At 44.9% G+C, this 144,179-nt stretch overlaps 2 protein-coding genes across 5 annotated transcripts in view; one reads left to right on the top strand and one right to left on the bottom strand.

Moving 5' to 3' along the window:
* TMBIM6 (transmembrane BAX inhibitor motif containing 6) overlaps positions 1 to 9,039 on the bottom strand; it is a 20,212-nt gene extending 11,173 nt beyond the window's left edge. Inside the window, exons 1-2 of the mRNA XM_040425494.1 lie at positions 8,903 to 9,039; positions 984 to 1,075 (exon numbers count right to left, since the gene is read on the bottom strand). Coding sequence (XP_040281428.1) covers positions 984 to 1,039 — 56 coding nt within the window. The 5' untranslated portion in view covers positions 1,040 to 1,075; positions 8,903 to 9,039. The remainder of the gene's footprint in view (positions 1 to 983; positions 1,076 to 8,902) is intronic.
* A 20,761-nt stretch (positions 9,040 to 29,800) lies between these two features.
* On the top strand, positions 29,801 to 135,169 carry FMNL3 (formin like 3). Of its 4 annotated transcripts, XR_005777700.1 has the most exons (28): positions 29,949 to 30,056; positions 98,983 to 99,066; positions 101,365 to 101,445; positions 102,064 to 102,140; positions 114,282 to 114,365; positions 114,707 to 114,859; positions 115,507 to 115,618; positions 115,705 to 115,781; positions 117,777 to 117,870; positions 118,165 to 118,239; positions 118,321 to 118,431; positions 118,525 to 118,674; positions 122,010 to 122,111; positions 122,473 to 122,770; positions 124,224 to 124,289; positions 124,369 to 124,493; positions 125,975 to 126,177; positions 126,433 to 126,667; positions 127,127 to 127,195; positions 127,289 to 127,369; positions 127,442 to 127,571; positions 129,174 to 129,334; positions 130,345 to 130,446; positions 131,335 to 131,427; positions 131,519 to 131,642; positions 131,838 to 131,948; positions 132,409 to 132,455; positions 133,291 to 135,169. XR_005777700.1 is itself a non-coding variant. In XM_040425492.1 (27 exons), exons 1-26 carry the CDS (start codon positions 29,949 to 29,951, stop codon positions 132,411 to 132,413), a joined length of 3,000 nt encoding a protein of 999 aa, XP_040281426.1. In that variant the 5' UTR covers positions 29,801 to 29,948; the 3' UTR covers positions 132,414 to 132,455; positions 133,291 to 135,169. The 4 variants fall into 4 exon arrangements, 3 of the variants coding, with proteins under 3 accessions (XP_040281426.1, XP_040281425.1, XP_040281427.1); XM_040425492.1 differs by lacking the exon at positions 131,838 to 131,948 and having other exon boundaries at positions 29,801 to 30,056; XM_040425491.1 differs by lacking the exon at positions 132,409 to 132,455 and having other exon boundaries at positions 29,801 to 30,056.
* Positions 135,170 to 144,179: the final 9,010 nt, after the last annotated feature.

Below are 144,179 nucleotides of genomic sequence, written 5' to 3'. Positions count from 1 at the left end.
TGCAGCCATCAGTTTCAAAGGGACTAAATACTAGATCACAAACAGGTCCTATACTTAGTCACTGAAATTACGGGAAGAACCAACACATAATCATGACGTCAATGGTTAACTCCGTACTTATTGCTCAGAGGAAGGATGCGATTGCTAAAACAAGACAAACTACTGCAAGCATTAAACTCATCATCTAAAGGAAATAAGGCTACTTTCACACCTGCGTTCGGGTGTCCGCTCGTGAGCTCCGTTTGAAGGGGCTCACGAGCGGCCCCGAACGCAGCCGTCCGACCCTAATGCATTCTCAGTGGAGGCGGATCCGCTGAGAATGCATCCGTCTGCCAGCGTTCAGCTTCCGCTCCGCTCAGTGAGCGGACACCTGAAAGCTGCTTGCAGCGTTCGGGTGTCCGCCTGGCCGTGCGGAGGCGAGCGGATCCGTCCAGACTTACAATGTAAGTCAATGGGGACGGATCCGTTTGAAGATGACACTATATGGCTCAATCTTCAAGCGGATCCGCCCCCATTGACTTTCACTGTAAAATCTGGACGGATCCGCTCAGGCTACTTTCACACTTAGAAATTTTTCTAAGTTACAATGCAGACGGATCCGTTCTGAACGGATGCGAACGTCTGCATTATAGGAGCGGATCCGTCTGATGAAACATCAGACGGACCCGCTCCGAACGCTAGTGTGAAAGTAGCCCAAGACAAGGTGAAAAATAGCCATAAATAACTGGACCTATTCTGATGAAATGGTGTATACTGTACATGGATGAATAGAAAAAGTTTCACAAAGACAGAATATTAACGTTCTCTGCTAAAACAAGCAATATAGTTGAAAAACCCCAGATTGTAGCAATAAAAGGGTTAAAAAAAACAACAACTACGAATTTCAGAACAGATTTCCGCACCATTTATAATACTGCTGACACCAAGATCTTGTCAAGTGGCCCAAGGAACTAAAATGTACCCTACCACAGCCAAGTACTTACATGTGCGAGAACTTGAGGAGCGCATCAAGGTTGATATTTCGATCAAGAAAATCCATGGTGGATACGATTATGGGCGTCTTCTGTCTGAATCCCTGTAAAGTCGAAAATAAACGGAGTTACAAACTTTCACTGGTTCGATGCAAAAAAAAAAGAGTGCGATCTGAAGAGCGAGGGGAGAGCTCTTTCTGTGCGTCCGCTTTTTGAGGCAAGCCTGGTACAATGGTCACACTGGAGTTTCTTCGGCGTGACTCAGACTTATGGAGGCCCCTGGGACCTCTTGATCTAGATGGTGCAATTATTGCAGGCTGTTGCAAGAAACCTATAGGCTCAGGCATCTCCAAAGGGAACAAACATCGCACCCACCCCATAACAGTCATTAATCCGGCTAATGATTTCCCTTGGAAACAACAATAATTGCAAGTAGGTAGCTAAGGAATGGTAAATTAATACACAGAATGGACACATCGGAATGAAGAATCATCAAATAAAGGATATAAAGTGACCGCTTCATCATATAGCTAACAATCTTTAGGAGTAGAATTACAAAAAAAATAAAAAATCTGAGGGGGACTCTGAATTGTACTGAATGGCAAGTACACACTTAGTATACTAAACATGCTGGGGGACCGTGCGATCAGAACACCAGTATAAGCCCCATCATTTGACAGGAAACCAACATTGCATTGTTAAAAGGGCATTTACACCTCAAAGGGTGACTGCATATTGCACTACAATGGTGGGGGCTTGACCCCTTGAACCCCCACGAATCCTGAGAACACAGGGGATGCAGTGTTGGTGTAGCACTGCGTTACCTTCACAGATTTTCTGCACAGCTGCCCCCCCTGGCTGCGCTGAGACCTGCAGTGCAGTCATATTCAAGTGAATGGGGCCATGCAGCAAGACATCAGGGACTCATGCACTTCTTTTAAGATCAGCGGGGGTCCCTGGAGATCTTAAAGTGATGGCATAGCCTAATAATATGCCATCACTTTGTGAGATAGGATAACCTCTTTAAGGGTCCGTAGTGCATTGAGGATCTGCAATACACCCGGCTGGCACCCCCATAGAAATGCCTAATAGGATATGTTCTATTTTTTTTCCGGAGCCGCGGACTGGAAGATCGGTGGCGCGCTCTGGAAATGCAGAAAGAACACTGTGTTGTCCGCATTCATTCCTGCCCCATAGAGAATGTATGGGTCCGCACCCGTTCCGCAATTCACGGAACGGATGCGGACCCATTATTACGGACGTGTGAATGGAGCCTAAAGGGTAGTCTTACCATCCTCAGTAAATTAATACAGCCAGACTATGCCAGCAATACAAACCTGTGGTGGCGACTAATGAGGATAATCTTTCAGAGAAATTTTTCCAGTCCACAGAAATACAATTTATCACTTGTCATTTGATCGATGCAAGCTACATGTGACCATAATCTCTCAAATATGAACGATAATAATCACTGCATTGTAATTTCCGCATCAGAAATCCACATCAAGATCTGCATGTGTTCCTTTCATATTTTCATGTGGATTTGCTCCAGATCTCACCCCTTTGCAATACACCCAAAAAACCTGCACAAAAGAAATGCTGCGGATTTTAAAATCCATCATGCAGGTCAATCTATAAATGTCATTTACTTTGCTGGTACTGTATTATCCATGTTTAATACGCACTGTGTGCATAGACCTTGAGGGGAACTGCACAGATATTGGCGCAGAAAACAAGGCTCATGTACACTTTGCACATATTTTCCATGTGGAAACGGCCCAGCAGTGTGGAGCTCAAAACCCACATCAAGTCAACTGTGTGCACGCGCGATTCTGCACCTTGCTTCACAAGTCATATGATACCGTGGAGCGCATTACGCAGCGAAATCCGCACATAAACTACACTGCTGTGTGAATTCACCCTTACAAACGGGAATCGTTTCCAGTAATAGGTGCCTTTTAAACAAAGATGAATCCAAGCCAAGGCAGATGGAAAGATAAGTAATATCCATTCAGCCTGGGAGGTATTTGAGTAGCAAATAGAAATCATGCAAAACCTGAAGGTGTACGCAGGGTTAGGACTAGGCAATGGAAGCAGTTACTAGACACGATATTACAGCGTGGAAAGCCTGCACCGCATATGTATACTACATAATGAAGCAGAGTCACGCACTGTGTCCACCTAAATCCACCATTTATGTGGCAGGTAGTGGAAGTCCTCGCTGCTGCCAGTCAGATACAGTGAGCAGAGTACAGTATATGGAAAGGTCCGTCCGTACACAGCGCCAGTAGCCGCTAATGGGGGCCACTCATTTCTAGGCACGCCGGCTCCAGATCTGTAGGTAGCAGATGAAGCACTCCCCATTCTTGTTGATAAGGGCGTATGCATGGATTTTTAGAGTGTCGTGATTTACTCCATACTGTATGTGACATAACAGGATGAAAAAGCATTTTCACCCAGCAAGTCCCTTCTTACAAATCCAACTGGAAACCAGTTGTATAATCAACTAATCCCATAAAACCTTTCTAATCTCAGGAAAGAGGCTGGAAACCGAGAACAGGGCTCAGGTGAATGCTACTTTCAGAATTGCAATGCATGGTTTCTGCTTCAACAAACCAGATTCAAAATGTAGTATAACCACCGGAGTGCAGAAGAGATAAACCAGTCAGTCCAGTTCAACCAGTATGCATGTATTTTCTAGTGTACTGAATGCAAGATCCTACTGGTTCCATCTAACCACACTGTCTGTTTTTTAAACTTGAAACATTCTGTAATCTGTAGACCTGACTGATGTAACCTTCCTGTATGAGCTTTAATATGTTGCAATAAGGCTCTGACATGGACTGGAGTGAGCGACGGTGCACGCTGCGGACTCCTCAGACTCCTGAGCATGTGCGAAGATCACACCACCTGCAGGAGAGACCGGCGTTCAGACAGAAAAGAAGTAAACTTTACCATAACATTATCACTGATCGCAGGACCCAGCCAACATAAAGGGGCTGTGCAGACCATACATCCTCAGTATTGGTCATCAATATCTGATCAGCAGGAGTCCGACATCCGGCACCCCCCCAAATCAGCTGCCAGCAAAGTATTACACTGCCGGCAAAGTCTATGAGATTCAGCAAATCTCATGTACACTTTGCTATTCCATTCTCTGTGGAAATTGACCTGTCATGCGAATCTTTTACACTTTAAGGCCCCATTCACACGACTGTATTTTTAGTCCGCATTTCAATGGGTCTGTAAAAAATGCGGACAGCACAACGCTAGGTTCACATTCGCGCTTGGCGCTGTGAACTCTGGCAGTCTGTTCTGGCGGAGGCATCGGCAGATACCACCGTGTACCCCCGGATCCCCATTCACTGTAATGGGATCCGGCGGTGATCTGTAAACGTTGCGTGTAGCATCTTTCGTCCAGCTGAAAGCCAGCATGTACGCCAGATAGTGACCAAATTACAGTGCTGGAGTTCACAACGCAGATGTACCTACTCCCCTCTCCTCACTGAGAACAAATGCATGCTCAGCAAAGCAAAGCAAAGCATGCATGTGTGTGTAATGGGGGGAGGACAGCTATCTAAGGTGTATGGCCACTTTAAGACCTGTTCACAAGCAGTTTTATCTATTGCATTTGGCCTACTTCCATTAAAAATAATTTGTGGTGTGATTTTTTATTTTATTTTTATAATGACCACATGCCTCATTCCTCTCAATTTTCTTACAGCATTCGGGATTTCGACATTGATAGTCTGACCTCAGTCTAGGCCTTCAATTCCCGCTTGGCGAGTCCGAGAGCCCACACCCCTGCCGATGAGCTCTGACACTTCACAGCTCTGTGCAATGCAAGTAAATGGAGCTGGTAACAGACTGCTCCCACAGAAGTAAACGGGGACAATGCTGCTGTTACTGGCTCTGCTACACAATGGACAGAGCTGTGTAGTGCTGGCACTGAATCTACAAGGAAACAGCTGATCATGGGTACCCTGACGATCTGGCCTGAGGACAGGCTATCAATATAAAAATTTTGGACAACCCCTTTAAGATATAGGCATGACTTAACATGCTGCAATAATATATATATATATATATATATGCGACCAAATGCAATAGTCGCGTACAGCGTGTTTACCTTCCCATGAGACTAGTTCTGATAGCTAAATATTACATTTACAGGTCTGACTCCTAGCATGCTAATCATTTTGATCACAAGACGGTGACATTTCTGTGTCCGCATACGTGATGACACCGACACGGAACAGGGTCGATAAACAATAGAAGACGCGACATTTACATTTCCTGAAGCCTTCAGAGCCTTGTCGTTTGTACAGCAATATGAAACAATGGCTACACGCAAATATGTCCCACGTCTTCTCCGCGATCGGCGAGGTGATGGCGGACGTCTGCCTCCAAGACTGTAGGAATGTCTGAAATATCTTCCTTCATAAAGCACAGTTACGGGGTCTTCTAATATTGACTGAATCTCACAAAAACCCTTCAGCCTTCTTCCAAACATATTTTTGGGGCCATTTTTGGCTTTAAAAAATATATTATAAGCATATGCCACTTTTTAAAAAAATGCAATGGCCGCCCTGACCACCCAAAAAAAAATGCACCAAAAGTGAAGAATAGAAAAGTGAGCAGTTTGTAGTACATTTATATTTCCTTATAGTACAGATTTATAACGTCTGATGCAGCATTTTTTCCTTTATAATAAACACTTTATAAAAAACTGAAAAAAGCCTCTTTTTGCAGAAATCTGTGAACAGTCTCAGACAGCTATATTAAACATAGTGTGTCTCTAATGGTCTCCAGGTCAGTGTTCTGAGAGTCAGGTAGTACAGCATACCCTGACCAAGAGTCTGTGGATGAATGGGGGGGACTTCTATGGGTCTGTGTATATAAGACCTTAAAAGGGGTTCATCATCCTGCACCCCTACCGATGAGTTTGGATTTAGCTCCATCGTCAGAAGTTGGCACCAGAACTACACAACATGGTCAGTTGTGTAGTGGAGGGAGCTCTGGGTGTTGCAGGGACTGTGTAGCTCCGGGGAAGACTTGCGGCGATAGAGCTATACTCTAATGCCCAACCTGCGGCCCTCCAGCTGTTGCCAAACTACAACTTCCATCATGCTCTGCTGTTGGCTGTCAGCTGTCTGGGCATGCTGGGAGTTGTAGTTTGGCAACAGCTGGGGGGAATCGCAGGTTGAGCATCACTAGTCTATCCTATGAGTGGGGGTGCGGGGTGTTGGATGGTTGCTGATCAACTAGTGATTGTCTATCCCCTAAGCACTCCAGCTGTGGTGAAACTACAACTCCCAGCATGCTCCATTCATTTCTATTGCGTTGGGAGAACAGCCAATCAAGTGTACATCTTGGGAGTTGTAGTTTTACCACAGCTGGAGTGCAGGAGGTTAGCTATTACAGCCCTAGGCCTTTGCTTAGTAAAAGCTGGACAACCCCTTTAAAATATTACCAGGAAATCTAAGCCGCTGCTTCTTACTTCTGGTAAATTTTCAAAGAAATAAGAAATAAACTTGATAATACTTTATAACAATTTACTTGGGACTTGTTTGGGGATCTTCGGTGGTAATTTTAGTTCCTACGCAGCTACAACACGTGTTATTTTCTAACCAGAAGGGGGAGGGAAACGTGTAACACACAAACTGGTCAAAGTTCACAAAGAAAAATAAAACCCTTACCGCACGTAAATCCCAAACATAGAATCTATTAACCGACCAGTCAGAGAGCTGCCCCCTGTTATGCAATGATAGACAGCTATTAGTGTGCATTCATGTTACAGTCCTGGGAGGATACTGATCTCTGCTGCAGGTCACCCTCTCGACTCTAAGGCCTCTTGCACACGACCGTATGCCCTCCTGAGCGGGCCACATGCCCTGGAATACACAGCGTCATAGAGTACAATGATACTGTGCACGTCGCTATTGTCCTGCACGCATATGATCATATGTGCAAGAGGCCTAAAGCAGAGCCATGTTAATAAAAGGGTTGCCCGACAACAGGGGTCAGCAACCTTCAGCACGCCAAATGCTGTGAAACTACAACTCCCAGCATGCACACTTGCTCGGCTGTTCTTGTAACTCCCTTAGAAGGATTCCGGGAGTGGTAGTTTCAGAACAGCTGGAGTACGGCAATGGCTGATCCCTGCCCTACAATATGACACCAGGAGTAGTGGATTCCAGAGATCTCATCGAGGGGTGATCAGGGTTAATACAGCTCTTAGTTGAAATAAAGACTTCCAACCGGCCCGGATCTGTGACATTACTCAATATCAGAATGTATGTCCTGAGACACAAACTGTGTGACCCGATGTTATTTTAAAGGGGTTCTCCAAAATTCTGTTATCGATTGCCTACCCTCAAATGTCGTTAGGAGGGGAAATTTTCTTTCGTAAGTTGTGTTCAATATCTGTCAGCCACTGCAAATGTATGAAGTCCGCCTACGAGGGATCCTGTACGGAAATAGGGCTCCCATTATCGTGTATGGGGTGTATACTGGACTTTTTTTTTCTTTTCTTTTTAATTCATGCACACGACCGTTGTTTTGGTCTGTGCGCTTTCCGCATCCGTTGCTCCATTCCGTGGTCCGTAAAAAAAATATGACCTGTCCTATTCTTGTCCGCAAAGCGGACAAGAATAGGCAGTTGTATTAATGGCTGTCTGCGCCATTCCACAAATTGCGGAACGCACACGGACCCCATCCGTGTTTTGCAGATGCACAATACACACAACGGTCTTACAAAACATCGAATACTGAATTTTATTTATTAAAGACCTTACCCGGACATGTTGGGGCTTCCGTCAAAAATACGGGATAAAACAGCCCAGCACGTGGCACTATTCTGTCCGGCAAAACACCAGGTTTGCTAATGGAAATCCAATGGATCCCATTACGGTCAGTGGGGTCCATCGGGAGGCATGTATTACCCTCAGCTCCAGTGCTTTACTTTATTTTCATTGCTCTGCTCCAATAAGGGTCCATTCACACATCCGTAAGTGTTTTGCGGTCCACAAGTTGCGGATCCTCAAAACTCGGATACCGGCCGTGTGCATTCCGGATTTTACAGACCGCACGTGGCCGGCCCCATGATAGAAATGCCTATCCTTGTCCGCGATTGCGACATGCTGTATCTTTTTTGCAGGGCAGCAGAACAGAACTACAAATGCGGACAGCACGCGGTACGCTCTCCGCATCTTTTGAATTGCGGAATGGATGCTGACCCAGAGCTACGAACATGTGAACGGACCCCTAAGGCAGTGTGAACACATCCATATAAAAATAAAAAACGTAGCAGAACATCACTAATCATATGTTATCCTGGATCCTGAATCACGATCTTATACTTTTCTATAACTGTGTGGGACACTGAGGCCATCACACCTGGAGATCCTCTAACGCTTTGTCACAGTGCTAATGTCTGTGTCACTCTTCTTTAGGACTTTGACCGATCCCGTCCTTTGCTCCCGGATCATGGTGATACAGTTACCGCTGGGACAGCAGTCAGTGCCACCATATGGCACCTACCCTCCAGCACACAGGTAGACCCCATCCTACCAGCCCTGGCTGTGGACACTATGGCGGAGCAGTCTCTTTCACTTTCAGTTATAATCCCCAAGGCTTCTTCTTCCTCACAGCCCCAGTGTTGCTATGCTGCCAGGCACCCGTGACAGCAGGCAGTGCTATGTACATAGCAGACATACCGGAGCTGGGTGTGTACTACACTAAGTACTATACACGTACGCCAGGTACAGGCCGCCTACAACATACACCGCACTCGCGGCTACTCCGGGCAGGCCCGTGCTTCTCGACATAACATACAATAAGCAGAATGGCGGCCGCCACCCCGGCCTAGTCACGACATAGAGCTAGCCCCCCGCTGCGCCACTCGTCTCTAGGCAGCTGCCAGCGCTTACCTGGTCCTTGACTGTTAGCCTCGGTGTCGCCTTTCCGTTTGTCCCTTCGCTTCCGCCGTACGTGTCACACCACCAGCGGCCCCGCCCCTCAACACTTTTGTTCTGACTGCGGAAGCGTTACGTCTGCAGACTTCTTAACGGCCTCCTGCCTCGCACTGCCATTGGCTGGGCGGCACGTCACTCACTGTACGTTATCCAACCAGAATCGCTGATGTGTGACGTCGCCCCCCCTGCTTTGTTTTTATGCTTCAACAGCTCCCCTAGAGGAGAGAGATAGGAATAGTTTATCTGTAGGTGCCTGCCAGCTGCAGCGGTCTGATGAGTGTTCCATGGGGGCCCCCACAACTGGGGCCCCCAGCCCATTATGCACCATGCCTATAGTCAGCAGCCTGTGTGCCTGTTTATCAAGCATAGGTTTACATTACATTACATTTTTTCTTTTTTCTGGACAACTTAACCCAAAAGCCAACATTTTTTACAGACAAATTGGAAAACCGTAATGAATGATAAAGATTATAAGTAAATATATATGTATAATATATTTACTACCCTTCTGTCACGGAGACAGGCTAGGTGGTGGGGGCCATTACCTGCCTGCCCTATCCTAGCTAAAGAGCTACAGGGAAGGGGGCAGGAAACAGGCCTCCTGGATCCTTCCTCATTCGCTCTCCTCATCAGTGATGGCCAGTTCGCAGTGTTCGCCGACGAACACATGCGATCTGCCATCTTTATTCCCAAGCCCGGTGATGCAGAGGTAAGTCCAATGAAGACTGTTCTCGGAACTGCCTGCTCCCGGTGACCGCATGTGTTTCAGAGCGGCTCGCAGCGCAGGCACAGGTAAGGACTTACCTCTGCATCACCGGACTTGGGAATAAGGATGGCAGATCGCATGTGTTTGTCGAACACATGCGATCTGCCATCTTAACTGACAAGTCCGGCGAGGCACAGGTAAGTCATTACCTGTGCCTGTGCGCAAGCCGGTCTGAAATTAAATGCGGCCTCCGGGAGCAGGCATCCCCCCCCCGGAGGCTATTCTCAGAACTGCCTGCTCCCGGAGACCGCATTTCATTTCAGACCGGCTCGCGCACAGGCACAGGTAAGGACTTACCTGTGCCTCGCCGGACTTGTCAGTTTTTATTTTATTTTATTTTTTATATTAAATATATTTTATTTTGCAAGTAGTAGATCTACAGTATTCCATTTTGGTGTCACAAAACATTAATACATGTAGTTATACAGTAATACTTAGTGTCATCGGACTTGTCAGTTAAGATGGCAGATCGCATGTGTTCGCTGGCCATCTCTACTCCTCATGTCTCTGCAGACTCCCTGTATCGTTCCTTTTGTTCTGACTGGTAAGGGTACACTGACACAGTGACATTGTGTCACAATAGCGACGCAGTTGAGCTGTGGTTGAGGACTGCATGGCTGGACGGGCTCAAATTAAACTAATGAAGACCACACTGTTTAGTCAGTCTGCATTGCTAATAGCCACGCAGCACCTTCAAAGCAGAGCAGGCATTAAAGGGTTATTCCCATCTCAGACATTAGGGGCATATCGCTAGGATATGCCCACCACCTCTTGGACTCACACCTATTATACTTAGAATGGAGCCCGCAAAGTCCTGAAGGGTGCACCACACATACGCGTCCAACCTCCTGTCATTGCTATAGGAATGAGGTGCACCGCGCAAGCGTGGCCACCGCTCCGTTCACGGCTATGGCGCTGACGCAAATAGCCAAGGCAGCGCTGGCTATTTTCGGCGCTCTCATAGAAATGAATGGAGGGATGCCACACATACCCTCCATACTGTGGGCTCTATTCTGAGCATAGGTGTAGGACCTGCACCTATCAGACATTGAGCAACATCCCCCAATATCTGAGATGGGAATACCCCTTTAACAATGCAGACTGACCAAACAGGCCACTGCAACCCGTACAACCGTGACACAACCGCGCCTAAGGCCTCTTGCACACAACCGTATGTATTTTGCGGTCCTCAAAAAATACGGATGACATCCGTGTGCATTCCGTATTTTGCGAAACGGAACAGCTGGTTCTTCATAGAACAGTACTATCCTTGTCCGTAATGCGGACAATAATAGGACATGTTCTATTTTTTGCGGAACGGACATACGGAATGCACACGTAGTAACTTCTGTTTTTTTGCGGACCCATTGGAGTGAATGGTTCCGCATACCGTCCGCAAAAAAAGCGGAATGGACACAGAAATGAAAAAACGTTTCTGTGCATGAGCCCTAAGTCTGCTGGCTGTATCCAATTACAGCCAGCAAAAGCTCCATGAGCTCTACACTGCGGGCAAGAGACGCTGACCCGTTGGCCAGATGTCAAATGTCCCCCTTCTCACCCCTTTCTGTTAGTCAATCAGCTTTTACATATAAAGAAAATGTGTTAGGGCTCATGCACACAAACGCGTGCCACCTGTTCATTGCATTGGGGACAGCAAATTGCGGTCCCTAATGCATGGGCACCGCCTGTGTGGCTGATGCAGACGGATGCAGACCCATTCAGCTTAAATGGGTCCGTGATCCGTCTGCACCACAAAAAAATAGAACAAGTCAAAGTGAATGGGTCCGCATCCGTGATGCGGTGCACAAATAGTCGGCGCCCTTATATTGCAGACCTGCTGTTTGCGGGCCGCAATACAGGCACTGCAGGCTTTTAAGAGGGTGGGTGTTGTGGGCCCTCTGGGAGCCCTGGGCACCAGGCGGCCACCCAAAATACCCCTATTATAATCTCATATATCGATATGTTTGCTTTTCAATGCTTTAGTTTTTTAAACCTGGTCCAGGAAAATTCTAGCTGAAATGTAGTAAGTTGCTTTGGGCATAAACTGACCTTTTGTCAGCACTAGTTTTTTAGTGTTAGGCTCATGCACATAACCGATTAATTTCAATGGGGCTCCAAAAAAAGCGGACAGCACACATGTCCTCATCCGTGTGTCCGATGTCAGCCCCGCAAAAAAATAGAACATGTCCTATTCTTGTCCGTTTTGAGGACAAGAATAGGCATTTTGACAATGGGGCCTGCAGAAAATGCAAGATGCACACGGCCGGTATCTGTATTTTGCGGACCGCAAAATACATACCGTTGTGTGCATGAGGCCTAATGAGAATAGTGCAATTCTCTGTTTGACCACCAGGTGGCTCTGTGATGCATGGTTATTTTCTCTCAACATACAGCACACATTAGAGCAGGGATCAGCAACCTCCAGCACTCCAGGTGTTCTGAAACTACAACTCCCAGAATCCTCCTTTTACTTCTATGGGCGTTAGAAGAACAGCCGAAAACGTGTGCATGCTGGGAGTTGTAGTTTCACAGCAGCTGGAGGAAGAAGGTTGCTGATCCCTGCGCTAGGGAATGAACAGATTTTTACCATCATGTATAAAAAATTTAATTTCACGCTGGTTTTGAGAGGGGTAAATGACAAGCAGCCATCCCCTTTCTATATTGTTCTTGTCACTTTCAATCATACTATGGAAACTGAGATAAAACTGTAATATCATTATCATTTATCAGCAGTTATAGAATGGCTGTTGGTAGGTTTCAAGATCCTTGGGGAATCTTGCAATGGGTGTCATCAAATTAAGCAGAACAAAACTGTAACTTTTCTTTCTTTCTTTTGAGGGCTTGTATTTTGCGCGACAAGTTGTATTTTCTAATGGCACCATTTAATATAGCATACAATGTAGTTGGAAGCAGGAAACAAATTCCAAATGGGGTGGAATAAAAAAAAATATTCAATTCTGCCACAGTTTTACGGGTTTTGTTTTTACGGCATTCACTATGCGGTAAAACTGACTTGTGCTCTTCATTTTCCAGCTCAGTACGATTACGGCGATACCACATATGTATAGTTTTTCTTGCATTTTAATACTGAAAAAAAAAACTAAAACGTTTTGAATAAAAAAAAAAGAAGTTATTATCGCCATATTCTGACCCCCATAACTTTTTTTAAAATGATGTCTACGTATATATGTGGAAGATCATTTTTTTGTGGGACAATCTATAGTTTTTTGCAAATACAGTTTTGGAGTGTGTATGACTTTTTGATGCACTTTTAATAAAAAAAAATTAAGAAGTAAAGTGATGACAAAATGTCAAATCGTCCATTTTTTTTTCCCGTTACGCCATTCACCGTATGGGATCCTTTTTTTATATTTTAATAGTATGGGCATTTTCAGACGCGCCAATGCCCATGATATTATTTTTCTTATTAATTGTTTTATTTGTTTTTATTTTGGGGAAAGCGGGGTGATTTAAATATTTTTTTTTATGTTTGTTTATTTATTTATATATTTTTTATATTTTTTTTTACCTTATTGTTAGGTCCCCAATTGGATCCCAACTTGCAATAATCAGATTGCAATTTGTATAGAATAATGGAATTTGCTTTAATATTCTATTCAGAAATATATATTTATATATATATATATAAAAAAGAAAAAAAGAGATGGCAGCACCGTCACAGTAGAAAAAATGGATGAAGGGTGCGCAGGCCCAGTATGGATATAAGCCAATCCAGTAAAATATAAACGATGAAAAAGGGCAGCACTCCAATAGATAAAAATAAAAATAACTTTATTTACCCATAAGGCTGTAGCGACGTTTCGGCTCTTACACAGGAGCCTTCCTCAAGCAGTGTGTACACATGAAAACTCTGGATATATATAGTGTTTACAACCAATCATAGCCAATTACATATCAAGTGGACATAATTAATAAAAAATCGAAATACATAATACATTGTAAATATACAGACAAATAAAACCAACCATGTAGCATTATCAAGTAGTGATACACATAATTGTAAAATAGTTCCGTGAATATAAAGTGTAATACATTTTTTATACAAATCAAGAATTAATAATATTATAAGTGCCAGCTGTGGACAATTAAATAAAGTGCTAAGTGCTTACTGATACAGGTGATACGCGTAACAGATGCAGGAGGGAGGACGGCTGTCATCCATGTTGACATGTGCGATCCGGCGTACCTGAATCGCCACTGCGCATGCCCCTATGACGCATAATGTGTGCTTCCGTCTTACACTAGCCTCGTCACATGACGCATGCGCTCTTGAGCTGCAACACTGAAACGGCCATTTTGAGTAGGGGCAAAGAGCCCACTGGATTACGCTACTGCTCACAATAACTACTATTGCCGGTACACTGCAGGCTCAGGGTGACAATGACATATAAAGATGCCCGAGTGTCACAGTGGCCAAGTGGACTCGGGAGAAGGCCGCACCTACATATTGAAGTGGAGCCATCTGCCGTGATCATAGAGCGGCTGCGCATCTGCATGTAGATACAGAGTCGCACCGCTACAGCGGTCAAAATCCACCTATCACCACCTCACTCTGAGGGTTCTCCTCATAACACCCCGCCATGCTTGTAGTGGATAATAAAGAAGAAAACAAAAGCAATTATTTAAGGAAATACAGAAGTATAAAAGCCGTATTATGCATGAACAATGGTGTCCAGATGTCGTGATTGCACAGCCCACATGGATGCCACACCGCTTCTCCTCATCCCAGACCCGGTAAAAAACCATCTAAAAAGTAGAAAAAAGAGAAAAAGAAAAAGAGTATATTAAATATAGAAATCAAAAATAAATATTTTTTGACAAAAAGAGAACTTTCGGAATAAACAGGAATTTATGTTTTATACACACAAGTCAGATAATTTACAGTAAGACAGTCGACATTTAAAATGCAAGGAGAGAGGGCAAACCACGCAGCTAGCCAACCCCAACCTTGTAATCCACATTAAGACCATGTGGTTGTAGGGAATTGAGCGTGTAAATTGCATGATTTTCCTATCTTATGACGTAAAGTCATGATTTTATTAAAGACACGGAGGCGAGTATTGCTATCTCTTTCTTTACTAAAATCGTATAGCAGCAAAAAACGAACAAATCAATCAAAGTGGAAACCATGGCAACTGACTCCTCCCCGCTGTGCCAGTATAACAGTCCTAGCCACTGTCTCCTCCTCTTTCTTTGATGGTGATAGTCCACTGGAAAAAACTGATCTCGATGATTAAAAGTCCATAGAAAACTGAAGATCAATCAACTCTTTAACCGAAGAATAAAAACTGGAAACTGAAACGATAGCAGCAGTTGGGAAGTAGTAAATTCATCCTATGAAAAGAAAAGGAGACAAAAGGTAGAAAAAACGTCTAAATGAAGGTAACAATCATCAGTAACGCATTGCAGTATACATATAGTACCGTAACTGTCAGATGTAGACATAATATAAAAAACCACAGTTATTCAAATCCCAAAACCTCAGGGAGGGAAATAGGGTGGGGCAATACTCGCCTCCGTGTCTTTAATAAAATCATGACTTTACGTCATAAGATAGGAAAATCATGCAATTTTATTACATGACACGGAGGCTCCTATTGCGAGTTCAAAGCTGACTTACCACAGAAGAAAAAACATGAACCGGAGGCCGGAAATAGAATTCACGAAAGGTAGAAATTCGTGACCAATCCGCTAATTTCATAATGTCCTCCAAACGGGCGCCTGCCATAGTCATTGAGGTTGCCGAAGCCCCTCTAGTGGAATGTGCGGTGAAATTTTTTGTATTCACACCTGCCAAGGACATAACCCACTTCACCCAGCGGGCTAGAGTGATTGTTGATACCGGTCCAAAAGGGCGACGGTATGATAGAAAAAGCTGAGGACAATTAGGTGAACGAAAAGGGAGAGTACGTATCTCATATTCCCGAAGGCAGGTCACTGGGCAGAGAGCAGGGGAGTCCGGAAAACATGGATAAGAAACGGACCTGATACTAGTCTTGGTGCGTCGTGTGATGTTGAACACAACCCCATTGGGAGTGAAGGATCTAGCGTCGTAATCCAAAGCGCGGACGTCGGATACCCTCTTGCAGGAGATCAAACAAAACAAGGAAACCAGCTTAGCCGAAAGCTGGCGAAGGGTAAGGTCCGTATTAGAAGGCCAGGAGGAAAAAAGGGACAGCACAGAGGAGACATCCCACGTAGAGGAAAAACGAGGTCTGGGAGGACGGGAAAGACGAGAACCTCTAAGAAGACGGCAAACAAGGGGATGCTGACCCGCCGGGCACCCCCCAAACCCGTGGTGAAAAGCAGAAATAGCAGAGCGGTACAAGTTGATGGTACGGTAAGCTTTACCGTCCTCAAAAAGCGAAGTAAGAAATTGAAGCATGTCTGTTACAGGGGCTGAAACGGGATCCAGGTGCCTAGCCAGGCACCAATCAGTCCAAGATCTCCAGGCTGACCGATAAGCCCGTCTGGTCCCTGGAGCCCATGCCTCGTCCAATAGGCGTCTAGCTGAGTCCGAAATTCCAGCGATGTTCCAGGGTTCCCTGAAATTCTGCACGCCAGAAGTTGGAGGGAGCCTTCGAGGATAAGAGGATGTCCGAGCCCCGAAGGATCTAACAAGAGGTCCGGGAAGAGCGGAAGAAGTAGAGGACACTGAATTAAGCACTCCAGAAGTTGGGGAAACCACGACTGGGTGGTCCAAAACGGGACTATCAGAACAAGATCCGCTCCCTGAAGGCGGGTTAGAGTTAAGACCCGTGGGATCAGAGCGAACGGAGGGAAGGCGTAGGAGATGTGACCTGTCCAATCTTGAAGGAATGCATCTACCGCCTCTGCGTCTGGATCCGGACGCCAGCTGTAAAATCGTGGAAGTTGGGAGTTCAGGCGAGACGCAAAAAGGTCTATATAGAAGGGACCCCAACGGGATGAAATGGATGAGAAGACTGTGGTGTCTAATCTCCAATCGCTGGAGTCCGACAGAAAACGAGAGCTCCAGTCCGCATGGGTATTGTGTAGGCCCGGTATATATTCTGCCGACACCGTGATCTCCCTGGCAAGGCAGAAAGTCCAGAAATCCCGCGCCAGGTGGGATAGGGTTGTAGAATGCGTGCCTCCCATGGCATTGACATATCTGACTGCAGAGATGTTGTCCATCCGTAATCTGATGCAAGCCTTGGTCAGGTTGCTCGCGAAACTGCGAACTGCAAAAGAACCCGCCAGCAGTTCTAAGGCGTTGATGTGAAGGGTCGACTCTTCTACCGACCAACGACCTCCAGTAGACACACCGTTGCTGTAAGCTCCCCAGCCTAGAAGGCTGGCATCTGACTCTATCGTGATATCCGGACGGGGACGAAAAATCGCCTTCCCATTCCACACTTCCAGGTTGTGGATCCACCAAGACAACTCGTCTCTGGTGTCCTCGTTCAAGGTGATCAAATCCGCGTAGGATGCTCCCGATTGAAGGTGGGCAATCTTGAGCCTCTGCAAGGCCCGATAATGTAGAGGAGCTGGGAACACTGCTTGGATGGACGAAGAGAGGAGGCCTATTATACGGGCCAGGTGGCGTAGGGAGACTTGTGGAAGAGAGAGGGCATGAAGGAGCTCCTTGCGGGTGGCTCGCACTTTGGAAGGAGGGAGACTGAGGGTCTCCGTGGACGAATTGATGGTGAAGCCTAGAAACTCTATGGACTGGGCCGGAGTCAAAGTCGATTTCTCTAGGTTGAGAAGAAAACCCAGTCGAGATAATAGGTCCATAGAACATTGCAGATGTGTAAGCAGGACGGAGGGGCACTGGGCCATGATGAGGATATCGTCTAGATAAATAATCAGACGAATCCCTTGACTGCGGAGACAGGAGATGACCGGCCGTAGAAGTTTGGTGAAGCACCAAGGGGCCGAAGAAAGTCCGAAAGGTAGACATGTGAATCTCCATATCTCCGAGCCCCAGAGAAAACGAAGAAGATCCCTGGACGACTCGGCTACCGGCACTGTCAGGTATGCATCTTTCAGGTCTAGTTTGACCATCCAGTCGCCATGGAGTAGCAAATCCCGGAGAAGGTGAATGCCCTCCATCTTGAAGTGCCGATACCGCACGAAAGCGTTTAGGGCCCGAAGGTTGATTACGGGGCGCATTTGACCTCCTTTTTTGGCCACCAGGAACATACTGCTTAGGATTCCCTCCGTGGATACGGGAGCTCGCTCTATGGCACCCTTCTGACATAGCGCCGTCAGTTCCTGATGTAACAGCCTGCGCGTTGAGGACGGGAGGACTACAGGATGTGGGGGGGGAATTTGGATCTGAGAGCAAATCAGTTCTATGTGGAATCCCCGTACAGTAGAAAGAACCCATGGGTCGGCCGTGATGGTTGACCAGACATGGAAAAAGACTCGGAGTCTGCCCCCTACCCAAGGGGTCAAAGAAGATGTTGGAAGTTGACTTACCAAAAGGGCGTCGGTTAGATGAACCCCTGGTTCCGCGGGAACGCCAAGTTGATCCTCGGGTGGGGAAGAAGGCGGGTGGCTGTCGGAACTCTTGTGTGTAGTGACGATAGGGGAAGGAGCCTCGACCCGAACCACGGGTCTGGAAGGAAGAACGGCCAGACAGGCGGCCCCTGGAGCTGCCGGCCCTGTGAGAGACCCTACCCTGGAATACTCGTTTCATCGAGGTCTGGGCCTTGTCAAGGGCAGTGAAGGCTCCTACGAACTGGGACAGGTCCTTTATAAAGGAGTCCCCAAACAGTAATCCCTGGGCCTCTTTACCAGCCTCTGTGAGGGCTAAATTGGAGAGTTTGGGTTCTATTTTGAAAAGAATCGCCTTTCTTCTCTCTATGGATAGCGACGTATTAACATTGCCTGTTATGCACACAGCCCGCTGAACCCATCCCCGGAGTTCCTCCGGATCCACCAGTGAATTCTGGGATTTGGCTGACTCAGCCATTTCGAAAATTTTTGTTAGTGGGCCCAATAGGTCTAACAGTTTGTCCTGACAGGACTTTAAGGCCGACTCTAAACCCTTCTTTGGGTTCTAGCCCGATTTAGAGAGGAATTGACACATTTTCGGGTCAACGATAGGTGTCTCACATATTTTATTTGGAATTATGGGTCTGGGGCACTCCGCTTTCATTTTATTGCGCGCCTCCTTAGAAAGAGGCTGGCGCACTCGGGCTTCTAGGTACTTTGCCACATGTGAGGACGGGAGCCACTCTGCAGACCTTGGGTGATGTAATGTATCGGGATCAAATAGGGGTTCACCCTCGGGATCTAAAATGGCTGAGGATTCTATAGGAACCTCCGTGGAAGCAGACCGTGGCGTGATAGATCTGGAGGATGAACCTGGAAGGTCCGAATCCAAAAGATCGTCCTCCTCCAAGTCCTCAAATTCTATAGAACAAAACTGAGCCTCCTTATCTGAGTCGGGTTCAGAGCCCGAAACATAATCTTGTAGCGCTCTAGCGCTTTTCCACTGCCTCGCCTTTTCTGCCTGGCGGGCATAGGCTCTTTTGCGTGAACGGGGCACGCCATCTTGGGTGGCTTCAGTTCCACCAGTCTTAATGGTTCTGGAGGCAGGTAGCAAGGTCTCAGATGGATGGGACCTAGAAGTTTTGGAGGAGGAGGGGCCGGCCATAATGGCTTCAGAAATTGAAGTGGATATGGCCGTGGACATAGACCCCATGGCAGCCTGGATAGCTGCAGTCACTGAACGCTGAATAGCTGAAGTTTGTGCCTCTACAGACATGGCAGCTTGTTCTTGTGTATTAGAGGGCACCTCCACAATTTCAGGGGAAGATTCACACCCACCCATATTCACTTTGGACATTGTATCAAAGACAGGGTATTATTAATAGAGCCTAATGTGGCTTATCAAGAATAGGCTAATATTAATAGGCTAATATTAATAGGGCCTAATGTGGCTTATAAGCAGTATAAGTATATAGCCTAATGTGCGACAAAAAACCCAAATTTTAGATGACTATGAGGTAGCAGATATACACTGAGGCTCCGGCAGCTCTTCTGAGGAGAATCGGCGCAAATCTCGCGAAATACCGCGAGATCACGCTCGATTCAGAGAGGAGAGAGCGGGATGCGCGCGAAAAGACGTCGGAGACTTGGTGAGGTAAAATGGCGGCCGAAATCTCGCGAGATCTCGGCCGCCCAGAAGGAAGAAGAAGCGGAGCGGTGCAGAGGTGGCGGTGGGTGACGGGAGAGTTATGGAGCGGCGAAATGGCCGCACAGGGAGTGGGGACGAACCCGGCAGCGCTACAGGTGGGAAAACTGAAGCCTAAAAGGGGAAAACTTGTGCCTATGGGAAAAAAGCAATAAGGGCAGAAAGGAAAGGGTGGGGAGGAATGACACACCTCACTAAAATGAAGACTACAAGGAGGAATAAAATATATAACATATAATATATGACATATACCTAATACCATAATACAATAATAATATAATAATACTAATAACGCTCAGCCCACAGACAATAAGACCACTGTACTTATCTGTGAGGAGAGCAGCAAAGAAAGAGGAGGAGTCGACAGTGGCTAGGACTGTTATACTGGCACAGCGGGGAGGAGTCAGTTGCCATGGTTTCCACTTTGATTGATTTGTTCGTTTTTTGCTGCTATACGATTTTAGTAAAGAAAGAGATAGCAATAGGAGCCTCCGTGTCATGTAATAAAATCCATTTTAGCTCCCTCTTTTTTAGGAGGCCAATTCTATTGCCACCTCTCCTGGGCATTGGTATATGGTCAATGATGTAACACTTCAGGTCTTTCTCAGTGTGTTTATGATTGGCAAAGTGTTTAGATACTGGTAGATCCAGTCGTTTCTTCCTGACACTAAGTCGATGGTTATTAAACCGTGTCTTAAAATCAGTTGTTGTTTCTCCAACGTATAACAAATTACACGGACAAACAATCACGTACACGACATGGTTGGAGTCACAAGTCAGATAGTGCCTTATCTGATATGAAACCCTAGTTTGTGGATGTATGAAGGACCTGCCTTTAATGATGTATTTACAATTTACGCAGGACAAACAGGGAAAACAGCCGACACTGGCACCTGTCAGCGTCCGCTGCCTTACCGTTTTCAAGGTTCCTACGTCTGCCCTTACCAATTGGTCCTTGAGACTCTTAGATCTACGGTAGGACATAATGGGAGGAGAGTGGAATTCCTTAACAGTGTTGAGGCAACCACCCAGTATGCTCCAGTGACGTCGAATAATGTTATTAATATCGACGCTCTGTTCACAGTGAGTGGAGATGAAGGGGATCCTAGTGGTTTGCACTTGTACTTTTCTTTTAAGAATGTCATCCCTATTGAGTTGACCAACCATTTGCTTTTTCTCATATAGCAATTTGGTTGGGTAACCCCGTTGTTCAAATTTGTGCAGTAATGTATCTAGCGTGTTATTGGATGTCACGGGATCTGAGACTATGCGCTTAACTCTCAGAAACTGAGAGTATGGAAGAGATTTTACCATGGATCTGGGGTGATTACTGTTATAAGTCAGTAGCGTGTTCCTGTCGGTTGGCTTAGTAAACAACTCTGTCTGCATTTTACCCGCCGACAGGATCACGCGAGTGTCCAGAAATTGCATTTCCACAGGGGAGTGCACCAAAGTAAATTGTAATGCCTTATCAATTCCATTTAGAAAACCATGGAAATCAAAGAGTTGTTGAACATCGCCCGTCCAGATGAAGAAGATGTCGTCTATGTACCGCCACCACGCCCTGACATGTTGGAAGTGGTGGCTTCCATAGACGACATCTTCCTCAAACTGACGCATAAAGATATTGGCGTAAGTTGGGGCCACGTTGGACCCCATCGCCACGCCCTGTTCTTGTACGTAGTATGAGTCCTGAAATAGGAAGTAATTCTGTCTGAGTACAATTTCCAACAAAGATAGTATAAAATGCTGGGCGCCATCAGTAAATGTGGATTTCTCCATCATTGAAGAGACCGCCGCTAATCCTTTTTGATGATCTATTGATGTATAAAGTGAAGTCACATCAAATGATGCTAATGTCACATCAGATACATCAACCAGATCAATCTCCTGCAGTTTAAGCAAAAAATCGCTAGTGTCGCGGATATATGAACTGCCTCCACATGCAAAACTGCATAAAACCTTATCAAGGAAGATGGCAACATGACTAAAGATTGAGTCAGAGCCCGAAACAATGGGGCGGCCAGGTGGATCGACGAGGGACTTGTGGATCTTGGGCAACACATAGAGCACCGGAGTGACTGGATGCGTTACCGTGAGAAATCCACAAGCCCCTCGTCAATGACCCCCGCATGCAAGGCCTCCGTCAATATGTTATCAATCAACCCTGCAATTTTAAACCTTGGGTCAAAATCAATGTGTCTATAGATGGTTTTATCACCCAATTGCCGCATGATTTCGGCAATGTACTTATGGGTGTGACTTCACTTTATACATCAATAGATCATCAAAAAGGATTAGCGGCGGTCTCTTCAATGATGGAGAAATCCACATTTACTGATGGCGCCCAGCATTTTATACTATCTTTGTTGGAAATTGTACTCAGACAGAATTACTTCCTATTTCAGGACTCATACTACGTACAAGAACAGGGCGTGGCGATGGGGTCCAACGTGGCCCCAACTTACGCCAATATCTTTATGTGTCAGTTTGAGGAAGATGTCGTCTATGGAAGCCACCACTTCCAACATGTCAGGGCGTGGTGGCGGTACATAGACGACATCTTCCTCATCTGGACGGGCGATGTTCAACAACTCTTTGATTTCCATGGTTTTCTAAATGGAATTGATAAGGCATTACAATTTACTTTGGTGCACTCCCCTGTGGAAATGCAATTTCTGGACACTCGCGTGATCCTGTCGGCGGGTAAAATGCAGACAGAGTTGTTTACTAAGCCAACCGACAGGAACACGCTACTGACTTATAACAGTAATCACCCCAGATCCATGGTAAAATCTCTTCCATACTCTCAGTTTCTGAGAGTTAAGCGCATAGTCTCAGATCCCGTGACATCCAATAACACGCTAGATACATTACTGCACAAATTTGAACAACGGGGTTACCCAACCAAATTGCTATATGAGAAAAAGCAAATGGTTGGTCAACTCAATAGGGATGACATTCTTAAAAGAAAAGTACAACAAGTGCAAACCACTAGGATCCCCTTCATCTCCACTCACTGTGAACAGAGCGTCGATATTAATAACATTATTCGACGTCACTGGAGCATACTGGGTGGTTGCCTCAACACTGTTAAGGAATTCCACTCTCCTCCCATTATGTCCTACCGTAGATCTAAGAGTCTCAAGGACCAATTGGTAAGGGCAGACGTAGGAACCTTGAAAACGGTAAGGCAGCGGACATTGACAGGTGCCAGTGTCGGCTGTTTTCCCTGTTTGTCCTGCGTAAATTGTAAATACATCATTAAAGGCAGGTCCTTCATACATCCACAAACTGGGGTTTCATATCAGATAAGGCACTATCTGACTTGTGACTCCAACCATGTCGTGTACGTGATTGTTTGTCCGTGTAATTTGTTATACGTTGGAGAAACAACAACTGATTTTAAGACACGGTTTAATAACCATCGACTTAGTGTCAGGAAGAAACGACTGGATCTACCAGTATCTAAACACTTTGCCAATCATAAACACACTGAGAAAGACCTGAAGTGTTACATCATTGACCATATACCAATGCCCAGGAGAGGTGGCAATAGAATTGGCCTCCTAAAAAAGAGGGAGCTAAAATGGATTTACACGCTCAATTCCCTACAACCACATGGTCTTAATGTGGATTACAAGGTTGGGGTTGGCTAGCTGCGTGGTTTGCCCTCTCTCCTTGCATTTTAAATGTCGACTGTCTTACTGTAAATTATCTGACTTGTGTGTATAAAACATAAATTCCTGTTTATTCCGAAAGTTCTCTTTTTGTCAAAAAATATTTATTTTTGATTTCTATATTTAATATACTCTTTTTCTTTTTCTCTTTTTTCTACTTTTTAGATGGTTTTTTACCGGGTCTGGGATGAGGAGAAGCGGTGTGGCATCCATGTGGGCTGTGCGATCACGACATCTGGACACCATTGTTCATGCATAATACGGCTTTTATACTTCTGTATTTCCTTAAATAATTGCTTTTGTTTTCTTCTTTATTATCCACTACAAGCATGGCGGGGTGTTATGAGGAGAACCCTCAGAGTGAGGTGGTGATAGGTGGATTTTGACCGCTGTAGCGGTGCGACTCTGTATCTACATGCAGATGCGCAGCCGCTCTATGATCACGGCAGATGGCTCCACTTCAATATGTAGGTGCGGCCTTCTCCCGAGTCCACTTGGCCACTGTGACACTCGGGCATCTTTATATGTCATTGTCACCCTGAGCCTGCAGTGTACCGGCAATAGTAGTTATTGTGAGCAGTAGCGTAATCCAGTGGGCTCTTTGCCCCTACTCAAAATGGCCGTTTCAGTGTTGCAGCTCAAGAGCGCATGCGTCATGTGACGAGGCTAGTGTAAGACGGAAGCACACATTATGCGTCATAGGGGCATGCGCAGTGGCGATTCAGGTACGCCGGATCGCACATGTCAACATGGATGACAGCCGTCCTCCCTCCTGCATCTGTTACGCGTATCACCTGTATCAGTAAGCACTTAGCACTTTATTTAATTGTCCACAGCTGGCACTTATAATATTATTAATTCTTGATTTGTATAAAAAATGTATTACACTTTATATTCACGGAACTATTTTACAATTATGTGTATCACTACTTGATAATGCTACATGGTTGGTTTTATTTGTCTGTATATTTACAATGTATTATGTATTTCGATTTTTTATTAATTATGTCCACTTGATATGTAATTGGCTATGATTGGTTGTAAACACTATATATATCCAGAGTTTTCATGTGTACACACTGCTTGAGGAAGGCTCCTGTGTAAGAGCCGAAACGTCGCTACAGCCTTATGGGTAAATAAAGTTATTTTTATTTTTATCTATTGGAGTGCTGCCCTTTTTCATCGTGTTATATATATATATATATATATATATATATATATATATATATATATATATTACACTATATTACAGTTCAGTGCTGCCACCTGCTGGCCCAGACTGTAATATACAAGTAATGAGCCTGGAAGCTTCTCTTTAACGCAGGGATGGCCAACCTGAGGCTCTCCAGCTGTTGCAAAACTACAACTTCCAGCATGCCCAGACTGCCTACAGCTAGCAGCCTACAGCAGGGCATGGTGGGAGTTGTAGTTTTTCAACAGCTGGAGAGCCGCAGGTTGGCCATGCCTGCTTTAAAGATAGGACATTTTGTGGATGGGGAATCAAGAGACTGTCATAAAAATCTTATCTAGTTCTAGGCATCACCACCGATCGCAGACATTAGCTGTAGGTGTCTGCTGTATGAAACAGCAGGCACCCGGCAGCTATGGTGCTTGCTCCGGAGCCGACGCCATCTTTAAAGACCTGACATCCGCTTTACATGTACGGTGGATGCTGGGAAGAGGTTAAATATCATACCAACAATATAGTCATGTTTAGTCAATTCAGGAGATATTCAGAAGCCTGCAGCGCTGATCTCTAGTACTTCCAGGGGCATTTCTAGGGTCTTAAAAGTCCCAAGGTATGTCTCTCCACACACATAAAAAACTTTTTATTATATACAGTGCATTGGGAAAGTCTTCAGACCCTTTAACTTTTTTTTTTTGCATTTTCTTATGCTAAAATAAAAAAAATGTAAGTTTCCCCCATCGTTCTGCATTAAATACCCCATAATAACAAAGTGCAAACAGTCCACTGCAGTCTTGTTCCAAACGTTGCACTGTGATCTGACGTCGCACAGTTCATGCTACGTTCTGACATTGTAAGCTGTCAGGACACAGTGTAGTGCAAGTGCCCAGGGAGCGGTGAGTAAAGCCAGCGTTACTTTCACACTGCCGTTTCTGGGTCCGCCTGGGAGATCCGTATCAGGGCTCTCACAAGCGGCCCAAAAAGGATCAGTTTAGCCCCAATGCATTCTGAATGGGTAAGGATCCGTTCAGAATGCATCAGTTTGCCTCCGTTCAGCCTCCATTCCGCTCTGGAGGCGGACACCAAAACGCTGCTTGCAGCGTTTTGGTGTCCGCCTGGCGATGCGGAGCCAAACGGATCCGTCCTGACTTACAATGTAAGTCAATGGGGACGGATCCGTTTACATTGACACGATATGGTGCAATTGTAAACGGATCCGTCCCCCATTGACTTTCAATGTAAGTCAGGACGGATCCGTTTGACTTACACTTAGACTTAGACTTTTTTTTACAGAGTTATGCAGACGGATCCTTTCTGAACGGATCCAAGCGTTTGCATTATAGGTGCGGATCCGTCTGTGCAGATACCAGACGGATCCGCACCTAAAAGCAGGTGTGAAAGTAGCCTTACACTCACCTTTCTACAGATCTTCTGTACTATTGAGCACTTCCGCAATGGAAGCACTCATTAGTTATAAGTAGCAAGTTTATTACTATGTTTTTTTCACTAAACTAGTCCTGGCCCCAGTCCACTGTAAGGCCTCTTACACACGAGCGTGTCCGGATAAGGTCCGGATGCGTTGCAGCAACCCCGCGCGAGTAGGTACGCAATTGCAGTCAGTTTTGACTGCAATTGTGTTCCGTTGTTCAGTTTTTATCGCGCGGGTGCAATGCGTTTTGCACGCGCGTGATAAAAAAAAACTAAATGTGGTACTCAGACCCGAACTTCTTCACAGAAGTTCAGGTTTGGGTTCAAGGTTGTGTAGATTGTATTATTTTCCCTTCTAACATGGTTATAAGGGAAAATAATAGCATTCTGAATACAGAATGCATAGTACAATAGGGCTGGAGGGTTAAAAAAACTATTTTAATTCACCTTAATCCACTTGTTCGTGCAGCCGGCATCTCTTCTGTCTTCATCTGTGAGGAATAGGACCTTTGATGATGTCACTATGTTCATCACATGATGGTCAGTTAAATTATTTTTAATTATTTTTTTTTAACCCCTCCAGCGCTATTGTACTATGCATTCTGTATTCAGAATGCTATTATTTTCCCTTATAACCATGTTATAATGGAAAATAATAATGATCGGGTCCCCATCCCGATCGTCTCCTAGCAACCGTGCGTGAAAATCGCACCGCATCCGCACTTGCTTGCGATTTTCACGCAGCCCCATTCACTTCTATGGGGCCTGCGTTGCGTGAAAAACGCACAAAATAGAGCGTGCTGCGATTTTCACGCAACGCACAAGTGATGCGTGAAAATCACCGCTCATGTGCACAGCCCCATAGAAGTGAATGGGTCCGCATTCGGTGCGGGTGCAATGCGTTCACCTCACGCATTGCACCCGCGCGGAAAACTCGCCCGTGTGAAAGGGGCCTTAGTAATCGAGCTGGGAATAATTATGGGTAAAACCTGTTTTTACTTTCACTTTCAGCTGCATTCATTGCATCCCGATTTCTAGCGGTGATATCTTCCCATGTATTGAAGATAATTCTGTGAATGCTTTCAAACAATACAATCTGCTACCAATCCAGAGATATAAGCAGCTAAAGCAGCTCCCCCTTCAGTCTGGAGGAGGAGGAGCAGTTGCAGAGCTGACAGCCACAGGAGGAAAGGAAAAATATATAGAAACGTGGCATTATCAGTGTACTGACCCACATAATAAAGTTATGTTATTTTTACCACACAGTGAATGCTATAAATAAATTTCACAAAATAATATTACATTTTTATTTATTTTTTATCTTTCCCACTAAATATAAAATAATAAAAGTTATATACCCCAAAATGGTTACTAAAAAAACCTACAACTAAGGCCTCATGCACACGACCGTTACGTTTTTTGCGGTCCGCAAATTACAGATCCGCAAAACACGGAAGCCGCCCGTGTGCCTTCCGCAATTTGCGGAACGCAACATTCGGCCCATTGTAAAAAAATGCCTATTCTTGTCCGCAAAACGGACATGTTATTTTTTTTTGCGGGGCTACGTAACGGAGCAACGGATGCGAACAGCACACGGAGTGCTGTCCGCATCTTTTGTGGCCCCATTGAAGTGAATAGGTCCGCACCCGAGCCGCAAAAACTGCAGCTCGGATGCGGACCAGAACAACGGTCGCGTGCATGATCGCGACACGGAGGAGAATGAGCATTACCAGAAGCACGCACTTCCGGTATTTCGCGCCCTCCGATGCCCGTGGTCAGCATTATCGCTAGTTTCGAACATGAGCCGCAGGTGTCTGCTGTATGACACAGAAGGTGCCCAATCTGCTCAGGAGCGGCCGCCATCTTTAACCACCCCAGGACCGCCATACGAGGGGTTAAAAGATTGTTGCTAGGGCTTTTCTGTCTTCAACTTAATGTAAACAGAAGACAGAGGGGCGGTCCTCCACACTGCATGACTGCATTAGGCTTCAGAGTCAGGAGGCGTGTCTCTCAGTAATCCAATCTGATTGGCTGGCAAGAAGCTACTGGCTACAGCAAGTGTGTAAGTGTGAAGTGAATAATCTATCCAGTTGTTAATATGAACATAGGCTGGGTGAGATGCTGTACAGTGTAAGTCACCTGAAGCTGAGGCATTAGTGGGGGAGCAGCTAGAGAAGAGGCATTGGAGTCATACCTAGAGTGGGGATAATAGTACTTAGGTACCTGGAGCAGAGGCACTGGTGGGCACTTAGTGCAGGGGTAATAGTGGTTGGAGCACCTGGAGCAGAATCATTGGGGGAAGGGGGGGGGGGGGGGGGCTCGCATCTACAGACCTCCCAAATGTCCCTATTTTGGAGGGACAATCCCTCTTTTTGACCCAGTTTAGGTGGATGGCATAGTCTTGGTAGGTTTGCAGTTGTGTCATACTCCTTCCATTTTCGGATGATGGACTGAACAGTGCTCCGTGAGATGTTTAGAGCCTGAGATTTTTTTTTTTATAACCTAACCCTGCTTTATACTTCTCCACAACTTTATCCTTGACCTGTTTGGTGTGTTCCTTGGTTTTCATGATGCTGTTTGATAACTAGGCCTGTAGTTATACTGAGAATAAATTGTACACAGGTGGCCTCTATTTACTAATTAGGTGACTTCTGAAAGCAATTGGTCACACTAGATTTAATTTAGGGGTATCAGAGTACAGGGGGCTGAATACAAATGTGCGCCACACTTTTCAGATTTTTATTTGTTAAAATTTTTAAAACCATGCATTAATTTTCACTTCACACATACTTGCTACTTTGTGCTGGTCTATCAAATAAAATCGGAATAAAATACATTTAGGTTTGTGGGTCTAACGTGAAAAAATATGGAAAAGTTTGAGGGGTGTGAATACTTTTTCATGGCACTGTACATGTAGACAATCAAGCCTTTGTGAGACGAATCCATGCGGACAGGCGGATCCGTCTTGTATCGTTTATCACATTTTTACCGGTCTGCGCATAAGGACGGATCCGGCACTAATACATTCCTATGGGGAAAAATGCTGGATACAGCATTCAGTTTTTTTCGCCGGAGATAAAACCGTAGCATGCTGCGGTTTTATCTTTTGCCTGATCAGTCAAAATGACTGAACTGAAGACATCCTGAACGGATTACTCTCCATTCAGAATGCATGGGGATATGCCTGATCAGCTCTTTTCCGATATAGATAGAAGTGAATAGAGAGGACGTATACTCTCCATTATCGGACATTTATGGCATATCCTATCAATAAATGTCCCTGAGGGACCACCCCTTTAAGTGATAGGGGAGGAGTGACACCTGGGGAACTGGGACAGCGCCATGGCCGGAGCTTGGTGAGTGACGTCACAGCACGATGATTACAGGGATGACTGAATGGATACAGCACTGACTGGGGCCGTCCAATAGCTTGGGAAAAGTTTACGCTGAAACAACTGTTGCATCCTCCTGTCACACGACATCACTAGAGGGCGCTGTGTGACTGGAATTCCACAGACAACCTCTGCTCCAATGAGAGGGCAGTGTATCAGGCCGTGTACCAATGGCTACAGTGAGGAGGGGCGTGGCTAGCGTGTGCGGCTGGGGTGAATGGAGCTGAGCATAGTGTGGGCTGCGAGGCGGGACTCTCTAGTACAAAGGATGGGTCCCGGGGACTTTGTGTTGGTGTAACGGGGACGCGCACGGAATAAGGGGGACACCCAGCTTTTGGGGTGCTGTGTACCGGGGTCCCGAACATGGGGAACGCGGAGAGCGCGGGGGGAACCCCGGGAACCCCCCTGTTACCTCTGAAAGTTCCGATGCCGGACCCGGGGGAGCTGGAGGAGAGGTTCGCTATGGTCTTGGTGAGTTGTGAACTTACGTTCTATGGGACAATAGAGGCGGCGAGGATATCCGCTCCACATGGCCGGGGGAGAGGCTGGATGTCCGCACCGAAGTCATGGAGGCGCCGGCTGGCAGTGCGGGGTGTACGGGCTGCCTGCAGCTGGGGCGCCCCCGACCCTCTCCTCCCTGGGATCCGCTCTTCTCAGGAGGAGGGAGGGCGACCCCTGGATGGTGATACTATGGGTGAGGGCTCAGTAGTTGGCACTACCCTGGATAGTGATACTATGGGTGAGGGCTCAGTAGTTGGCACTATCCTGGATGGTGATACTATGGGTGAGGGCTCAGTAGTTGGCACTACCCTGGATAGTGATACTATGGGTGAGGGCTCAGTAGTTGGCACTATCCTGGATGGTGATACTATAAGTGAGGGCTCAGTAGTTGGCACTATCCTGGATGGTGATACTATAAGTGAGGGCTCAGTAGTTGGCACTATCCTGGATGGTGATACTATGGGTGAGGGCTCAGTAGTTGGCACTATCCTGGATAGTGATACTATGGGTGAGGGCTCAGTAGTTGGCAGTACCCAGGATGATGATACCATAGTACTTTGGATGATAATACCATGGGAGAGGGCTGAGTGGTTGGGAGTACCCTGGATAATGATACCATAGTACTCTAGATGATGATGATGATGATACCATGAGTGGTTGGCACTACCCTGGATGATGAATACCATAGTACCCTAGATGAGGATACCAAGGTTAAGGGCTGAGTGGTTGGATGTACCCTAAATGATTATGATGATACCATCGGTGAGGGCTGACTGGTTGGTAACACAGGGCGAGGGCTAACTGCTGGGTTATATCCGGGGTGAGGGCAGAGTGGTTGGTACTGCCCAGGGTGAGGGCAGAGTGGTTGGTACTGCCCAGGGTGAGGGCAGAGTGGTTGGTGCTGCCCAGGGTGAGGGCAGTGTTTGTGCTGTATCCTAGACAGGGGCATATTTGGATTCTTCATTTGGGTTGTCCATTTTACCATTTAATTGACCTATGGAAGGTCAGATTATGACATTAGAGACATTTTTACCTGAAATGGCTCAGCTGGTGCCAGGGTTTCTCTAGTGTTTAGTGTAAATCACACTGGTCTTAGGGCATCCAGCAGAACGAGATACCTTTTTAAGGCTTAGGTCAGACTTGGGCCGTGTCTTGTGCGGTATACACCCTGATTATACTGCAGTTTTGACTAGAGGTCTAGCAGGGTAGAGTTTCTGTTCTCCTCCAGACTCGGTTCCCCCCATTCTCTGTAGAAGACGGTGATGTCTGGCTGTGATCCCTGTCTGGAGTTTTCGCTCTGGTTTTGGTTCCCTCTCTCGCTCTGGATCTGGCCTGTGCTGTCTCTAGGCTCATCATAGGCTGGCCGTTTGTTTAGCTCTGGAGATCTCACCAAGTCCTGTCTCTTTCCTCTTCAGTGGAGTTTTTTCCTTGCTGGACTGAAGTCTCTTTTGGGATTTGAGGAATTTGTGCATAACTCTATAGAGGGGGCGGGTTACAAGGCGGCTCCAGTAGATGACTATTTCTGATGGGGCTGAAGACACATCTCTAGAGCGGTGGGGAACAGCTGTCAGTTGTCTACCTGTCTACCAGCTGTCTTCTCTACCTGACTGCTTCCATTATAGATAGATGAGACTTTACAAGTGGTGCAGGGGGGTGGCTGACATGAGGCCACCACAGATTATCCAGGATTGTCCATCTTAATCTTGTCTGAGATTTAGGATTCCATAATTAACTGCTTAGTGACTGAAAGTTAATTGCTTTCTTGTTAAATTGATGCTCCACTTTCAGGGAACAATTTTCAGTGTTGTCTTAATACGTTCATTTTCCCACTAGTCGACTCTTCTCGCCTTATGGGGAGCTGACAGAAAATAAAATAAGACAAGAGGAGGATGAGTTCTTGCTGATGGTCTCCTGATCCACGGTGACAGCAGTGAGCAGCACAGGGCATGCTGGAACGTGGACTGCCTTCATCTTGTGCATTTCAAATTGACCATAATTCATGGGTGGTCACCCTGCACCTTTGCAAGAAGTTGCATCAGGGCTGATTCACAAGACTGGGATCAGCCCGAGAAACCTGGTCCGTGTGTTGGCCTGAATTGACTTCATCATGGTGATTTATAATGGTCAGTTCACATCTGATCCCAAGTCTATTGTACTGTACTCAATAGAGCCGCGATCAGATAGGAACTGACAGTATCATAAGTCACCATGATGCAGCCACTTTGGGTCAGGGAAGCTGCGGTCGGACCGGAAGATGAGGCTGACGCATGGACCGTGTTTCCCAGACCGATTATGGTCTTGTAAATCAGCCAATACCGATGGAACTTCTTAGGCTGGAATCATACACATAGTTCTTGATATCTTTTTTTGGGGGCAAAAAAGCCAGAAGTGGATCCAAAAACAATTAAAAGCATAAAGACTGATCATTCATGTCCCCTTTGGGTCTACTCCTGTGTCCTGTTCTGAAAACTGCATTGTGTGACTCCAGCCTAAAGCTCTGTTCATACATCCGGTAAAAAATCTGTTTTTTCTTTTCCATCGCCAATGGGGGCACCTGATGGACACCATTGTCTATGGGTTCATCAAGTTTTCTTCATGGTGTCCATTATTTAGATGGGAATTGCAGCGCAGCATACTCGCCTTTTTCCCACCAGATATGATGACATTTCCAGCAGAAATGTGACCTTATAGCGACTTTGTGGTTCTTATCTATTGGTCATTGGGTTGTAAAAATGTTACTGCACCACGCTGTTTAATTTGGTGGCAGCATGACCATCACTATTCAGGTTAGTGAACTACGAGAATAATCCTTCATGGTTCTGGTCGATCTGATATTGATGACCTATCCTGACAACCCCTTTAATGCGTTTTCTCACTCACTAAAAAGTTAAGGAGAGCCAGCACCCGTTCAAGGCATCGCACCCAGCCAGAATCCTGCTCTGTACTGATGAGGGGCAAGCACCCTGAAACAACTGTCTGTGGGTGGATATTTGGCTTGGCTAGGCTATGTTCCCTTGTCATGTCTGAAGGCTTTGACTCCTAGTGAGCCACTTCAAGAAGGTGGCGCTAGCGAGATGGTTCTCTTTCCCTGGGAGATACCTTTTTGTCTAATTTTTCCCCATGGAGCATTTCCATACAAGGGAGTGCTGCTACAAAGTCTCCATACACACATGGTCTCTTTTTAAGGAGAGTCGGCACCCTGCCGAAAATGTGTTTTCTTCAAAAGTCTGAAGTCTCCAACAGGGAGGGGTAAAGCGCATTCACCAGCGGAAGACCACTAAACAATGGGTAATGAAATGGAGAAATGACCATGTAAAACACAGGAAATACTCTCCTCCTACAAGACTTAACCTGTTCCAACCATTACGGCAGCTGCTCAGTAGGTGGTATTTCTGGAGTATCTGCTTTGATGCATATGAAAAGGTGCACAGGACATTGAACTTCTTGTATGTGATGGGAGGTTTCATGGTTCACCTGACAATAGGACGGGAGTCGTGTATTAGATTTGTTGTCCTTGTGAGTGATAGGAGTTAAAGGGAAGGTGTCACTGAAAATAGTCTAAAAATGGTAAAGTCGGCACTGCTGTAGGTGTGGAATTTTATTTGGTGCTGCACTGGTCAAATGTGAGTAACGGTGGTGCTCGGCATGAAGACGTGGTATTTGCAAAAAAAAAAAAAGAATGCGGCACTCACCAGGAATTCTCTTTGCAGCTTGAGGGTGCATTCACACGACCGTAAGGTGTTTTGCGGTCCACAAATTGAGGATCAGCTAAACACGGATACCGGCGGTGTGCGTTCTGCAATTTGCGGACCGCACATGGCCAGCGCTATATAGAGAATGCCTAAGCTTGTTCGCGGTTGCGGACAAGAATAGGACATGCTCTATCTTTTTTGCGGGGCCACAGAACGGAACAACGGTTGCAGACAGCACACGGTGTGCTGTCCGCATCTTTTGCGGCCCCATTGAAATGAATGGGTCCGCACCCGTTCCGCAAATTTTCAGAACGGATGCGGATCCATTTATACGGTCGTGTAAATGCACCCTTATTCACATAAAAAGATCAGCATCGTGCGGGTAAAGCACAGCCCTCTAGATGTGCTTTACCCGCATGACGCTGATCTTTTTATGTGAATAAGGCTACTTTCACACTGACGTTTTGGCTTTCCGTTTCGGAGATCCGTTTCAAGGCTCTCACAAGTGGTCCAAAACGGATCAGTTTTGCCCTAATGCATTCTGAATGGATAAGGATCCGCTCAGAATGCATCAGTTTGCCTCCGATCAGTCTCCGCTTGACGAAACTGAGCCAAACGGATCCGTCCTGGCACACAATGTAAGTCAATGGCGATGGATCCGTTTTCTCTGGTACAATAGAAAACGGATCCCTCTCCTATTGCCTTTCAATGGAGTTCATGACGGATCCGTCTTAGCTATGTTACGGATAATACAAACGGATTTCGTTCATGATGGATGCATGCGGTTGTATTATTGTAACGGATTCATCTTTGCAGATCCATGACGGATCCGCCCAAAACGTGAGTGTGAAAGTAGCCTAAGGCCGAATGCACACGGCCGTGAGTGGTCCGTGGTATCCCGGCCTGGCATCCTGGTTGCTATGACGCCGTGCGCTTCATGCCGCTGCTGCACTACAGTAATACACTGGTATGATCTATACGAGTGTATTACTGTAGTGCAGTGGTGGCATGAAGTGCACGGCGTCATAACAACTAATGACGTCGTGCGCTCCTGCTGTCAGCAGGATGCCAGGCCGCGATACCACGGACTGCTCACGGCCGTGTGCATTCGGCCTAAGTCTGAGATACAGTTAAAGGAGTTGTCCGGGTTCAGAGCTTAACCTGGACATATCCCCATTTTTACCCAGGCAGCCCCCCTGATATGAGCAACGGAACATTTTATTTCAAAGGCTTTTCATTGGGTATTTGGAAGCAGTATTAGGCTCGGTCTACACGACGACATGTGTTGCGCGACAATTGTTGCACCAATGTCACGTGACAATTTTTATAATGATAGTCTATGGTGTTGCAATGCGACAGTCGCAGAAAAATCCATCTCGTGCGACAAATTTCATTGTGTAGACCTAGCCTTAGACTGCCAGAAAATCTGTCAGTCTAATATACCCCTAAGCCAGATGGTAGTATAGGGCAGGGGTAGGGAACTCTTGACACACGTGGCAGGAGTGCTTACACTGCTAAGTGACATCACCACTGCTCTGTTCCTTCTACTGCCCACCGGACCACGGCCTCCTGACAGCCCTCATTTCATTATCCCCCTTATGAAGCCCAGTGGCTGGCACCGTATGTAGGGTCTTTCTTGCTATCACTGTTATGGAGGTCCTGTTCTGGGGGGCCTGTAACTGGCACTATATTTTCAGTTACTCTTGCTATCATTGTTATGGTGGTCCGGCGGCCCTGGCCATTATGGGGGTCCTGGGGCAGAAGCTTCATGTTATCGTGTTGTATTCATATTTAGGCTACTTGAGAGACAGGAAAAATTAGTGCAAATTGCTGTAAAATTGTGTAGGAGTTTTTGCAGTCATCAGTTTACTGTAATTGACCTAAATTAACAGTGAAGGGGTAGTTCCAGTCTTGGAAAATGAAAGTGATTGTACATGATCCCTTTGGAAGTACTTACCTGGGTCACACACCACCCATTCGCTCAATCTCAGAGAAAATGTGAATTTGTGTACCTCTTGACAAAAAGCTACACTATACCTGGTATTGGGTACTGACGCGGCCTCTTGGCGTATGGCGGGTGCTGTATGATATCATTGTTTACAGGGAGTTTCCGTCAAACCACAAAGAGGAAGTTGGCCTGATTATGTGGGGGGGGGTTCCCCTTTTGAAAATGTAATTTTTTTAAATTTTTACGAAGGGATTTCTGATGCTTGAATTAAAGGAGTGAACCCACAAACCGTTTTTCTTTCATTATCTGCCTTACCTTTCCGCAAATGGGCAGCAACGAATCTTCCAGGAGGCATTGCAATTAGCTCTAGTTAACCCCTTCCTCCCCTGCATACAAAATATTCCATGATGTATAGCCCCGGAGATGCATGTAGTATGTAATGCCCCCACCTTCTCTGCTGTCTAGAGATGTAGCTATATATTTGTATGAATGAAGGACCACTTCCCCGGCTTCTCTAGGAGATCACTAGCACTGCGGGGACTAGGAGGGAGCAGGGAAGCTAATGAGCATGTCAGTCCACCTCTGAATGCAGGAGAAGGTGGACCAGAAGGATAAACAGCAGGGGGCGCTACCAAAGAGAAAAAAGTAAATAAAAAAATAATATTCTTATTGTATGTTAGGATAATACTTCATTTTCACTGCATAGTTATACTTTTTTGTGGAATAACCCTTTTGAGATTATTATTTTTTTTCTGGCTTGTGGGTCAGCGCCTGGGACAAGCAACATTTATATCAGATCTGTATCTGTTGTAGGGGGGAAAAAAGTTTATGGATTGTCGGGAAGTAAGCGCTTCTTCCCAGTAATAACCTGCTTGTCAGTGGAGAAGACTGAAGCATTTACATAATCCTAGTTTTCCGGCAGCAGAGGCTGTTTAGACGGCACAATCTGCTGCCGGCAAACAGCGATTTAGGTAAACGCTCAAACGATCCTATTACCCGATAAACGAGCGTTTCACTCGTTCATCCGGTCATTGGCGGCATCTTGCCACTGGCAGATTATTGCTGATGAGCATTTGCACGAGCGCTTGTTAACGATAATCTGCCCAACCACCGGGCAGTGTAAAGCACCCTAGACATGTTAGTAACTCTGCCCCATTGAGGTTACTTTTGTATCGGCAAATCTTCCTTTCTTATGGTACAATCCTATCCAGTCGTTGTCACTGAGGTTAGACCGGCAGTCTGTTAGATATTAGAATATTATGTGAGTGACTACGGGTGGGTTCACATCGCGTTTTTCCCATCCTTTTAACGTATACAAAAAACGTATATATGTTAAAAGGATGCCTCGGACTGATGCCATACAGTGGCATCTATTCACCATAGAGTTCCATTGTAAAAAAAAAAAAAAGTATACTTTTCTTTTTTTTTTTTACCGGACTCTGCAGGATGCAAGAATGTGATGTGCTGCAATTTTGTATCTTTTTTTTTTGTAACACATACGTCAAACGGAGGCATAAAACGTGATGTGAATCCACCCTTTAGTTATGTCTTGGAGTGATTTGGGCCATCTTCTCCATTGTTCTTCATTCGCTGGTTCTTTGGATCCATACACGACTTTATGTAATAACCTGGTGATATCAACATTTTTAAAGGGGTTCGCCAACAACCCCCCCCCCCCCCCCCCCATGTGCCGGGCCGCTCACATGGCAGGCGGGGACGGGCCTCCTTAGCGTCACCTGCCTGCCATTGGCAGCTCCCCCCCGACACCGGGAGAAGCAGCGGCGGCGGTGTGGGGACCAGGAGCGGCGCAGGGAGCGGAGTAAGTATATTACCTGTGAGGGGCCCGGCACATGGGGGGGGCTGTTGGAAAACTTGGATAACCCCTTTAAACTCTTTAAAATCTGCATTGTGGCACGGTGTTTGCTAGAAGCTATAGCATGAGCGGGTCAGGACTTTCTAGTTGTAGATTAATCATGGTGAAGACTTTGGACATTTTGTTACTCCAGAGGGTTTCCTGGATTTCCAGCGCTAGTTCCTTCGTGGCTCATCTAGAATGAATACCTAGGAACATTCTACAGGTTTAAAGGGAACCTGTCTCCGCTTATTCTGAGCTAAGGCGTAGTCCATGAAGTCCGCTATCTGATAACTAGAGATCAGTCCTTGTGTGGATTCTACAATTATTGATGGATTTTTTTTATTTTATTTTTATAACATGAGTTTTTTTCAGTGCAGATGTTAAAATGGTGGTTCTGCACTGTATAATTACACAGGGTATGTCCAACGAAACTGAATATCATTGTCAAAAAAGATCAGAAAGTATCTGTTTTCGCAGATGGGTTATATAATTGGAGGCTGTTGATTTTAGAATGACTAAAGTGGGATGGAGATCTTAAAGGGGCTGTCAGAGTTAAAATTAGTTTTTAGCAAATGGAAAGGAAACTGTTACAAAAGTTAGACTCACCGTTCTTAACCCCTTCCGTTCCAAACACCACTGCTCCGAACCTCCCTGCTGAGCACTGCTCCTCATCGCTGCAGCCAAAAAAACATGAAGTTATGGCAGCCGTGGCAGGGAGCATTTGAGATGTGGTGCTGGATCGGAGGGTTTTGGAACATTTAAGTATAGCTTTTTTTATTTTTTATTATTATTTTGTTAGCGTCCCTTCATTTTTCTTAAAGGGAACCTGTCATCAATTTTATGCCGAGCTAATTGAGGACAGCATAAAGTAGTGACAGACGTGCTGATTTCAGCGGTGTGTCACTCATGAGCTACAAGTAAGTGGTTGCTGAGAAACAGCTTCTTAATCACAGGCCTTGAAAAGAGTCAGATCTACCCGGGAAGAGTCAGAGTCAGATCCACGGTGATGGATCATGTGATTGGACCATGTGATATGACGTCACCACAGGTCCTTTAGCCGGCAGCTCATGATTAAAGAAGTAAGAAGAGACCGGCAGCTACGCGATCAAGAGGAGAAGGTGAGTTAATTATTTTTTATTTTTTAACCCTCAATTGACCACCTACTAAGCATTCTGTATTAAAGAATGCTATTATTTATCCTTATAACCATGTTATAAGGGAAAATAATACAGTGAATAGACTGTCATCTTAGCGACCATGCGTGAAAATCGCACCGCATCCGCACTTGCTTGCGGATGCTTGCGATTTTCACGCAGCCCCATTCACTTCTAAGAAGCCTGTGTTGCATGATAAAAACACAAAGAGGAGCATGCTGCGATTTTCACACAACGCATAAGTGATGCGTGAAAATCACAGCTCATGTGCACAGCCCCATAGAAATGAATGGGTCCAGATTCAGTGTGGGTGCAATGCGTTCACCTCCCGCATTGCACCCGCGTGGAAATCTCGCCCGTGTGAACTAAGCCTAACTGTAAAAAGAATTGCCCCTAAAGGTGTACATAGCCTTTAAATTAACCTGACATATCGGCCTCTAAAGTGACTCTGTTTTTAAACTAGGCACCCCACTTGTTCCAGAGAGAGATATGGGAAATACAGAGAGATATCTAGTGAAAACATACAGCAGGCACACTGTAGGATTTGCAGACAGACAGGCTCAGACAGATTGACAGACACATAGATGATGCAGATGGGGAACGACCAAGTGACACTGAGCAAGATCTACACAGACAAGCTGAAAAAAGAAACAGAAAAAGTTACAACAAAACCTTAGCTACATGTCAGGATTATTCAGCAAGTCAGCTTCAGGTGATGTAGAGCACAGCTCCCTTACATGCCTTGTAGAATCAGCAGACAGGAAGTTCAGAGCAGAGGAGCCGGACCAGAGCTGGGACTAGACACAGAGCAGAGAAACTGAGCATGATCGACCAGCAGCAGGAGAGCGCAGACAGGTCGTAACTAAGGGATGCCGGAGCGTAAACAAGGCAGAGGGAGACTAAGAAGTAAGTAGATATTATTAGAGAACAGTGCTAAAATGTTTATCACTTTGAAGGGGTTTGACCATCACATACAATGGGGGCATATAGCTAGGATATGCCCCCATTGTCTGATAGGTGCGGGTCCCCCACCTACAACGAGAACGGAGCGGGGAAATTAATGGAGGGCGCATGCAGTATTTCAATGGGGCCGCCGTAAATGGCTGAGCGCTGGCTCGGCTATTTCCGTCTGCCCCATAGAAATGAATGGTAGCAGGGTGCGCGGTGCGCTCCAGTTCACTTGTATGGGAGCAGCGCTTGGTGGTGGACGGACCCTGGGAAACCCGGGGTCCTCCAGCCACAGCTCTCCCCGCTCCGTTCTCCTTGTAGGTGCGGGTCCCAGAGGTGGGACCCGCACCTATCAGACAATGGGGGCATAACTTAGCGATATGCCCCCATTGTATGTGATGGGAATACCCATTTAAGGGCTAATTAACACGTTGCATTTTGCTGCGGTTTTTCAGTCCACGGACCCACTTGCGGTTTAGCCCCACTGAATGGAGTATGACTTGCGAGCGAACACCTGCCACGGTTTCCAGTGGCATCGGTGTGGACAGTATTTATTTGCTATCTTGGTGTGGTCATGCCTGTAAACCACGGCTGCATGAAGTGCAGTGCAGCCTCCTATTGAAAACAGTGGGAAGCAGACTGAGCACTTTCTAAATGAATATCCATCTTCACAGCACTGCGCAATACTGAACTGTGAAGACGCTGAACTCACTGCTCCCTCATGTATATTAATAGAACAGACTATACTGTATATTATTACTATTGGGTTTTTTTTTTTTTTCTGCCCCGTCTCCCTGCTATTATAGATAGATACATAGATACAATGGACAGGAAGGGACCTCATTGACTTCTTTGGGAGAGTTTTATAGGCATGCTCTGTGACCTGCGCAGAAGAGGGAGAAGACAAGCTGTGATATCACCTATTGTGAGTGATAGATTCTGTGTTATCTGTATATAGGTGAAATCTGTCACTGTAATCTTGCTTGTGATGATAATGAGAAGACTGCTGAAAATTACATGCAGCGACCTCCTCCACAGTATGGGAAGGAGTGATTGCTCGTCCCCATAGCCGACAGCAGAGAGCATTTAGTCGGCACGATCTGCTGCCGTGAAACAATGTGTTTTGTGTCCGCACAAATGATCTATTACCCAATGAACAAGAATTTAGCTCATTCATTGGGTAATCGGCGGAACTTTTACACTGCCAGATAATCGTCAACAAGCTTTCCTATGAATACTTGTTAGCCATTATCTGGCGGATTCTCTGCCCGTGTAATGGGCCCTTAATTGTTGCAGATTTTCACCGCAGAATAATACAAGTGAAAGGGGTCAAAGAAAAACAAAAAAAATAAAACATTTACACTTAAATGAAAAGATCTGTGTGGGTATGAAGCAAATGTAAAAGCTCAACATGCGGCAGATTTTAGTCACAGATTTCACTCTTTGCAATGGCAAATCTTCCGATTTATTAGTCTGACATTTGTTATAACCTCATAAACCCTTTTACAGTTTCAGCCCCCTACCAGCGGTAAAATCAGAAGTTTTGCATTGCCCATGACCATATGACCAGAAAATCCCCTTGAATGAGGTGATAATACGGTGTCCTCCTGTTTAGGAATCCAGACTTAGCACCGGAGACTTGTATTGAGAATGGAATAGAAATCCCAGAAGTCTCTGCCTTTGTAAGTTATAATTGTCTCAGCGCATCCGCTTTCTGATGTGGCTTATTGCAGTTTTATCACCATTCAGCATATTTAGGAGGGGGTTTCCTGAGCGGTCAGTCTCCCTGTGGGCCCCCCGCCCCATGTCTTCCTGATTCCATCAGACTTTTTTCTTTTTCCAGTGTCCGACCTTGATTTAGGAAGTAGAAGTGCCTAGATTCCGGTCACATGAGGTTCTTCTGCTGTGGTGTCCCAGCCATGGAGCTTCACTATGGCAGCAGCCATTTTGTTGAATCCCATTTCAGGTTTTCAACATCCTCCCAACCTCATGGAGCCTCCAATGTAGATGTTAAGATTCAGGGCAGATTCCTAGTGTGCATGTGCTCTCAATAGGGAGAGGGGAGTAAGCGACCATCAGACTCCTCTGATGGTGACTTATCTTCATTGAGAACAAAGGTGAAATCCAATGTGCCGAAGCTTGACCCTTCTTTTCCTGGACATCTTCCATTGAGCGAGAATCTGGCACCCCCCATATACAGTAGATGGGCAGCTGGCTGCGTAGCAGTCGGAAGATTAAGCTGTCATTCATCTTTTGTGTATGGCAACCTTTAGTGAAAGCAGGGGAAAGAGGATGTGCACAACAGATCAGAGAGTAGAGAAGGGACAAAGCTTCCAAGCTTTCAGGAAGGGTAGATCACACAGGCTGGTAGTATCGGAGTTTAGATAGTGAGAGAAGCATATCCAACACGGTGTATAAGTGTAGAGAGAAATCAGACGACCTATGGCAGCCTCTGCAGGGGGAGGGGGAATCATACACTCGTCAAATCTCACATGAGCTGTAGAATGAAAATCAGTCCAGGAATGAAGCTTTGCTGATACATGAGAACTAGTAAAGGCAACAGCATCCTGGACGCACCAACTTAACATCAAGCATGTATTACAGGGAGGAACATGTCCACATGAGAAATGTATGAAACTAGGAGCAGATTGGTCTAAAAATGTATGACTTATTGAAGATTACAGCCTGAAACTTAGTGCAGATTTTTACTGAAAGTAAGCCGTAACATGTAAAAAAAAAAATCTATTTAAAAGGTATCCATTGCCATTAAAAAAAACATTGCATTTGTCACGGTCAGCATATGTGTGCGTATATTTTAGGTATTATTTTTTCCCTTTTTTTTTTTTTTGTATCATTAATATTTTATTATTATTTTTTTTTACTGTGCTGCCTATATTTGTGATAGGCCCAATGCTGACTTTCTGGAAAATGTAATACCTGCTAGGAGAAAAAAAATACAAGAATGTCTAGTTATAATTTCCCAATAGCAATACCCAGAGCATCATTTGCAAAAGGTTTGTAATTACACCTCCCGTTTATACAAGAAGTGAAGGTTTCCAAATAAATCCTCCTAGATATGAATGTTTTGGCTGTGATTCATACGGACTCTCCCACTGCCAGATGGGAGATCTCTCTCAGGTTGTGGATTCAAGATAGAGAATAATAATGTTGACATTGCCTTTTAGCAGCTGGTTAAGTGACAGACGAAAAATCACAGAAACTCCTTCACCTTCAGGAATCCACGAGGGAGTTGGGTTCAGAGGAAAGCCAGCTTCTCATATCACTTGCTATAATGGAGATGTCTTCTACTCTGGGTCTTCTTTCACATTGTGCTCATCTCTGCACTCTCTGCTTACCTGCTTGTCTATGAGACACCTCATCAGTTGTTATTCAGACTGTTTCCCCCCCTTCACCACCTGTTACCCATCGGCCTATATACCATCAGCTTACGTGGTAAGGCCTTCCTAGACCGGAGAGGATTAGCAAACATGGAAATAGATTCCTTATGCCCTTATAGCCAGCTGTTCGTCTAGAGCAGAGATGCAAAACCTTTCATGGTTCGAGAACCACATTGCCATATTGTACCACCCCCAAGGGCTGCACACATATTTTTTTATTTTTATGGAGTACTTTGCAAAAAAATGATGTTTTGTGTTAAGCCTAGAGTAGGGCTTGAGGGTCGGTGCGTAAAAGAGAACCAATGGTTGGTGGCAGCATAGGTACCCCTGATCCAAAGCCATGTATTTTACCTTGCCTTCAGCAGTGCCAGACTTCTTAGCTCTCATCAGTACAAGGAATGGGATACCATGGCTGGCACTATGTTGTAGAGGTTGTCTTGGATGTCTATGCTCACTGGCATTAAAAGGTTTTGGCCCAACAGCAACATTTATCTGCTGTCACATAGGTGATCGGTGGTGTTCTGACTTTGTAGGACATCCACCAGTCATGAGAAAGACATTGCTGTGTTTATTTCATGAATGTTAAAGCATGTAGAGATGTAGAGGCCAAGATACTAATGTAATTTTTCTATAGAATATACCATCAAGCCCCTGGGATTGAAAGGACTGTGACCCTTAGTGGATTGCTGTGACCTTTTTGTAGTTTTACTTGCCCTGGGGTGGTGTCACTCACCGCTTTTTGTGCATTTTTTTATGTAGTTTTTGAGCCAAAGCCAGAAGTGGGTTACAGGGGAATAAAAAATATAAAGGAAGGACTTATGCTTCTCTTTCCTGATGAAAAACTGCATCAAAAGCTGCAACAAAAAGCTGTGTGTGACACCACCCTATGGTAGGTAAAACTACAAAAAAGTCACGGCAATCCACTGAGGGTCACAGTCCATTCAATCTCAGGCCGTGTGATCAGCTTAAAACTTCTCACCATGAAAATGCAAAGCAGGTTCTAGAGCAGGAGGAGCTGAGCAGATTGCTCTATAATTTTGTGGGAAAAGATTTAGAAAATGTTTACATTTATATTCCTGCTCCTTCTAGTCATTGGAGTCGAGCCTATCCGTGAAGACAGCCTTCCGTCTCAGACTGTACTTACACATACAGCTGTCCATCACTGATAGGACCGCCTCCTTGACATCAAAGACCAGAATGAGCAAAAATGTAAAAGTATAAATTACAGGTTTTACTGAATCTTTTCCACCAAAACCATATATCAGTCTGCTCAGCTCCTCCTGCTCTATAATATGCTGTCTGTATAGTACGTTGTATTTTCATGTTTACAGGGTTCGTCTCATCTTAGATATTGGTGACATATCTCTAGGATATGCCACCAATGTCTGATAGATACGGGTCCCACCTTTGGGACTCACATATACTGTATCTCTAGAATGAGCCCCAGAAAGTTAAAGGGTTTCTATCACTTTGTATGACATAATTAGCTGTCAGACACTAGCGATCTGCTAGTGTCTGCTCTGGCCAACCATCCTACTATAATCGCTTGTGGGGCAGCGGTTTTGCTAAAAAACGAACTTTAATAAATATGCTAATGAGCCTCTAGGTGCTATGTGGGCGTCATTAGCACCTAGAGGCTCCGTCTACCTTCATACACAGCCACCGCCCAGCGCGTCCCTCCAGCCCGCCCATCTCCTCCTGAATGCGATCCTCCGTGTGACGCAGCGGACGAATTCTCGCGCATGCGCCGTGCGCGGCTGTATTGAATGTCTGCTCCCAGCTCAGACGTCTCAAATGCGCCGAATACAGCCGCGCACGGCGCATGCGCGAGAATTCGTCCGCTAGCTCAGACATCTCAAATGGGCCGAATACAGCCGCGCACGGCGCATGCGCGAGAATTCGTCCGCTGCGTCACACGGAGGATCGCGTTCAGGAGGTGATGGGCGGGCTGGAGGGACGCGCTGGGCGGCGACTGTTTATGAAGGTAGACGGAGCCTCTAGGTGCTAATGACGCCCACATAGCACCTAGAGGCTCATTAGCATATTTATTAAAGTTCGTTTTTTAGCAAAACCGCTGCCCCACAAGCGATTATAGTAGGATGGTTGGCCAGAGCAGACACTAGCAGATCGCTAGTGTCTGACAGCTAATTATGTCATACAAAGTGATAGAAACCCTTTAAGGCTTTTTTTTTTTTTGGAAGTCCCATAGAAATGAATGGAGAGTGCATTGTGCACGCGTGGCCACTACTCCATTCGCTTCTATGGGGCTGACAGAGATAGAAATGAATGGAGAGTGGCTTCAGAAAGGGCTCCCCTTCTGGAGATAGGTGCGGGTCTCAGAAGTGGGACCCTCACCTACCTGACATTGGTGGCATGACCTAGATGAGACTAGCACTTTAATATTCTGGATGTAGACCACCCTAGGGGTATGCGCACAGAGCTTGTAAAAAGCAGATTCCTGGCAAAATCCGTGTGTCTACAGGTGGATTTTGCAGGAGATTTGCTTCCTATTTCACCTCATGCATTGCAAAGGGTGCAATCTCTGGGGGGGGAAGACCTCAATCTCCGCACGGATCCCACTTTGCTGCTACTGTTAAATGCTGCGAATTTCCACCTGTAATTCTGTGGCACAATCAGTACTGTACGTCCTGTATGGATAGTACCCTTATGGGTAGAGATGAGCAAATTTCATATTTTGAAATTCGTTTGCGATTTGTTTACTGGTAAATGCAGAATTGCGTTATGGATTCCGTTACCACGGACCATAACGCAATTCTATGACGGAATGCATTCATTCCGTCATAATAGAAGTCTATGGGCTGCATAACGGATCCGTCCCATTTCCGTTATGCAGGAGAAGACTCCCCTCCTCTCTACTTATGGGTTAAAACGCAGAAAATACTTCTAATGCAACTTATTATGTAAAAACACACTTTCCTCAGATATAGACACATTAGAATTTAGCAAGAAACTAATGGGGTCATTTATCAAACTGGCTTAGTTGCCCATAGCAACCAATCAGATACCACCTTTTATATTTGACAACTCCTTTGGAAAATAAAAGGTGGACTCTGGTTGCTATGGGCAGTTCTACTTTAAAGGGAACCTGTCACCAGGATTGGATGTATAGAGCTGAGGACATGGGTTGCTAGATGGCCGCTAGCACATCCGCAGTACCCAGTCCCCATAGCTCCGTGTGCTTTTATTCTGTAAAAAAAAAACAGATTTGATACATATGCAAATTACCCTGAGATGTGCCCTGTCCCTGAGATGAGTCCAGCGTGAAGGAGCCCAGCACGGCCCCGCATCCTCAGAATCTGCTCCTTAGTCCCCGATGTCAGAAAGCTAGAGTGCCGTAATCTCGCGATGCGCGAGCTAGCGCATGTGCAGTTCGTTCCATGAGGCTGATGCCAGCACAGGGAAGGAACACTATGAGGACACTGCGCATGCGCTAGCTCGTGCATCGTGAGATTACAGCGCTCTAGCTTTCTGACGTCGGGGAGCAAGGAGGAGATTCTGAGGAAGCGGGGCCGCGCTGGGCTCCTTCACGCTGGACTCATCTCAGGGACAGGACTCATCTCGAGGTAATTTGCATATGGATCAAATCGCTTTTTTTCCACAATAAAAGCACACAGAGCTATGGGGACTGGGTATTGGGGATGTGCTAGCGGCGATCTAGCAACCCATATCCTCAGCTCAATACACAAAATCCCGGTGACAGGTTCCCTTTAAGCCAGTTTGATTAATGACCCCATTAGTTTCTTGCTAAATTCTGATGTGTCTATATCTGAAGAAAGTGTGTTTTTACATAGTAAGTTGCATTAGAAGTATTTTCTGCGTTTTGCTTTGTTCTGTAGGGCATTATAGTGTATATTGGCGTAGTGAATGATAAATGTAACATAAATGATGTGACGTGTGCCCTCAATGCGTGTCATGTATATGAACATTTACGTACGGTGATGTAAGCGATAGTCCGGATACCGTTGCAGTAAATGACATCCCAGGTATTTCAATATGTTGCGACAGAAGTAGTTTGCTCTATAGATTTAGCAGTTGTTCTCTTTGAGGTCAGTCCCCCCCGTCCCATCTTGTGCATAAAGTGCGGAGGTTTGACATCTGGATCCGCACTTTATATGGCCCAAGTGGAAAAGCGGTCAGCCAGCGTAGTGGATGCTAAACGGCTCACACATGCGCGATGTGATGTCCTGGAAATGAAGCACATTCTTGTGGCTTTCCTTATTCATGGAAGAAATGTTGCGAGTCTGATGACTTCCAGTGAACAGTCTTTTCCATCTCTTTCTCCAATTTCGAGGACTTTTCTGTAGCCTGTTATTAATCACTGCCCTATTCTACTGTAGTCTGGGCCGAGATGCCAATTAAAGGGGTAGTGATGTCCTTTCTTTTAATCTACACTATATATAGCTGTAATGGAAATGACGTCGTTCTGTGGAAAACCTCGGAAGCCTCTGTTTTCTGGTTTGAGAATTCGAATGCAGAGGACATCTTTTCTTTCTTTTTCAGCATTAGCATTTGGCAGTGTAGTTGTGCTGGCAAATATTTTCTGAGCAGGACATGTTCTATTTTTTTGCCGGGCCACGGAATGGACTTACGGATGCGGACAGCATACAGTGTGCTGGCCACACATTTTACACCCCCATTGAGATGAATGGGTCCACAACTGTTGTGCAGACCAAAACTACGGTTGTGTGCATGAGCCCGAAAGTTGCTTTCACACAACACAGTCAGTGTTTGATCAGTGATTTCCATCAGTCATTGTGGGCCAAAACCAGGTGTGGGTCCAAACACAGAACAGGAGCAAATTTTTTCTTTATACCTGACCTGTGTGTAGCCTCCACTCCTGGTTTTGGTTGGAAATCGCTGATCAAACACTGACTGTATGAAGGCGGGCTAACCCTGCTGCTGGAACTACACAGCTCTCTCCTAGTGGACAGAGCTAGTAACTGCAGCACTGCTCTCTCTCACTTCAGTGGGAGAAGTGCTGTAATTACAAGCTCTGTCCACTACAAAACGGGTGATGCTGTGTATTCCTGGCCCCGGAGCTACTCTGAAACAGATCAGATATTGATGGTTTTTAGTAGAGGTGGGACGAATAGAATATTTTTTTCGAATCTCGAATCCTATGACTCCTGTACATAAGAATTGTGTGAAACAGTGTAAGAAACAAAGTGATCCAAACACTTATGGGGGGGAGGGGGGGGGGGGACACTGGGGATGACACTGCTATGGGGGGATCTGTGGATGGCACTGTGATGGGGGATCTGTGGATGGCACTGTGATGGGGGATCTGTGGATGGCACTGTGATGGGGGGATCTGTGGATGGCACTGTGATGGGGGGATCTGTGGATGGCACTGTGATGGGGGGATCTGTGGATGGCACTGTGATGGGGAGGGATCTGTGGATGGCACTGTGATGGGGAGGGATCTGTGGTTGACACATATATAGCATCTTATGCTATGTGCCATCCACAGATTCCCCCCATAACAGTGTCCCTGCAGTGTGAATGACCCCCAATACAGGTACTGGGGGCCAACATCTGGATTAGAAATGACAGCAGGGACCAGTGCAGTCCCTGTATTCAAATGCACTGGCCCCGCTCACTGTAGTATAATGTTATGATCTAACCTGCATTGTTAAGATATAATACCCATCTGTATTACTTACATTACAACATTAAGTTCCGTAGCAGAGAGGAGGCAGGCCGGGAGGACAGGCGGCCGGAGCGTCACTCACTACGTCACGCGCCTGTGCCGCCTGCTTCATTCATAAAGTGGGCAGCGCAGGCACGTGACGTAGTGAGTGATGCGCCGCCCGCCTGTCCTCCCGGCCTGCCTCCTCCCTCCTCAATGCTACGGAACCTAATGTTGTAATGTAAGTAATACAGATGGGTTATTATATCTTAACAATGCAGGTTAGATTATAGGATTATACTACGGTGAGCGGGGCCGGTGCATTAGAATACAGGGACTGCACCGGTCCCCGCTGTCATGGATTTGTCGGATTCGAATTTAGTAAATGAGGTCGGGATTCGACGGATTCGTCCCACCTCTAGTTTTTAGTCTACCCATTGATTTCACTGGGGAAAAGGTTTTCTGGGGAAAACATTATTTAATTTTTAACATTTTTATAAAAAGGGTCTCAAAGTGCTAAAAAACAAAACAAAAAAAAAACATAATCACCCTCATCAATCTGCTGCTGTTCTGCCACTGCTCCAATACCTGCTGCTCTACACTTCCTGATCCTGTTTGACCCACCAAAAAGACCCGTTCATATAATGGGAACCGGTGAAGATGCAGCGTCAGCACGGCAAATGTGCTGAGAGGCGGACAGACATAAACCGCTCCGTATGGGGCTCCTCCGCTGTCAGATCTGCAGCATTTTAATGAAAAATACACCGAGGGTCAGCCTCGGACTTCTGCAGCAGATTCTGTGACAAGTTCAAATCGGACTTTTGCAGGGTGTATTTACCACTGTGTGATAATGACATAAGTGAAATTTTTATATATATTTCTTTGGTCCATATATGCATAATTTGCTGCACAGGAATTATAGAAGAATAGTGCTACTATCCTTTCACATTTTCACCAGGGGTACCGGCAGGCTGTCTGGATCCAGTATTGCCGGACATTACCCGAATTCCAGCCGGCCCCATATAATCCAGAGATCTCCTGCAGGATGTTCTGTCAGCCTACCAGAACTCCTGCCGCAAATGTGAAACAGGCCAGGTCTATCTGCCACATTGGGTCTCCAGCATCTGCTTCCTCATGTATTAAGGGGGTTGTCTGACCCCAACCCAATTAGGATGTTTCTCATATTTGGTGACAGTAACCATATGTATTAGTGAACGGCGTACAGAGCAATTGAATCACTCGCTATATAACCTGCAGTAATCTAATAAGCTTGTAGTACTGAAAGATACTTACATGGGGGACTGGCTGCAGACTAAGCTGAATAATTGGTCTTTCAGTAGTAAGACATCAAAGGGGTTGTCCAATCCCCAACCCAAAATTAAAAGGGTATACCAAGACTTTAGAACTGATGACCTGTCCTCAGGATAGGTCATCAGTATCTGATCGGTGGGGGTCCGACCCCCGGGACCCCTGACGATCACCTGTTTTAGAAGACACAGACGCACCTGTGAGTGCTGCGACCTTCTCCGTGCTTACAAAGCACAGTGCCGTATAGCGGTTGTGCTTAGTATCACACTCAGCCCCATTTACTTCACTGGGACTGAGCTGCACCTAGGCCACATGACAGATGAACATATCGTCACTGGCCTAGGAAAAGCTGTGAGAAGGCCGCAACGCTAGTGCGAGCAGAGGCTCAGTGGCCACGTTTTGCTCGGGGACATGTCACCACTTAGGACAGTGAGTGGCTGCGGCTATGCACATTACACGTCTCATCCACAGTGAACAGGAAGGAGAAGGCACAGGACCCTCTGTACTGGCACAGAGCGGCATGCAAGAGGCCAGCGGCGTAATAAATTTTAGGTTGGGGACTGGACAACCCCTTTAATGCCTTAGTACTCAAAGCCCAAGTATTCAGCCTAGACTGCAGCCAGCCCCCACGTTCCACTCACAGGAGTTCCTTCTGGTACTACAAGCCCATAACATTACTGCAGGTTCGGTAGCGAGGGGTTCAGTTGCTATCTATGCCATTCAATGATACATACGGTTACATTCACCAAATAGAAGACCCATGATAATTTAGATTTTTGCTTGGCTGCTTCAGGAAGTTTTGGTGAAAATCTTTTACATAAGAAAAAAAATTGAGTCCAGCTGCTTCCTGTGACCAGATAGCGAGTCACCGATGCTTACCCCAACCTTCCCCGATAGGCCTATGTGGTGGACACTTGAATGTTTCCTTCATCTTGGAAAGGAAGCTGTGGATTGAGAAAAGGAAATTCCAGAACCGCAGAGAGAGGACTCTGTCCCAGATACTAAGCGCCATGTGTCCCAGGATGATAAGTCTGTAGAAAATCTCAAGTCTCAGTGATCTCCATCCTGTACGTGTTAAGGCTATTGTTATTTATAGACTTAGTGTATTCTAATTGTTCTTTTAGTGTAGCGTTCATATTTTATGGTGGAGAACTAGACAATTAGCATGAATTATGATTAATAAACCTTATACACAAAAAGTTTGAATTGTGATAACATTTTATAAACGGCGACATCGTCTGCTGTTACTCCATTAATAAAAGTTTAAGGGAGATTGCTTGTTTATGAGCATTAATTTGGTTTTCTTCAACTGCTTCCAGACCGGACCATTTATGCCCCCTTCCAGATTTATTTATATATATATATATATATATATATATATATATATATATATATATATATATATATATTTATTTATTTTTTGGGGGGGGGGGGGGGGCGGGGGGCTCATACTTTGTTAGTGATAAATTTTGGGTCAATATTTTTTTTATCTTTATTAATAAAAAAATCCCAAATTTACAGAAATTTTGACAACATTAACAATTTCCCTAGAAAAGAAGGAGTGACACATGTTTTTTGGAGGGCAGATTTTACTGAAATAGTTTTTGGCTGCTATGTTGCATTTGAAGAGACCCTGAGGAACCCCTACAGGTACCCCCAAGAAGTGACCCCATATTGGGGTCTACTTCCCAAGCAGTTTTTCAAGGGTGTAGTAAGACCCAACAGACGTTTCATAGAATTTAGAAACACTTGGCTGTAAAAATTTTATTGTCGCTTTAGGCCTAAAATTTTTCATTTTCACAAGGATTAACAGGACAAGATCACCCCACAATTTGTTACCCATTTTCTGATGAATGCGGCAACACTCCATATGTGGTTGTAAACTGCTGTATGGGCACCACACCACAGGGCTCAAAACGGAAGGAGCGCCATATGGTTTTTGGAGGGAAGATTTTGCTGGGATGGTTTATGGGCGCCATGTCGCCTTTGAAGAGACCCTGAGGTACCTCTACAGTGGAAACCCCCAAAAAGTGCATTTTGAAAACTACACCCCTCAAAGAATTTATTGAGGGGTGTAGTGAGTGCTTTGACCCCACAGGTGTTTCAAAGAATTCCCAACTCTCCCCCTACGGCTGATGTCAAGATAAGCATCAGACACTTTGGGTTTCAACTGTCCGACGTTCTTGAGGAGAGAAGCCGCAGCCAGAGGAGCATGGCAGCAGCTTTCTCCCCTTTCAGTACCTACGCAAGTTTTGGGAGACATAGCTGTCGGCCAAATGAGTGTTCAGAGGTGCGATAGCTGATTTTTGTTGCTGATTCAACATGAGAGTTATCACAGTTTTTTTTTGTTAAATAGGGGCCTTAGCTTGAAAGAACATAGCATATCCTGTATTTATATTTATTCAAATTTCTAAACTTGCCCAAATTCCGATAAAAAAGAAAATTTGGAAGAAATGTAACATTTAATAAATCAATTATACAAAACTATTAATATAATATTTTTATTTTAAAGCCATAATTAGATTGTGTACATTTCTACTGACTACAAACTTGCTATATGTACAGAGACAGATGGATATTAAAGGGAATCTGTCAGCAGGTTTGACAGCAGGGACTGAGGAGAGCATTTCAAACATACCGTGTGTAGAGTTTTTTAAATATTTTTTTTATCATAAGTAGTGTGAATATGAACTTTTATTCCACCAGATTTTGCTTCTGTGTGTGAACAGAGTTTCACTGTGAAGTGCTCTCTGCATTGAGCTTCATCACTGCCCTCTGCTCTGAGGGGGGCTGTAGCATCCAACACGGAGACCACTACATCTGACAGAATAAAACTTAATAGTCACACTACTCGTGATTATGAAAACACAAAATGCATGTTTGTACTGCTCTCCTCAGCCCCTACCTATTGTGGGCTCAGCAGTTTAGCATGGTTACCGTAACTACTGGCAGCCTGTCTTTTTAATGGAGAAATTGCTGAGATTTCATATAGTGAGCAGCCCATGGTTTCTTCCAGCAGAACATTTGCTGTTACTAATCCCAACAGAATAGCTAGAGAAAAGTGTTCTTTGTTTTCAGTTCGTAAAACAAAATGCATATTTGGGTTATACTTTAGTTTGGAATAGCTCATAGTGATGTCCTCCTTAGAGCATTTTATTAATATTCTTATTGTAAGGTTGTGTTAAAATTTCACAGAAGCGTGAACCCAATCTACACAACCTCAGGATATTCACAGTGTAACCTACAGACATGCTTGTTGACTGTGTGGCACCTACTCCTGAGTCGCATTACATTAAAGGGGTTTGTGCAGGGGTTTTATATTGATGACCTATCCTTTAGGATGGGTCATCAATATCTGATCGGCGGGGGTCTGACACCCGGTCAGCTGTTTGAAGAGGAGGCAATGATCCATGTGGGCTCTGCTTCCTCTTCATCACACTATCTGTAAAGAATAAATCAAGGCAACTGGACTTACTGTAGATTTCTTGAAAACGTTTCACTCGTTCTTCCAACGAGCTTTCTCAATTCTGAGTGACTGTACAAGAATTCTCTGGGAATAAATATGTAACTGAATCAACATCTGGTAATTATACCCAGCATGGGGTCAAAGGTGTTGATTCCTTTATCCTAATTGGAGTCAGTAGGTGATAAAGACTTCCCAGAAAAAGGTGTCAAGACAGCATTGTATGTGGCAGACAATAGATGTCTAACCCCCCCCCCCCCCCCGCCTCTATTTAAGCTTGGCTTCTCCATTTTTATGTAGATGGCCTCCTTCACACCTTGTTTGTACCAATCGGCCTCCTTATCCAAAACACGTACTTGACACGTCTTCAAAGGTGTGACCTGTTTCTTTTAGATGTAAGTACACGGCTGAATCTTGACCAGAGGTTTTGGCTCTTCTATGCTGAGCCATACGCTGATGTAGTTGTTGTTTTGTTTCGCCGTTATACAGTTCTGAGCATTCCTCATTGCACTGGACTGCGTACACAATGTTGCCCATCTTGTGTTTAGGCGTTGGGTTTTTGGGGTTAACCAGTTGTTGCCTCAATGTGTTGCTGGGTTTAAAGCAGACATGGATGTGATGTTTATTAAAAATCCTTTTGAGTTTCTCAGACACCCCAGCTACATATGGAATAACCATATTCTTGCGTCTGTCATGCTTCTCGCCCTGACTGGTAGTCTTGGTGCTCTTTCTTCTCCTTCCTTCTGTTTTGACAAAGGCCCAAACTGGATACCCACAAGTTTTAAGCGCCCCTCTGAGGTGTCTGAATTCCTTGGCCTCTGTGCTGGTGGGGATTTTCTCTGCCCGGTGGTGTAGAGTCTGGATGACTCCCAGTTTGTGGTCTAGAGGATGGTGGGAATCAAATAACAGGTACTGGTCTGTGTGTGTTGGTTTTCGATAGACCTCTATTCCCAGCTTCCTTCCCTCTTCCACTGTTATAAGACAGTCCAGAAACGCCTGTTTGTTGTTCTGCATATCTTCCCGCGTGAAATTGATGTTATGATCCACTGAGTTTATGTGGTCGGTGAAAGCCTGTAACTCTTGTTTATGAATTTTAACCCAAGTGTCATCCACATATCTGAACCAATGACTCGGTGTAATTCCCTTGAAAGTGGTCAGGGCTTTCCTTTCTACTTCCTCCATATACAGGTTCGCTACAATAGGTGAGACTGGCGATCCCATAGCACAGCCATGTTTTTGCTTGTAGAACTTGTCCTTATACTTGAAGTAGGTGGTACTCAGACAAAGGTCCAGTAAGGCACACACTTGGTCTGGGCTAAGTTCTGTTCTGCAGCCTAAGGTGTTGTCTAGTAGCAACTGTTTCCTGAATGTTTCAATTGCCTCTGTAGTGGGTATGCAGGTGAAGAGGGATCTTCATCACACTGCCCGTAGTCTCACTTACAGAGGTGGCGTAGTGTAATTACAAGTACTCACTCTATTCTCTACCAAGATGACGGGCAGTGTATGAAGAGGAAGTAGCGCTCGCATGGATAGTGGCATCCTCTTCAAACAGCTGATCGGTGGGGTTGCCGGGTGTCGGACCCCGCTGATCAGATATTGATGACCTATCATGAGGATAGTTCATCAATATAAACCCCCGTAAAACCCATTTGTGGTGTTTTTCCTATGGTTGTGGTGTTTTTTTCATTGTTCTTTGGTCTATATTTTAATCTGGAAAAGCACCACGCTGTATTGGATACATTTAACAAGGCTGACGTTCTAGTGAATGGCAGCTGTGCTGCAGTAACCAGGAATGGCCACTATGCGTTGTACGGAGCGGTTTGCTTCCTGCCCTGCATAGTTCTGGCGGCTCCTGAAATGAGCTGATTGGTGGGATGCTGGGTGTCAAACTCCCACTGATCTGATATTGATATTCTTAATATAGGTCATCACAGTATTAGTCCTGGAAAACCCCTTTTCTATGTTGATAGGACCCCAGCGAATCCTATAGCGAAAACTGCCATTAAAAACTGTCAATTTTTCATGGCCATTTTGTAGCCATGTGCCACAAATTTTAATCAATCTGTCTAACCTTTTTTTATGGCCATTTATCATCTGTTCACCATCCGGCTGTTAAAAAACTGATGACATTCATTAGCCTTTTTATTTTATTTTATTTTTTTCCAATCCCCTGAAAACACCAACAGGATGGTGACATGATGTCCCAGGCTACCTCTATACTGTAAAGGTGGTGGAATGCCTAACTTGCTCTGTCCCTAATTGCTGGCTGCTCCTGGACCAGCGAAAAGAGATGCTCTTCGTCTATGGAGTGTGCCATCTTGCTGCAGGCTCCTTTGATGTCTGCTGTCCAGCTCCAGACAACACTCTGGAGAGGATTTCCCCACTTGTCCTCATCGTCTCTTAGCAAGCAACCCATTAGATGGATGCTATTCTGTAGAGCGGCCGTTAAAAAGGTGCCGATTGACTTCTATGAGGTCCATCGGGCCGTCAAAATGGTCAAAAATAGGACGTCCTATTTTTTGGATGGCTAGTATTCATGGATTTAGAAATACATAGATAGGCCTCAATTGTTCTGACAACAGATGTTAAAAATGGCTGTCACACAGCCATTTTTGTTATGTGAATATAGCCATTTTGGTATGTGAAAGTAGCCATAAAAACCCATAATTGCTCTGCCATGTGGCTCTCCTTTACGTCTGTTAAGTTTTTTTAAACGTTCTGTCCAAAAAAACAATAGAGCTGACCCCCACACTGAGCTTTAATATGAGAAGCAGGAGACACACCAAGTCAGCCATTTGTAGGGCTTCTTTAGTATTTTCATTGCAAACCATAAAAATTCTGTCTGTGAAAACCAACTTTTATTGTCACTGAAAATAAATTAATTCCCCAACAGTCAGATTTTAAATTGGAAAAACCCTCCCGAAAATATCACTCTTTTTTTTAACTGTAGATTTTGACGTAAATACAGTTGACGGACAACTCAGGTGACCAAAGTGAACCCTTAGTAGTGACCTAATGAACTTTATCCTTAAAGGGATTGTCTCTTGGGACTTGCACCTATCAGACATTGGAGGCAAATCACTAGGATGTAAAACTAAAAACTGAACTTTTATTAAAGTGTTTATAACTTTTTTTTTATAACTTTATTTTTTTCAATTTAGCTATGGAACAGTTTTGGGTTACATATAGTGCTTTAAGCAGCTTTTTATTATTTTATTTTTAGGGGAGGAAATAAAAAAGAAACATCAATTTTAACATTATTTTGTGGGATTTATTTTTATGGTTTTCTTTTCATTGTGTGGTACGCTTATGACAATGCCAAATTGATGTCGTTTTTATTATACCATGATTTGTTACTTTCACAATAAAAACACTTGTCCTTACAAAGTAATCTGTTTTTGTGTCGCTGCATTCCAAGACCCAGAACATTTTTATTTTCTGACGACATGACCATGTGAAGGCTAATACACAGGGTGAGGCAAATGTCTGGGGACACCCTATTAACTGGTGTATTTTGTAGAAAGTTGACTTTCATTGTGTGAAAGTGTTAATTCAAGTTGCATTATTTGGTGAAGGAAACTTGTTTGTCAACCATTTTGAAAGCCACCATTTTGAATGACACTCAGGTTTTTCCAATTGGGAGGGGCTCATGTTATATATCGGTTTTGGCTAGAATTTATTCAGAAACACATTGGAAGTGTCAGTTTTGACCTTTAATTACCTGTTTAGGAGTTAAGCAAGGTCAAAGTTTGCTAAAGTGCTTTACATGTTTTTTTTATGTGTCCACCATCCCAATTAATACTTTCACACATTGGAAGTCAATTTGTACAAATTCCACCAGTTAAAAGGGTGTGACCAGACTTTTGCCTCGCCCTGTATTAGATTTGTGTAGTGATAATTGTTATCGCCATTACTGTAGCGTGTAATAGGTATCAGTAGAGAAGAGGTCCGCATATTGGGGGTCATTTATCAAACTGGTGTAAAGTTAACTGGCTTACTTGCCCATAGCAACCAATCAGATTCCTCCTTTCATTTTCCAAAGAAGGTGTCAATACATGGCCTAATTTGACACAGAGGGATGATTAGATGGGCAAGCTCTCATCTTTTCACTCCTTTTCTGGAAAAATAGATCGTCATCGTTATCATAGAGCAAGTATACTTTCTAATTGATGGGGGAGAGGGGGATAGTTAGCATGCACCCAAGTCCATGTTATCGTCCCTCTGGGGTCATGAGCGAGGATGTTTTTTTCCCTTCTCTCTGCAATCTGTCAGCTGGGTTATCTGGTATGGATTCTGACATTCTGCTGGTCAAAATACTGTTATTTTGGCCTTTTTTGCCAGAGGCTCCCGCTAAAGATATAAACCTGGCTTTAATGGGGGAATCCTTTTTTTTAACTCCTTGGGTTGAGACATTGTACACATCTATTAGCTATCAGAGCTGAGGGTTTGCTACCGTACAGCCGAGAGATGTGCCCTGTGTATGGGTTTACAGAGGTTTGGCTAGGCTGCATACATTGTACCAAACTCTGCTGCCGCTTTCAGCATTTGATCAATGATTTTCATCAGTGATTGTGGACCAAAACTAGAAGCAGAACCTATACAAAGATAAGGTATAATGGAAAGATCTGCACCTGTTCTGTGTTTAGAGCCGCACCTGGTTTTGACGCAGAATCACTGACCAAACACTGCGCCCCATGGCCATATTGCGGACCTGCAATACACGGGCGCCGTTCCGTGGGCATTCCGCATCACGGATGCGGACCCATTCACTTCAATGGGTCTGCAAATCGGAGATGCGGAATGGTGCGGAACGGAAGCATGGGTTTTGTCCCGTACTTCCGTTCCGCAAAAAGATAGGACATGTTCTATCTTTTAGCGGAACGGGCGGATCGCAGACCCATTAAAGCGAATGGGTCCGCAATCCGCTGCGGCTGCCCCAGGGTTGGTGTTCGTGCATTGCGTGGGACGCAGCACGGCCACGGGGCGCATACGTTCGTGTGCAAGAGGCCTGACTGTGAAAGTGGCATCCATGATTTGGTTGCCTTGGCTTTTTTTTGTTTTGCTTGTGTCAGAAGTGTACTTCAGGAGTGTTCCGTGACATATACCCCAAATGGAAGTGTCAGATGCCTATACAGTGTCATATGTTGGCCATTGGCTCCCATTATATGAAAAAACAAAACAAAACAAAAACAGTATATGGTGCAATGTGTCCTGCTTTCTTATACAGTGCAAAATGGGTATCCCTACAAATGCACTGCCCAACTTATACGTCTGATATATGCCACTGTATTCCTGTGCATTGGCATTGGCCATTGACACCCATTGTAAAAAAAAAAAACAATACCATGCAGTATTCTTTTTATAGCAGGCTATACTTTCCTATACAATAAAAAAAAAAAATGAAATGCTGGCGTAGCATATACTAAAAGGACAGTTTTTGGGCATGCGCTAGAAGCATGGGGGGGCCGTTACTTATGCCAAACTTGAAATAAAAAGAAAAAAGTAACCAGACCCTGACACCTTTCAATGTCTGTTATCTTTAGAAGATATTGCATGGGCCAAAGAAGTATAGTATTTTATGGACCTCATTCAAATGAATGGGCAAGCATGTAATCCATGGCTGCACAGTCCTCCAGGTCAGCTCTTTCATAGCCGCTATCTGCTGTGGCTCATTGGAGGACTCAATCTGTGCTATTCAGTGTGGTCATAAAACATTCTGTAGTCTTTAGTTTTGGGGATCCGTCCAATCACAATAATGGTAATTGTGTTAAATGTGTGTGTTCTGCACCTGCTATCTGCTTTCATGGAGTATAAAAGGCGCCTCCTGCACATACTTGTTGTTTTCATTCCTGGACCTAGTGAATGAAGAAGAAAATGTTGTTTGTGTGGAGATCTGAGGACGGGGAGATCAGCGGTGGGCTGTGCAGTGTGACCATAGTGTTTATGCAGCCAAGAACAGCCTCTCACTGGGATAGTGCTTGGAAGGATTACTTTATTACCCAGCAGGAGTCCATGCTGTAGTATTAGGCCCCTTTCACACGAGCGAGTTTTCCGCGCGGGTGCAATGCGTGAGGTGAACGCATTGCAGCCGCACTGAATCCGGACCCATTCATTTCTATGGGGCTGTGCACATGAGCGGTGATTCGCAGCATGTTCTATATTCTGCGTTTTTCACGCAACGCAGGCCCCATAGACTTGAATGGGGCTGCATGAAAATCGCAAGCAAGTGCGGATGCGGTGTGATTTTCACGCGCGGTTGCTAGGAGACGATCGGGATGGGGACCCGATCATTATTATTTTCCCTTATAACATGGTTATAAGGGAAAATAATAGCATTCTGAATACAGAATGCATAGTACAATAGGGCTGGAGGGGTTAATTTTTTTTATTTATATATATATCTCACCTTAATCCACTTGATCACGCAGCCCGGCTTCTCTTCTGTCGTCTTCTTTGCTGTGCACAGGAAAAAGACCTTTGATGACATCACTGCGCTCATCACATGGTCTGTCATATGATCTATTACCATGGTAAAAGATCATGTGATGGGCCATGTGATGAGCGCAGTGATGTCATCAAAGGTCCTATTCCTCAAAGAAGACGACAGAAGAGATGCCGGCTGCGCGAACAAGTGGATTAAGGTGAGTTTAATATTTTTTATTTTTTTTTAACCCCTCCAGCCCTATTGTACTATGCATTCTGTATTCAGAATGCTGTTATTTTCCCTTATAACCATGTTATAAGGGGAAATAATACAATCTACGCAACCTTGAACCCAAACCTGAACTTCTGTGAAGAAGTTCGAGTCTGGGTACCACATTCAGTTTTTTTTTATCACGCGCGTGCAAAACACATTGCACCCTGACTGCAATTGCGTACCTACTCGCGTTTGCCACAACGCATCCGGAAATGCTCGTCTGCAAGGGGCCTTATAATCTCATATACAGTCAGGTCCATAAATATTGGGACATGGACACAATTCTAACATTTTTGGCTCTATACACCACCACAATGAATTTTAAATGAAACGAACAAGATGTGCTTTAACTGCAGACTGTCAGCTTCAATTTGAGGGTATTTACATCCAAATCAGGTGAATGGTGTAGGAATTACAACAGTTTGCATATGTGCCTCCCACTTGTTAAGGGACCAAAAGTAATGGGACAATTGGCTTCTCAGCTGTTCCATGGCCAGGTGTGTGTTATTCCCTCATTATCCCAATTACAATGAGCAGATAAAAGGTCCAGAGTTAATTTCAAGTGTGCTATTTGTATTTGGAATCTGTTGCTGTCAACTCTCAAGATGAGATCCAAAGAGCTGTCACTATCAGTGAAGCAAGCCACCATTAGGCCTCATGCACACGACCGTATTTTTTTGCGGTCCGCAAAACGGGGTTCCGTTTTCCCTTGATCCGTGACCGTTTTTTCGTCCGTGGGTCTTCCTTGATTTTTGGAGGATCCACGGACATGAAAAAAAAGTCGTTTTGGTGTCCGCCTGGCCGTGCGGAGCCAAACGGATCCGTCCTGAATTACAATGCAAGTCAATGGGGACGGATCCGTTTGACGTTGACACAATATGGTGCCATTTCAAACGGATCCGTCCCCTATTGACTTTCAATGTAAAGTCTGGAGTCCCTTTTATACCATCGGATCGGAGTTTTCTCCAATCCGATGGTGTATTTTAACTTGAAGCATCCCCATCACCATGGGAACGCCTCTATGTTAGAATATACTGTCGGATATGAGTTAGATCGTGAAACCTCATTTCCGACAGTATATTCTAACACAGAGGCGTTCCCATGGTGATGGGGACGCTTCTAGTTAGAATATACTACAAACTGTGTACATGACTGCCCCCTGCTGCCTGGCAGCATCCGATCTCTTACAGGGGGCCATGATCAGCACAATTAACCCCTCAGGTGCCGCACCTGAAGGGGTTAATTGTACTATCATATCCCCCTGTAAGAGATCAAGGCTGCCAGGCAGCAGGGGGCAGACCCCCCCCCCTCCCCAGTTTGAATATCATTGGTGGCCAGTGCGGCCCCCCCCCTTCCTCCCTCTATTGTAATAATTTGTTGGTGGCACAGTGTGCCCCCCCCCCTTCCTCCCTCTATTGTAATAAATCGTTGGTGGCACAGTGTGCGCCCCCCCCCCCCCTTCCTCCCTCTATTGTAATAAATCGTTGGTGGCACAGTGTGCGCCCCCTATTGGCCCCCCCTCCCTCTATAGCATTAACAACATTGGTGGCCAGTGTGCGGCCTCCCATCTCCCCCCCCCCCCCCCGATCATTGGTGGCAGCGGGTTACTAGCAATAGTACAATAGTAAAAGATTCATACTTACCTGGGAGCTGCGATGTCTGCTTCCGGCCGGGAGCTCCTCCTACTGGTAAGTGACAGTTCATTTAGCAATGCGCCGCACAGACCTGTCACTTACCAGTAGGTGGAGCTCCCGGCCGGACACTAACATCGCAGCAGCCGGTAAGTATGATTCTTCTACTATTGTACTATTGCTAAGTAACCATGGCAACCAGGACTGTAGTAGCGTCCTGGTTGCCATGGTTACCGATCGGAGCCCCAGCGATTAAACTGGGACTCCGATCGGAACTCCGCTGCCACCAATGATGGGGGGGGGGGGGAGATGGGAGGCCGCACACTGGCCACCAATGTTGTTAATGCTATAGAGGGAGGGGGGGCCGATGGGGGGCGCACACTGTGCCACCAACGAATTATTACAATAGAGGGAGGGGGGGGCCGCACTGGCCACCAACCTATTATTACAATAGAGGGGGGGGGGCCGCACTGGCCACCAATGATATTCAAACTGGGGAGGGGGGGGGAGGGTCTGCCCCCTGCTGCCTGGCAGCCCTGATCTCTTACAGGGGGCCGTGATCAGCACAATTAACCCCTTCAGGTGCCGCACCTGAAGGGGTTAATTGTGCTGATCACGGCCCCCTGTAAGAGATCGGGTGCTGCTAGGCAGCAGGGGGCAGTCTTGTACACAGTTTGTAGTGTATTCTAACTAGAAGCGTCCCCATCACCATGGGAACGCTTCTGTGTTAGAATATACTGTCGGTTCTGAGTTTTCACGAAGTGAAAACTCAGCTTTGAAAAAGCTTTTATGCAGACTGATCTTCGGATCCGTCTGTACAAAAACTAACCTACGGCCACGGATCACGGACACGGATGCCAATCTTGTGTGCATCCGTGTTCTTTCACGGACCCATTGACTTGAATGGGTCCGTGAACCGTTGGCCGTGAAAAAAATAGGACAGGTCATATTTTTTTCACGGCCAGGAAACACGGATCACGGATGCGGCTGCAAAACGGTGCATTTTCCGATTTTTCCACAGACCCATTGAAAGTCAATGGGTCCACGAAAAAAAACGGAAAACGGCACAACGGCCACGGGTGCACACAACGGTCGTGTGCATGAGGCCTTAGGCAAAACAAACCCATCAGAGAGATAGCAAAGATATTAGGTGTGGCCAAAACAACTGTTTGGTGAGCTCAGCAACACTAAAAGACCCGGAAGACCACGAAAAACAACTGTGGTGGATGACCGAATAATTCTTTCCCTGGTGAAGAAAACACCCTTCACAACAGTTGGCCAGATCAAGTACACTCTCCAGGAGGTTAGGTGTATATGTGTCAAAGTCAACAATCAAGAGAAGACGTCACCAAAGTGAATACAGATGGTTCACCACAAGATGTAAACCGTTGGTGAGCCTCAAAAACAGGAAGGCCAGATTAGAGTTTGCCAAACGACATCTAAAAAAGCCTTCACAGTTCTGGAACAACATCCTATGGACAGATGAGACCAAGATCAACTTGTACCAGAGTGATGGGAAGAGAAAAGTATGGAGAAGGAAAGGAACTGCTCATGATCCTAAGCATACCACCTCATCAGTGAAGCATGGTGGTGATAGTGTCATGGCGTTGGCATGTATGGCTGCCAATGGAACTGGTTCTCTTGTGTTTATTGATGATGTGACTGCTGACAAAAGCAGCAGGATCAATTCTGAAGTGTTTCGGGCAATATTATCTGCTCATATTCAGCCAAATGCTTCAGAACTCATTGGACGGCGCTTCACAGTGCAGATGGACAATGACCCAAAGCATACTGCAAAAGCAACCAAAGAGTTTTTAAGGGAAAGAAGCGGAATGTTATGCAATGGCCAAGTCAATCACTTGACCTGAATCAGATTGAGCATGCATTTCACTTGCTGAAGATAAAACTGAAGGGAAAATGCCCCAAGAACAAGCAGGAACTGAAGACAGTTGCAGTAGAGGCCTGGCAGAGCATTACCAGGGATGAAACCCAGTGTCTGGTGATGTCTATGCGTTCCAGACTTCAGGCTGTAATTGACTGCAAAGGATTTGCAACCAAGTATTAAAAAGTGAAAGTTTGATTTATGATTATTATTCTGTCCCAATACTTTTGGTCCCTTAACAAGTGGGAGGCACATATGCAAACTGTTGTAATTTCTACACCGTTCGCCTGATTTGGATGTAAATACCCTCAAATTAAAGCTGACAGTCTGCAGTTAAAGCACATCTTGTTTGTTTCATTTCAAATCCATTGTGGTGGTCTATAGAGCCAAAAATGCTAGAATTCTGTCAATGTCCCAATATTTATGGACCTGGCTGTAATACCGCCCTGTGTATGAGCAATAAGGTTGGGGGAAGTTTTGGCGCACAGATCTCCTACTGCTTGCTTTTATATTTTCCTTGAAATAACTTCCTTCCTTGAAGGAGTCCAGATTCGGCCATTTTGCATCTTAAAAATATGTCTTTTCAGTTTCTTCTTAGAAAAAGTCACATTGTACGTGCTGCCTAAATGCACAAGAAGAATTTGTCAGCGGTGGCTGGTGGTCTGGGAGCAGATGCTATTGGGTGTGTGCCGTCTAATGTGCAGCAAACAGAATGAAAACGCCCCAAAACATATTTGCAAGTTGGTTTTGCCAAAGCTGAAGATGACTAGGGATCTACAAACCGTCCTGCCTCGGTTAACTGTAATTTTCACATATCTCGAAGTACCAAGTTTAGGATTTAAGCCATGAGAAATAGTACATTATATTACTAGGTGTAGAATTATCACCGTGACCAGCTCTCCTGCTGAGTAAGGCTGGGGCTACATGGGACGATCTTGGCGCAGCCAAGCCATAGAAATGAATGGGGTCGCAACGGGGGTTGAATGTTTGCTGAGACCACAGAATCGCAAAAAAAAAATCCAGCAGGGTCACACTGCGACCCCATTCATTTTTATGGCTGCAGTGCTCCACTGTGTTCTTTGGTTGTGCAACACCTGTTGTGCCCAAGATAGCCATGTAGTCTCCAGCCTTATTTTCTTACGGCATATCCTCTTACATCGTGATTCTGGGTTTGCATAGAAACTATTCTTATGTTAGTGATTCGTGAAAGGTTTAATCTCAACCACATCCCTAATTTTCCTGCGTGAGGCTCCCACTGCTACTGAGATCTTTCACGTGAATTACTGCATAGGAGAAATATCTTCATGTGCAGCGTCTTAACTCTTCTGTAATAATCTCCATATATCAGTTGTGTCCAGCCGGTTTTATGCCGGAGCTGGGCACAACCGATGACATTTTTGAGTGTTGCGTCCATAAAGTGACAGAAAAACGCAGCATGCAGCATTTTTTTTCTCTCTGGCACATCCTGTGTTACGACTGAAATGCCAGAAACAATCCCCTAGAAAACAATGAGATCAGTTCTGGTATCCGTTTCTCTGGCAGAAGGAAAAACGCAACGGCTGCCCAGATATATGGGAACAGGCTCTTAAAATGGGTTTCCTGTCTGCATCAATGTCTTTTAAAATAATCATTCATGAAGGTAGCTGTAATTTTGTAATGTATTTCTTTTACCTTTATTGCTCTTATCTCTCATTCTGGGCTGTAGTCACATGACCATGTCCGTATAGTTCTTTCCTGTGATGTCATGTCCATGGGCGTGTCAAAGCAGCAACAAGGGCAGTGATAGGGGAGCGTCTCTGTAACTAGCTGGGTGGGAGGAGCTATAAACTAGCTCAGCGTTATTAACGGCAGTGCTGGGGCTGTGGCAGACCCCCCCCCCCCCGCACACACCAAATTGGTAGCACCCAACTGGACTTTCATTACAAACTAGCAATTCATTCATAACTTCGTGCAGGAATAAAAAAGGAATGGCACAACACAGAGTCATGACAAGAGATGTTCCAGCATTGTTATTACAAGGAGGGTGCAAGTGGTTACTAAAGCAGACATGTCAGGAGAGGTTAGAGGTCCTCTTTAAAGGCTGGTGAAGTGAAGACCTGTCAGATGGATGGATATAACAGCATGGAAGTTCATGATTTGGAAGCAGGAATAATAGGCAAGCATAATCTATGTGACTTCAGCAGAAAGCCAAGTTCCGAAGGCTAGACGACTGGTTCAGAGCCTCTTCAGGTCTTGTGTGGTGTTCATGGTAGGCAGTGGTTGAGGCTTCTCCATCTGTGTCTTACTGCCGATACCACCAGCATCTTGTCGGAGCGTTGGGCGCCTGCTGGTTTCAGCGGGTTCTGTGTAATGTGCTTTTGCTGAGGTTCTCCTTGGAAGGAAAGCTCAGGAAAGCTTTGCCAGCCCCTGATTTTATAATTTTTCTCTAGTTCACATTAACCCATTTACAGTGACCAGTGGGCTGCTCTAGTTATGTTGTCGCATTTCCTTGAAGGGTGGGCTTTACCCCAGGAATTTCACTTCACATAAGATGTCTTTGGATCTCTGTCTGGTTCATTAGGAGACACGGATCGGTGTGTGTTTGAAGCAGTGTTAGGCACTTGCCAGATTTGCGGATTAAAGCCAGGACTGAAGGAAGGCTCTTTTGTTGGTGCCCCCACTCTGTGGTCAGCTGTACCCTGTGCGTCGTGTGCCAGGGCTGACTCTGCATGTCTGTGCATTTCCCATAACCACGCATTGCTATTTCACTCTTGACTGAGCTCATTACCATGAACTTTAGTTTGATAAGCTGTTTGTGCTTTCTGTGCTGTAGCATCCAGCAATGCAGTAAAGAATAAAAAGTATCTGCTGCTATCCAGAGTCTAGCTAAAAAAGTTTAACACTCTACCACCTCCAGTTAGTTGGTTACATTTGGTTATAAGAATATAATTTTTTATATTTTAAATTCTGTTCCTGAAAGAGGTTTTCCAGCTGTAAAATACTGTTGATCTATCCTCTGAATAGGTCATCGGTGTCAGATTGCGAAGGTCCGACTCCTGGTATCAGAGCCGATCACTGGTTTGTACCAAGCATATCGCCATATAGTGGCTGTGCCTGGTATTGGAGCCCAGGCCCATTCTCTTGAATGGGACGGAGCTGCAAATAGGTCATCTGCCCAATGAGTGTGACATCACCGGCCTAGTAGTGCTAAATAGAGTGCCGCGGCCTCTTCAGACAGCTGATGAGTGGAGGGGCAGTGAGTCAGACCCCCATCTACCATGTATTGATGACCTATCCTCAAGATACTTCCGGAAATCCTCTTTAATCTGAAGAATGTCAGAAATGGTACAGCTTATGAATACAGCAGAATTCACAGTACTGCCCCCTGGTGGTGGTGGTGGTGGTTTGGGATGTTGATGGCATATTGCTCTGCCTATCTCAATCCGGGTCCCAGGTAGGCCATTCCTTTTAAGAAAGAGTTCCCTAGCGATATGCCATCAATGTCCCAGATTGGCCAACCCTTTTTAAGAGGTTTTCCAGGATTACTATGGATCTTAACAGATCTGCTCATGAAGTTGCTTGCCTAGTACATCTTCCCATTGTTTTCTTTTTCTTTTCCAATTTGGACTCTTGTCATCCGTTTTCACCATGTAATAAATCCCTCTGGTTTGTTTCCACCCTGTATGTAGCACTTCCTGTTGCTGTATCCATCCAAACCCATGATGCACTTCTCCTTCCTCTGCCCAGCTAGTCTATAGCTCCTCCCACCCCGCAAGTTATATAGACACGCCCCTATCACTGGACCACCCATGGACATAACATCGCAGGAAATCAGGAAAAGCTATATGGACATGGTCATGTGACCACAGCCCAGAACGGGGGCGATAGGAGCAATAAAGGGAAAAGAAATACATCACAAAATTACAGCGATCTTCATAAATGATTATTTTAAAGGATGCTGATGCAAACCGGAAACCTTTTTATGGTGTAAGGGACCACATGTGATCATTGATTTCCATAGAAATAATTCCAAAAAGGTATGGGCCTACAGTCATTTTCTCGTCGTTCATGGGGTTTGGTGGTTGGATATTGATAAAAATGGTTTCTTTTGACGTATAGTTGCATTACAAGGTATTTGGTTAGGCTACTTTCACACTAGCGGCAGGACGGATCCGACAGGCTGTTCACCCTGTCGGATCTGTCCTGCCGCTATCTCGCCGGACTGCCGCTCTGTCCCCATTGACTACAATAGGGATGGGGGCGGAGCTCCTGCGCAGTACGGCAGTGCACGGCGAGAGGCCTCCGGACTAAAAGTACTGCATGTCCGTCTTTTTAGTCCGGCGGCCTCTCACCGCGCACTGCCGTGCTGCGCCGGAGCTCTGCCCCCGTCCCCATTATAGTCAATGGGGACGGAGTGGCAGTCCGGCGGCACGGCGAGATAGCGGCAAGACGGATCTGACAGGGTGAACACTCTGTCGAATCCGTGCTGCCGCTAGTGTGAAAGTACCCTTAGTTAACTGAAGATAAATGTTTTTTAGTCATTTTTTTAAATTACATTTGTACATATATATATATATTTTTTTCCTCCAGTAAGGCCTCTTTCACACTTGCGTTGTCCGGATCCGGCGTGTACTCCACTTGCCGGAATTACACGCCGGATCCGGAAAAACGCAAGTGTACTGAAAGCATTTGAAGACGGAACCGTCTTCCAAATGCGTTCAGTGTTACTATGGCACCCAGGACGCTATTAAAGTCCTGGTTGCCATAGTAGGAGCGGGGGAGCAGTATACTTACAGTCCGTGCGGCTCCCGGGGCGCTCCAGAGTGACGTCAGAGCGCCCCATGCGCATGGATGACGTGATCCATGTGATCACATGATCCATGCGCTTGGGGCGCCCTGACGTCACTCTGAAGCGCCCCGGGAGCCGCACGGACGGTAAGTATACTGCTCCCCTGCTCCCCTGCTCCCCACTACACTTTACCATGGCTGTCAGGACTTTAGCGTCCCGGCAGCCATGGTAACCACTCTGAAAAAGCTAAATGTCGGCTCCGGCAATGCGCCGAAACGACGTTTAGCTTAAGGCCGGATCCGGATCAATGCCTTTCAATGGGCATTAATTCCGGATCCGGCCTTGCGGCAAGTGTTCCGGATTTTTGGCCGGAGCAAAAAGCGCAGCATGCTGCGGTATTTTCTCCGGCCAAAAAACGTTCCGTTCCGGAACTGAAGACATCCTGATGCATCCTGAACGGATTTCTCTCCATTCAGAATGCATTAGGATAATCCTGATCAGGATTCTTCCGGCATAGAGCCCCGACGACGGAACTCTATGCCGGAAGACAAGAACGCAAGTGTGAAAGAGCCCTAAGGCTACTTTCCCATTAGCGTTTTTTGCGGATCCGTCATGGATCTGCAAAAACGCTTTCATTACAATAATACAACGGCATGCATCCGTCATGAACGGATCCGGTTGAAAGTTAATGGGGGACGGATCAGTTTTCTATTGTGTCTGAGAAAACGGATCCGTCCCCATTGACTTACATCTTGCTCCGCACCACATCGTGGACAGAAAAACGCTGCTTGCAGAATTATTCTGTCCGTGATGGGGACGCAACCAAACAGAATGGAATGCATTTTGGTACATTCCGTTCAGTTCAGTTTTGTCCCCATTGACAATGAATGGGGACAAAACTGAAGCGTTTTCTTCCGCTATTGAGATCCTATGATGGATCTCAATAGCGGAATTGAAAACGCTAATGTGAAAGTAGCCTAAGGGGAATGTAGTCAGGATGGTAACAATGTCGTAATTGTTAGATAATTGAGTGAGATGTCATGTGTCCTGTTTTTTCCGGGACGTTGTGCTCTTTTTACAGCTAGAATTTAATTTCCGAAACTCTTAATTTGAAACCACCGAGGGTTTGACTTTATTGTACCGATCTGGTTTATTTTTTCTAGAACACTTGTTCATAACTACATGAGAGTAAAAGACGATAGAAATGTTGTATTATTGGCAGTATTAAAGCAACTTGCAGTGGCTACTGGGATATGCTGTTTTCTCCGGTTAGGCTAGTTTCACGCTAGCGCTTTTAGAACGGCCTGCCCGATCTCCCTCGCTGTCTGGCCCCTTTAAATATAATGGGTACTGGCAGAGATCCAGCTGCAACCTGGCAAATATGCCAAGAATCGGCTGGACTAAAACAAGAGGTTTTAGTCCGGCCTATTCTTGGCATGTTTGCTGGGTTGTGGCCGGATCTCTGCTGGTCCCCAATATAGTTAATGGGGCCGGTGGGTTTCAGGTGGCGTCCAGCAGTGCTGGATCCAGACGTCTCTGGCAGGCTGCTCTCTGCCGAAGTTGTCTAACGCTAGTGTGAAACTATTGGGGTCAGTTCACATGGCTGATTTCTAAAATACATGTCTAAGCAATCAGCAGTGAATCCTAGCAGAATTTTCTGCCTCAAAATTAGTTTCTTTCTTTTTTGTTTTTTTTTGTTTTTTTAATGTGCATTTTTCTGCTTCCCATTAATTACAGCAGGAAAATCGTCGCTGATTCTGCCCCAATATACAGTCAGGTCCATAAATATTGGGACATCGACACAATTCTAACATTTTTGGCTCTATACAGCACCACAATGGATTTGAAATTAAACAAACAAGATGTGCTTTACCTGCAGACTGTCAGCTTTAGGCCCCTTTCACACGAGCGAGTATTCCGCGCGGATGCGATGCGGGAGGTGAACGCATTGCACCCGCACTGAATACTGACTCATTCATTTCTATGGGGCTGTGCAAACGAGCGGTGATTTTCACGCATCACTTTTGCGTTGCGTGAAAATCGCAGCATGCTCCTCTTTGTGCGTTTTTCACGTAAAGCAGGCCCCATAGAAATGAATGGGGTTGCATGAAAATCGCAAGCATCCGCAAGCAAGTGCGGATGCGGTGCGATTTTCACGCACGGTTGCTAGGAGACGATCGGGATGGAGACCCGATCATTATTATTTTCCCTTTTAACATGGTTATAAGGGAAAATAATAGCATTCTGAATACAGAATGCATAGTAAAACAGCACTGGAGGGGTTAAAAAAATAAATAAAAATCATTTAACTCACCTTAATCCACTTGCTCGCGTAGCCGGCATCTCCGTCTGTCTTTTACTGTATAGGACCTGTGGTGAGCATTAACTATAGTTCAAGGACCTGGGATGACGTCACTCTGGTCATTACATGGTACGTCACATGATCTTTTACCATGGTGATTCACCATGGTAAAAGATCATGTGATGTACCATGAGATGACCGGAGTGACGTCATCCCAGGTCCTTGAACTATAGTTAATGCTCACCACAGGTCCTATACAGTAAAAAAAAGACAGACGGAGATGCCGGCTACGCGAGCAAGTGGATTAAGGTGAGTTAAATGATTTTTTATTTTTTTTAACCCCTCCAGTGCTGTTTTACTATGCATTCTGTATTCAGAATGCTATTATTTTCCCTTATAACCATGTTATAAGGGAAAATAATACTATTTACAGAACACCGATCCCAAGCCCGAACTTCTGTGAAGAAGTTCGGGTTTGGGTACCAAACACGCACGATTTTTCTCACGCGAGTGCAAAACGCATTACAATGTTTTGCACTCGCGCGGAAAAATCGCGGGTGTTCCCGCAACGCACCCGCACATTTTCCCGCAACGCCCGTGTGAAAGAGGCCTAAGGCTAAGTTCACACAAACGTGTGTGATCTGTGGCCGTATTGCGGCCCGCAAATCGCGGGCCGCAATACACGACCACAGTTCCGTGTGAATTCCGCATCACGGATGCAGACCCATTCACTTCAATGGGTCCGCAAATCCGGAATCGCGGAACGGCCGCATGGGACGGGACCCCTCGGAAGCACTACGGAGTGCCTCTGTGGGGTTACGTCCCGTACTTCCGTTCCGCTAAAAGATAGGACATGTTCTATCTTTTAGCGGAACGGCCGGATCGCGGACCCATTAAAGTGAATGGGTCCGCGATCCCAGGCGGCTGATCTACGGCCGGCGATCGTGCATTGCGGCCCGCTATTTGCGGGCCGCAGCACAGGCACGGGTCACACACGTTCGTGTGAACTCGGCCTTAATTTGAGGGTATTTTCATCCAAATCAGGTGAACAGTGTAGGAATTACAACAGTTTGCATATGTGCCTCCCACTTGTTAAGGAACCAAAAGTAATGGGACAGAATAATAATCATAAATCAAAACTTTCACTTTTTAATACTTGGTTGCAAATCCTTTGCAGTCAATTACAGCCTGAAGTCCAGAACGCATAGACATCACCAGACGCTGGGTTTCATCCCTGGTGATGCCAGGTCTCTACTTCAACTGTCTTCAGTTCCTGCTTGTTCTTGGGGCATTTTACCTTCAGTTTTGTCTTCAGCAAGTGAAATGCATGCTCAATCTGATTCAGCTCAGGTGATTGACTTATTTCCATTGCAGACCATTCCACTTCTTTCCCTTAACCCCTTAAGGACCGGGCTCATTTTCACCTTCAGGACCAGGCCATTTTTTGCAAATCTGACCAGTGTCACTTTATGTGGTGATAACTTTAAAACGCTTTGACTTATCCAGGCCATTCTGAGATTGTTTTTTCGTCACATATTGTACTTCATGACACTTGTAAAATGGAGTCAAAAAAATTAATTTTTATTTATAAAAAAATACCAAATTTGCCCCAAATTTGGAAAAATTAGCAAATTTCCAAGTTTCAATTTCTCTACTTCTATAATACATATTAATACCTACAAAAATAGTTATTACTTTACATTTCCCATATGTCTACTTCATGTTCATTTTGGGAATTATATTTTATTTTTGCGGGACGTTACAAGGCTTAGAAGTTTGGAAGTAAATCTTGAAATTTCTCTGAAATTTTCAAAAACCAACTTTTTAAGGACCAGTTCAGGTCTGAAGTCACTTTGTGAAGCTTACATAACAGAAACCACCCAAAAATGACCCCATTCTAGAAACTATACCCCTCAAGGTATTCAAAACTGATTTTAAAAATGTCGTTAACCCTTTAGGTGTTCCACAAGAATTAATGGAAAATAGAGATACAATTTCAAAATTTCACTTTTTTGGCAGATTTTCCATTTTAATATTTTTTTTCCAGTTACAAAGCAAGGGTTAACAGCCAAACAAAACTCCATATTTATGGCCCTGATTCTGTAGTTTACAGAAACACCCCATATGTGGTCGCAAACTGCTGTACGGGCACACGGCAGGGCGCAGAAGGAAAGGAATGCCATATGGATTTTGGAAGGCAGATTTTGCTGGACTGTTTTTTTTTTTTTTTTTTTTTTTTTTTTTCACAATGTCCCATCTGATGCACCCCTAGAGTAGAAACTCCAAAAAAGTGAACCCATTTTAGAAACTACGGGATAGGGTGGAAGTTTTGTTGGTACTAGTTTAGGGTACATATGATTTTTGGTTGCTCTATATTACACTTTTTGTGAGGCAAGGTAACAAGAAATAGCTATTTTGGCACTGTTTTTTTTTTTATTTACAACATTTATCTGACAGGTTAGATCATGTGGTATTTTTATAGAGCAAGTTGTGACGGACGTGGCGATACCTAATATGTATACAATTTATTTTATTTATGTAGGTTTTACACAATGATTTCATTTTTGAAACAAAAAAAATCATGTTTTAGTGTCTCCATAGTCTTAGAGCCATAGTTTTTTCAATTTTTGGGCCATTATCTTAGGTAGGGTCTCATTTTTTTATGAGATGACGGTTTGATTGGCACTATTTTGGGCTGCATATAGCTTTTTTATCGCTTGCTATTACACTTTTTGTGATGTAAGATGACAAAAAATGGCTTTTTTTACACCGTTTTTATTTTTTTACGGTGTTCACCTAAGGGGTTAGGTCACGTGATATTTTTATAGAGTCGGTTGATACGAACGCGGCGATACCTAATATGTATACTTTTTTTTATTTATGTAAGTTTTACACAGAAACAGCTTTTTTTAAACAAAAAAAAGATGTTTTAGTGTCTCCATATTCTGAGCCATAGTTTTTTTTTTTTGGGCGATTGTCTCAGGTAGGGGCAAATTTTTTGTGGGATGAGGTGACTGTTAGGCCGAGTTCACACGAACGTGTGTGACCCGTGCCTGTGCTGCGGCCCGCAAATAGCGGGCCGCAATGCACGATCGCCGGCCGTAGGTCAGCCGCATCGGATCGCGGACCCATTCACTTTAATGGGTCCGCGATCCGGCCGTTCCGCTAAAAGATAGGACTTGTTCTATCTTTTTGCGGAACGGAAGTACGGGACGTAACCCCACAGAGGCACTCCGTAGTGCTTCCGAGGGGTCCCGTCCCGTGCGGCCGTTCCGCAATTCCGGAATTGCGGACCCATTGAAGTGAATGGGTTCGCATCCATGATGCGGAATTCACACGGAACTGTGGCCGTGTATTGCGGCCCGCGATTTTATTTTATTTTTTTAACCCCTCCAGCGCTAGTTTACTATGCATTCTGTATTCAGAATGTATTATTTCCCCTTATAACATAGTTATAAAGGAAAATAATAGCAATCTACAGAACACCGTTCCCAAGCCCGAACTTCTGTGAAGAAGTTTGGGTTTGGGTACCAAACATGCGCGATTTTTCTCACGCGAGTGCAAAACGCATTACAATGTTTTGCACTCGCGCGGAAAAATCGCGGGTGTTCCCGCAACGCACCCTCACATTTTCCCGCAACGCCCGTGTGAAAGAGGCCTTAGTGTCTTACACTGTAAGACGCTAACAGTTGCCTAGGAGACGCAGCCTGGGGGCTGGGCCTATTAAACCTCCATACATGCCAGGCCCCAAGCCTTAGAATGGCTTGGGGCTGCCATGGCAACCATGGAGTCCCCGCCACAGCAGCGCGGGGACCGATGGATGAGGTGAGGGAGCGCAAACCTCCCATATTACGCGATCAGCACTGACTGCGGCATATGAGGGGTTAATCCACCAACATCGGCATCATCACCGATGCTGGTGGATGCAGCAGGGATCCGTCTGTCAGTAACAGCTGGATCTCTGCCGCTGATCGCTGCACCGGGCAGCAGGGCAGGGGGGGGGGGGAGAAGGACCGCAGGACGAGAATGCTCGTCCTCTAGCGCTAAGTGCCGGCGATTTAGGATGAGCATTCCAGTCCTGGGTCGTTAAGCTGTTAAAAAACTCTTTGGTTAATTTTGTAGTATGCTTTGGGTCATTGTCAATCTGCACTGTGAAGCGCCGTCCAATGAGTTCTGAAGCATTTGGCTGAAGATGAGCAGATAATATTGCCCGAAACACTTCAGAATTCATCCTGCTGCTTTTGTCAGCAGTCACATCATCAATAAATAGAACCAGTTCCATTGGCAGCCATACATGCCCACGCCATGACACTACCACTACCATGCTTCACTGATGAGGTGGTATGCTTAGGATCATGAGCAGTTCCTTTCCTTCTCCATACTCTTCTCTTCCCATCACTTTGGTACAAGTTGATCTTGGTCTCGTCTGTCCATAGGATGTTGTTCCAGAACTGTGAAGGCTTTTTTAGATGTCGTTTGGCAACTCTAATCTGGCCTTCCTGTTTTTTGAGGCTCACCAATGGTTAACATCTTGTGGTGAACCCTCTGTATTCACTCTGGTGAAGTCTTCTCTTGATTGTTGACTTTGACACACAGACACCTACCTCCTGGAGAGTGTTCTTGATCTGGCTAACTGTTGTGAAGGGTGTTTTCTTCACCAGGGAAAGAATTCTTCGGTCATCCACCACAGTTGTTTTCCGTGGTCTTCCGGGTCTTTTGGTGTTGCTGAGCTCACCGGTGCGTTCCTTCTTTTTAAGAATGTTACAGTTATTTTGGCCACGCCTAATGTTTTTGCTATCTCTCTGATGGGTTTGTTTTGTTTTTTCAGCCTAATGATGGCTTGCTTCACCGATAGTGACAGCTCTTTGGATCTCATCTTGAGAATTAACAGCAACAGATTCCAAATGCAAATAGCACACTTGAAAGGAACTCTGGACCTTTTATCTGCTCATTGTAATTGGGATTATGAGGGAATAACACACACCTGGCCATGGAACAGCTGAGAAGCCAATTGTCCCATTACTTTTGGTCCCTTAACAAGTGGGAGGCACATATGCAAACTGTTGTAATTCCTACACTGTTCACCTGATTTGGATGTAAATACCCTCAAATTAAAGTTGACAGTCTGCAGTTAACACGTGTAAAAAATAAGCAACTGCTGACACCCATTGAAATGAATGAGAGGCAGTTTACAGGCATACTACGCGTCAAAATATGCGTAAAAAATAAGTCATGTGACCTGACCCTAAGAGATGGGTTCTAAGGGCATTTGTCCATTGGACATATGGTCTAAGGCTGTCTAATTTGGATAATCCCTTTAAATCAGTTCCTTATGGTAATAAGGGTGGGTTCACATTACGTTTTTGCCATCCGTTTGATGCATAAATTGGAAAAAAAAAAGGATACAAAAGCGTAGCACACCACGCTTTTGTATCCTGCAGAGTCCGGTAAACTAATATGTTAATGTATACATTTTTTTTTTTTACAATGGAACTCAACTCTATCCTGAAGGGTGCCACTATATGGCATCATTCTGAGGCATCCGTTAATGCATATGTTTTTTTGTATACGTTAAGCGGATGGCAAAAACCTGATGTGAAATCAGATGTGCGAATTGGGGGTTATTCTTGTGAATAAGGCGCTATTTACACTGGTGCTACAAGCCTCCGACAGGGGATTTCTATTGAAGATAACTTATCATGCATCTGTCATGATAAATCACACACTGCATCATGGCTTCCATTAAAGGGGTTGTCTCACTTCAGCATTTATCATGTAGAGAAAGTTAATACCAGGCACTTACTAATGTATTGTGATTGTCCATATTGTCTTCTTTGCTGGCTGGATTCATTTTTACAACACATTATAAACTGCTCGTTTCCACAGTTACAGACCACCCTGCAATCCATCAGTGGTAGTTGTGCTTGCACAATATAGGAAAATCACTATCCGATGTGCGCTCCCACGGTCCCAGCCACCAGAGAGGCTAATGCTATTTCCTGTAGTGTGCAAGTACGACCACCGCTGATGGATTGCATGGTGGTCTGTAACCATGGAAACGAGCAGTCTATAATGTGATGGAAACATTAATCCAGCCAGCAAAGGAAGCAATATGGACAATCACAATACATTAGTAAGTGCCTTGTATTAACTTTCTCTACATGATCAATGCCACTTACTGAAGTGAGAGAACCCCTTTGAGAAGGAGCGACGCCAGTGTGAATGGAGCCTATTATCACTGGGCACCTGGCTTGTATTATAGCTTCCAAAGTGCAGTAAGTACAGCTCATATAGAAATGAACCCGTTCACTGTGAGGGCATATATGATATGCAAAGACCACAACTAGGGCTAGAATGTAGACCTGAGTGCCCACAATCTTAACTTTCAAATTATACCACGATTTGAGGTCTGGCTGAGGATGAAAGTGTAAAACTGGATTCGCACACACAAGGTTTTGTATTTTTTTGAATGTTTCCGTTGCGATTTTAAGTGCTGTGACGGGGTATTACTTTAAAATCTGACACAAATTGCTGAAAAGTGTTAGGCAAAGAAAACATCACCATTTTGTTTTCTTTTTTTTCTGATCTGTCAGAAGAACAGAAAAAACTAAAATGGATCCTTTATTTTGAGCATCTGTTGTGTTCATTTTTTATTTTTTGTCACTTCCATCAGAGATCCGTTATTTTAGGGTGCTTTTCACACTAGCGTTATTCTTTTCCGGTATTGAGTTCCGTCCTAGGGGCTCAATACCGGGAAAAAACTGAGTTTTATCCTATGCATTCTGAATGGAGAGCAATCCGTTCAGTATGCATCAAGATGTCTTCAGTTCAGTCACTCTTACTGTATTTGGCCGGAGATAATACCGCACCAAGTGTTCCGGAAAATGTGAAAAAAATAAATAAATATCGGATCCGTTTTTTCCAGATGACACCAGAGAGACGGATCCGGTATTGCAATGCATTTTGTGAGATGGATCCACATCCGGGTCCGTCTACAAATGCTATCCGTTTGCATATGGATTTCCGGATCCGGCAGTCAGTTCCGGCGACGGAACTGCCTGCCAGAATCCAACAACGCAAGTGTGAAAGTACCCTAGACAGGAAAAAAGGCCTTTTATGCAGGACTTTTTCTTCTGTCCAAAAAAACTGATCTCTGACGGAAGTGACACAAACTGATCATAACTGACGCTCCGAAAAAAGAAGCCTCCGTTATTTTTAGTGCAAACTGATGCTAACTGAGAATAACCGATGCTCAAAATAAAGGATCCATTTAAAAAAATGATAATTTCCGTTCTTCTGACGGACCAGAAGAACGGAAAACAAAACGGCGATGTGAACCCAGCATTACAAGCCTTTAAAAATGGTGGAAAAAATGTGTGTAATGAAGACCTAAGGGAAAGGGGAAGCTACAAGTGACAGCGGGAAGAAAGATCACAGCCTGTCAATGTGACCCCTGACAGAAGGGGACATGGGGAAGACGCTGCGACTCCAGGGTGAAACTACACAGGACTTGTCGGTTACGATGGAGATGGATAGGAGCTAGAAAAAGAAAATGGCTATTTACAAAGATTTATTTTATATTTTAGATGCACTGGGACGCTAAAAAAATGTTTGTGGTGACATAATGACATAGACTAGTTTCTGGTGTGAAGGACGATGGCTGTGCCCTTGTCATGCCCTCTTTTAAGAAACTGGCAAGGGCGGTGTAAAATTGTCAGTTGCGACTGAAAAGACGGGTAATGATAAGTCTCCCCCCCCCCCCCCCTGGCATTATCCGGTGGGCCTCAGATGTTGTTACCCTTTAAGTCACTGAGGCATGGCTTCGGACATGATTAGTTTTTACTTCTGTGTCGCTTATTTGAGGTTTTTTTTTTCAGCTTGATTGAAAACCTGTATAGCTTACGTGATTGTGTAAATACTTCACACGCGTTGATCAGTGTCATGGCCGTCTACAGCAGATGGATTAGTCTTTTTGTTTTCTTTAACCTCGGATTATCAGGAGAAGTCATATGCTGCATTTTAATTTTAGGCCACAATGTAATGGATTTCCTGTTTCCTCTGCTATGGGCCGGTCCCTGGAGCGACCTCGCTGGGAGAGAGTGACTGCCGGAGACAAGTTTATCCTCTGGCCTTTTTGAATAGGTGGAAAAAACAAAGCCTCGCCAGAGCAGTCTTCCCAGGGCCCTCTTTCGCTGAAGAAGTTTGATGATCATGGGATACTTGGGTGGGGCTGCGACAAGTCTTTTATCTTTAGACAAGCGTATAATTTACCTCCAGCTTCTCGCTGGCAAATGGGAGCGAGGTCAACTGTCTACAAGTTCGCCAGCACAAGGGAGGAAAAAAGCTTGGCTTCTGACTTGTCTTTAATGTTCATGAAGGTCCATAAAACCCCACCATTTATAACTATATCCTTAGGATGGTGTAGGGCTGCATGCCTGTCTGTTCCATTTTGTGATTCATGCTCTTCACTGCGGCAAAGCGTGCATTCGTGAGCGGCTCCATGACATGCGATGTGTGTGCTTTTTTTTTGATAAAGAAGGAGTAGAGAGTAACGATTGCCGGGGGAAAAAAGAACCAGAGTCAGGGAAGATGCGGCTGAAAGGGTAGGCAGCCAATTTCAGTTCTGTGAAAATAACCCTATCAAATGTATCACTCATTGACCCCTAGATGTAAAACAGTAGAAGAAAATGCATAAAATCAGCCAATATGCAATTAACCCCCAAGTACAGATGTAACAGTCACTCACTTGACACTCATATTGCATAAAAATAGCAAAAAGGCCATCTGTCAGCAGATTTGTACCTATGACACCAGCTGAAGACATCTGTGTTGGTCTCATGGTGATGTTTTCGTATATGCAAATGAGCTTCTAGGAGCAACGGGGGCGTTGTCGTTACACCTAGAGGCTCTGCTCTCTCTGCAACTGCCGCGCCCTCTGCACTTTTATTGACTTCAGGAGAAGTTGCATATTAGAGCTTCATTTTTCTCAGCAATACGGGCACATATGAACATGGGGCCAACACAGATGTCTTCAGCTGCCAAGCGCAGATACAACAGGTCAGCCAGTGTCTTAGATACAAATCTGCTGACAGTTCCCCTTTAACTTAAATTTCCTGAAGTGCTTGAAAACACATGGCATTTTGATGCCTACATGTTCAGCGTGCTAATATAACCGTGTGAACATACCCGAAGTGTCAAGTGCCAACTCCTATATAGCACCTCCTTATGGAAGTCCAATAGGTAAAGGGCCTCTGTCAACGTGATCAACCTTATTAAACCAGGCTTATCGCATAGAGTTGATCATGCTAATTAAAATGATATTATATTTTTTCTCTGTATATCTTTCAGGGTTGCTGAGTTATGTGGACCTTTACCTTTATTGAAATCAGGCAGTTGGAGCACCAAGGGGCAGGCTGTAGGGCTTCAAGCCCATCTACAGCTACGCCCCTAGAGCTCACTACACCCCCTCTTGCCCTTTGACTAGCAGTGCTAGACATCGCATCTAGCGTGGTATTCTGCGGTACTCTCCATCTGCTGCTGCTTGCTGAGCAGACCAGACTCACAGTGCGCACGCGCCAACAACCTCATTCCATCCGGAATTGGAGGCACCCAGATGGAAATACAGTCTATCTGAAAGGGGCCTGAGGCCTTATTCACACAGTCGGTGTTCAGTCAGGGATTGTGAGCCAAAACCAGGTGCGGCTCTAAACACAGAGCAGGTGCAGATCTTTCTCTTACACCTTATGTCTGTGAAGCCTCCAGTCCTGGTTTTGGCTCACAATCACTGATGGAAACCACTGACCAAAACACTGACGTGCGACAGCCTTACTGATGATGAAGTCTATGTATAGAGAAGTAACATAGGATGTATTCACGACTGAGGAACAAGAAATCTAAATTCCAAGTTTGTGGTCTGTTGGTGTACAACATACTTGTGGGCTATGCAGTCATCTATGGAATGTCTTTGGTAAAGGGAGGTAGATTCAAGTGAGATAAGTTTTATTGAAAAATGTGTAATTGAGGTAATGATCTGAATCTCTTAGAGAGATTGTCCAACTTAAATGAAAAACGAACAAAAAAAAACCCTCACCTTTTTGGAAGTCCAGCACTGCAGCTCTTGTCTCCATCATTTTTGGTCCTTTCTGGACTACAATTTGTCCATGGACACGTGACCACTGCAGCTAGTCATTGGCCCCTCGTGTGCCCAATCAGCATGTAACTGCAAAAGCTCAGACCTTTATGGCATGCTGTGTTGAAGCTGGGAATGATCTCCTAAGTGCCCAGTAGTGATCAGGTGTCCTATATGTGAATATTATATGTCATTGTTTTTCTGGATATACATCTATTCTACTTCCTGTCCTGGTTCTATAACTTCATTTTTATTTGGACTTTTAGCATGGAAAACAGTCTCCCTTAACTTTCTCAGTCAGACCATCACTCTGGTCAGAGAGACCCCCTGAAGCATCAGACATTTCACTGATCACTGCAATGCTCTTCTGTGGACATCTTTATCTAGGCCTACAAGGAGAACAATAAAGCTGACATACTGTCATCCCAATCCTACACATACTATTATCATGAGGACTAACCTCACAGATAACTACTTCCCCTCACAGCAGCAATCAACTGACAATGGATCACCAGCCTATTTTATGAGGCTACAGCAGGAAAATATTATTTAATTCATTTTCAGTGGTATAGTACTTTCCGAAATGAAAAACCAATAATTCTAAAAACAAATTTTGGTTTCTATGAATATTGAGTTAAAAAAATGACCCCTTTCTGATGGAAGTGTCCCTTGAAGGATACGGTCAAACGGGCTAAAATCCATGCTGAATGTGTGGCAAAATCTGCGTGTGTTACATTTAGGGATCTGCGATACTGTTAGTTCAGGTCATAAGTCTGGGGCATTCAAAAAGGCACCCCTATTAGGGCTCTTTCACACAGGCGTTCCGGATTTGCTCCGGGGGCGTTGCGGGAAACCTGCACGAGTAGGTAACTCACCTCATCCTCTTGTTTGCGCAGCTGGCATCGTCTTCTTTCTTCTTCTTTCAGGACCTGCAAAAGGACCTTTGATGACGTAATCGCGCTCACCACACGGTGAGCGCGGTGAAGTCAGTGCAGGTCCTGCTGAAGTCCTGGACCGGGCAGTGCTTACTGCAGATCCATCCTTCAGGAAGGTAAAACTGCTATTTACTGCAGCACATCAAACATTTTCTTTATGGAAATGATACTGAATACATGTACAAGGAAAATAAATCTGTAAAGGGAATGTGTGTCAATGCGCTGACTACTTCCCTGTGGTCTCTGGCCTTGCTTATTGATGGGTTTACTTGGGATCAGATATGTAGCTCCTAAACTATAGTGCACTACAGACCCTAATAGGATTGTAATGACGTCACTTACACCATAAAGTAAAAAAAAAAATTATACAGTAGCGTGCAATACAGGTGAGCGGTGACATGGGTGGTCCTCAGCGGTAGTCGTGCAGCCCGGGCTTACATGCTGGCTCTAGCGGTATCCAGTGCGTGCACAGTGGAGGAAGGTGGCCTGGCCCGGGTGTCAGATGCCGCTGCAAGCTAGGACTGCGTGACTACTCCTGAAACAGGACCGCTCAGATGACTTATTCATTGATAGCATGCTTTATTTTTTCCTCTTAGGCCAAAAGTTACTGTTTAGAGAGTGATAGCTTTTCAAACCTATGTGTAACCCCTATCTTTTTTCTGCCAGCAGAAAGTGATCAGTTTTTTATTTTAAAAAAATGTATTCTCTTTGATGAACATGCTTATGGGGGCGGCCATAAGCCGTTGTTAACAGCATCTAGAGACATGCTTTACAGCAGCCACCATGGTCCATAGACAAAATAGTTTGGAGGGATGTCATTGACTTCTATAGTAGAGTTTTCTATGCATGCCCTGTGACCTGTGCAGAGGTCAGGAGGGAGTAGATAAGCTGTGATATCGCCTATTGTCTTCTCTATACAGAGAGGGGATAACTTTACAGGCAGATAACTGCAGATCTGTACAGGCCAAGAACTGGCACCTATTGTTAGGCTTAGTGACCAGTGCAGGGTTTTGCTTTCTGGCGATATGCAATCACCTTATAAAATAAGAATATCCCATTTAAAGGGCATCTGTCAGCAGTTTTGTATCTATGAAACTGGCTGACCTGTTACATGTGCGCTTTGCAGCTGAAGGCCTCTATGTTGGTCCCATGTTCATATGTGCCCTCATTGCTGAGAAAAACAATGTTTTAATATATGCAAATGAGCCTCTAGGAGCCATGGTCTCAGCTCTCTCTGAAACTGCAGCGCCCCATGGCTCCTAGAGGCTCATTTGCATATATTAAAACTTCATCTTTCTCAGCAATGCGGGCACGTATGACCATGGGACCAACACAGATGTCCTCAGCTGCCAAGCGCACATGTAACAGGTCAGACACAAATCTGCCGACAGAGGCCTTTAATATTTTATATATTTAGCTTTGTTTACATATCTATGATTATATGTATTTAGGATGTGGATCTGTTGATACATTTGCATCCTCATAAATAGCTCCAGTAGGACATTGGCTCCCTCTCTTGTATGCATACAGACATAATATGTACAGTATATACACATAATGTATAAAATGATTTACACCAAACAAATAGAAATAAAATTAGAACCGTTCCTTTCCAGCGGTCCTTGTGTAATCCTTCACAGATGAGTCTGTGTACAAACAAGCCGAGGAAATAGCCCCATTGTCTTCACAAGCCTCAGAGGACTTGGAATGGAGGCGGAAGGAGGTGTTTTTAGAGAGTTGCTATATTTTAACCTTTGCAGTTCTTTTTCTCATTTTCACTATGATGTTACTTACTAAAGTTTTTTTTTTTTTTGCCTGGAAAGTAATGCTTCTATGATTTAAAGGGAAAAAAATCACGTACAAATTTGCATCTGGAGACTCCTTGCTAATAGATAATGTACCACAAGGAACAATTGTTGCATGTAAAGGATCACCAGATTGGTCCGAGATGGTCCGTGTAACCTCATCACGCTTCTCTTACTTATGGCAAGGGGCTTTTCCAGCTTGATTCATGGATTTACTAAGACTGTAAGGCTACTTTCACACTTGCAGCCGTGGGATCGTCGGAACTGATCCGTCTTGTATCTTTTTTCACATTTTTACCGGTCTGCGCACTAATACATTCCTATGGGGAAAAATGCCGAATCCGGCATTCCGGCAAGTCTTCAGTTTTTTCCGCCGGAGATAAAACCGTAGCATGCTGCAGTATTATCTCCGCCCTGATCAGTCAAAATGACTGAACTGTAGACATCCTGATGCATCCTGAATGGATTACTCTCCATTCAGAATGTATGGGGATATGCCTGATCAGTTATTTTCCGGTATAGAGCCCCTAGGACGGAACTCTATGCCGGAAAAGAAAAACGCTAGTGTGAAAGTAGCCTAAGGGCATTTCTGTGTTGTCCTCTTAGGTTTTTAAAATATTCTGTAATTTTGTTTTGGTTGGTATCAAGCTTTTTGTGTTTTTCTTTTTAAAGAGTTTTTCTCATGATTGTTGTAAAAAAAAGAAAATCAGGCGACATTATGGTACATGGCAGTCTCTTTCTAACAAAGCTAGAACCAGCCCTGTACCTCACATGGGTCCAGAGATCTCCCCATTCATTGCTCCAATTGTACATGTATGTCTAGCTGGCAGCTCAGAAGGAGTGTCCTTTCTGCTGTGGCTTTTACCCTGATGCAGCTCAGAAGGTGTGTCCTTTCTGCTGTGGCTTTTACCCTGATGCAGCTCAGAAGGTGTGTCCTTTCTGCTGTGGCTTTTACCCTGATGCAGCTCAGAAGGTGTGTCCTTTCTGCTGTGGCTTTTACCCTGATGCAGCTCAGAAGGAGTGTCCTTTCTGCTGTGGCTTTTACCCTGATGCAGCTCAGAAGGTGTGTCCTTTCTGCTGTGGCTTTTAGGCTAAGTTCACACGAACGTGTGTGATCTGTGGCCGTATTGCGGCCCGCAAATCGCGGGCCGCAATACACGGCCACAGTTCTGTGTGAATTCCGCATCAATTCCGATTCACTTCAATGGGTCCGCAAATCCGGAATCGCGGAACGGCCGGACGGGACCCCTCGGAAGCACTACGGAGTGCCTCCGTGGGGTTACGTCCCGTACTTCCGTTCCACTAAAAGATAGAACAAGTCCTATCTTTTAGCGGAACGGCCGGATCGCGGACCCATTAAAGTGAATGGGTCTGCGATCCGATGCGGCTGACCTACGGCCGGCGATCGTGCATTGCGGCCCGCTATTTGCGGGCCGCAGCACAGGCACGGGTCACACACGTTCATGTGAACTCGGCCTTACACTGATGCAGCTCAGAAGGTGTGTCCTTTCTGCTGTGGCTTTTACCCTGATGCAGCTCAGAAGGTGTGTCCTTTCTGCTGTGGCTTTTACCCTGATGCAGCTCAGAAGGAGTGTCCTTTCTGCTGTGGCTTTTACCCTGATGCAGTTCAGAAGGAGTGTCCTTTCTGCTGTGGCTTTTACCCTGATGCAGCTTAGAAGGCGTGTCCTTTCTGCTGCGGCTTTTACCCTGATGCAGCTTAGAAGGCGTGTCCTTTCTGCTGCGGCTTTTACCCTGATGCAGCTTAGAAGGCATGTCCTTTCTGCTGCAGCTCTTATCACAGTTTAGGGGGCATGTCTTTTCGGCTACAGCTTTCTCCCTGTAACTGTTACAGCTTTTAACTTTAGATATGGCTGGTGGCAGTTGAAGGAGGGAACTGAGCATGTGCGACCACCTCAGTAGGGTGGACAAAAAGTAAGGGAAAGAACAAACAGCAGGTGGCGCTAAACAGATACAATTTTGTAAATTAAATGCAGTTACTAAAGCATTCAGATCCAGGTGCTGGTTGGAAAACTAGAATATTATTTGTGGGAGAAACCCTTTAGGTGTTCTGGGATTAGCTGGCGGTAAACTTTTTGCTTCACCATCCATAAAATCAATGGCGAACTTTAATATCTATGTGTATCTTAACAACTTCAGGGCTCAAGGCCTATACTGGCTTGGCTATGACGTGTATTGTGAGGCAATACAAGGGGAGTAAAGCTGAATTATCGCTGCAGTAACTGTGCATTTGTAAGGCTGTGCTGTGCATAATGGTAATTACAATTGTAGAAGGAATAAATCTAATATGGCTTAGACAGATCAAATTACCAGGGACTGTTCCAGGCAGCGCTGCTGTGCATGACGTTCATCATTATTGTTTGTATTACATGTTCATTTATTGGTTTCGGCACAACGTGAATAAGAACGATTCAGCTTACCTAAACGTATTTATACAGGGATACAATAAGAAGAGAAAACCTGAAATTGCCCACTTTATTCCTACGCAGCATGGATAGTAGGTTTAAAATGGAGAAAATGTCCGTTTTGGAGCTTCTCAAGTACGTGATAATAGTGTTTAGTGGTACTGGCATTATCCATGAACTCAGCTGATCATACACATTAGACTTCCTGCACACGACTATTTTGGTGTCCGCAAATTACGGATCCTCTAAATATGGATGTAAGTCTACTTTCACACAGGCGTTTTGGCTTTCCGTTTCTGAGATCCGTTCAGGGCTCTCACAAGCGGTCCAAAACTGATCAGTTTTGCCCTAATGCCTTCTGAATGGAAAAGGATCCGCTCAGAATGCATCAGTTCGCCTCCGTTCCATTCCGTTTTGGAGGCGGACACCAAAACGCTGCCTGCAGCGTTTTCGTGTCCGTCTGACGAAACTGAGCCAATCCGTTCTGACGCACAATGTAAGTCAATGGGGGACGGATCCGTTTTCACTGACACAATCTGGCACAATAGAAAACGGATCCGTCCTCCATTGACTTGACTTTCGATGGTGTTCAAGACGACTTGGCTATGTTAACGATAATACAAACGGATCCGTTCTGAACGGATGCAGATCCGCACCAAACGCGAGTGTAAAAGTAGCCTAATCCGTGTGGAACCTGTAATTTTCCCAGGATCCACTGTAAAAATGCCTATTCTTGTTCGCAAAGGGACAAAAATAGGACAGGTTCTATAATTTGCAACCAGGCTGCATGGATGTTTTGTTTTTTTGCGGACCCATAGAAATCAATGGGTCTATGTGTGATTTGCAAAAAATGCAGATTGCACATGGGCCAAAAATACGGTCGTGTGCATGAAGTAGGTGTAAGCCACACTAGCAATCGACTGACTACTATTCCTTCCGCCTCCCCATACACATACTTGGCCGAGCATGCATGGAGAATAAACCACTGCCAGACACCTTATCTACATGAGAATAAAAGATTGGGCATGTTACAGTGCAACAGCCTGATCCTTCTCACCCCGGACAGCAGATATCTCGTCACGTCTGTGCACATTAGATCACTCAGATATTGGTGGGTTCAGCCAACATTCACCTACTGTGTAATGGCTACCCATAGACCTATTAAAAAGGTTGTCCCATCTCGCCATTTCCACGACGAGATGCGACTAGGTGGCTGGGCTGTTTCGGTAAGTCCTATTGTAGTGAATAAGAACTCTGCAAACAGCATAGCTGAAGGAGCTGTGCTGCCTCCATAATGCCTCATTCACACTGTCAGTGTTCGGTCAGTGATTTCGAGCCGATCTTTCCATTGTACCTTATGTCTGTGGAGTAGTGTTGCGCGAACTTGTGTTTTTAAGTTCGGCGTATCGAAGTATCCTGTTATGGATTCTAAATTCCGTTATGGTCCGTGGTAGGGGAATCCATAACAAGATACTTCGATAACCCGAACTTTAGACGCCGAACTTAAAACACAAGTTCGCTCAACACTACTGTGGAGGCTCCAATCCTGGTTTTCGCTCAAAATCACTGATGGAAATCACTGACCAAAACACTGACTTGTGAATGAAGCATAAGGCCTCTTGCACACGAACGTTGTGTGCCCGTGGCCGAATTGCGGCCTGCTTACGGCGGGTCGGCAATACATGGGCACCGGCCACTGTGCACTCTTGAATGGGTCTACAATCACGGAGATGCGGAACGGAAGCACGGATCGGAACCCCATGGAAACACTACGGAGTGCTTTCGTGGTGTTTCTGTCCGTGCCTCCGCACCGCAAAAAAATAGAACTTGTTCTAATGTTTTTCGGTGCGGACGGATCACGGACCCATTCAAGTTGAATGGGTCTCGATCCGGCCGCCGCACGGACGTTGCCCGTGCATTGAGGACCGCAACGTTCGTGTGCAAGAGGCCTAATTCTGGGAGTCGCAGAAGCTGCTACACTGTGCGTAACATCAGTTCACTACAATGGCAGTTACAGAAGCAGTAGCTTTTGCTGCTGCTTTTCTGCAACTTTGCGGGTTATAGGGGCTTTTTTCCGCACTTTATGCGTTTCCAGCATTTTTTGTGCCTGCGTTTTTGCAGCATTTTTTTTGCTGTAAAAATTCCATCTCCCGATGTGAGCTGATGGTCTATGGGAAATATGAGATGCAGGACACAAAAGTATTTTTATTTTTTTGCTACTAGCCTGTTTGATAATTAGGTGGCTTTTTTGTCTTTCTTGCTTCCGTTCAGAAATGCAGCTTGCTGTAGCTCTTGCTGTTTTTTGCAGGTGTTATGATAACATCTTTCTGACTTTTCGATTAGGCTTTGCTGGACAGGGCATTGTCTAAGGGGCGCCGTTATATGCCAAAATTGCGGCACAATTCTAGTGTAAAATTCAGTTTCAATGTAAAGCTGGTCCTACAGATTATACTTTTGAGAACGGCAAGTTCAGCTGACAGTCTAATGTATATGGTGAGCTTCCAACTTTCCCCTGGCAGATGATGTCAGAGGAGACGGGGATGGGGCAAAATGAATATTTTTTGCCCTATCCTTTTGTTCTCCAGTGAGATAAGTGCCTGACAGAGGCTTTCGTCGCTATCTCCATAGTATACAGAGACCTGTTAACCCAAGCCGAACGTGTATGTATATGAGGGAGATGGGAGATATTAAGCCCAACCAATAGTTGGTATAGATTGAGACCAAAGCGTCTATCCCTGCACCACACTTATCATCCAGTCTGAGCCCCTGTGATAAACCTGGTTCTGGTCTAGGATTCGTAAATCTGGGCTCCTGTGTGCAAAAAACACAAGTGGTCAAACAATCCGCTAGAGCTTATTCTAGAATTATTATTTTTTTTGCCGGAAAAAATGGAAGTGACCTATTCATGTAATGACCCTGATAGGATCAGTGATATAAACCAACTTTCATACCCGAGGTATCTAGACTATTGCTGAAGCTCATGTCAGCTTTTTCTACCGCCACCCCTATGCATCCTGGAGCTGAAATCAAGCAGCTTCCATCAGTGGAGGTCCAGCCTTCGATACGTTTAGAACACATTTTCTTTGGTGTAAATTTCTGTCTGCTGATTTGATACATATGTCGGCTTAGTACATTGGCAGCCTCCAGGTTGTCTCTCCCTCTCCTCTTTCCTTTCCCTTGTTTGGTCTGAACTGTTTCTAGAGGGAAAAAATAAGAACTAAAATGGCTAAATACATTGAGTGCCTTCCTGCCATATACAGTTGTATCGTGCCATCGCTTTAACCCTTTGCACCACAGTATCCCTATAGACGGATCAGTCTGTGCAGATCCATCACCAAACGCGAGTGGGAAAGTAGCCCAAGTTGGCAAAGTATACAGGGGGTAGATAACATTATGAGAAGAGGCCTCGGCCAAACCCGTACAGAAGAGGCTTGTGTCTCCTGCAAACCTTGCCCCCCCCCCCCCCCCCCCCCCCCCCCCAGTGTCGGGCCAGCTGGCTCCTGTTATCCAGGACTGTGCCTGAAAGTAACTCATTTTGTCTGTAGCCTGGCTACTGCAGAAGGGGCACTTTTCAGGGCTGAGGTGGAAGAGGGGCGGGAGTTTATAGGTGGATTTGGGAATCTGCAATTTGAGCCTAGCAGCGGGGATATGTGTGTGTATATATGTGCTGGGCCCTGCAGGGAGCCTGCACAGATGTGCTCCAGCTTAGCCAGAGGCCCCCCTCCCCCCCTGCCCCCATTCCTGGTAGCATAAGGGGTATCCCACTGCAAACTATCCAGAAACAGAGGAGTAGAAGCAAATATTTTCTTCCAGCCATCTACGTTGGTTAGTGGGGGGAAGAGAATCTGGCCTTGTAGACTGTATGTGGGCGATGTGGTGAGCACGAGAGCTTGTAATTTCAAAAACAGATTCCAGCCCTAAATTCACCTCCTGCGCAGAAGGATCATGGTCTTCAGTGCCCAGAACCTCATGTCCCTTACTGCCCCCTAGAGGCTGGACAGGACGGAACCACTGTCTGTATGGGTGACTGCCTACGTGTTACAGTCAAATGATAGATATATACATTCACATTGCTATAGGGCACATGGCTCTGGGATGTCCTAAGGGGGATATTAGGCAAGACGGAAACCTCCAGACACAGTACAGAAGTATGGCTATGTATAGAAGAGATTTGCAGCTTAGGAACATTGCAGACCTAAGTGCAAATACAATAAGCTGTCTGTGACCAGCATTGCAGGTCACGCTACAGTTCCTGATGCTACTAGGTAGATGGCGCCATAGAGCTCCAGTTGGCCGCGCAGAAACTTGGCTCTACAAATTCATGAGATATAGAACAGGTGGATCTCCTGACGTATGACACTATAGCAATACAATGGTATATGTCATCCGTACTTCCATGTTAAAAAAAACATATACCGCGCAGTATACTTTATTTGCAGGAGGCCTCTGTATGGAATAGAACAGCAGACTGAAAAAGTATACCAGTCTGATGGAGGCTAAAAAGTCATTGGACCCCAAGCTACTCATTCTCTGCGGGAGACAGCCGAGTATAGCACTGCCATACAGAATGAATGGAGCGGCATGGTGTATGCTTTATCTACCGCTTCATCAGATTAGGTGAAAAGTGACCTCTGATCTCTGGATTAGTGGTAATCAAACCCCTAAGATCAGTTAGCTATCCCCTAAACTATGGAGGGGATAACTTCTAAATTTGGCACAACCCCTTTACTACAATCGTAGCTTCCCTAAGGCTGGGTTCACACCTGAGCGTATTCGATAAGCACTGTTTACAGGCGTTTTTATTGGGCGTTTTTGAGGCGTATTTTGGGGCGTTTTTGTATTTTGGAAACGCGCATGACCGTCGTACGCGCGTTCTTTCTATTGACCACAGAGGCGTACACTGAAAAACATAGGTGTTACGCGCGACAATACGCCCCAAAGAAGCTCCTGTACTTCTTGGGGCGTAGGGCGTTTTAGGCTGGGTTCACACTTCAGCGTTTTACAGCGCGTTCAAACGCGCTGCAAAACGCTCAACACATGAAAACCAATGCTTCCCTATGGCCCTGGTTCTCACTTGAGCGTTTTACAGCGCGTTTGAACGCGCTGAAAAACGCCCTACGCTCAAACAAGTTCTTGAGCTTCTTTGGGGCGTTTTGACGCGCGTTTGTGGCCATAGGACACTGCAGTCAATCACACAAACGCGCGTCAAACGTGCGTTTACTATTGCAAAAAACGCGCGACAAAAACGCGCATTAAACGCGCATATCAAATACGCTCAGGTCTGAACCCAGCCTTACAGCGCGTTCAAACGCGCTGTAAAACGCTCAACACATGAAAACCAATGCTTCCCTATGGCCCTGGTTCTCACTTGAGCGTTTTACAGCGCGTTTGAACGCGCTGAAAAATGCCCTACGCTCAAAAAAGTTCTTGAGCTTCTTTGGGGCGTTTTGTTGCGCGTTTGCAGCCATAGGGCACTGCTGTTAATCACACAAACGCACGTAATACGCACGTTGACTATGGACAAAAACGCGCGACAAAAACACGCAACACAAACGCGCGTTAAACGCGCATATCAAATATGCTCAGGTCTGAACCCAGCCTAAGTCTGGGTTCACACTTGAGCGTTTTACAGCGCGTTCAAACGCGCTGTAAAACGCTCAACACATGAAAACCAATGCTTCCCTATGGCCCTGGTTCTCACTTGAGCGTTTTACAGCGCTGAAAAACGCGCTGTAAAACGCCCTACGCTCAAACAAGTACTTGAGCTTCTTTGGGGCGTTTTGACGCGCGTTTGTGGCCATAGGACATTGCAGTCAATCACACAAACGCGCGTCAAACGCGCGTTTACTATTGCAATAAACGCTCGTCAAAAACGCGCGTTAAACGCGCATATCAAAGATGCTCAGGTCTGAACCCAGCCTAAGGGAAACATTGTTTTTTGCCTGTTGAGCGTTTTACAGGGCGTAGGAACGCGCTGTAAAACGCTCAGGTGTGAACCTAGCCTTAAGGCTGGGTTCACACTTGAGCGTTTTACAGCGCGTTCAAACACGCTGTAAAACGCTCAACACATGAAAACCGATGCTTCCCTATGGCCCTGGTTCTCACTTGAGCGTTTTACAGCGCGTTTGAACGCGCTGAAAAACGCCCTACGCTCAAAAAAGTTCTTGAGCTTCTTTGGGGCGTTTTGTTGCGCGTTTGCAGCCATAGGGCACTGCTGTTAATCACACAAACGCACGTAATACGCACGTTGACTATGGACAAAAACGCGCGACAAAAACACGCAACACAAACGCGCGTTAAACGCGCATATCAAATATGCTCAGGTCTGAACCCAGCCTAAGTCTGGGTTCACACTTGAGCGTTTTACAGCGCGTTCAAACGCGCTGTAAAACGCTCAACACATGAAAACCAATGCTTCCCTATGGCCCTGGTTCTCACTTGAGCGTTTTACAGCGCTGAAAAACGCGCTGTAAAACGCCCTACGCTCAAACAAGTACTTGAGCTTCTTTGGGGCGTTTTGACGCGCGTTTGTGGCCATAGGACATTGCAGTCAATCACACAAACGCGCGTCAAACGCGCGTTTACTATTGCAATAAACGCTCGTCAAAAACGCGCGTTAAACGCGCATATCAAAGATGCTCAGGTCTGAACCCAGCCTAAGGGAAACATTGTTTTTTGCCTGTTGAGCGTTTTACAGGGCGTAGGAACGCGCTGTAAAACGCTCAGGTGTGAACCTAGCCTTAAGGCTGGGTTCACACTTGAGCGTTTTACAGCGCGTTCAAACACGCTGTAAAACGCTCAACACATGAAAACCGATGCTTCCCTATGGCCCTGGTTCTCACTTGAGCGTTTCGCGCTGAAAAACGCCCTACGCTCAAACAAGTTCTTGAGCTTCTTTGGGGCGTTTTGACGCGCGTTTGTGGCCATAGGACACTGCAGTCAATCACACAAGAACTTGTTTGAGCATAGGGCGTTTTTCAGCGCGTTCAAACGCGCTGTAAAACGCTCAAGTGAGAACCAGGGCCATAGGGAAGCATTGGTTTTCATGTGTTGAGCGTTTTACAGCGCGTTTGAACGCGCTGTAAAACGCTCAAGTGTGAACCCAGCCTAAGGCTCAATTCACACCTGAGCGTTTTACAGCGCGTTCCTACGCGCTGTAAAACGCTCAACAAGGAGAAACCAATGCTTCCCTATGGGAATGGTTCTCACCTGGGCGTTTTACAGCGCGTACGATCGCGCTGTAAAACGCCCGACGCTCACACAAGTACAGGAGCGTTTTTTTGGGCGCTTGTCGCGCGTTCCCGTACATAGACTTTCGGGAACGCGCGACACTGTGTGCACACTTGTCTCTGTATGCGCGCTTGTAAACGTCCGTACAATCGCGCATACAGAGCGCTCCTTTCAGAACGCTCAGGTGTGAATTGAGCCTAAAGCCTTCAGCAGAGTGGTGCTGCCGACGCTGTGTGACTTCAGCCTCCATATTGAACCTGCAAAGGATGAAACGGCTTCCTTATATTCTTTATTGTGGCTGCAGCAATAAAAAGAAAATAACAACATATTTTAGGGGTTTCTCAGAGTTAAATGTTGATGACCTATCCTCTGGATATGTCCTCAAGATGTGATCGGTGGAAGTCCAACTTCAGGCACCCCCGGCAATTTGTTTGAAGAGGCTGCAGTGCTCAGTTAAGCATCGGAGATTCTTCCCAGGCCATTGCCGTCCCATTCAAGTGAAATGGAGCTGAGCTGCAATACCAAGCACAGCCACTATACAGTGTATGGCGCCAAGCTTGGTATATTGTGAAGAGGCTACAATGCTGTGACCCCATCAAACAGCTGATCGGTGGGGGTGCCAGCAATCTAACCCTCCCTGATCAGATATTGATGACCTGTACTTAGGATAGGTCATCAGTATCTAAAACCCGGAAAAACTCCTTTTTAAAGTATATTTATTACAGATTTGCTGCAGAAACAGAAGTCAAGGCAAACCTAGGATTCGCTGTCCACTATAGACATGAGCCAGTGTGTGGGAAGCAGATTGTGAAAAACAGCAAGAGACTGAGTGTACGGATTTCTGGGATTCAGTAAATTAGATTTCAGGGTTTTTAAGGCTGGGAGTCGCCCTGCTTGTTAGAAAACCGAGAGGCTAAAACGCATTAAAAGAAAACCAAAATAATTGCAGAAAGGAAGCGCGTGGATTAGTGTGGATCAGCATGTCAGTAGCTGTCATTGTCCTGTTCCTATAAATGACAGGAGTAGATAATTGTATGGCTGATGCGCAATATTTTCTGCTGCCACCTGCCTGAAAGTGGCTGACCATCGTGCGCGATACTTGCCTCCTGCACAATAGGCATACTGGTCCAAAGCTAATTATTTTGGTATTATTTTTTTTCATCTACCTAAACATTAGATACACCTGTCTGACAACCTGTTCTGGAGCCAATGCTTCCTAAGGGTTACGTCTACACGTAGCTGATAAACCGCAGATTTGTCGTCGTGGATTTGCGCACAGTAAATCCAGCATTTTACAGTCGCGACAAAGTGGATAAAAGTTTAGGAAATTTGGTGCATGCTGAAAAAAAAAATCTGCTGATTTCCTGCTTTGTAATGCACAGGGTGAAATCTGCAGCCAAATCCGTGACAAATCCGCATGGAGATTCCAGTTCAGAAATGATATCCCAGGAGGCCGCTTTCAGACGGAATCCGCTGCTAATGTTAATGAATAGAGCTATTCACATGGGCGTATAATTTCCGTCAGTATTTGAAATCCGCAGCATGTCCGAGTTTTGTGCGGATTTGCTTTCAAATCCGTACATTACAGTCTGTGCAGTGTATAAAGAAGGAAGGAAGAAATCCGCATGTAAATCCTGATGACAATACTGATGGTATATCATCAGGAATCCTGAGCCAGAATACTGACGGATTCTCAATATGCTCGTCTGAAAGTGGCCTAAAGGTCAGCAGAACGTGTTACACGTGGACTAGCGATGGGTATTGCCACAGATTTTACCATACTCACTGCAGAGGGCGAAATCTTCTGCATAAATTCCCATGCTGCCGATTTTTAAAATCCACACCACAGATCGATTTCTGCCAGTGCGGAAATGGTAAAATGGCCTGCATGCTGCTGACATTGTGACCCTATGGCCTTATAATCTGTAAAACTGGCTATACACATTAGTCTTTTGACGACCGAACTTGCTGAGAATGGCGGGTTCAGCCAACAGACTAATATTTGTGGGGAGCTCCCGATTCTCCTCCTACAGAGGAGACCAGGATCGGGTCGGACATGTCCGGCAGCAGCTTTGTCCGGTTTCCCCATAGAATACACATACACCTTTGGGCGAGCCAAACGTGTAAACTGCGCTGTGAACTCGGCGGAGGAACAGACTGCCAGAGTTCACCGTATCCGGCATAGCTGGATACCACCGTGCACCACCGGATCCCCATTCACTGTAAAGGGATCCCGCTGCCTTCCAGCATATATGCTGGCTTTTGTCGGGACAAAGAAATGTTGCATGCAGCATTTTTTTGTCCGGCATGTATATTTTCCACTTATTTTGGGCCAACGTTTATACTAGTTGTATGTGGTCATTGACCACTCTGTCCTTTCAGTTTTAGTAGGTTATTAAGCCAAACGTGGTCACATTCTGTACGGTGTGAAGAATTTCCAAGCTAAATTTCCATGTCTGTTGCCATCTCAAATAAAGTTTCACTGACCCACTTAGCAATCGCTATAAATAGTGTTGGAAATTGCTCTCATTCCTAATTTTTCCCCAATTCTGGTTAGCAGCCAGAACTCTTTAACACCCCATTGTGTGTAAGTGTGACGGGCTGCACCATAGGAGAGCTCACTCCTCAGTGTTTGGCACCTGCCCTAAAATGCATTAATAACTTTATAGGAATGTTGTGACATTGGCACATTTATACCGTGAGTGTGTTGTGTGCATGCGTAGTGGCAGGATCAGTCGTTCTCATCTGTACACTATGTTCTCGAACCCAATAATGACATTATCTGCCTCCAGTCGTGATATTAATTAGAATATACACTGGTTTCTGTCTAATGCTCATACTAATGTCACTGCCGTTACAAAGGTGGTCTGTTTCCTCTAGTGTAATATCCAAGCCTCTGTTACACATATAAAAGGTTCTCCGCAATGCTTCACCTCACTACAGTACATCTACAGTCTCTGTCCACCAACCTCCTATGGTCATATACATGAGAGAGCTGTTGGTAGACCTCCCTATACACATGTACCCTTGGCACCACCAGACGCCTCTGGCAGTGGCTTATCTTCTCAAGAATATTATCGCTCCCAACATCTGCTGGTGGGGGAGAGTCAGGAGGCTCCCATACACATTAGATGGTCCTCCAATCCTACCGAAATTTGGTGGGCTCAGAAGACATTTCTCTTATGTATGGTCCACAGTGAATGGAGTCTCTGCGTTACTTTATTATGGAGACATTCTTACCTAGAAGCAATGCCTCTTTAATACGCCAACATTTTATTCTCCATGAAATCAGTGGTCTATAAAAGAGCATTATGGCTCAGTGGACTTTTGTGGGTGCATATTCTGAATCGGAGCTTGGACGGAGCTTTTAAAGTGGTTATCCAAGAGTAACACAGACCGGCAAGACTAGCTGACCTGCAGTGGAGATCATACACACCTGGTCCCCACTGTTGAGTTTGGTGTCTAACACTCCTGGGCCGCCTCTTCTTCTTCCTGCCTCGCTAAGATCAACTTTTGTCAATATGGGGGACACGTGACCGTAACCCTTTTAATGCTGCCATGTGCATGAGCCCTTACCCTGCAATGGTTTGCCTTCAGACAAACCTGGATGTATGAAAAGATACATGCTGAATTATAGCATGTAGAAACCTCATTGTGATGATCACCCAAGCTTACATTGAAATGTGGTCTTCTGGGGAGTGTTCTTCTCAAAGAATATGGTCAGTGTACATAATATATAAGATGGAACTGAAAATCTATCACTGGAATTCAGGTCTGAATATGAGGCAGTATTGTGGAAAGGTTTCACTTTACCTCAGGAGCTTCTAAAGGCGTATCTAGTCCAGATATGGTATATGCAATCTGTTCTGATGGTAGGATGCTTGGCACCCTCATTTTCATCCTGTGAACCCATGTATGTGTCAGTGTGGGAACCTTTCCTATCCACTTTAGAGGCAGTGGTGATGGATCTGATAACCTTGGGCGGTAGCTCCGGCCAGGAAACTCCCTCTTCAGCCCTAATAACATCCCTCATCCGAGGCGAGGCACAAACTAAACCACGCTTTTCTAAATGTGGAGCAGGGCTTGGGGCATGTGAGCTGAGGATGAGCTGGACCTCCTGTAATCTTTACCAGGGAGCAGAATCCTCTCCTGCTTCTGGGACGTGTGGGGCGCACACGGTCCATTCATAGTTTAGTGGAGCGCTTATGATTATCACATGCTCTTTATTACAGACCTTTAACCGTAGCTTCATTCTAAGAGATGTAACATCAGAAGAAATGCTGTGATTTTATGTATTTAGGACTTCGATTGATATTCGCTGCGTGTATATGACCTACGCTGATCATCTCCAATTACTTTAATCACAGCTATTTTGATGATGAAAATTTGTGACAGACCATACGGTGGGGTGTTCATTGTGTGCCAAGCCTATTCTATTACAAAATGTAACTCTAAATGTTCTCATTCTTAGGCTACTTTCCCACTTGAGTTTTTGCCTGATCCGGCAGGGTTCAGCAAAAACCTCTTCCGTTACTGATAATACAACCGTCTGCCTTCGTTATGAACGGATCCGGTTGTATTATCTTTAACATAGCCAAGACGGATCCGTCATGAACTCCATTAAAAGTCTGTTGTGTCTGAAAGAAAACCGCGTATAGGAACGCAACCAAACGGAACGGAATGCATTTTGGAGCATTGTTCAGTTCCTTTTTGTCCCCATTGACAATGAATGGGGACAAGACAGAAGCATTTTTCTCAATACCAGAAAAGAGAAATGCTAGTGTCAAAGTAGCCTTAATGTAGGGGTACGGCCGCAAGGCGACATGCCGCGTGACACACAGCTGTTGCTTGTGTACACAGTTGAGTTGCGTACCGTATGTGGTTTACATTAAAGTCAGTGGAGTAAGGGTTCGATTAGACAGTGATCTTGGTTGTGTGACAGGTGTCGCGGCCAAGTATCACAGTGTAGCAGGGCAGCCATAGAAATAAATGGGGTCGCAGCACAACTTGCACCCTGGGACCCCAGAATCACAAAAAAATCCAAACCTGCTGGATGTTTTGTGATTTCTGAGGTCACGTTGGCGGCACATGTGCTGGTTGCACGTGCAACACTCTTCATTTCTATGGCTGCCCTATTACATTGCGATACTTGGGCGCGACACCTTTCAGGATCGCAGTGTAGCCAAACCCTTGAAGTCGTGCGCAAACTTGTATTCCATTCATTTATATTCCTGCTCCTTCTGGACTTTGAAGTCAGGGAGGTGGTCCTATCTGTGTACACAGTCATAGAGGGAAGGCTGGACTTCAAAGACTAGAATGAGTTTGAATGAAATACAAGTCATACTGAATCTTTTCCCATAAAACTATATATCAGTCTGCTCAGCTCCTCCTGATCTAGAACGTATTGCATTCTCAGTAGGACAGGTTCACTTGAACTGTAAACCTGGTGACATGTAGAAGTGTACAGAAGCGTTAAAATGCATGAAAGGTCTTACGTGCTCCTTGTTGGGCACAGCCGACGACATCATTTCACATACAGACTTCTGGAGCGTTGGCAGCAGAATACATGCATCAGTAGGAAAATGAAATCCAGTTCATGTCTGATAACTGGGCTGAGATGTGCAATTCTGGTTCGTCATCTGACTGACAGGTTCCTTTTTCTTGATTGTTTCTTCCAGAGTTCCATGAACCTTCCCCCCGACAAGGCGCGGCTCCTGCGACAGTATGACAATGAAAAAAAGTGGGATCTCATCTGTGACCAGGTATGGCCATGTTTCTGAATCTACAGACGGCGCGAAATGGAATATTCAGTGTGGGATGGGGCTTTAAAGGGGTTGTGGCAGGCAGTGACTGAGACGAGTCTACCTGGCTTCGCTAGTGAGGCTCGTCACCGCCTGCCATTGGCTGCCCCATTCCCCCTTCCCATCTACGCATGGGAAGAAGCAGCTGCGGCGGTGCGGGGACTGGGAGCGGCACGGTAAGTAGAATCACTCTGAGGGGCCTGGGCATATGGGGGAGCATTTGTTAGTGTCGGATAACCCCTTTAAGGAATCGGCAGTTTTCGATTTTTGCATTTTCGTTTTTGCTCTCTGCCTCTCCAGACCCTCATTATGAGGGCTTGTTTTTTTGCAGGACAAGTTGTAGTTTCTAATGGCACCATCTATATTGCATGCAATATAGTGGGAGCTGGAAAAAATTCAAATTGGGGGTAATTGGAAAAAAAATATGTGCCTATGCGGTAAAACTGACCTGTTAACTTAATTCTGTGGGTCAGTACGCTTATAGCGATAGTTCCCCCCCCAGAATTAAATTTACTTTGCATAGCCATATTCCGAACCCCATAACTTTTTATATTTATGTCTACGTGGATGTGTGAGCGTTCTTTTTTTGCCGGGTGATCTGTAGTTTTTATAGAAACAAAAATGGAGAATCAGCCATTTAGATTTTTTCCCCCCGTTTTACGGCGTCCATTGTACGGGACTAAATATGTTAATATTTTGATAGTTTTGGGACATGACGATACCTATGATCTTTATTTTTGTTATTGTTTATTTTTAATATGAGGTAGGGGAGATTTCAATGTTTATATGTTTAAACTTTTTTATCTTTTTATATAAAAAAAAAAAACCAAACTCTTTTACTTCATTTTTTATTTTTTTTATTTCCCGTGAGTGACTTGAACATGCAATCGCCTGATCACTTCTTCTTCTATAGACTGCAGTGAATTACCATGGCAGTCTATGGGAGTTTCATTATGTTCCTATGGAGCCCATAGGAGCATAGCTGTGGCAGGCCTCAGATCCTTCAGTGGACCCAAGGCTACCACCGCAACCAAACGGCTTCCTCAGTGAGGGAGGCATTCAAGCTGACCGCGGGATCTGAGAGGTTAAATGTCTGTGATTTGCAATACCGCTAATCGTGGACATTACCTCCGGGTGTCTTCTGTTTTAAACCGTAGTGACCCGGCGGCCATGACGCTAGCTTTTGAGTGGGTGCCATGTGTAAACCCCGGACTTCCGCCATACATGTATGGCTGTCATCCTTAAGGGGTTAAAGGGGTTTTCTGGGAGTAGAATATTGATGGCTTATCCCCAGGATATGCAGACCTATTCACTTGAACGGAGGCACTGCCCCCCAACGAGTTAAGTAGGTCTGGATCCGCCTTGGCAGCCGCACGGCTTGTGCCCGTGCATTGGGGACCGCAAATTGCGATCCCCAATGCACGGAGCGGCTGAGCAACGGTGTGTGCATGAGGCCTAAGATAGGAAGTTCCACCTTCCTGGCTCCAGCAAGAACTGCTGATGTGTAGTTTTAGTCACTTGTACGTCTTGTGATTATCTTCTCATGAAGCGGCTTTCTGTTTCGTGTTTGTTATTACTGCAGTTTCATTGTGGTTTTTTTAAGTGATTTCCCTCTGGGAAAAATCCTGAAAAGTGTGTTCACATCTAAAATGAACCTCTGCCAAATAAAAAATAGAGGGAGAAAGGTGGTCTATGGAACGGTGCAGGGGGGGCTCTGAAAGATCTCTGTCATTGCTCGCCTTCAGAGTGTGAGTCAGCCGCATATGACAAGATGAGCACCCAAATCACTGCTATGAGGGGGACATATTGCTATTGCTACATTAGCAGTTCCCTTCTCTGTTCCATCATAGGGATGTGATGGATCCGTCATTGACAGAGGCTCTGGGTGACCCCTACAAAGCAGATATGAACAGAGCCTAATAAAACGGGGGTAGACAATGAGCTTTTATGTCATACAGAACTTTTCTATATTTAAAGGGCTACTTTCACTTCAGCCTTCTATGGCCGAGATCGGAATAAGTGACCGAGTGGGCTGCGCTCATAGCGGGAAAAATCATAGCTCGCTGTCTAACCTTGTTGGTGTAGCCCCCCATTCACTGCTGTGTATGAGAGTTACGGAAACAGCGGAGTGCAGTCAGATCAGATGTAACTCTAACCCCCAGCCAGAGCTTACATGACAGGCTGGGGAATAGCCCTTTAAAGTTGCCTTTAATTCTGCGTTATTTATCTCTTATTATCTTTTTACCGTTTTATATTTAGGAACGGTTTCAAGTGAAAAATCCCCCGCACACGTATATCCAGAAGCTACAATCCTTCTTGGACCCAGGAGTGACCCGTAAGGTAATGATGGATTCCGGTATAATGCTTGTATTTGTGCTTTTTCTTCCTCTTTTGATAGTTTGGAGTAATGGCGAATAAAAAACATGGACATTGGGTGTAGTCATTTTAAGGGCCCATTCACACAGCGGATTTTGAAAACTCCAATTGTTTTCAGTGGAAGGCCGCGCCGGAGGTCGCCTCCTGTGACCTGCAGGGAACAATGCGGTGAGCAGTGAGGTGATCACCCCTGCAGAGCCGCTACTTATTTGGTCAATAAAATAAAATATTCGGTTTTTCCAGTTTTTCTTCTTTGCCTTGTCCCAGCCAGGCACAAGGGCAGCTAAGCGGCTCCACGGTGTGAGGACCCTGTCAAAGCCCTCCACATTGAGGTGGTCGAGCACTGGGCGATCTGCAGCCCTTACCTCAGTGAATGTTCAGTATTGACCGGAGTAGATACAAATTGTTATTTTATTTTAGATTTTCAGACCCTGTTAGGGTGAATTCACATGTTGCAAATTAGTTGCAGATTTCCAATGTGGATTTTCAAATCCGTATTCTATTAATTCTGATGTGGAATCCTCTAATTTGAACTGTTAACCTTCTGATAAGAACTTTTTTTTTCCCCCTTACACATGACAGAAATTCAGAAGACGGGTCCAAGAGTCTACAAAAGTGCTGCGAGAACTGGAAATATCTCTAAGGACAAATCACATAGGGTGAGGACGACATCCAGCAGCAATCTGTGTCCCTGTGTGTGTTTTTATTTAATTCTTAAAGGGGTTGTGTCACCTCAAACATCTCTAGAACGGTGCACCTCAAAATGAAGGGGAGCGCACTGTGCATGCACGGCTGCCCTCCATTAATTTCTATGGGAGTGTGGAAATTAGCCCAGTGGCATGCTCAGGCACGGCCATCCGCTCCGTTCACTTCTATGGAACTGGTGGAAATAGCCGAACCAGCACTCAGCTATTTTCGGCACTCCCATACAAATGAATGTAGGGCGGCCGCACATATGCAGGGTGTGCTCTTGTTCACTTTGGTAGCTCCGTTCTAGAGATGGGTACAGATCCCATCTCTGGAACCCGTCTCTATCTGACATTGATGGCATACTCTAGTGATATACCACCAACGTTTGAGGTGAGACAACCCCTTTAAATGGTCTAAATGCTGTTCCTATATCACGAGTGGCAGGGTTTCCCACTGCATCTTATCTTGAACCTACTGAGCAGTATTTTAAGGGGCAGAGAAGCCCATTAAAGGGGTTGTCCGAGTGAGCAGATCAAACAATGTGACCACTGAGGTGAACGGTGACAGCTATGGCCAGCAATTTAGCTGCAGTGGTCATGGAGGCAAGCCACTTCTGGTCCAGACGGGAATGGAGCTGCAGCTTTGGAACAGCAGCACCGTAGACACGTCAGTGCATTTCTTTTTTTTGTCACACGTTATTGGAAGAGGTTAAAGGGGTTGTCTCACTTCAGCAAATGGCATTTATCTTGTAGAGAAAGTTAATACAAGGCGCTTACTAATGTATTGTGATTGTCCATATTGCCTCCTTTGCTGGCTGGATTCATTTTTCCATCACATTATACACTACTCGTTTCCATGGTTACCCTTCAATCCAGCATCGGTGGCCGCGCTTGCACACTATAGGAAAAAGCGCTGGTCTATGTGCGCTCCTATGGTCCTTGCCACCAGAGAAGCCAGTGCCTTTTTCCATAGTGTGCAAGCACAGGCACCGATGCTGGATTGCAGGGTGGTCGTAACCATGGAAGCGAGAAGTGTATAATGTGATGGAAAAATAAGTCTAGCCAGCAAAGGAAACATTATGGCTAATAACAATACATTAGTAACTGCCTTGTATTCACCGTCTCTACATAATAAATGCCACTTGCTGAAGTGAGACAATCCCTTTAAGCCTGCTCCTAGGCCAGACAACCCCTTTAAGTCTCTGTCTGTCTCTTGTAAGTAGTTGCGAGTGAAGCCAATGGAGATGTTTATTGTCCTGTAGGGTTGACAATCCGATGGGATTCTCAAATTTGCTTCAATTCTGTAAAGCAGAGAAACATGGTGGCATGTTACTTGTTGCAAACCTGGACCTCTTGACCAGGTCCAAGTGAAATCTTCTGTCCCGGTCATGTTACGTGCTAATTCCACTAGTCCACCCGGTTTATGGCTGGAATGGCCAACCTGCGGCTCTCCAGCTGTTGTAAAACTACAATTCCCACCATGCCCTACTGTAGGCTGATAGCTGTAGGCAGTCGGGGCATGGTGGGAGTTGTAGTTTTTCAGCAGCTGGAGAGCCTCAGGTTGACCATCCCTGGTTTATGGCATCTACATATTCTTAAATGCCTTTTAAGTAAGATAGAGGCTATACAATTGTCCTGGAGCAGGAGAATATAAAGGGTTTGTCCACCCGAGACTCAAAGGCTGCAGCATTTTACACTACCAGCAATGTGGATGAGATTTAATCATTGGCATTCATCCGTTGCAGAATCCATGTTTCATCTAAAATCATACTGACTCGCAGATCGCCTGAAAGTCGCTGCACAATACACATATGTAACACACAGATTTTGATACACATTTTGCCATAGCCTTTACCTTTTGCGTTGCCGTCAGTGACATCCGTGGCAGATTTGGGCAGACATGGCATACTGTGGATCTGGAAATCTGTAGCATGCCTTTTAATCTGTACAGCTGCTTGTGAAAGGGTTTTTTAGGGCAGTTTTACTATTGAAATGCGCAAAAAAAACAGCCTGTGTGCCTTACGCCACCTTTATTAACTGTTCAGTTTTAGACACTTTTTCCTCCTTTCCCGACAAGGGACATGGTTTAGCGGAAAGGGGTACGGCTTCATTGGACGGGGGCATGACATAAATGTGCCGAAACTATATTTCGGAGTAAACCAAAGATGTGCCAGCATATCATCCAGCATCAGCCGGTGTGATAAATCTGTCTGGTCTGAATACTGCACAGGATTGGTAAATCTGCCCCACGGTGTTTACGGGGTCAAATGGATCTTTTGCACCAGATAATAGTATACAGGCACAGGGCTGCTCTTATCTAGGGGCAGGGCCCGTTACTGGGCGTACCACCAATTTTGTTAAATTTTTGTTCAAAACCTTCACACTCCTGAAACCTAAGTTTGTCTAAAAACGCTGCACAATATATAGGAGAAGACCAGAAGATAAAAGTGTATGTAGACTTACAGGGTCCTAAACCGAGAGGGGGCAACTGGGAAGGAAACAGAATGACAGGAACACTTCCTGCATATCGTATCTGTTCTTCCATGGGGCACTGTTCCAGGCCTGTCCTATTGCCAGTGCTATATGCATCCATTAGGGCAAGGATGGCCAACCTGAGGCTCTCCAGATGTTGCAAAACTACAACTCCCAGCATGCCTCGACTGCCAACAGCTATCAGCCTACAGCAGGGCATGGTGGGAATTGTAGTCTTACAACAGCTGAAGAGCCACAGGTTGGCCATGCCTGCATTAGGGTGTCCGTGCACATTGATTGTGGATGGATTGTATGTGTGTTATACGTGTTTCTGTTCCATCAGAGGAGCACTGCATCTGTCATATTGCAGACACCAGGCGCCCGACGCATCCCATTGACTTATAATGGGGGTCCCCTGGGTTCCGTCCCAGTGCCTGTCAATTAGACGGGAACACTTGAGCTGTATGCTACGCTATTCTTCCCGTTCAATATGACAGAATCCCGTGCTGGAGGCTCTTAATGAAAATGTGAACAGAGCCTAAGGCTCCTTTCAGTCCATGTAACATCAGCATTTCCCAGAACAACCACGGCTCATGTGACCTGAACTCTCAGCATGATGGATCACTATGATGCTGTGAGTTCGGCTCACATGAGCGGCAGACAGTCCTGGAAATTTAGCCGTCACATGGACCACATTTCATGACCCCACATGACCTGTGAAAGTAGCCTTAATACACGGGCACCGTTCCGTGGCCATTCCGCATCACGCATGCGCACCCATTCATTTCAGTGGGTCCGCAAATCCGGAGATGCGGAACGGAACACTACGGAGTGCTTTCTGGGGTTCCATTCCGTGCTTCCGCACCGCAAAAAGATTGAGCAAGTTCTATCTTTTTGCGGTGCGGAAGGATCGCGGACCCATTCAAGTGAATGGGTCTGCGATCCTCATGCTCCTGCCCCATGGACGGTGCCCATGCATTGCGGACTGCAATTTGCGGTCCACAGCGCGGGCTTCACACGTTCGTGTGAACGAGCTCGAAGTCAAGAATATTCCAGCTCACTAATGTATTGTGCTTTTCTGTAGTGCAGCCTGTGAAAGATGGATTACATAGCAGATTTTTGGCCGCGGTCTTTCAAGGTTGGAAAGTCACCAGCATGGCAGACCAGTAGCCTGTGGGAATAAAGTAACCTGAACACATGCAGAAGCAAATTAGGAGGAAAAAAAAAAAGAATGCTTCTTGGCATCATTTAGGTGGGATTCAGGCCTACGTCAGCTGTAAGCAACCCCAGAAATAGAGCCTGTAGTCAGACAGGAAATGTGCAGGAGTTGGTGGGGGGACGGTAGACGCAGCAGACAGGAAATAGGCGGGCTGCTGGCTCGAGAGAGGAAAAAGTCGCTACACATCTCCAGTGTCAGACTGAGTCATGGGCCAGAGCCTGTGTACACGACGGAGATGCTGCAGCTTCTAAGGAGCATGAAATCAGCCGTAGTAGTTAGAGACAATATAATATGATCATAGTACATATAGACTGTACGGTGTGCATGTACGTGATGAGTATTGTATAAAGTATTTGTCATGTTTGGCATTACTTGGTCTTCCTTGTTTAAAAGCGTCATCCATCAGGAGGTCACCGGAGCTCTAGTGCTGGAGTACAGCAGAAAACTAGGTCTTGCCATTTTTTTTATAATCAGGGCAAAAGTGTGACGTCATTTATGACACTAATCCGATAATATCAACTTTTAAAAGATATATATATATATATATATATATATATATATATATATATATATATACTTCCTAAGAGGGAAGATATACAACATTGGAAAAAATAAGGAGACCACTGCAAAGTTGTCATGGGTTTGTGTTTGCCTGAAATGAGCAGTTTTGATTTATTTGTTTTATTCTATAAACTACTGTACTACTATAATTTCCCCCCAAAATCCATATACAAATATTGTATTTTTAGAGCATTAGTTTAACAGAGCACTAATATTTCATCTTAGTTGGAGTCCAGAAATCACTATTTAGTGGAAGAACACTGATTTTTAATCACCGCTTTCATACGTCTTGGCATGCTTTCCACCAGTCTTTCACATTGCTTTTGGGTGACTTTATGCCACTCCTGGCTCAGAAATTCAAGCAGCTCGGCTTTGTTTGATGACTAGTGTGTCCCTAGTGTCTTCCCCTTGATCACATTCCTGAGGTTTTCCATGGGGTTCAGGTCTGGAGATTAGGCTGGCTATGACAGGGTCTTGATCTGGTGGACCTTCATCCACACCTTGATTGACCTGGCTGTGTGACATGGGGCATTGTCCTGCTGAAAAAAACGTAATCAGAGTTGGGGAATATTGTCAATAGCAGGAGGAAGCAAGTTTTCTATGTGGCTTGATTCATGTGTCCTTCACAAAGACAAATCTGCCTGATTCCAGCCTTGCCAAAACACCCCCACATCATCACCGATCCCAAACTATATTTCACAGTGGGTGCGAGACACTGTGGCTTGTAGGCCTCTCCAGGTCTCCTTCTAACCATTATACAACCTGTGTTGGGCAAAGCCCAAAAACATTGGACTCGTCAGAGAAGATAACCTTGCTCCAGTCCTCTACAGTCCAATCTTTATGGTCTTTTGTAAACTTTAGCCTGGTTCTTCTTTCTTTCTCATTTATGAAGGGCTTTTTTTCTAGCTTTGACTTCAGCCCTGCCTCTAGTAGGCTGTTTTGAACGGTCCTCGCCATGCATTTTGCCCCAGCTCCCGCTTGCCATTCTTTTCGTAGGTCACTTGATGTCATCCCATGGTTATTCTCTGACCTGTTAGAAAGGTACATGATGTAATCCCTAGTGAAGGTAAACCTCTTACCAGAGAATGTATTAGTGAGTTATAACCTCCCTTCTGGTCCTCAGCTGTGTCATGTGAGCAACAGGAAGTCAGTTACTTCTCTATTCATTCCTATGAGACTGACATTGAGGCTCCCATAGGAAACTGGCTTCCTGTCCACACATAAGATGCTGTGTTATTTGGAAAGTCTGATGGTCATGTGACATCTCAATACCGGAGGAAACTGCTTCCGTTTTGTCCCTATTCATTGTCAAGGCCGACAAAACTGAAATGAAAGGAATGCTCCAAAATGTACTCTGTTACTCTCTGCATCTCATGCCAAACAGCAAAACGCTACTTGCAGCGGTTTTCTGTCCGGTATGGCAACGCAACCAAATGGAACAGAGTGCTTTCTGGTGCATTCCGTTCATTTCAGTTTTGTCGCCATTGACAATTAATGGGGACAAAACGGAAGCGTTTTCCTCCAGTATTGAGATCCTCTGCCAGATCTCAATACCAGAAAGGAAAAACACAGATGTGAAAGTAGCCTAAGTGAGATTTGAATGAGGTGGCGGTCATCACGGTCAGGATAGAGCCGTTTCCGCCTTCGGCCAGGCTGTAGTGCTTGACTTTGTTCTTCTGAGCAGCTGTCTTTGAAATTTTAAGGATGGAAGCAACCTGACGCTCGCTGTATCCCTCTGCAAGTGAAGCTAGAATTGAACCCTCCTTCTCCTCACTCTTTTGGCATGGTCTGTAGTTATGTCTTGATCACACTTTTTGGGTACTACTAGAACTGCTTTCGCCATCCAGCTGGTTCTATAACAAGAGAATAGTGATGGCAACTGGAGTGGTTTTTATACTATTGCTCGTTAAACCAGATTTGGTGTAGGTGATTACCTAATCTGCACCTCAGTAAGTAGAATGAGGTGTGCCTGTAATGGAATTCAGCAAACATGGGAATGGCTGCCATACACGTGGAGATGCTGATTTAAGAAAAGAATTGGCGTGGTCTCTTAATTTTTTCCAGAGCTGTATTTTATCTTGCATATCCACATGCTTGAAGGGATTCTGTCACCTCGTTTTCGGTTATAGAGCTGCGGACATGCACGGCTAGATCGCCGCTAGCATGTCCGCAATATACCGGTCCTATAGGGCTGTGTCCTTTTTATTGTGTTTAAAAAATGATTTTATAGATATGTAAATGAGCCTGGTAAGGAGCCCAAGGGGCTGTACGAACCTTCCTGGTGCCCAGCCACGCCCCCCTGTGAAGGAGCCCAGCACCGCCTGCGTCCTCCGAATCTCCTCTTTTCTTCACAGTTAGATTGCCGTAATCTCGCAATGCGCAGTGCCGGTATAGTGTTCCTTCCCTGTGCTGGCTCAGCCTCAGGGAAGGAACTGCGCATGCGCGAGCTCGCGCATCGCGAGATTACGGCAATCTAACTGTGAAGAAAAGAGGAGATTCGGAGGACGCAGGCGGTGCTGGGCTCCTTCACAGGGGGGCGTGGATGGGCACCAAGAAGGTTAGTGCAGCCCCTTGGGCTCCTTACCTTTTTAAACACAATAAAAGGACACAGCTTTATGGGACAGGTATATTGCGGACATGCTAGCGGCGATCTAGCCGTGCATGTCCGCAGCTCTATAACCGAAAACGAGGTGACAGAATCCCTTTAAATAGATTTTTATGTAAATATTAGCTGAAAATAATCTGAATATAGACATGTTTAAAGGGCATCTGTCAGCAGTTTTGTGCCTATGACACTGGCTGACCTGTTACTTGTGCACTTGGCAGCTGAAGGCATCTGTGTTGGTCCCATGTTCCTATGTGCCCGAATTTCTGAGAAAAAGTATGTTTTAATATATGCAAATGAGCCTCTAGGAGCAAAAGGACAGTTAAAGGGGTTATCCGAGTTATGGGAAAAAAAATAAAACCTAACAAAATCAGGATATACATATACATTAGTCAAGCTTGATTTTTTGAAAAAAGAACGATCCTTACACCTTTTCCAGGTTCTGTTATTGCTGTGTTTACATGCAGCAGTAACAACAATGACTCATCTCTCCCTCATGAATATTTGTGGGAGGGGTTGATCTGTTATATTTGTGGGAGAGGTTGAGCTATTAGCCGCAGTTAGGCTACTTTCACACTAGCGTTCGGAGCGGGTCCGTCTGATGTTTCATCAGACGGATCCGCTCCTATAATGCAAACGCTTGCATCCGTTCACAACTGTTTATTTCAGATCTGATTTTTCACTTCGGAAAACTCAGATCCGACAGTATATTCTAAACACAGAAGCGTTCCCATGGTGATGGGGACGCTTCAAGTTAGAATATACTGAGAACTGTGTACATGACTGCCCCCTGCTGCCTGGCAGATGCTGCCAGGCAGCAGGGGGCAGACCCCCCCCCCCCCCCCCCCTCCTGTATTTAACTTATTGGTGGCCAGTGCGGCCCCCCCTCCCTCCCCAGTATTAATTGTAACCAGTGCGGCCCCCCTCCCTCTATATTCATCGGTGGCCAGTGCGGATATTAAATATGACCAGTGCGGTCTCCCCCTCCCTCCCCAGTATTAAATATGAGCAGTGCGGTCTCCCCCTCCCTCCCTCCCCAGTATTAAATATGAGCAGTGCGGTCTCCCCCTCCCTCCCCAGTATTAAATATGAGCAGTGCGGCCTCCCCCTCCCTCTATTCATTGGTGGCCAGTGCGGATTCAAAGTATTGTGATCAGTGCGGCCTCTCCTCTCGACCCCCCCCCCCCCCCCCATCATTGGTGGCAGCGGAGAGTACCGATCGGAGTCCCAGTTTAAATCGCTGGGGCTCCGATCGGTTACCATGGCAGCCAAGACGCTATTGCAGTCTTGGCTGCCATGGTTACTTAGCAACAAATAGAATCATTATACTTACCTGAAGAGCTGCGATGTCTGTTACCGGCCGGGAGCTCCTCCTACTGGTAAAGTGACAGGTCTGTGCGGCGCATTGCCTATAGGAGGGGGGGGGGGGGGTCTGCCATGGGAATGCTTCTGTGTTTAGAATATACTGTCGGATCTGAGTTTTCCGAAGTGAAAAATCAGATCTGAAATAAACAGTTATGCAAACGGATCCGTTCTGAACGGATGCAAGCGTTTGCATTATAGGAGCGGATCCGTCTGATGAAACATCAGACGGACCCGCTCCGAACGCTAGTGTGAAAGTAGCCTGAGGATCGCGCATGCGCGATCAACTCACAGCCGCACGGACTGTAATGCAGAGAGGTGGGGGCGTGGCCAAGGCTGATGACGTTCCGTTGACATGGCTTAGTCACTCCGACAAGCAGAGAGCTCCATGTCAACGGAACGTCACAGCTGATGACGTGGGCGGTCACATGACTGTTTAGTGTAGCAGAGAAACGGCACAAGATAGGTACAGTAAGTGATCTAGGAAAACTAAGGTATAGGAGAAATAAAGCCATAAAGATAAGGTTAAGTTAACTCGGATAACCCCTTTAAGGAGCAAAGAGGGACTGTTAGGAAGTATGGTATATCTGCATATCTGTGCAAAAATGGTGGTGAGCTGGCCATAGACACGTGATGGAAATATTAAAGTCAAGGAGCCCCTCTATAGCGAGAGCTGCTGCTGGGAAAAAGGTCTAAGCTGATTTATGACTAAATGAAATGTGGCCATAGCCCTAATTTATAGAAAGTCTGGATTGTCCTGTTTATTTCGTTTCATCTTCTATTTAAATGATGATTTTTGATACTGCAGAATCTGCCTATTGACTTGTGAATAAAAAGGTGCCCATACTCCTTCAATAGCTGTTGGCCAGCAGCTATCTCTTCTCTTCTGACTCCCCATACACCTACATGCTCGGTGGAGAGAGATGTGAAGGCTGCTGCCAGACACCTCTGGTGGTGGTCTATGTCCCAGAAGAACCCAAACGATTGGGCATTAAAAGTCAACATGCCCGATCCCTTTCTCCCCCGACTTTGATCATTACTGGCTCCTTTCCTGCACCCACAAGGCCTGTATACACTCCATCTGCCATGTTCCTATGTTCCCTCTGCACTTAACCATTTATCCTCCCTGCCATGACCACAGTTATGTTCCCATCTGGTGGCATTTTTCTTTGGCGACTGATGTACGTTTTTTTTTTTAAAACCTGAACCTAACCTCATTATTATTAGATAAGGGACATGTTGCTTGTATACAACTATTAGATATAGCATTCATTGTTCTAGTTTGCTCTATGTTTTTCTTACTAAAATGCATTGAAATATCATGACTAGGGATTTGGCCAGTTTCACATGAGCATTTTCGGTTTGGGAAGCAAATGCTAGGTGCACTGTACTCACAGTATTATGTCAGTACCGTAGACCTCCAGGCAAGGAACTCACAGCATGGTAAGTCACCATGATCCTAGGTTTGGTTCAGTCCAGGAGATGCAGCCGTCAGTTGGAGTCGAGCACACTCGTGGGAAACTGTCCTTTTGTATAAAATAACCAGTGGATCATCCTACAGAGGTGACATCAACAGATGACTAATATGTCAATGCTTGTCACAAATTTACTGCGTACATTCCCCACCGCAGCCCCCCTAGTGACTTGTCAGAAGGTGGACGAGGTGTGAACACTTTCCTCCTGCCTCCGAGTTTCCTTTAACCTACACTTACTTTTCACCCTCATGACTTTTCCTTTTGTAGAATCTCGTTCTTTGTGTACTTTTACTAATTGTAACGACTGAATCATGTCAGATGTTGTCGTGCTCGTAGGTTCTTGTTTATGTTCTCCTGCACATCAGCTAGGTTTATGAATAAATTAGTACCAGTCTTTAAAAGACATCTGTCAGCAGTTTTGTGCCTATGAAACTGGCTGACCTGTTACATGTGCACTTGGCAGCTGAAGACATCTGTGTTGGTCCCATGTTCATCTGTGCCCTCATTGCTGAGTAAATTTTTTTATTTTTATATATATATATGCAAATGAGCCTTGAGGAGCAACGGGGGCGTTACCATTACACCTAGAGGCTCTGTTCTCTCTGCAACTGCTGCGCCCTCTGCACTTTGACAGGACAAGGCAGTGTAAACATCATCACACCTGGCCCTGTCAATCAAAGTGGAGAAAGAGCGGCAGTTGTAGAGAGAGCTGAGCCTCTAGGAGTAACGACAACGCCCCTGTTGCTCCTAGAGGCTCATTTGCTTATATTAAAACATCATTTTTCTCAGCAATACAGACACATATGAACATGGGACCAACACAGATGCCTTCAGCTGCCAAGTGCACATGTAACAGGTCAGCCAGTGTCATAGGTACAAACCCGCTGACAGATGCCCTTTAAACCCATCTAGAAGTCATATTCTCTATATGTGTCCCAAGAATTCTCCCATAAAATGGACATTCTCCAGTTTTCCTCTGCTGGCAAGTTATTAAAATTATCACAGGATAGGTGAGGAAGGATGGATTCCGGGGGGTCTGCTGGTGACCCTCCATGATCCTGAGAACGAGGGGTCTCTGAGTCTCTTTTCTTAAGGGAGCAGTAGTGTGCATGTCGGTCCATCGCCTCATTTATTTTTAAAGGGCTCAAGTAGATGGCGCTCCGTCTGACCCATAAAAATGAATGCATCGGTGGACTGACATGCACACTACTGCTCCCTTCAGAGAGGGGACTCCGAGACCCCTCATTCTCAGGGAAATCCCAGCAATCGGACTCCTTACAATACGTTATCCACAATCCCATGGTTAGGTGAAGAATCATTTTCCTGGTCTAACCCCTTTAAAGACTTGCCGTATAGTAATTTATTCATAAACCTGGTCTAACCCCTGGAAAGTCTAGAAATCTTCTTGTATCACTACATTGACAGAACGGTATCTAGAACTGGGGGAAAAAACAGCCCCACCCCTATCCCCAGGTTGCGTGCGGTATTACATCTCAGCCCCATTCACTTTATTGGAGCTGAGATTCAGTATCAGGCACAAGCCATGGACAGATGTGGGGCTGTTTTGTAGTAAAGCAGACATGTTTTTCTAGTCCTGGATGACCCCTTTAAGCATACTGGTATCATTATGTTATGCTATTGAACTGCTGACTAATCCTGTGACTGGAGCTGCCGGGTAATTATGGAGCCTCCCAGACAAAACACAAGGCAAGAAGCGCTCACGTCTGTTTATTTTCGTTCCTGGCATAGCTGAGGCCCTCATGTACTATCACCCCCGCCCGTGCACAGACTGGGGGTTGTCCTACCCGAGGTGTCAAACACTGAACCTTATTGTATTACGAGCCCTGTAAGAGACCCTTTTATGCGGCTGTACAGTCAGCTCATAGAGAGGGACTATTAGTCAAGTGTCTGCAGTTGAAAAGTAACCTGATCACGGTGTGATCTGTGTGTGTACGGTGTATAGACTTCTCCCATACCATGTAGATTGTAAGCCTCGCGGGCAGGGCCCTCTCTCCTTCTGTACCAGTTTGTAACGCGTCTTGTTCATGCTTAGTGCAATTGTTTGTATGATGTATGTGCTCCCCTTATCATATGTACAGCGCCATGACATCTGCATTTCCAATTCCGTAGGCTTCAGAGCTATTCTGTTATTTTTGCGGAACATACATACGGATATGGAAAGCACAGTCATGATCTGTGTGCGTTCTGCATCCGTATGCCCATTTCGCAAAAGGATAGGACATATCATATACTTGGATGCAAAACGGACAGTGTCTCTATTTTGCAGAAAGCAAAATGCATTCGGCCGTGTGCATGAGGCCTTAATGTGACAGTATATAAGCCTTTCTGACCAAAGCCTAATACAATTGGGAATGGATATTCTCTTTTATGACACAGGCTCCTGATTTCTTTTGCAGATGGGTTCGAGAATTTTTGAACAATGACAACAAGGGCCTGGATGTGCTGGTGGAGTATCTCTCATTTGCCCAGTGTGCGGTTATGTAAGTATAGACTTTACCTTGCAGGGATATTCATGGGGGAGAAGGGTTTAGATTTAGGTGTAACAATGAGGAGGGAATCTCTACCCCTTGACCACCGATGATCCATTGTACAGTTCTGTCTCCCAGTGCTGAAGTAGAAGCATGTGTTCCCAATAACCGTTCCCACCCTGCACCGCCTTCCATCTGGAGTTTGCAGTTGTCTATGTTTTTGGTCCCAGCTGCTCCAGCCATTGCACATTTTCAGTCTGGAAACCATTCTGCTGCTTTGTAGCTTTGCTTTATCCAGTCCCGTCTCTGCTCCCCGGCCGCTCAAGCTTCTTCTGTATCCCTTTTTGATGTAGGTTTGATTTTGATGGCCTGGAAAACGGGGAGGATGGCTTGGTTGAAAAGTCAAAATCGTGGAGCAGATCCATCGAGGATCTGCAGAATCCCAACGCCCTCCCTGCCCCTTTCACCAACGGCCTCGCTCGCTCTGCCCGCCAGTCTGTGCTCCGGTATGTATTTGTGTGCCAGCTCCTTGTCCCTGCAACTAGCCTGTCGATATGCCGTGTTTGTGACCCCCCTCCATATCTGATCCATTCATGAAAATGTGAGCACGTAGCACCTGGAAATAAAAAGGGTCTTTGTCCATTCCACGTCCTTAATGGTGGGCAGGTTATATTATTGGCGTCCTCATTGTATTTAGCACTGGTCTGCCTCTTGTGTGCATGGTTCACCATTCACCTCCAACCCAGTGACTTAAAAAATGCTGCCCTAGTCCACCTGTTGGCAGACCAATAAATAGCGGGATTGAAAGTGGCACGTGCCCAGTGCTGTCCATCCTGAACGGTGAGCAGTGCCCCCCACGTCCCTCCTTCCTTATATTGTATGCAGATGCTGCAGATTCTTTTTACATCCTAGAACTCCTTTTCTTTTTTGGGTGTTACTGCCACAAGAAACCCACCACATTATAATCATGACTTTTCTTCAGGCTGTGCCATCGTTGGAAGCTAAATACCATGAAAAAGTTTTAACCAGCACTTCTCTGTAATCTCATTTACCGTTGTAGGCTTGTGCGGCCGGAGAAGGCTGAAACCTGTCCTGATGATGGTCGACTAAGCCAAAATCACTTAGTTATTGTCAAATTACTTTCTCCCAATAGCAGCTACAATACATTGCCTGGAAAGAAAGCTTTGAAAAACTCCAGGCTGGTCAGTCAGAAGGACGACGTCCACGTGTGCATCATGTGCCTCCGCGCCATTATGAACTATCAGGTAAGAAAGAATACGCTCTTCATGCCCACGTCTCGTCTTGAGCTGGGGGCTGGGCTCTGACTTGTCCTCTCTTCCATTTGTTCTAGTATGGCTTCAATCTGGTCATGTCTCATCCTCATGCGGTCAATGAAATCGCTCTGAGCTTGAACAACAAGAATCCCAGGTAACCTGCAGACCACCTGTTTTTTTATATTTCAGTCTCCCAGTAATCTGTGCAAAAAGCAAAGACTGTGAAGCAGCAGCTGAGACTCTCATTTAGGGAAATGTGCCATAAGCAGTTCCTCCACCAGGAAATGGTGAGCGGTGGGACTGGCGCAAAAGACGAGGAAGTGGGGGTTGGGTTACTGCACAATTTAAGCTGTGCGCCAGTTTCTCCGCAAGTGCAGAGTACAACATATTCAGACATTAAAGATTAAGGTTCAGACATTAAAACAGTGCCAGGTAGGAGTTTTCTTTTGTTTTCTACCACTTTTGTATTCAGAAAAACAGCAGAAAAACTCAATAAATGTTTTGCACAAGTTGTCACTTTGAAGCCCAGGGTTCATTCAGACATGCTGGAATAAATGTCATTGGCAGTGTTGGACTGGGGTGCCTACGGTCCAACAGGACTCATTCTGGGGGCCCACTGTACAGCTGCAAGATGCTACAAAATGATTGATTATGGGGGTCCCTGATTTTGAGAAGGTAGGTCCCTGGGTATAGAGGATGCTGGGTGACCTGCATCTATACCTAACAGTAATCTCAGCCACCGGGTAGTTTGCTGAATAATCTACCAAGTTTTTACATGAAGGTAGGATGGTTGAGGTGCTCTCTGCTGCTTATCTACTGTGCCAGGAGGTGAGGGACTAGGGACCAACCGGGGGATTCGCCTGTTCCCCTGTGGGCCAGTCTGAGCTTGGTCGTTGGGGCTTCAGAAGAATAGGTAGGCTTCTGTTTGGAAAGAGAAGTGCTTGGCTATCCCTGTCTTGGTGGACCATGTCTTGCCTCTGCTTTATACCTTGTGTCTTCATATCCTGCCCTGAGATTCTCTTTGCTCTCCTTTAGGCCATGACTACATGGTTACTTTGACTGTGACACATGTCACACAGCCAAAGATGCCTTTTTTCGCAGTGCTACTGTATTTGTATATTGCAGTATAATGAAAGTGCGGATCCGCAAAACACGCTTTTTGAAGACCGCACATGGCCGGCACTATATAGAAATACTTTTTCTTGTCCGTGGCTGCGGACAAGAATAGGACATATTCTATTCTTTTGCAGGGCCGCGGAACGGAAGTGCGGATGCAGACAGCACACGGTGTGCTGTCCGCATCTTTTGCGGCCCCAAAATTGCGGAACAGATGCAGACCCATTTTGCGGACGTGTGAATGGACCCTAAAGGGAAGATGACTTACTTGCTTTTCAGCGCTGGCTCCCCACTCCTTCTCTTCCAGGCCTGCGATGCTCTACTGGACTCCGTCATTGTAAACATCCGGTTTTGGATGGTCACATGATTTAAGGAGATCCTGTCTCTGTTGCGGCCAGTGATTGGTTGTGGTGATCTCAAACCAGATGTTTACAGCAAGGGAGCCCAGCGGAGGATTGCAGGTCTGGGGAAGAATGAATAGGTAAGTCATTTTCCTTTACAGGTTCAGCCAGATGGGTAGGGGTGTGTGTGTGTGTGGGGGGGGGGTCTGCCTCCCGGTTGCACCACACACCCCCATTCTTGCACAATCCCTTTAAAGGGGTTATCCTATTTCTAAAATATCCCCCCAATTCCCGGGCCTTTCTATGGATTATAGTTACCTGATCCCCGCTGCATTTCCGTATTGCTTGGATCAGAACATCTGGCGACGGGGGGAGCGGTCAACAGCAGGTTGCGAGGAGGACGAGCCTCCTTGAGGCTGGTCACTGTGGCAGCCTGCTTTTGGCTGCTCCCCCGAGTTGCCGGATGTTTTGTTCCGAGCGGCGGCCGCGTGGGGATCCGGAGCGACGCGGGTGCCGGGAAGCAGGTAAGTATAATCCATTCAAGGGGCCTGGGCATTGGGGGGATATTTGAGAAATCGGATAACCCCTTTAACTATACTGCACTGTAGTAATAGTTGACATTTACCTTTTTAGTGCCTTAAAGTTTAAAAAAATATATATATATATATTTTTTTATTTATTTTTTTACTTAGGACTAAAGCACTGGTCTTAGAACTACTGGCGGCGGTGTGTCTTGTCCGAGGAGGTCATGAAATCATCCTCTCTGCTTTTGACAACTTTAAAGAGGTTAGAATAAAGACTCTAAATATTAGAAAGAGTGGTCTTCAGTGTGCTCTGTATGGAGACCCCCAAACACATTTTTAGCAGTTTTATGTCAAAGCTGTTCTGCTTTATGTGTTAGTCTGTCATTTCATGCCTCATACTGGAGGCTGTTCAGGTGACGCTCCTTATGTTTAAACACGTGTGCTCCACAATTCCCCTCCTTTTATTAACATATTTTTCGTCTTTATCTGAGCTATTCATACATTGGATTGTCTATTGATAATACAAGGCTGTGTGAATCTTATCCATTCTTTACAGGTCTGTAAGGAGAAGCATCGTTTTGAGAAGCTCATGGAATATTTCAGGAATGAAGACAGCAACATTGATTTCATGGTAAGTGAAGGAACTCTTCTCTGACTTATTGTGATACCAAATCAGTTCAGTTATGAAGTTAATAAACTGATGTCCCTACAGGTCGCTTGTATGCAATTCATTAACATTGTTGTCCATTCTGTGGAAGACATGAATTTTCGTGTGCATCTTCAATATGAGTTCACCAAGTTGGGCCTTGAAGAATTTTTGGAGGTAAGGACGAAAGTGTATTTTCTGGACGCCCATCAAGAGTACACTGACACCTCCTGATCTGATGTCAAACTCGGATTTATTATTTCTCAACAGAAATCTAAGCACACAGAGAGTGAGAAGCTTTTGGTTCAGATTCAGGCCTACCTGGACAATGTATTTGATGTTGGGGGTCTACTGGAAGATGCCGAAACCAAGAATGTTGCACTTGAGAAGGTGGAAGAGTTGGAGGAACATTTGTCTCATGTGAGTAAATCGATGCAGGTCTTCTTCTTTTTGATAAAGGACATACCTACCTTAGTGCCCAGTAGTGGAGACTTCTACCAGGGTGGAGACATTCATCAATCGATTATCATTTCTGAATGGAAATATGGACTTGTACACATATACAGTATTCCTCATCATAAACTTCACTGTGAATAGTGAAGTTGCTTAAAGGGAACCTGTCACCATGAAAATGCTAAATAATCTGCAGGTATCATGGTATAGAGCAGGAGGAGCTGAGCAAATATATAGTTTTATGGGAAAAGATTCAATAAAACTTGTAATTCATATATTTAAATTCCTGCTTCTGGGTTTTGGGCTCAAATAGACAGTCCTATCAGTGACTGACAGCCTTCCCTCTATGACGGTGTATACAGATATAGCTGTCCGTCACTGACAGCCTTCCCTCTATGACGGTGTATACAGATATAGCTGTCCGTCACTGACAGGACCACCTACCTGACTTCAAAGCCCAGAATGAGCAGGAATGTAAATGAATAAAATACAAGTTATATTGAATTCTTTCCCATGAAACTATATATCAGTCTGCTCAGCTCTTCCTATAACATGCTGCCTACAGCTCAGACAACATGTTACAAGTTTCCTTTTAAAGAGGTTGTGCCAGGAAAAATATTTAACATTTTTAAAACCAGCATCTGGATCTGATTATTTTTGTAATTGCATGTTATTAAAAATTTAGTATAGCCAGTGAGCTATTCAATAAAATGTATATGTATAGCGCCACCTGCTGTTTGCTCTTTTCCTTATTTTTTGTCCACCTCACTGAGATGGTGGCACGTGCTCAGTTTAAATCTTCAACTGTTACCAGCCATATCTTCTGCTAGAAGCTATGGCAGTTAAAAGGAAAGAGCTACAGAACAAAGGGCACACCCAGGGTTGCCAGCCGTCCAGAAATAGGCAACTTATGTCTTAATTTTTTTGAGGCTGGTGATACTTGACTAGATTACTTTGGTAGTAATTATTATCATCATTTCACAACTCACAGTAAATGCTGATAATGAGCTCTGATCAGTATATTGAGCTGTAGACAGGTTTTCCTTATAATCTTTATCATTCATTACGGCTTTCCAATTTGTCCGTAAAAAATGTTGGCCATCCGTGATTTTGAGATAAGTTGTCCAGAAAAAAAGAAATTCTGGTGGGTAACCCTGGGCACACCCCCTGAGAAAGGACATCCATGAAATAAATCTAGTAGAACAACTGGAGCCATGAATGGGGAGATCCATGTGAGGTACAGGACTGGTTCTAGCTTTGTAAGGCTACTTTCACACTCGCGCTTGGTGCGGATCCGCCATGTATCTGCACAGACGGATCCGTTCAGATAATACAACCACATGCATCCGTTCAAAACGGATCCATTTGTATTATCTTTAACATAGCCAAGACGGATCCGTTCAGATAATACAACCACATGCATCAGGTCAGAACGGATCTGTTTGTATCATCTTTAACATAGCCAAGACGGATCCGTCTTGAACACCACTGAAAGTCAATGACGGATCCGTTTTCTATTGTGTCATAGAAAACGGATCAGTCCCCATTGACTTACATTGTGTGTCAGAACGGATCAGTTTGGCTCAGTTTCGTAAGACGGAGACAAACTGATGCATTCTGAGGAGATCCCTTTCCATCCAGAATGCATTAGGGCAAAACTGATCCGTTTTGGACCGCTTGTGAGAGCCCTGAACGGATCTCACAAACGGAAAGCCAAAACGCGAGTGTGAAAGTAGCCTTAGGCTACTTTCACACCTGCGTTAGGTGTGGATCCGTCTGGTATCTGCACAGACTGATCTGCACCTATTATGCAAACGCTGGTATCCGTTCAGAAAGGATCCGTTTGCATTATTCTTTTAAAAAAAAAGTCTGTCAAAACGGATCCATCCTGACTTACATTGAAAGTCAATGGGGGACGGATCCAATTTCTATTGCACCATATTGTGTCAGTGAAAACCGATCCGTTCCCATTGACTTACATTGTAAGTCAGGATGGATCCGTTTGGCTCCGCATCGCCAGGTGGTCACCAAAACGCTGCAAGAAGCGTTTTTGTGTCCGCATTCAGAGCGGAATGGAGACGGTGCGGAGGCAAACTGATGCATTCTGAACGGATCCTTTTCCATTCAGAATGCATTGGGGCTGAACTGATCCGTTTTGAACCGTTTGTGAGATCCCTGAAACAGATCTCACAAACGGAATTCAAAACGCCAGTGGGAAAGTAGTCTTAGACTGGCATGTAAATGATGTCTGATTTTAATTGCTTACATCAATCATGGCATAACCCCTTTAACTAGCAGCCAACGTCTCTCTTACTTCTATGCACGGGGTGAGCGGCTACTTGACTTCTTCTGACAGCACTTTTCTCAGGGCAAGCATATGACTGAATGGACTGAAAGACAACCTGTCTGATCTCAGCTTCTCCCAATGGCAGACATTAGGAAGCTGCCCCCATAGACATGTCCTTCTCAGTGGTTCCACCAAATAAATCTCATGTTTACAGCCAGCATTAGGGTCCATTCACACGTCCGCAATTTCGTTCCGCAGGACCCATTCATTTTTATGGGGCAGCACGATGTGCTGCATAGATTGGGAATTGCGGATCCGCACTTCCGGGTCCGCAATTCCGATCCCGAAAAATATAGAACATGTCCTATTCTTGTCCGCAATTGCGGACAAGATTAGGCATTTTCTATTAAGTGCCGGCGATGTCCGTGTTTTGCGGATCCATGGATCCGCAAAACACACACGGACGTGTGAATGGACCCTTAGGTTCTTGGAGTAAGCAAAGAGTTTTTGAGTCTGTACTAACAAAAAAAAAAAATTTGACTTTTTTGTAACAATAATGAAAACCATGCATCACCAGGGTCCTACCATTCATGCAACCTTGTCCTCTGGCTGAAATGTGTACTTTGTATAGTTATTCCTTTTGCTCTTCATTATGGGGTCTGTGTACCGTTTCTATTATTTTGGTTGCAGTTTATGTGCTGTGATTGTTTCCTCTTTCCTCATGTGATGAGATTTCTGGAAAGCACACCGTAGTCTAGCGATTACTCAGGGTGATCCTTTCAGCACTACACATGTGAAAGTGAAAGCCGTGCGCGTGATCTCAGCGTTCCTCTTTGGAATGTTTGGTAATTTTCAAGGGTTTTTTTTTTTCTTTTTTTCATTATCTTGTCGAGAAAAAAAAACAACGGAGACCTCTTTTAAGTTTCAGTTTGTGATGGGGAGAACGGAGTTGCCTTTGAGAAAGAGTTTAGTAGACATTGCACATCTAATGATTGAAGCCATGATTTTCCACCAGATGACTGAAAAGCTGCTGGATTTGGAGAATGAGAACATGATGCGGGTGGCCGAACTTGAGAAAACGCTGTTACAACGGGAAAAGGACCTGGAGCTCATGAGGGTGAGACCCTGAGGATGATGACTGCATGTGGGATGTATTCCTGGATAGATCCGTAATGGAGTCAGTTCTGTTACTTCATTGTACACTGTGGTTTATAGCTGGTCCCTAGTGTGAGGGCTAGGAATTTGTATTCAATCTATTTTCCATACGTTATATTTGGCAGATACACTGTGTACGTTATGTACATTGTACAATTATAACGCAGAATACAAATGTTGGAATCGGCCCCAGCTGATCTCCTGAATGGCACTTTTACAATGAAAATAGATTCTTGATCCAAGCCTATTAGTCAGCAAATGCCACAACTAACGTAGGACTGAATGAAGGCTTCCTGTTAATGTCATTCTGCCCATTTCTGTAGGAAACGTATGAGAAAACAAGCCACCAGGTGAACACACTAAGGAAAATCATAAAAGAAAAGGAGGAAGCAGTTCAACATCTTCGCCAGCTGGAGCAGGCCAACGCTTTGCAGCAGCAGAAGCAGGGCTCTCCTGGCACTGTGCTGGCACCTATTGGGGTTTCTGGTGGAGACTTGTCCATGTTTGCAGATTTCCCTCCACCTCCCCCACCACCACCTGCTCCTGCACCGGCTCCAGCAGCACCGCCTCCACCTCCGCCTCCTCCTCCACCTCCTCCCCCACCCCCTCCGCTTATGCAAAGTAAGGGTGCAAATGTTATTGAAAATATGACTGCTCGTTTGCATATCCATTTGATGGTGTTCTCAACATAACCAGGGATTTTGCATACAGACATATCAAAAGTTTCGATTGGTGAGGGTCTGAGTGCTGAGACCCCCACCGAACCCTAGAACCAAGAGAGAAGCACTGGCTGCGGGAGACAGAATTGAGTCGGTCTCGCTTCCTCTCCTGCAGTGAGGTGAGAGAAGCTCATTCTAGCAGTCGCTGGTGGTCTCAGTGCTCATACCCCCACGATCAAAACCGTTGATATGTCTCTATGACATATAAAAAGTTTTCTGAAAACTCAGCGACCCTTTAAAACTGATTCTGCACTTATTATCAGCTACTACTTATTAGATCTTCCTAAGGCCTCATGCGTGCGAACGTGTGCTGGCTGTTCCGTGCATTGGGGACCGCAAGTTGCGGCCCCCAATGCACGGGCAACATCCGTGCGGTTGCCGCAGACTGATCCAGCCCCATTCAACTTGATAGGGGCCATGTGCATGAGGCCTAACACAGGAGAATGGAAGTTTTTCCATATTAACATGAACGGATCTGTATGTGCTTTAGAACAATTCTTACCATCAAACATTAAAGAGTAACTAAACTTTTACACTAACTTTTAATATGTTGTCCCTAACCCCCTAAAAAATCTTTTTGTAATATACTTTATTCATTTTCTATTTTTACCGTACTTTTTCATCCCTAAAGCGCACTATTCACTGGTGCACTAAAACTCAGTTCTCCCTACACCGCTGAGCTGTCAGCCGTGTACGGAGTACTCCTTTTATGAATGGGGCCGCAGCAGCGCAGGGAGTACAGGCAGGAGCGCGTATTGCTGCTCCTGCCTGTGCTCCCTGGACTATTACTAACTGCTGGCATAGCACATGGGTACCCTGTACCCATCTACTATGCCAGGATTAGCTGCTCCTGCTTCTGCCTGCTCCGCTCAGCTTAGAGAACTGCATGTGGGCTCTTAGCTGAGCGGAGCAGGAGCAGCTAATCCTGGCATAGTAGATGGGTACCAATGAACACAAACCAGTACAGAGGTGATAAATATATGCAATAAGTATCATTTACAAACCCTGGAAGCTTCTGCCAACGCATGTGAGGAAGTATTAGTTTTATTTGTGAAAACACTCTATACCTAGTTCTGCAGACATTTGTTTCAAAAAGTGTAAAACTCTTTGTTAACCGTTATATACTGCACACCCCACTGCAGTGCCACCCTCCTCATTCATGTTTAGTGTTTTCAATATGTTGGCTTCCCAGTACGGTACTGTGATTATCCTGCATTTTTCTTCAGTTCAGATAATGATTGTGTCCATTATCAAGATGTCATTTATATGTGAAATTTCAGCCAGTCTTCCAGAAATTTTCTAATGACATCCTGTAGATATATTAATTTGAAAGTATGTTTAATTTACTCCTCTAGACAAATGTCCTCCCCCACCGCCACTTCCATCCTCTTGTCCTGTCATTATCACAACTGGATTATCCGGTAAGTACAGTGGACAGAATATTATATGGAGATTTATACAGATCTGACACTATGATTTATTGAAACATTTTTATTTCAGCGATCAGAATCAAGAAGCCAATAAAAACGAAATTTCGCCTGCCTGTGTTCAATTGGACGGCACTCAAGCCCAACCAGATTAGTGGGACGGTGTTCAGCGATCTTGATGATGAGCGCATTTTACAGGTGATAACTTGTTTTTGTCCAGCCGAAACCTTGCATTCATGCCAGAAACCATCCGGATCCCTGCTGGATCCCATTGTAGTCAATGGGGATCCGGTGGTGCATGGCCCTATGTAGCATGGTGAACTCCAGCAGACTGTTCCTTACGGATGTGAAAGTAGCCTTATTCTATGCATTTTATCCAGACCAGTAATATGACTGCTGATTGTTCTGCGCTTCAAAGGAGGCCTCACCTTGCTTAAGAGAAAATTGAGTTATCAATGGAGAGTTATTTTATGCTAGGTTGTTTAATTTGCTGATATTGGCAGATACTATGTAGACCAATGGAGATCCCCAGTTTATTGGAGCTATACTTCACTTGTTTGGAATAGACCAGTAGGTTCCTACAACCTGTAATTAGTATGCCCCTTTACCGATTTCATTTTATAAACCAATAGCGGCTGTAACCCCCCCTATACCATCTTCCAGTCCTCCATTCGTTGCCTGACTCTTGTTCCTTATCTCCACCTATGGAGGAGACAGGAGAGGTTAGGGCTCTTTCTCACTTGCGTTGTTTTCTTCCGGCATAGAGTTCCGTCGTCTGGGCTCTATGCCGGAAGAATCCTGATCAAGATTATCCCCATGCATTCTGAATGGAGAGAAATCCGTTCAGGATGCATCAGGATGTCTTCAGTTCCGGACCGGAACGTTTTTTGGCCGAGATAATACCGCAGCATGCTGCGCTTTTTGCTCCGGCCAAAAATCCTGAACACTTGCCGCAAGGCCGGATCCGGAATTAATGCCCATTGAAAGGCATTAATCCGGATCCGGCCTTAAGCTAAACGTCGTTTCGGCGCATTACCGGATCCAAAGTTTAGCTTTTTCTGAATGGTTACCATGGCTGCCAGGACGCTAAAGTCCTGTTTACCATGGTAAAGTGTAGTGGGGAGCGGGGGAGCAGTATACTTACCGTCCGTGCGGCTCCCCGGGTGCTCCAGAGTGACGTCAGGGCGCCCCACGTGCATGGATGACGTGATCGCATGGATCACGTCATCCATGCGCATGGGGCGCTCTGACGTCATTCTGGAGCGCCCCGGGAGCCACACGGACGGTAAGTATACTGCTCCCCCGCTCCCCACTACTACTATGGCAGCCAGGACTTTAATAGCGTCCTGGCTGCCATAGTAACACTGAACGCATTTTGAAGACGGATCCGTCTTCAAATGCTTTCAGTTCACTTGCGGTGTTACGGATCCGGCGGGCACCTCCGGCAAATGGAGTGCACGACGGATCCGGACAACGCAAGTGTGAAAGAGGCCTTAGTTGTATTACAAAATGGGACCCATTTGGCAAAGAGTGAAGATTATTTGTATTCTGGCTGCAGATATTTCCAAATAAATGTGATAATTTCTAACCAAATAAGATAAGCCGGTTGACACACCTCACTCAGGTGGTAGGTTTCCTGGTCCCAGACTTCGTTATCAACTACTTCATGTCTTTCGTAGGATCTGGATATGGATAAATTTGAAGAGATCTTCAAAACCAAAGCACAGGGGGCTCCCATAGACCTGACCTGCTCCAAGAACAAGTCTTCTCAAAAATCTGTTAGCAAAGTGACTCTTCTAGAAGCAAACCGAGCCAAGAACTTGGCCATCACTCTGCGAAAAGCCGGAAGGACATCGGAAGAGATCTGTAAAGCCATCCAAACGTAAGATTCTGATTTCATTCATAGTATGATGTGCCTGATCATCTACATTTTAGGTTTTGTTCATGTCTGCCGTTTACACCGGATACCAACAGATCCTGATTGACCCAATTGACCGGAACATACCCATGCAAATCTAGAACACTCTTTTGTTAGTTTCATATGAATAAAAAAAAAAAAAAATCATAAAATCTTTTGTATTAATTCTCTTTTTTTACAAATTCAAAAAATAATTCCCTCGGTTCGGCTTCATTACAGGTTCGACTTGCGGACAATGCCTGTGGATTTTGTGGAGTGTCTGGTGCGCTTTCTTCCCACAGAAGCAGAAGTTAAGTTACTCAGACAGTATGAGAGGGAGCGGAAGCCTCTGGAGGATCTTTCTGATGAAGATCGATTTATGATGCTCTTCAGCAAAGTGGAACGTCTCTCCCAGAGAATGTCCATCATGACTTTCATGGGCAACTTCAATGAGAACCTGCAGCTGCTGACACCGGTATGAAGACAGTAGACATCACAACATAGTTCAGCATTTCACTCATCATTATTGACTGTTGGTGACTAAGCACATGGTTCCAGAGGAGACTCAAGGGTCCATCAGAAATACTTTACCTTAGAACATGATCCTTTCCTAACTGAGTTTATTTAATCCTCAACATTTTTCCCTTTCAGTATTCTTAGGCTCTGTTCACATCTTTGTCTGAGGTTCACTTAATGTTGTAGATTCCCTTGTTTTTGATGGAAAGGATAGCACTAGACGCTGTGCTGTCTTTACCATCAACCACAGACACTGCGGCAGAACCTGACAGACCCTGTTATAAGTCAGTGGGGTCCAGTGGATGGAAACCACAGCGCAGATTTGAATAGAGCCTTAGATACAGAGTTCTACAATGTACACATGGATGGTCATGCATTTATATATTACTTCAACTCATATATTCTCTAACTTTTACAGCAACTTAATGCAGTGATTGCAGCGTCTGCTTCAGTGAAATCTTCTCCAAAGTTGAAGCAAATGCTGGAGGTGGGTGAGAGCCTTAGGACAAAGTGTAAACGGTGTTAAATGCTCTGTGATGTAAGTGCTGGACTAACTCCTCGGTGTCTTCCTTCTGATCAGATTATCCTCGCTCTAGGCAATTACATGAACAGCAGCAAAAGAGGATCCGTTTACGGGTTCAAACTGCAGAGCTTGGACTTGGTAAGATTGTTGTCCTGAACCTGAGTCTACTACTGTATGATATTCTGATGTCTAATGATGTCTTTGCTCTAGCTGCAAGACACAAAGTCAACGGACAGGAAGATGACCCTGTTAAACTACATTGCATTGATCTGCAAGGAGAAGTATTTAGAAGTGGCCACTTTCTACAATGAGCTTCACTTTGTGGAGAAGGCAGCAGCAGGTGAGAACCTCGGTCTGATGACATCATCTCTGAAATAAGAAGAAGACAGATTTTTTTTTATATCTGTAGGTCTAATTAAAGGGGATTTGTTGCCATTCCTGATATGTCTTTTTTTACTGAATTATTTTCCAGGAATGATTCCAGATCATCTTTTCATATAAGTGTATGTTGTTATGATCCTTGGTTATTGCTTCTAAAAGTTTATTAATGATACCATTTGGGGTTATGTCCCTCCACAGTCTGAGGGTTCTTTTAAATGGACCGATGATCTGACAGATTATTGGGAACCAAGCAAACAATCCCGATACCTGCCAGATCATCCGCGGAGTTGAGGGCCGCATTTACGTGCCGCAATCACCTCTGCTTTATGGGGACAACAGATTAATACAGCAGTCGATTGTCCCCATAGAAAATCATTGTTCCAGCTCAGCAGATCGTTGTTTAAACAGCACGATCTGCTGCAGAATGACGCCATCACACAACGAACAAACTGGTTTATCGGGTGAATGCCAACACCTTTTACACTGGCAGATTATCGAGACCAAGCATTTATACAAAAGCTTAATCTACCACATCATCGGTCCATGTAAAAGGATCCTGACACTGTCCAATCAGTGCTGCCAATGTCAGACTCACCCCCGACTCGAAACAACCAGTTACAGAATCATTAATATATTTCTAGTAACAATAACTGAGGAACGGAACAACATAGTTTTATATGAAAAGATGCTCCTGAATTGTTATTTCATGGTAAAGGCAAATACTAGCAGGGATGTCAGAAGAGGGGACAGGTCATTAGGTCCAATCTTCACTCTTCAGTGTACTGTACATGTATTGCCTCGCTGCGGCTGCTTTGATCTCTATGCCTACTGTCTAACAATCAGGTCCCATTTTCTGGTTTGCTCTCTGTTGTGTAGACCATTCTCTCTTACAATTGCCTGAGGCATACAGGAATCCTTTGTGGCAGTAGGACCTTGATCAGGAGTCATCCGTCTATTATAAAGAGATTATGCTACGGTTATTGTAAAATCTATTAAAGGGCAAGCTTATGCCAGTGAATTATTTTCCTTAAGGGGAAGGTTTTAATGGAAAAAGACATACCAGAGCACACCACAGGCCCGATTAATCACTGATACACAAATTGGAATCTATCGAGGTTTTATGATTATAATAGATTAATAAATGATGTTTTATTCATTTAGCATCCAACGGGAGCTCTCAATTTGATGTGTATGGGGGTGTCCTAAATCTCCAATGTTGGGAGAAAGAAGGACTGAGCAGGTTTCATTTCAACAGAATAAGACGGGTTAGGCTACTTTCACACTTGCGTTTAACTTTTCCGGTATTGAGATCTGGCAGAGCATCTCAATACTGGAGAAAAACGCTTCAGTTTTCCCCATTCATTGTCAAAGGGGACAAAGCTGAATGGAATGCTCCAAAATGCATTGCGTTCCGTTTGGTTGCGTTCCCATACCGGAGGGCAAACCGCAGCAAGTGGCTGTCTGATGACTTAGTGGCAGATGCAGCACTGAGACTCACTGCAGATGGTTGATGTCCTGTAAAGAAATAGATTCTGATACCTCATTCTGTTTGTGTTCGCAGTGTCTCTAGAAAATGTGCTACTAGATGTCCGAGAGTTGGGGAAGGGAATGGACCTGATCCGCAAGGAGAGCAGCCACCATGATCACAGCGTACTGAAGAGTTTTGTCAGCACAAATGAAGGGAAACTGGACAAGCTTCAGAAGGATGCTCGGACTGCGGAGGTAAGTACATCGGGAGAAGGTGACTGCAACAACATGACACCCACTGTACTGGATGCATCCACATTTATGACACTACTGTGGGCATTGCTAGGGAATACCAACAACATGACAGCCACTGTACTGGATGCATCCACATTTATGACATTACTGTGGGTACTGCTAGAGAATATGAACAACATGACGCCCACTGTACTGGATGCATCCACATTTATGACACTACGGTGGGCATTGCTATAGAATACCAACAACATGACGCCCACTGTACTGGATGCATCCACATTTATGACACTACGGTGGGCATTGCTATAGAATACGAACAACATGACGCCCACTGTACTGGATGCATCCACATTTATGACACTACTGTGGGCATTGCTATAGAATACCAACAACATGACACCCACTGTACTGGATGCATCCACATTTATGACACTACTGTGGGCATTGCTATAGAATACCAACAACATGACACCCACTGTACTGGATGCCTCCACATTTATGACACTACGGTGGGCATTGATAGAGAATATCAACATTGTGACACCCACTGTACTGGATGTATCCACATTTATGACACTACTGTGGGAATTGCTATAGAATACGAACAACATGACGCCCACTGTACTGGTTGCATCCACATTTATGACACTACTGTGGGCCTTGTTAGAGAATATCTTGTACATGATTGTTTGCATTTGTCTGGCTGCTCTGGCAGCACCAATAATTGACTTGGCCACAGTTCGGTCAGAATGTCCATCTTGTCTGTGGCGCTAGGCTCCAGTGTTGCTTCTCTTGTTTTCTACCACTTTTTTTGTGTTGTTTTCCTCCATCAGCTGTTTTTTCCTGCTTTGTGACTGTTCTGCCTGGGTATTTATAGCTATCCATCCCACTGTGATTCCTCCCTCCCACCCTTCCCTCCTCTGTGCCTGCAGGAAACCTAGACTTGTGAAGTTCTGTGTGCTCTTAGAAGAGGACAGTATCTCCAGATCTCTTCTTTTTCTCCTCTGCAGGAAGCATACGCAGCTGTGGTGCATTATTTTGGAGAAAGTCCAAAGACAACACCACCCTCTGTTTTCTTTCCAGTGTTCGCCAGATTCATCAAATCATATAAGGTACAGAAATTAACCTAGAGTGCAAGCCTGTTGGACGCTGCCGAAGCACCTGTGGGTTTAATGTGTGTCCTCAATAGCCAAAAGAAAAGCTCTTTCCTGTGATTGTTCCAGCAGGAAAAGGTCTTTAGGGTGTGGTCACCTGCGCAGTAACAGCTTTGTCCCGTAAGTGGGACTACATTCAGAATAGACAAACAAGATATTGCTCCATTGATAATTCTACTACAGAATGAATGTAGTGTACAAATCTGGAGATCACCAAATCTCAGACATACTGTACATACCGTGTGTCATGACATGGTATACAGGCTTGTTGAGCACTTTTCAAACCAGCACCTGGACCTGACTGCATTTGCAATTGCATATAATTAAAATTTTAGTATAACCACTGAGCTATTCAATAAAATGTATCTGTATAGCGCCCCCTGCTGTTTGTTTTTTTCCTTATATCTCTGTCCACCTCACTGAGGTGGTCGCACACACTCCGATTTAATCTTCAACTGTTACCAGCCTGTGGCGGTTACAGGGAAAGATTAACAGCAGAAAGTGAACTGTGATGGGGAGAGCACTGCAGCAGAATAGAGTCGCCCCCTAAAGGTGTCAGCCTGAAGTCAATTCAGCAGAGCATTTCCAGCATTGAATGGGGAGATCTCTGGATCCATGTGTGGTACAGGGCTGTTGTAGCTTTGTTGGAAAGGTATTGTCATGTACTATATGATGTCTGATTTTAATATATATTTTTTTAATTCATGATGGAGTGACCCCCTTTACGGCCTGGTTTAGCTTTGCACGTGGCTCCCTAACCAATATGGAGAGTGAGGGTCCTGTGAGGTGTTCATTGTTGTATGCTTGATGGTATACCTGGTTTACAAGGCACTGTTTTCCAACTAGGATGCCGAGCAAGGGAATGAGATGCGGAAGAAGCAGGAGGAGGTTCTGAGAGAGAAGTTACTAGCTCAGGAGGCAAAGAAGATGGATCCTAAGGTATGGAAAGATTCTCGGTTCATGTGCATACAGCAGCCATGTATAGTTATATGTAGTCCGTGGCCAACTCAGCAAATCTTTCTTTCTTCAGGCTCCAGTGCCAAAAAATAAGCGTCAGCAACAAGATTTGATAGCTGAGCTGCGGAGGCGGCAGGCCAAGGACCATCGCCCTGTGTATGAAGGAAAGGATGGAACCATCGAGGACATAATCACAGGTGGGCTTCTTGTACACAATCAATTCTGTACAATTTTTTTTACAGCAATCTCAGACACCCCACGGACTTACTTCCGTGTCCTACCGCAGACTCCTGGGGATGTCTACTCCTTGTGAATAGATTTTTTTAGAATTGCTCTTATTTGACCATGTATGTGTATTTCTCTGTCTCCCCAACCCATATTGATGGCTGCAGTCCTGAAGAGTGTCCCCTTCACAGCCAGAACGGCCAAGAGAGGCTCTCGGTTCTTCTGTGATACATCCCTTTTTGAGGATTCAAACTGTTAAGCCCAGTGCCCTTTAAAAAGTATGTAAAAGTATCTGCCCTCTCCTCCTGCATGCATTGTCACCTGTCTCTCTTGGACAGCACTGAATGCATGCCCAGGCTCTATGCTTTAACCTTATAGCCACTTTACTAATCATCTGCAATGCACCTGACTGCATGTGACTCTCCTACCTGGAGATTTCCACCTGTGGGAACCTATCCATAATGTTCTGTAGCCACCTCATGTATATGTAACTGTGTACGATGTCTTACATATACACTGGCCTTTACCCTTCTCAAAATGGGAAGCACAGCTAGGATGAGGGAAGGGGCCGCCCAGTTTGACAAGGTAAGTGCAGCGTTAGTGTATCTGAACCGTCTCCCTCCATGTTGTGCTTCTACGGGATGACGACAACTCTCTGCATGCTGATGGTCTCGACTTTAGGACCAGAACGGGTTGTTCTTGAATATATACACACCCATGTTCCATTTTATCTCTCAGATTAGACCCATGAAGATTCATCTGTAGTATCCCTCCTATGGTAGAGGGTAAGCAACGGTCCAGCAACAGCTCTATGTGCCTCAGCTTAATGCAGGCTATGCTGCTTCTGCTTGGAGAGGGCTCACTCTGTGTTTACTTCATTTGGGTACTCGGCTTAGGCGGGGTGCTGGATCTCCTCAAAGAGACCAGCTATGTATGGAGACCTACTGGAACTGCTCCATGGTATGGAGACATATTAGCAATGCTCCATGAGAAAAGAATATGCAAAGAGGTATCTCCCAAGGAAGGATAGCAATCTCGCTAGCCCCATCTTGTGGAAGTGACTCCCTAGGAGTCAAAATGAAAATAAGTCGTACTTGAACATATCTCGCCTTGAGCGGCTATACCAGCGCTGACAGAGAAACAGATGCCACTTAGTGCACTGGTGGTCCTTCATTAGGCATAAGTGGAGCAGGCCGATAATATGACCACTTAATGAAAGTGCTATCTGTGTAGGCATCTTCTGTGGGATAAAGAATATAGCGCATATGACAAGGATACCGGTTGTCTAATAGCATTGCATCACAGTACCACATACCACCAACCTGATGCCTGTGACTATATTGCAGGACTAACTTTCTGGCTTTGCAGCAATTGCCCCAGTACACAAACCCAGCCTAGAGGGCACTGGGTAAGAGGTCAGTATATGACTAGTAGGGAGGTTGAGGTCTGCTTGTCATTGTATATAATATTTCCTCCCCCTTAACCCACTTTTTTGGACACTTAAGCACATTCTATTGCGGAATACTTAATAACCGCCACTAACTGCTTCCGCCAATCTGCTTTCCTCCATCTTCAAAAGTGTTTTCTTGGACTCATCAGCTATTGCTTTCCATCTTCTAGACCTCCGCAATCAGCCTTACAGAAGAGCAGACGCGGTCCTCCGGAACGCCTGGCGACGGATCTAGCACTTCCAGTTCAGAAGTCGGGCTGGGCTGTGTATTGCCCCACGATGCGTCAGAGTGATAGAACTCACCAGTTTACGCTGCACTCCTCCCGCCATTCCACATTGTAAGGGAAATGAAGAAGCTGGGACACTTTAGAGAGGAGAAAAGTGCCTTATTGCTACAGTATTATAGAACTATTTTTTCTTTTACTATTTATATATTTTTTTTAATGTTTTATTGTTAAAAATGTAAATAGTTTGTAATATTCTTTGCTGAATCTGTCCTGGCTGCTGTGGGCAATAATTGTTGCAAAAAAAAAAAGTGCCTTGTAAGTGTTAAGCCTGCAGGTGGATAGTCTGAACACTAAAGTGATGCAGCGACTGAAGCGTTAGCGTGTAGTGGAGGGGTTGGCAATGTTTTATAAGGGTCTGGTTGTGACGTGGTCATTGGAACTAGATTCATATCACCCAAGAAATTGGTAATGGTGACTGGGGAAGGTAACAAGTAGAGAATTTGCCATGATTGCTTCAGAATGTTGGGAGGTGATCTATCAAGTGTGGCAAGTAGGCAGATGTAGAAATTCACATAAAGATCTAAGGGGAATGGCGATAATGGAAGTAGGCGGTGGTGAGGACACCTGTCAGATGCACGGAGATGCCATTCCTTACCGTAGAATCAGAATATGCATGGCATAAGGTATATCCAAGCCTGTGAATGTTTATATTAGAACGCCGCTCACACTAGCTTTCTTGTATCAGGATATCATAGATGTCTACTTTACTATGATTACGTAGCATTTGTTTTTATAACCCTCAAAGGGTCACTGACATAGAGACTTATGAAAGGCTTTGATTAATGGGGTTCCGAGTGCTGAGACCCCCACCGATCACTTGAACGAGGAGTGAGAGGTGCTCGCATATCATGCTCTCTCTCCTCAGTGCAGGAGAGGAAGCAAGATGGATTCAATAGAAAGCCTATGGGCCCGCAGTGAGGAGAGAGAGAGCACTATGAGAGCACTTCTCTCTCCTCTTTCAAGTGATCGATGGGGCTCTCAGTACTCAGACTCCCACCCATCAAAACTTTTCATTGCTCTATGACATATCAAAAGATTTATGAAAACAGGAAATACCATTGCCCCCCATATAGATGTTACTGTAACTGTATGTGTCCTGCCTGACTTTTTTCAGGTCTTCATGCTTCAGCGCGATCCTGCCAGTGTTATGGTGTCTCATGGCTGCTGACACTGGCAGTGTAGCCCACCATTACCGTCACTTGGGGAGACAATGCATGGCACCCTGTTTCTATACTTTTGGGAATAATAAAAGCAATGCTAAGAAGGTTTAGTAAATTGGACATCTATCTTTTAGAATCCACGATGCATAGACCTCAGACCTATACACAGTGATATTTCCAGTCTGCACACATTTTAATAATTATATATCAAAATCTATATATATGTATTTTAGCTTTAGCTGAGTATCTAGCAATGCTGCCCCATTCCTACCCATACATACTTCACAATGAAGTTTTTCTTTATATTTCGGTAGGTTTGGGATTTGGATGTTATGATTTGATGTGCTACCCTATGTCTGTGTCTAGGGGGCAGTAGCGTTACCCTGTTTTTTAATTTTGGTAAAGTTAATTTATTTCTAAATTGTCCAAATCTGGAGCTTTATATGTACAGTCTTAGAACAGAATGTGATCTGTAATTGCCTGGAGCTTTTCTCGGACATCAGGCAGTCAGTGACACTAATTGCCAAAGTCTTCTTTCAGTTTGCTCAGTTCCTAAAAAGAATTGTATTTTTTAATATAGCGCTAAGCGAGAGGTATTTTAATAGGTGAAGAAAAAGGGGGCTACGACTTTTAAGTGACACATTTAGCTTTTTAAGAAAGAGGGTAAGGTGAAGCAGCGATTTGTAGTAAGGTATAGGGGCCAAATGATAGTAAAGAGCCAGGACGTTCTCATCCTGTCTCGGTGACATTCCATATTTGCGTCCCGTCACCAGCAGTGAGCACATTGTCATGTTGGGCTTTCTATGTGTTAGTTGCTTTATCTAGTTATGTTTTGTCAAGCTTTTAGCAGGTTTAGGTCATATATGTCAAGGTATATGAAGTGAGGCCAGCACCATGCGCAAATGTTGGTTAGGGACCAAACCCTGCTGACTAAGGATGGTGGTAGGAGCCATGTAGACATGCACCTTATGCTCCTGCTAGACAGTCTATCTGCTCCTAGGGCGGCCTTATGTCTCCCTATATTTTACACCATTGTAAATCATCTGGAATCTGTTTTATAAAACATTTTATAATATTGTATCAGATTTGGCATTGTCTCCTTGGCCAGAAATGACAGTTGAAACAATTGTTAACTCACTACTATGTAGCCAAGCCATAAAGGCCGGCGGCCAACTATACCTTTGTGTCATCCAGTATGTATTGTAATCATTCCATGGTATAAAACTGTAACTGTTGTGCATGTGAAATACATTCCGAGCCGCCTCCATTGCGGTGCAGCCGCTCTGGCTATGGAGAGGTTCCAGTGCCTTTTCTCAGTGTATTAATCTTGTACAGTAGGTTAGATGCCAGTACTTGTCTGTTACAGGTCATTTTTTTTCTTTTCATTTCACATCTGGTCAGATTTCAGGAAATTATTTAGCTCTCTTATGTTATTGTGTTTTATTTTGTCGACAATAAATGTGCAGAGCCCTATTGTGTGTCCCTCTCTGTGTGCACCTGTCTGTATCATCACCATATGTCAACCCTAGGTAAAAAGTCAATAGATACAATAGCTTAAAGGGATATTCCAGAAACAAGAAGAAGTTATCCAATGGAACTTTGCAAGATGTTTTTTTTTTTTTTTTTCAGGTATATTGTGGGGGCCACAGCATCTTAAATGGGTTCCAGTCAGGACTGTCACTTGGCCAGTCCAAAATTAGAATAATTTTATATAATAATTTTGTTTCTTTCAAGCGATTCAGTGGTGGACTTGTGTGCTTAGGATCATTGTCCTGCTGCATAACCCAACTGTGCTTGAGGTTTAGGCCATAATCGAAAAGGTGAGAATTCTCCTTTAGGATATTCTGAAAGAGGTCCGAACTCCTGGTTCCATCAATTATGACAAGTTGTCCTGGTCATACAGAAGCAAAGCAGTCCCCAGACCATCACTTGACCACCATGTTTGACTGTTGGTATGATGATCTTATGCTGGAGTGCAGTGTTAGGTTTACGCCAGCTGTAGTGGGAGCTATGTCTTTTCCAAAAAGTTCCACCTTTGGCTCTTCATTCCACAGAATATTATCTTAAAAGTCTTGGGGGGTCATCTAGATGCTTTTTGGCAATTGCTACAAGCCTTTTTGTTTATGGTCAGCACTGGTTTGTGCCATTCAATTCTCCCATGGATGCCGTTTGCAAATTTGTCACGCTAGAAACTGGCATATATTTATGATCAATTAGACCCTTTGGGGAAGATTTATCAAACTGGTGTAAAGTAGAACTGGCTTATTTGCCCAAAGCAACCAATCAGATTCCACCTTTCATTTTCCAAAGGAGCTGTGAAAAATGAAAGGTGGAATCTGATATAATGAACAGCAGTATACATTTGGTTATACTCACAAAAGTGAATCTTTTAAAAAGCATATCATGATATGCATTTTAAAAGATTCTCTTTTGTGAGTATAACTGAATAAAACAAACTCTCTTCCTGTTACGTACTGCACAAGGTGTTTTTTTCTCTATATTTATCTCCTGAGTTGCCACTTTTGCACAAGGGTCCGCAAAATAGCTATAAGTGATGTCATCTTAAAGTTTCCTTTCCCGATGAGGGTGTATTATCATACCGAATGCCCGGAGGGAATAAGCTATAAAGACCGCTGAAGTAGTGTAGTGGTGAGATTTGTCTGTCAAAACTGATCCTATTTTAAATAGACTTTATTTTAACAGCGATATCCGCACGCTCCAAGTCGTCATACCCTATTACACATTACTGCCCTATTGCATGGCTCTTACTCATAGCAATGTGTTTGTGTGTCAGAAAGCGCAATAAAGGGAAGGGTACATTCTGCGTGATAATGGAAAAACTAAAGCATTTCACAAAGATAATTATATAAACAGAGACATTAATAGCCGATAGAGTGCAAATAGTTACCACTAAGAAAAAGGTAAATGCACTAGGGGAAGACGCTCTGTCCCCACCCAATAACAAAAAAGCGTTTTACATCGGTCTTTTATACCCCCTGTATGCCTCATCATAAATTAGAATTAGAGGCATCCTCTGGCAGTCCGTGCATCTAGATTGTCAGAGGCTGGATTCGATTTCAACAGTCATTTATGTCTGGAAACAGGAGTAAACGTTGGTGAATTTGCCAGGTGTTGCCACTCCCCAGTGGTGAAAATGGCATAAAAGTGTGCCTAAATTTGTTTAAAAAGTTACACTATGGGGATTTTTTACTTTTTTTATGCTAAAACTGGCATATGGGGCTATGATAAATGACCTCCATGGTGTCCAAAATCCAGTATGTTTCTCTCGTAAGAAGCAGCTTTCTTCAGTCTCCACCTCGTTTGGGTTTATTAACCCGTTACAGTGTGACTCTTCGTAAGTTATTAACACTGCCCATATGTTCATATTTAAAATGTTTAGAGGGTTACGGTGCTGGTATCGAGTGACACGATTAGCAGAGCTCCACTACCCTTCTCAGCTCAACCACCATCTACAAATCGGCTATGGGCTCATTTTGTACTACCTTCACGTGGGTCACCCCTCAACACTCTCTCAAGTGTATGGAGAGGTATTTATTGAGAAGTGGGAAGAAACCAGGAGAAGGCAACGATCAGAATCCTAACCAGAACTACAGCGTGTCCAAGATGGCGTCTGAAAGCACTAACACTTTGCCGGACAGTGCACTCTGGGAATTTCAGCCAGCTCCCTCCCAAGAAGATATCTTTGGGCCCGACTCCCTCCCTGCCACCGACCTCAAACGCTTGGTGGTGAAGGTAGCTAATCACCTGGCACCTGATCTCAAGGCTTCATTGTCGGCCACGGTGAAATCGGCGCTCTCTGCAGGAGGCCTTTACACAACAAGGATGCCGCATTGACTAACTTGAGCAAAGGACCTGAGTGGTACCAATGCAAAAGTGGCAATGCTACAACGAGCGGTCACGGAGCTCAAGGATACGATGGCCAATTTAGAAAACCGGTCCAGGCGCAGCAATTTGCGCATGGTGGGACTGCCAGAGGGGATGCCGGGGTCTGAGTTACGGCGCATATGTGAGTTTGACCTGCCTAAACACTTGGTCTATCTGTGCCACGTAAAGTGGAAAGAGCACATAGGCTAGGCCCAAATTTAAATGATGCAGATGGCCGAAAGATAACTTAGAAAAATCCCTGGGATCCAGTCAGGTCATCATGAAGTATTTGGACTTCACAGACAAAGAGGACATTATTAGAGCTTATCGAGCCCGCAAAGAGCTGTTCATTTTCCAGGGTCACAAAATCATGCTTTTCAATGACTACTCAGCAGTGGTGACAAAAAAACGAAGGGTTTTCAGCAGTGTGTGCACTTCTTTATTTCAACGCAATATCCGTTTTCAACTATTGTACCCTGCTGTGCTGCGGGTCAGATGTGCAGATGGATCATTTAATTAAATGTGAACCTAATGAATCTCATCCGCCGTGATAGGTGCATTTAAGAAGCGCACTTGTTCAGGTGTCAAAACCGGGAGATCTAGCCCCCCAAGAAAATTGGTGTCATCCCCATCCCTCCCCTTAGGGTGGCGTTATGTATGAGAATAGTAGTCTCAAAATCTTTAGGTCTTCCAAGGGGTCTGACTCCAAAGTGCCATCAGGTCTACGCAGTTGATAGAATGTGCGCGGTGGGCAGCGACCTTTGGCCAAATTTGCCTTTAACCTCTCGGCCTTGTTCCCATATTTATGGAGTTCCAATTCCCATTGAGATTTATAGAAACCTTCCCGCCTATCTGCCCAGATATCAAAATTTCGTTTTGAGTCAACCCATGTTTTTTTGTTCTGAGATGTGGGAGTTTGCAGGAATTCTCTGTATGCATTCTGAACTGCTTTGCTAGCATTAATGTACTGGGTCTTGGTTGCCCTGTTGAGTCCTTCTACATATGTGTGATCAGTCGACCCCGAATCACTGCCTTGCCCGCTTCCCAGAAAAATGCGGGGTTAGATAGATGTTCTTGATTTAAAGTGCTATATTCTAACTACCAACCCTGTACCAAAGTAGCAAAGGCTTCATCTTTAGCTACTTTGAATTAGGCAGGCTGCATCATTAAAAACTAACACAACATGACCATTCTGTGAAAAGGTAAATTACCTGCTGAAGGTTCTCGCTGGATTGATAAATAAGTGCAAAATTCAGACCATGGTTTTTGTCATGGAATGTTATTTTATGAGCAGGATATTTTTGTATGTGTTTCTGATGATGGTTGTATTCACAATTCTCATTAATTCTCAGCCTGGTAACGAACGTTAAAATAAAAACTTTATTGCGAATTCAATACTAAAATCTGCGGCACAACAGCCCACCTAAAGCATCAAATGCAGACTAGGGAGCAATAGTTTATCAGAGGTATGTCTATAAATATTCCCCTCAATCCCATAAGGTGGACATGGTGAACCATCATCCAGTAGATAGTATTCCACAGGCTGGGTGATAGTGTGTAGGGCAGATATCGGCACCTAATGTCAGTAACACTATTACTAAGTCTGGCTGTAAAACACAATACAGAGCGCTGACTTACTGCCTAAAACCTCACTGGTATAGACTGGGCAGTTTACTAGCACGGCTGGTGGTGATTCCTGCTCTTTGTAGCAACTGACACGTAGCTGAGGTGTATGCCAGTGTGGAAAACTAGCTGGCTGCCACACTGTTAGTGTATCCTTACACCTTATGGGGAGCAATAGGATTGAGGGGAATATTTATAGACATACCTCTGATTAACTATTGCACCCTAGCCTGCATTTGACGCTTTAGGTGGGCTGTACTGCCCCAGATTTTAGTATTGAATCCGCAATAAAGTTAGTTTTTGTTTTATTTTAATGTTCGTTACCAGGCTGAGAATTAATAAACCATGTACACCACATATGTACTATTACGATTCATATGTTTTTATGGAATACGTTGAACCTGTGGAACTGGATGTAATGATGTCTTATGTATTTACATAAAATGCATTATTAGTGCCACAGCTAACACAACCGTCTATTATAAATATATTCCATAAAAACATATATGAATTGTAACAGTACCTATGGGGTGTACATGGTTTATTGTCAAAGTTTACAATATGTCACCGGTACCAGCCGTGACTTGAAAGTTAGGGTTTCTGTTCAAAGCTAAGCTGTTACTTCTTCAAATCTCCCAATGCCCAGAATAGAAGATATACCGAACTATTCCCCCCATTACCTTTTCTCTGTCACAATGTGAGTTGATTCACTGATAAGCCATCAATAAACTGCTTATCTGTGACGTTATTGTGAGAAAGGTCTCTAGGGAAACTTCTGTTACACAGTCTCCGCGGCCGATGACCTGTTCACTTTAGGCACTGGCACGAGCAGTACGATTTGGAACTACACAGCTCCGTCCATTGTGTATTGGACAGAGCTGATAACTGCAGTGCTGCTCCCATTCATTTCGGCGGGAGCAGTGGCGCTGCAGTTACCAGCACTATCCACTACACAACGGTGGGGTGTCCAACCCCTGCTTATCTGGTATTGATGGCCTATCCTGAGTGTAGGCCATCAACGTTAAAATCCTGGACAACCCTTTTTAATGGGATTGCCTCACAAAAGTTCACCATCGTTTTTTACACAGAAAGCGGCAGACGGCCGAGGGTACAGCTTCTCTGTTTGGGATCAGCTGTTACCACTTCATCTGTTTTGAATCAAATGGATAGCCGACCATGTAAAGCACTGTATTAAGCCTCATTCACACGTCCTTGTTCCACGGACGTGTGCTGTTCGTGTTCTCCATGGATAGCACACATCCCTATTCATTTTAATGTGTGTATTCACACATCAGTGTTTTAGCACGGTCTGTGTGTCCGTTTGTTTTATTTTTTGCACGGATGCATGCTCTATTTTGTCCATGTCCACGGATCCATCGCGCCCATTACCGTCTATGGGTCCGTGAAAGCCATGGATGCAACACTGATGCCATCCATGTGGCATCCGTGTTTCACTGATCATTAGGAAGAGATGGTTTGAAAATATTCTTCAGCTGAGCAGTGTCAGTGACACACGGATGGCACACGGACAGCAAAAAAAGGACACATGGACCCAACACGGACATCTTCACAGAGCCATCACTGATCACTTTTTTACGGATTTAAGCACGGACACTGACATGTGAATGAGCCTTTACTCTGTGATTGAGGAAGCTGCTTTTAAATAGTGGCTTTCTGATCTTGCTCCCAAGAGGTAGACTGTCCTGTCATATTTATACTGTAAGCCCCATTGATGTTTAGTTTGTTTTTTAGGAAAAAAATTAATTGAAACTTGTAACTTAATTATTTAAATCCCTGTTTGCTATTATAGTCCAGTAGTGGGTCCTAATCAGTGACTGACCACTGGACTCCTAACCCCAGAATGATCAGAAATTAAATGAATACAATTCAAATTATCTGAATCTTTACCCAAAAAACTATATATCAGTCTGCTCAGCAAATCCTGCTCTATGCCATGATGCTGGCAGATCAGACAGGCTCAACGTGACAAGTTCGTTTTTAGGTAATTTTTGGTTATATGTGACGACATGATTCCTATTAAACAATGAGAACAATTTAACAACTTTGACATCTCCATGTTCTTTCCTGTGTGCAGCAGTATAAGGAGAGATGTAGTGAATACACAACACATTGCTTCTATGGGTTCCCATCACAAAATAGTGGCAAGATGAGGGCGAGGAACCATACAACGTGGCAGGCGTGTAGTTTTTAGCGCAGATATATGGTAAGTAGGTTAAGGAAAATGGCACCGATGGCTCCAGGGAGTCTCCGTGGGTGTGAATGGAACAATAGAGGATGGGGAGGGAGTTAAAATGAAGTACAAACATTGAATAAAGGGCAGGGGCCAGGATTAAAGGTCAGGTAACAGAGAACATTGCAGGTTCTTACCTGAGGAGGCAAAGGTCAGCTAACTAACAAGGAGACAAGTCAGTGGCAGGAAGTTAGGCAGCAAGTTCCCATATGGATTGGCCAAGGTAGTCACAAAGGTTAGTTGGGGTAATCAGCCATTAACTGGAGAGCCAGCTGGGTGCAGACTGTTACGACAGGCCATAAGAGAGGACAGTCTAACTGGGCCATGGAGTACGAGTGACACAGGGGGCTGGTGTGGCCTGGCAGTGAAGTGTCATGATCAGTTTCCTCCCCAACTGTATAATAAAGAATAGCTGATGACGCAGGTTCTGCAATACTGGACTGTATTGTGCATTTATTAGGCTTCAACATGTGCCCACCCTAAAAGTTTTATAAGAATCTCTTGTGTTCTCTGAAGGACCAGTTAAAGTTTGTTGATACATACTGCTCTCTAGTGGCCAATTACTAAAATGCAGCTAGAAGAAAATTATAACATCTCATATTCATCAGCAACGAAATCTGCTGCATTTTGTTACTCCTCTTTGCAACATTTGTACATTGTGTCGTGGCTGTGCTGGGAATGAGCTGCATAGAGGATAAGCCATCAATATCAAGGTCCCAGATAACCGATTTAATGAAAGGCAAACCAACTGTTTATTGCTCATTAAAGGCCACTATATAAATAGCAAATATCATTAAGATCCAAACCATTATAAGCATTGTAGTAATAATTGCTCAATGTACTGTAAATGTGTAAAATATTGAATTTGGAGGATGACAATCACTGTTTATATTCTCCTGAAAAATCAGAATATTTTGCACAAAGGTGAAGATGTGCATCCATACTGCTACACACCATAGAAAACACCACAATGAGCAAGGGATTTCTTTGGCTTTTTTAATAAACATTTTCCACTATACAACATATTATCAGGCCGATCCTTATTGAGTACTGTACAGTGATAATGACTAGTTGTGTAAAAGCCTCACACTCGCTGATGATTTGCAGAACAGAATTAAATTGGTTATCTATGATTAAAAAAAAGCTCTGCTTTCATCCAGAAACAGTGCCTCTCTAGTGCTGTGACTGGTATTGCAGCCCATCCTCATTAACCTTTCCTGATACAATGATTTTCCATTTTTGTTTGTTTTTTTCCCCTGCCATCCAAGAGCCATAACTTTTTTTATTTTTCCATACACAGTCATATGAGGGTGTTTTTTTTTTTTTGTTTTTTTTTTTAGGCGGCACCATTTAATATTGCATATGATCTAGTGGGAAGCTGGAAAAAATACTAAATGGGGTGGGATTGGGAAAAAAAAAACAACACAATTTGCCATTGTTGTATGGGTTTTGTTTTTATGGTATTCCCTATGCAGTAAAACTGACTTATCTTCATTCTGCGGGTCAGTACAATTACAGAGATGCCACATTTTTAAAGATTCTTAGGTTTTAATACTTTAAAGAAAAAAAAAAGGTTTTCTTTGCATGGCCAAATTTTGATCAAGATAACTTTTTTTTATATTTACTACGGAGCTGTGTGTAAATTTCATAAATACCATTTTGGAGTGTGTAAGGACTTTTTGATAACTTTTTATTACATTTTTGAAGGAGGTGATGCAACCAAATTGGCCATTTTGATTTTTTTTTTTACATTACGCTGTTCACCATATGGGATAAACACGTTTATACTTGTAAAATGGGGAAAGGGGGATTTGAATTCTTATCTTTTTGTGAATTTTCATATTGCTACTTTT

The sequence above is a fragment of the Bufo bufo genome, chromosome 3 (genome assembly GCF_905171765.1).
Source record: "Bufo bufo chromosome 3, aBufBuf1.1, whole genome shotgun sequence".
Lineage (NCBI taxonomy): Eukaryota > Metazoa > Chordata > Amphibia > Anura > Bufonidae > Bufo > Bufo bufo.
Note: the sequence above shows the minus strand (reverse complement) of the source record. Positions and strands in the feature narration are given on the sequence as shown.

What these genes read in the sequence shown, in the direction of transcription:
- FMNL3 (XM_040425491.1), top strand. Translation starts at nt 29,949, where the DNA reads ATGGGGAACGCGGAGAGCGCGGGGGGAACCCCGGGAACCCCCCTGTTA. An exon ending in ACCCAGGAGTGACCCGTAAG is followed by an intron (nt 101,446 to 102,063) that starts GTAATGATGGAT and finishes TACACATGACAG; the next exon opens with AAATTCAGAAGACGGGTCCA. An exon ending in TTGAACAACAAGAATCCCAG is followed by an intron (nt 115,782 to 117,776) that starts GTAACCTGCAGA and finishes TTTTTTACTTAG; the next exon opens with GACTAAAGCACTGGTCTTAG.